Source organism: Chlorocebus sabaeus, chromosome 9, assembly GCF_047675955.1.
Source record: "Chlorocebus sabaeus isolate Y175 chromosome 9, mChlSab1.0.hap1, whole genome shotgun sequence".
Lineage (NCBI taxonomy): Eukaryota > Metazoa > Chordata > Mammalia > Primates > Cercopithecidae > Chlorocebus > Chlorocebus sabaeus.
This window is the reverse complement of record NC_132912.1, coordinates 116264184-116379578: the sequence shown is the minus strand read 5'-3', so window position 1 is coordinate 116379578 and position 115395 is coordinate 116264184. Positions and strand designations below refer to the sequence as shown.

General features: G+C 44.8%; 2 protein-coding genes across 6 annotated transcripts; one reads left to right on the top strand and one right to left on the bottom strand.

Moving 5' to 3' along the window:
• The first annotated feature begins 1673 nt into the window (after positions 1 to 1673).
• On the top strand, positions 1674 to 77700 carry NRAP (nebulin related anchoring protein). 4 transcript variants are annotated; one of them, XM_007964114.3, is made up of 42 exons: positions 1674 to 1904; positions 2268 to 2362; positions 2945 to 3032; positions 8073 to 8177; positions 11522 to 11626; positions 12611 to 12715; positions 13731 to 13835; positions 15105 to 15212; positions 15508 to 15612; positions 19081 to 19185; positions 20185 to 20301; positions 23082 to 23186; positions 24651 to 24758; positions 25853 to 25957; positions 31963 to 32061; positions 32987 to 33091; positions 34439 to 34546; positions 34793 to 34894; positions 36586 to 36783; positions 37362 to 37466; positions 40276 to 40374; positions 41493 to 41597; positions 42783 to 42890; positions 44237 to 44548; positions 45708 to 45812; positions 48884 to 48982; positions 50621 to 50725; positions 51493 to 51600; positions 52136 to 52249; positions 54006 to 54203; positions 55870 to 55974; positions 58125 to 58223; positions 60328 to 60432; positions 60741 to 60848; positions 61691 to 62002; positions 68229 to 68333; positions 69107 to 69205; positions 70892 to 70996; positions 74325 to 74432; positions 75734 to 76045; positions 76811 to 76942; positions 77527 to 77700. In XM_007964114.3, exons 1-42 carry the CDS (start codon positions 1833 to 1835, stop codon positions 77632 to 77634), a joined length of 5196 nt encoding a protein of 1731 aa, XP_007962305.3. In that variant the 5' UTR covers positions 1674 to 1832; the 3' UTR covers positions 77635 to 77700. The 4 variants fall into 4 exon arrangements, with proteins under 4 accessions (XP_007962305.3, XP_037865493.2, XP_037865494.2 ...); XM_038009565.2 differs by having other exon boundaries at positions 1694 to 1904; positions 77533 to 77634; XM_038009566.2 differs by lacking the exon at positions 23082 to 23186 and having other exon boundaries at positions 1694 to 1904; positions 77533 to 77634.
• HABP2 (hyaluronan binding protein 2) lies at positions 77005 to 114078 on the bottom strand. Of its 2 annotated transcripts, XM_007964115.3 has the most exons (13): positions 113902 to 114078; positions 99085 to 99121; positions 92181 to 92297; positions 90592 to 90699; positions 89320 to 89436; positions 88432 to 88551; positions 87770 to 87941; positions 85864 to 85961; positions 84425 to 84680; positions 83205 to 83347; positions 82286 to 82420; positions 80646 to 80791; positions 77005 to 78378 (listed from the first exon to the last, which is right to left on the bottom strand). In XM_007964115.3, exons 1-13 carry the CDS (start codon positions 113968 to 113970, stop codon positions 78214 to 78216), a joined length of 1683 nt encoding a protein of 560 aa, XP_007962306.2. In that variant the 5' UTR covers positions 113971 to 114078; the 3' UTR covers positions 77005 to 78213. The 2 variants fall into 2 exon arrangements, with proteins under 2 accessions (XP_007962306.2, XP_072875481.1); XM_073019380.1 differs by lacking the exons at positions 77005 to 78378; positions 80646 to 80791 and adding an exon at positions 81717 to 81879 and having other exon boundaries at positions 113902 to 114072.
• Between the last annotated feature and the right edge of the window lie 1317 nt (positions 114079 to 115395).

Sequence of the window (115395 nt, the reverse complement as noted above, 5' to 3'; positions counted from 1 at the left end):
CTCAGTGATTATTGGAGCTTCCACCCCACCCCAGAAGCCTGGTGCAGAGCATAACAACCAGGGAACCCTGCAGGTCTTTGTGCTGTGCCCGTTGCTGTTCTCATTTGCTCAGGCTGGTGGCAGCCCTCCTGCCTGATCACGTTTCAGTGTGGGAGTCTTTGCTGAGCCTGCAGTCCCTGCTTTGAGTCCCCTTCCCATGCTGAGAGAGCCTCTAGCCCCATGTGGGAAAACCTGAGACTCGGCCTTCCCCTTATACTCATGTGAACTTGAACCCTACTCTTCTTCATTGGCTTTAGAGTTTCTTCCTACCCCCTGGCTATCTCAACACAACCCAAAATACTACTGATCTCACTCCACCCTACCTGGGGACACCAGCCTAACCTCAGAGCATTTAGGGCCAAGGTCACAAATTGATAACCTGCTGGCCAAATTCTGCCCATGACTCTGTTATATTGTTTTATATACAAAAAGGGAAATTTCATGTGTAAATGCAGACTTCCGATGTGCTCAGAATATTTGGAAAATATTCTGGAAAAATCAGATTATTTGGCAATGTGGGATGTTGATTCTTTCATGATGACAGTTGGCTGGGACTGAGGAGCAGTTGCCTGCTTCAGATGGGATGAGTGCTCATCTGTTTGGAAAAGTTCCTACCATTACCTACGACTTCATACCTGGCCTCTATAGGCATTTTGGTGTGAGTATTAAATTTATTTCATTAATCCAATAAATCCTTATGAAGCACCTTTTATTGCCAGGCCTTGTTCTAGGCATGGGGGATATAGAAGTGGCCAAAAGGACCAAGGATCCTGTTTAGATAGAACTCATATTTTGATGGGAGAGACACGATTTTTAAAAGTAGAAACATTAACATGTAATATGTCCAGTTGTGATACCGACATGAAGACCATCAAGCAGGCTAAGAGTAATAGAAGATAATGAGATAGGAGTGGGGACAGGTGAGATACCATTTTATATCAGGTATTTCTATAAAGTGATAAGGTGACATTTCAGCAGAGACTGAAGGCAATGAGAGGCTTCCCAAAGCCAGGAAGAGAGATTCTGTCTTCATGTTACCCATTTTAAGGCCTGTGAGGCAAGGGACCAAGCACAAAGGCCTTCTTGGAACATTCTAGAATAAAACACAGAGGTCAAAACACCAAGAGTTCTCATTTGTTTTTAGTTTTGCGTTCCAGTAGAAGCTAAACACAAATTGATACCTTATTAAGTGTTTAGTTTCACTGTTGTAAACACTTTGGGTAGGTAAAGTTAAAACTCAAGTGTGATATTTATCCATTTAAAGGAGTGAATCAATCCTATTTTATTTTCTGTATTTTTGGGAGCTGGCCTTTCTGCTTTAGTCATAGGATGCATAGAGCAAGCTTTTCTAATTTGATTGTTGGATGACGGTGTGGCTTCTTCCTTTAGGTTCTTTTCTTGGGTCATGATCACAGCTAGTGCTAAACCACTCCATGCTGCCTGATCATACACCAGGATTTGGTTATCCACATAAACATGATGCTGTTGTGAGTTCATTTTTCTATTTAGAGAAGCATGTCAGCTAGAAATACTTCCACCTTATTTCCCAGACGCATGCGTGCTGAGTGAGTGGCCAAAATAGCCCCTTGAGTAAGTGGCAGCTTTAAAAACCATCCAACTGCTGACTTCAAACTAGAAGGTCAGCAAAGGAAAGTGGAAGTTGGACTCTGAACGGTCGAGGCGCCCACAGGAATTTTAGAGACGTCGGATTTTGAAGGCTTGAACTAGACTGGGGGTTCTCCTTGCGTTTCTTGCCTGTTGCCTATCTTTGTCTTCTCCCTTCCGGCTTCGAGATGAATGTGCAGGCTTGCTCTAGGTGTGGGTATGGGGTTTATCCTGCTGAGAAGATCAGCTGTATAGATCAGGTCAGTAGACGTTTCTTGGCTTTTGTGAATAATAACAAACACAGGAAATTGACCTTCTCACATATGGACATAGGTAAATATGGAAATTTAATTTTCAGTTAAATTTTTTTGAACCACAAGAAAAAGTTGTATTTTCCCACCTTTATTTAGTTCTACCCATTTCTATTTCTTCTATGTTGTCTCGAAAAGAAAAAGTTATCCATTTATTTAACTGTGAGTGTTGTTATAGCTGAGTGTGTGGTTTTTAATTTTTTTAAATCACCATTTTATCCTCGAAGTTCATTTTTGTACCCTAAAATATATAAGATCCTTGAGTCTGGGGGAGAAAAGGTAATTGCTAAATCTTCTCTATGTGATTTCTAGATATGGCATAAAGCCTGTTTTCACTGTGAAGTTTGCAAGATGATGCTGTCTGTTAATAACTTTGTGAGTCACCAGAAAAAGCCGTACTGTCACGCGTAAGTGTTTGATGTCCCCACCACCACCTCTTGAGTTTTGTTTTTCAACAAGGAGCCAACTAAATGTTCAAATCATATACCCCGGGGTTAAATCCAAGAAATATCTTCCCCAAAGTGTTCACTTGTATCCTGTCATTAAAGAGACCTAAGGTGGGATTTTATGCAATGGACACAAAATTTCAAATTTCTTCCAAGTAAAAGATCAAATATATCCACTATAACCTTGTGTCAAATGATTAAATATTGTGCAGAAAAATATAATGGCCATAAATATGCATATAGAGCTTTGAAGTATTTTCTTTTAAATAATTTCAGAATCCTTTTTTACTTTCTTTAGGAAGTTTTCAAGTGATCATTTCCAGTTAAATTTAGGCTTTCAGTTGTATATGTTGATTTTATTTGATTTGCTTTTTTTTTCTGGAAGATGCATTGCCTGGAAAATCATGAACTTAATTTTTAAGTTTTATATTTATTGATTTTTTTAAAAAAAACTATTATTATTTAAAAATAATCTTAAGAATAGTCCCTCAATCATTTGGATAAAGTACATTTCTAATTTTGATTTTTACCTATTTGTTGTAGCCATAACCCTAAGAACAACACTTTCACCAGTGTCTATCACACTCCATTAAATCTAAATGTGAGGACGTTCCCAGAAGCCATCAGTGGGGTAAGTTATTTAATTTTCAGTGGGATGGAGGGTATGGAGAATGGTTGGTTACTGGGTAGAAACATACAATTAGATAGAAGGAATATGTTCTAGCCAGGCACGGTGGCTCACACCTGTAATCCCAAGACTTTGGGAGGCCAAAGCAGGCAAGTGGTTTGAGCTTAGGAGTTAGAGATTGGCCTGGGCAACATAGTGAAACCCTGTCTTTATTTCTTAGAAAATTAAATAAAAGAAGGAATATGTTGTAATGTCCTATAGCAGAGTAGGGTGACCACAATTAACAACAATGTATCATATAATTCAAAATAGCTGGAATAGAAATACTACTTGAGGCGAAACACCCTAAATACCCTGACTTGATCATTATACATTCTAATACGTAACGAAGTATTACATGTACTCCACAAATACATGCAAATATTATATATCCATTAACAATGCTTAGGCACGTGTAAAGTTTTTAAGTGTCTCTGTCTGCATGTGAAGCTGCCTATTTCCTCCACATACACATGTAAAGTGCATTTGAGTAACAAATGTGACTGTTTGTTATCCCACAATATTAGGGGCCAATATACAGGATAATGGAGATAGAATAATTGAGGTCCTTGATTTCAGTATAATCTTTGTGTCTTGACCAGCTCAAGACTGTTTCATAAAATGATGACAGTTTATAGAGTAGGCTCTGCACATACTAGAGGCTTACGACATAAAACAATGCTTACATAGTTGGAACATACTACGAGGATCTTGACTTTGCCCTGTGACATTCTGGTACATAAAATCAAAACCTTTAGTTTCACACTCAAGTCTCTCTGAATTCAGTCATTACTTAGGATTATTGACAGCCTGTTTTCCCCTTGGGGTGGGAATAGGTCAAAGATGTTTTCCTTTGGAAAGGAAGTTTAGTTTAGGAGGTGTGGAGTTGAGATGGGGAGGTAAACATGGAGGCCACACTGCGAAATCCAACCTCTTGAAAATCTAATAGTGGAGTTTTGTCAAATAACCAGCTATCGGCGTAACTCTTGCACCTATTAAAATGATGAATCATTGAGCTTCTATAACCCATGCCCACAAGAAGTTGCTCTGTGGGATGAAGTTTTAGTGGCTTTCTAAAATTAGAAAATTACCCATGAGGTGAAAGGTTCTCTCTAGTAATCCCTCTTTACCCAAGATTCCCTTCCTAATGTTGCTCCACCTCATACTGACTCCCTTCCTTGCCCAACTGTCCTCCTCCCAAGAAACTGTATATGAGATAGAGGTAGTTGTCTTGCTGTGTGGCTCTCTACACATACTGCCAAGATACCTTATTTTCACTAAATGCTTAGAACTAATTGTGAGTTTATTATTTCTTTTATTTAACAAGCTTATATAGCATTTACTGTAGAAGCACTTAATTCATTTAACATACATCGCAACCCAATGAAGTTGATACTACTATCATCCCATTTTACGATGAGGAAATGGAGGCTCAAATTGTTGCTCAGATATCATTGCTTCCTAGGGATTCACAAGTCTTAAGAATTCACAAGCACTCCTAGGTTACTGAGAAGCCTAATTCTTTTAGGACTTTGTTTTCATCTCTTGGTGTCTGAGGGCAGCTCCATGAAATTATAGTAAATATTGAATGTAGCTCTTACTTAAACAGAGTGCTAAACACTCTGATAAGTTATTTATATTATCTCATGTGTTCTTCACAAGAGCCTTCTGTAATATTATCATGTTATAGTTGAGGAAACTGAGGCTCAGAGAGGTTAAATAACCTGCCTAGTTTACCCAGCTGGTTGGGCACAAATCCAGATCTGTTTAACTTTAGAATATTTATTAGTGGCTCACTTTCATATATACCTAGAGGGTGGCAAACTCTCCAGAAGACAAAATGCACTTGTTCATGTTTTCAAATATCCAGATGTTTCTGCAGTTGTGTAGCGAGGATTTGACAGATAAAATATGAGGAGATGTACTTTACATCAGAATACTGTTTGCATTTATTACACTGTCTACAGAAAGATCCATAATGTCTGTATTTTCCCTCTAACTGAGCCACAGCGGGCACGTCTCCACCTTATAATCACACAACAGGTTGCACACTATTTTCCTTTTTTTGAAGTGGGAGTGGACTCACTTTATTTTAACTGTGTATGACAGGCCCGACCTGGAGCAAGGCTAGGATTGTCGCTGGTTTTATTTCCAGCCACAGACAGTGATGTGAGCTTCCCAGGAGGCCTGCGTGTGTATATTTGTTTGTGTCTATGTGACAGTGTATATGTGTGTATATATATGTGTGTGTGCATCTGGGGAGTGTGTATATGTGTGTATGTAGGTGTGAATGTGTGTGCACACACATCTATATGTGTGTATGTGATGCGTGTGCATGTGTATGTATGTGCACGTTCATGTGTATTGTATGCATGTGTTTGGTGTGTATGTATATATGTGTATGTATGTATATGTGTATGCATGTGGGATATGTATATGTGTATGTGGTATGTATATATGTGTATATAGTGAGTGTATATATGTGTGTATGGTGTTTATGTACGTATGTATGTATATATGTGTATATGGTGTGTGTGTGTGTGTGTGTGTGTGTATGTGTGTGTGTTGTCTACTGAGATCGCTTTCTCCTTCTTGCCCACCAGGGACAAAGTAAAATGGACAACCATGTCCCTTACAGGGCCCAGCTCTTACAACTGCCCGAGGGTGTGCTATGAATTACCTTTCACCTCCTTGTGATCTCTGAGAGACTCTGACAATTGAATAAAAAACAAATTCATTGTGCAAGTGCTAAAATCAAAAAAGGAAAGAGAGTTTTCAGTGACAGTGATGAAGGAGAAAAGCAAAGATTTTAAGCTGGCATTCAAAGCCGATTTGCAGTGTTTTGTTCCTAAATGTCACCCTTTGAAAAATAAATAAATATTTGCAAAGATAGAATTTCCTGTTTGGTAGGTGTGAATGGAATTTTTAGAAAAATAAAATATCTAGGCTTTTTTTCTATTCAGAGAATGAAATTTAGCCCTTCATGCTTCCTTACCCCACTGGTAAGATATATGGCATTTTTTCCTCTTTCTATTTCCTCAATGTAATCTGAATCTCAAAAAAGGTCCCTGGAGGAGGCAAACCCTCCCCAGTCGTAGATTTGCACTGGGGAAGGAGGACAGCAAATATAACTTTCTAGAATGGACAGAATATCTATTTTGGCCATTTGTTTCTGATTACTAAAGTACATTGTTCTCAAGGAGGGCAGTTTCCCCCAACCCCTACCTGGGGGACATTTGTTACTGTCTGGGGACATATTGATTGTCGCGACTGGTGTTGGTGGGGTATTATTGCATCTGGTGGGTAGAGACCTAGGATGCTGCTAAACATCTTGCCATGCTTGAGGCAGTCCTCCACAACAAATAATTAACTGGCCCAAAATATTGGTAGTGTTATTTGTAGGTAAACAAACAAACAAACAAACAAAAGAAGCCCACTTTAAGTTTACGTAACGTTCATTTGTTTCTTAAAAATACAAGGAAAAAGCATGTAAAGATCTCTCAATGTATATATTTAAAATATACACATCAAGTAGCATTAAGCAGTAGGAACCATGGAGAGTCAATGTCAGAAGATGCCCTTGATAGGGAACAAGAATTCTTTGGGTTTAAACTTTTATCTGAGCTTGTTTTCTCATTATGTTTAAAATTAAGAATTTAAACTTCAGCTTGTAAAAATTGCAGATTTCTTTCTTTCTTTCTCTTTCTTTCTTTTTTTTTTTTTTCGGGATCTCATTTTTTTGCCCAGGCTGGAGTGTAGTGGCATGATGTCGGCTCACTGCAACCTCCGCCTCCCGGGTTCAAATGATTCTCATATCTCAGCCTCCTGAGTAGTTGGGACTACAGGCGTGCGGCACCATGCTCAGCTAATTTTTTCTATTTTTAGTAGAGACAGGGTTTCACTGTGTTGGCTAAGCAGGTCTCGAACTCCTGGCCTCAAGTGATCTGCCTGCCTCGGCCTCACAAAGTGCTGGGATTACAGGCGTAAGGTACTGCGCCTGGCCAAAATTGCAGATTTCTGGGCCCCCCCTCCTACCTAATAAATTTTGATATCTTAGTTTGGACCTAAGAGCTTCTGATTTTTTTTCTTTTATAGTTAGTTCTTTTTACATTTAAGAAATCTTTGTCTATCTCAAGGTTATGAAGATGTTACTGAGAGGTCAGTTTCCCCCAATTAATCTATACATTCAAGGCAGTCCCTTTTAAAATCCTGGTGTTTTTCTGTGGAAATGGACAGACTAATTCTGAAACGAATATAAAAACACAAAGCTCCAAAAATAGCTAAGAAACCAAAGAACAAAATTGAAGGACTCACCAGATTTCAAGACTTACTCTATAAAAGCAGACTTACTCTATTAACTCAGCATAGAATTGGCACAAGAAGAGAGAAATAGACCAGTGGACTCCAATACAAGGTCCAGAAATAGGGCTGTATGTATATGGTCACTTGAATTACGAGAAAGGCATCACTGCAATTTACCATAACAAGAATGATTTTTCAATAAACAGTACTGTAGTAATTGGGTATTAATATAGAAAAAAAATGAACTTTGACAGTTATCTATACATAAAAATTAACTCAAGGTTTATTAAAAATCAGGGTGTTAAAGATAAAATTGTGAGACACACAAAATTGCGGAGCCAGCATTTTAACAAGCTCCCTGGGTGATGATTACATGACTAAAATTAAGAACCACTACTCTAATGCCCAATGTTTTCTCAGGTTACTCTAATTTGTATTGTGTGGTAGGTTTATACAGACTTTGTCTCGGTCACTTTAATTGCACTGCTCCAAAGAGCTTTGCACACAGCAGGTGTTCTATATGTGCCACCTGGTTGGTGGTGCAGATGAAACCACAGGGAGACTGACAGCGCAGTGTGCCTTGTAGCTTAGTGTTTTGCAGTTGAGACTGAGCAAAATCCCCCAATTTTAGTTAGGAATTGTTTGTCTATTTTTTTTCTCTTTTCTGATGGAAGCATCACTGACGACATCTTCCTTGTGTAGATCCATGACCAAGAAGATGGTGAACAATTTAAATCAGTTTTTCATTGGGACATGAAATCCAAGGATAAGGAAGATGCACCTAACAGGCAGCCACTGGCAAATGAGGTGAGAGAAAAGTGATAAGTGGGTTTGGAAAAAGAAAGAATGACATACTATGTCAATTGAATGTATTATTATTATTACTTCTAGAGAAAATCAAGTAGGTTTCCTTTCATTCAGTTTGTAATTCCAACTGTCTATGGAAGACCTCAATCAGCGTGTCCTAACATCACCTGAACTCTATCTGCCCCAGACCAGGTTCACTGCCTTCCCCTTCCAGCCACTATATTTCTATCACCCAGGTTTGAAACGAAGACTACTCTTTGTTTCTCCAACACTTCACTCAGCTCCACCCCTTTCTCTCCACTCTCCCAGTTCTGATTCTCGTCATTTCCTGCCTGGACCTTTAGGAGGCTTCCCAAGATGGCTGCTTTCCTTCCTCTGGGCTGTCCTCTCTCCACCCTTCCCGGGTATCCCTGACTTACTCTTCCCACCTCCCCTGTCTGTTGACAGACTTATCATTTCAGAATTACTTAGCCGTTTATTTTATTTACACACATAATATATGCATAAGAATTTGCATTATTCTTACTGTAAAAAAAAAAAAATTCCAAACAGTACAAAGGTAACCCTTTATCCACCACCTGCAATTCCAGTTTTCTCTGTAGAAGTACCCGCTTTCATCAGTCTTGTGGGTAGCATCCTTCCAGACTTTTCTCTATTGATTTGCAAATAAAACTATCTATATCTGTCTTTCTAGAGTTTACATTTGGACATGTTTACTACCATTTATTGAAGGATCTTGAATGAGTTATTTAACCGTTCTTTACTTCAACTTTCTCATCTGTAAGGTGAACTTCAAACACTTCCTAACATAATGATATTGTGATGATCAAAAGATCTTAGAACAGTGGTAGGCACAATAAATATCAGCTAGTATTATTTGTTATTGAAAATTATATATATATATATATATATATGTGTGTTATATAAACCAAAAGTATCTGAGACAGGTCTCAATCCATTTAGAAAGTTTATTTTGCCAAGGTTAAGGATACGCCCATGACACAGCCTCAGGAGGTCCTGACAACCTGTGCCAGAGGTGGTCAGAGCACAGCTTGCTTTTATACATTTTAGGGAGACAAGAGACATCAATCAGTACATGTGAGGTGTACATTGGTTCCATCTGGAAAGGCAAGACAACTCGAAGTGGGGGCTTTCAGGTTGTAGGTAGATTTAAAGTTTTCTGATTGGCAGTTGGTTGAAAGAGTTATTAACTAAAGACCTGAAATCAATAGAAAGAAATGTCTGGATTACAATAAGGGATTGTGGAGACCAAAGTTTTATCATGTAGATGAAGCCTCCAAGTAGCAGGTTTCAGAGAGAATAGATTGTAAATATTTCTTATCAGACTTAAAGTCTATGTTGGTGTTAATACTGGTCTGTAGGCTTTTCCTGAATTCCAAAAGGGAGGCGGGTATAATGAGACATGTTCGACCTCCCCTTTCCCATCATGGCCTAAACCAGTTTTGCAGGTTAACTTTGGAATGTCCTTGGCTGAGAGGAGGGGTCTGTTCTGATAGGTAGGGGGCTTAGCATTTTATTTTTCGTTTACAGTATGTTAAATGTATACTTTTTTCATGAAACAATATGCATTGTTGTGAAGTAGTTTTCACTCAACAAATATCTTGGAAATATTTCTATATCAGCATCCTTTTAAGCCATCGTGAATGGGTGAATCATAGGTGCACCATTAAAAATGGATGTACAAGGCCTGGTGCCATGGCTCACGCCTCTAATCCCAGCACTTTGGGAGGCCAAGGTGGGTGGATCACCTGAGGTCAGGAGTTCGAGACCAGCTTGGCCAACATGGCAAAACCTTGTCTCTACTAAAAATACAAAAATTAGCCAGACATGGTGGTATGTGCCTGTAATCCCAGCTACTCAGGAGGCTGAGGCAGGAGAATTGCTTGAACCTGGGAGGCAGAGGTTGCAGTAAGCTGAGATAGTGCCACTACACTCCATCTTGGGTGACAGAGCAAGCCTCTGTCTCAACAAAAAAAAAAAAAAAAAAAAAAAAAAAGAATGGATGTACGATACCATACTATCCTATTGATAGACAGGATTACAGGATTATTCAAAAAATTTTTTTCTATTGCAAAGTTGCAATGAACACTCTTGTTCAAGACCTCTTTTGTACACAAATGAGTTTTTTTCTAGACTAGCTAATGAAAAAACAAAATTGCTAGATCAAAGGGTATGTCCCTTTTAAATTTTAATGGAGGCTCAAATTGCATTCTAAAATAGCTGTACATTTTATATTCCCAAAGGCAGTGTGTGAGAATGCCTGTTTCCTCACATTCTAATCAGCACTTGGTATTGTCAGATAAGTGTTTGGACAATCTGCATCTTGTTTCAATTTAGATGTCCCTGATTGCTAGTCAGGTTGAGTGTAATTTCACATATGAATAATCTGTCTTTCCAGATCTCGAAAGGCTGGCTCTACCCAACCTGTCCAACTTGCCCCCCTCCAGCCCACCTGGCTCCCCATCTCTTTCCCTCAGGTCCAGTCAAACCCAGCTCCTCATGGTCCTAAGTACTGAGCCCATCACTGCCTTCATGCTTTTATTCATGGCAGCCCACATTCCTGGAATTTATTCAACAAATAATTATTGAGTCTATGAGTTGCTGCATACTGTTCCAAGCTTTTGGGATGCATTAGTGAACCAAACACAAAAATCCCTGCCCTCATGGAACTGACCTTCTAGAGTGGATGCCATTTTTTCTCCCTTTGCCTCTGCTAATTGCCCTCAGCCCTGGAGGTACAGCTCAAATTCTGTCTTCCTGCCCCAAATGGGACCCATCTCTTACAGACCGCTTTTTAAAGATTCTTATTGTACTTATCACTCAGACAATGCACTTAAACCATAACTGTTTTCTAATTGCTATTTGTTTCATGTTAGTTTTATCTCCCAAGGTGGTAGGTCATGAGTATCTTAAAAGAGAAACTTTACGTTTCCTTTTTTTTTTTTTTCCTTTGCATTGTCAGTTGTCAAGTAACAGGTAGTAGGTTTTTGACATTTGTCTGAATAATGTTGATTAATCTCAGATTACCTGACCGCAGTGATTTCCCCTCCTCCTCACCCAATCCTGATGCAATGGTGTGCAAGAAAATGCTGTTATATTCCAAATTTTCCTGTGACATAGTGGCTTTCAGAAAGTTCAATTATTTAGAAACTTAGGTCATTTTCTAGCCTGAAATAAATGAACATTTATTTCAGTTAGCTGAGACCTAGGATTTACCAATAGGAGTTTATAATGTTTAAGAATATCTTCTTTTGACAATGTATGTAAGTGTTACTGGGAGTCTGGGGCATGTGTTTGTATCCCTTCGTGTGCTTCCTTTGTAGAGAGCCTATTGGACTGGATATAGGGAAGGGAATGCTTGGTGCCCAGGAGCTCTGCCAGACCCTGAAATTGTAAGGATGGTTGAGGCTCGAAAGTCTCTTGGTGAGGTAAGCACGCTAGAAATTGCTTTAGGAATTGGTTTAGCAATTACGTAGCAATTAGTTTAACTGTTCCTTGGCTTTTACAATTGTGGTAGACAGAATGATGCTATCATCCCCAAAGACACCCATGTCCTAATCCGTGGAACCAGGAGGGTCAGAGTCAGAGGAAAGGTGATGCGGTGACAGAAGCAGAGACCAAAGCCATGTAGGGCAGGAACTAGAAATGTGGGGGCCTCTAGAAGCTGGAAAAGGCAGAGAAACAGATTATCCTCTAGAACCTCCAGAAGGAATCATCCCTGATGGCCCATTTTAAAGTACTGACCTCCAGAATCGTAAGAGACCTTAGCAGGCTTTCACATAGGGAAGACAATTTTAGCCTGAATTGTGGAAATCTTCAACCATTTGCACAGGTTACACTCTAGGTAACTAGATCCCTCCTAGTTACCTCTAGGTACACTTACCCTTTGAAGAATCTACTTTGGAAAACACTGTTAGTCCTCATGACTTTTCCTTTAGAAAATGGAAAGAAAATGCTAGAAACACAAATGCTAAGGTGTTAAGTCTCATTAGGAAAACTAATCATCAGAGATATTCAGAAAGTCAGAAGGAAAGCATAAGAGACATTTTACTTCCAATACTGTAAAATTGGTATTGCTATTGACGAGTTACAGGAAAGTCACCCACATATTGATTAATGGCTGTGTTACCTACAGGCCTTTGAGTCAAAGGGCAGCCCTTGAGTTGTGCTAGGTCCCCATATTTTGATATGAACATTGAAGAGGAGCCCCTTTGACATGGGAAATATGAGTTCTTCAGTGCTGATGGTTTTATTCAAATTGCCAATTATAAACCGTATTTAAATTTATTACGGGTGATTGAAATATTTCCGAAGCACTTTATAAATCTAGTTTCATTGGTTTTATTGCAGTTTTCTTAGTTGTCACTCAATATCATCTCAGTTCTCATGCTGACATTGGTTCTGACCAACAGGAATATACAGAAGACTATGAGCAACCCAGGGGCAAGGGGAGCTTTCCAGCCATGATCACACCTGCTTATCAAAGGGCCAAGAAAGCCAACCAGCTGGCCAGCCAAGTGAGTGTCTGGGTGCTTTTTCACCATAGATTATGCTAATTTTTGTCATTAACGAACCCCCATGATTTAGGGAAAAAACAATAAAAGAGTACTTTGGGGAGGTAGGTACCACAGGTGTCATATTACAGAGAAAACTGTGTTCTTACCTTTTCCCTGTCAAGTATTCTCTGTGCAGTGATTGGACCATATCTATAAAATACAGAGAAGACTGTGTAGTTCATCCAAAGCCTGGACCACATGATTTCTTGAGTTTGCTTTAGCATTGAAGACATTATTTATTTTTATTTTTGTGAGAAGGCGTCTTGCTCTGTCGCCAGCTGGAGTGCAGTGGCGCAATCTCGGCTCACTGCAACCTCCGCCTCCCGGGTTCAAGTGATTCTCCTGCCTCAGCCTCCCGAGTAGCTGGACTACAGGTGCCCGTCACCACACCCAGCTAATTTTTGTATTTTTAGTAGTGATGGGGTTTCACCATGTTGGCCAGGGCAACAATGGTGACCTTGTGATCTACCCGCCTCAGCCTCCCAAAGTGCTGGGATTACAGGCGTGAGCCACCGCACCCAGCCGAAGACATTAATTTTTAACCGGGTGTCAGGTCCACCGGAAGAGTAGCAAAGTTTATTTGTTAAAAGCTCAGATTTTGGAGCCAGAATGCTAAAATTTGAATCCTGGCTCTATCCCTTAGTGCTAAGTGACCATAGACAAATTACTTAATTTCTCTCTTCCTTGGCTTCTCATTTGTAAAGTGAGAAAAACATTGGTCCTGCCAAATGTGATTGTTATGGAGATTAAGCAAGTTAATATTTGTTGGAGTGTGGCAATCCCTGGCACACTCCTGGACTTAACACATTGGCATAGATACTTTTTGAGGAGGAGCCCATGAAACAAGCCACAGAAGACTTGCCACAGGTTTGCGTTGAGTGTAGCCTGATGGTGCAGCTTTAGGAGAGCCACAGGGAGAGGTCATTGCAGAGGCTGTGAGGTGGGTGCACCCTTGACTCTACTGTCTTCTCATCAGGTGGAGTATAAGAGAGGGCATGATGAACGCATCTCCAGGTTCTCCACGGTGGCGGATACTCCTGAGCTGCTACGGAGCAAGGCTGTGGCACAGCTTCAAAGTGATGTAAGAAAGGAGGGACGCCAGTCCATCACTGATGGGCATTTGGGTTGATTCCTCGTCTTTGCTCTTGTGAATAGTGCTGCAGTGAACATACACGTGCATGTATCTTTATAATAGAATGATAAAAAGGAACAAGATCATGTCCTTTGCAAGGACATGGATGGAGCTGGAGGCCATGATCCTCAGCAGACCAATACAAGAACAGAAAACCAAACACCCCATGTTCTCACTTATAAGTGGGAGCTGAGCAATGAGAACACATGGACACAGGGAGGGGAACAACACACACTAGGGCCCATGGTGGGGAGCTGGCGGGAGGGAGAGCATCAGGATAAATAGCTAATGCATGCCGGGCTTAATACCTAGGTGATGAGCTGATAGGTACAGCAAACCACCACGGCACTCATTTACCTATGTAACAAACCTGCACATCCTGCGCATATATTCTGGAACTTAAATTAAATTTAAAAAAGAGAAAGAGAAATGAGGCAGGCCAAGATGCAGTGGTTTGCACGTAAGATCCTTCATTCTTTCCTTGCTTGGAGGTGGAGGGAGGGAGAATGTAGCAGACATTCTAGTCCTGCATGGGTACACAAGAAGAAATTCCTGAGGTCAAGGATGGTTGGGTTTGATAAGTCAGTTAGCAGAGACCTCGCAAAAACACTTCTTTAAAGAGAAAACTTTAGATTGGATTAACACCAAATTGGATGTATCTGAGTAATCTGAGAGAAATCTCTCTTGCCACTACAAATCAGAGAACATAATTTCTAAACAACTTTTACCACTTGCATTTACATAACCCAGATGTTCCATAGCATAATAAAATCAAGAACTTAGTGTTGTTCTGAATGGGATATTGAAGCAGAAATCCAGCTTCTGCTTAATACGTGGTTTCCTCTTGCCTTAGCCTCGATCTGGGGTTGAGAAGACTCCTGTGTCTCCCAAACGTGGCTGACAACTCCTTGAGGGCTGAATAAGTATTCCTTTGCCCAGGCCCAGTGTCTGGCCTGCACCAGGTGCTTAGCAAGCACGTGTTGAATTCCACATTGGGTGTCTCCATGTGCCAGGCACGGTACTGGGTACTGGGAATAAGAAGGTGGATAAGATGCACATGGCCCATTAAATAGTAAGCCAATTATATGCCGTATGAGCTATGACAGGAGATGGGCAGGATGTCATGGAACCCTTAGCAGAGCATCTCACTAAGATCATCTGATAAACAGTGGGATTGGGGCATGTGATTCACATTTTTTTTTTTTTTTTTCATTTCAGGTGAGATACACAGAGGACTATGAAGAACAAAGAGGGAAAGGCAGTTTCCCTGCGATGATCACACCTGCCTATCAGATAGCCAAAAGAGCCAATGAGCTGGCAAGTGATGTAAGTTTCCTTGACAATGTGGTCATGTTAGGAAGAAAAAGGAATGTGAACCTGGGCCTGGGGAGTCCAACTTCCTGTCGACTTTTGCATTTACCCTGAAGCCAGGGAGTAGTTTTCTTTCATAGTTTTAAGTCAATTTTACCATGACAATGACCTGGCACTTTTATGTCTGAGACATACCTACTCCCTAGAACCAAGCAGAAAAAGAATATTCCATTAAGACATTCACTTTTACTCTTTTGGCTCCTGTGTATGGGAGTCAAATTCACCGAGTTTGTCCTTTGCCTTCAAACAGGTGAGGTACCATCAAAAATATCAAAAAGAAATGAGGGGAATGGCTGGTCCAGCCGTTGGAGCTGAGGGCATGTTGACAAGGGAATGTGCAGACCAGTATGGCCAGGTATGTGATAAAATGATCTCCTGCCCTGCCCTTTTCCATGTTTGGTCCCTTCTAGGCTGTGATACAGCTATGACCATTTAATCAGGGGTGGGGCTGTCATTTACCTTTACCTTATTTATGAAAGGTAGATTTTCCAAGGTAGAAAGTAGTGGACAAACAATTGCACAGGGCTCAACTTGACCCACTTAGGAAAACAGATTGAGGCACTTTCTTTTCTTAAATAAATAAATGACTTATACCAATATGGTGGCTTGGCCAAGAAGAAAGCATTCTTATCTGTCCATTGAAGAACAGTCCCAAGGACTAAGATCAGCTAAGCTTAGCTGGTCTCTATCATAAGCAACATAGAGATCAAAATGCATCTTGAAAAATACTGAGCATTTCACTGAATAGTGGGGCTCATTTTCTTAGAAAGTGAATTTGTTATCTAGGCTGGTAGATAAATCAGTATGCCAGAGAATGCAAACCCTTTTTCCAATTTCACTTCTCAGATGAACTATGTCTTGACAGGGGTAAAAAAAAAAAAAAGATTAAGATGACAATCACAAGCTAATTATTCTTTGCACATCCCTCTGTCTTTTCTGGTACTAGCCAGGTGTTGTAGGGTAGAAAGGAAGCATTATTGTGTACAGTTGCAAGTAAAGAACATTGGAAGAACATGAGTGTGTATTGGAAGAATACATTCTATGGGTTCAAGTGATTTTTTTTCATAATTGGACAGTTGTTTGAATTATTTGGCAGTAAGTACACTCTCTACAACATACATGATTTAGAAAACCACATGAATTTGTTTCTGTTCTTTAGAAAAACACATTGCTGTAGTTAGGCATATGCTCATATGAGTCTTAGGATGTGTTTGAAGGTCGGTTGGGACTCCTTTGAAAATGTCAACCAGAGCAGAAATGCTTGGTTTTGAATTTAAAAGGCCATTTAATCAAATTCTCTAAGTTAATTAAGTGGTCTTTTAGTGCTTTAAACCCGTGAAAAATGTTTTTACTCGTTTTGTATTTTAAATATATTGTTTGGAAAGCTCAGGACAACTTTTGAAAATCAGCTTTTAAAAAAAATCTGGCTTCTATGTTTGGCAAAAAATATTTTGTCCTGTATTTGGCCAATCCTATCTACCAGTAGCTATAAGACACACGTGTCATTTCATATGTGTACCTAGACATGACTGGAGGTACCGATGAAATGTAACTTTTTAGTATCATAGCTGGTTCTTGATTAGTAGGACGCTTTGATTGAAGTTTTCAGTCCTGAAAATAACAACTGCAAGAATCAAAATGGGTGTTGTTTGATAGCACTGTCAGCAGCTGTTGAGAGGACTCAGTCTAGTATGGCATTTCACTGTTGTGATTTAGCATGACTCGCCAGGGCATGAGGAGGAGGGAGCAAGAGAGAAGCCAGCAGGCAGATAACTATAAATATCTGTAGTGCCTTAAATGCCAACCAATTCATTCTTCTTTTTAACAAGTAACTAGACTTGTTAAAAGGATTATACCATGTAATCAACAGGATTAGGTGTCTTGAAAAAAGATTAACACTTACAACATACATATATACATACACACACACACACACACACACACACACACACACACACACACACAGAGACAGAGCGAGAAACTGGAGTAAAGTTACAAACACAGAACTATAGAGCAGAATGGGCAAAGCCATAGAGCATATTACCAAAGAATTTGAGAACCTTTTTTAAAAAACGTATTACTTATTATATTTGGCCAGAATATTCTGGCAGCCAGGCAAAAAGGAGAACTCAGGCCAAATGGTTTTCATTGTTGGATAACGGGGAGCCTGGATTTTCTAATCTGACCCAACTATTTTATTTTAGAAAATGTGTGTGCCACAGTCCAAGCCCTGGTGCTGGAGCTGGGCAGGCCCCTGGCTTGGAGGAGGCCACAGAGAGATGGAGTCATGAGCCTAAGGGGGGAACCACATGGGCTGTTCCAGATTTGTGCGAAAAGTACAGTGAAAACACAGAGGACTCTGCCTTGGGCAGGTCTAGGGGTGAGGGAGGACTGAGGGACTTCTACGAGGAGAAGGTTGTCTCTAAGCTGGGTCTTAAAGTACATCTGGCTGCCAGGGAGGGGTTATCCGTCATGTGATGACAGCGTCATGAAAGAGAAAGTTTTCCTTTCTGGGAGTGGATGGTTGGTGTGGGGAAGAAAAAAGAAAGGATTAAGACAAAGATTGTAATCCTTAGTCTGAAATATACAGTTAGTCCCATTTCAGATAATCTTATGGTAATTCGAAGCTTTTCCTCCCAAATTACAAAAATTATATAACACTCCTTTTCTGGTTACATGATACATACTACTGGGGAAGGCAGTACCACTGGAGGAGACAGTACCACCAGGGGAGACAGTACCACTGGGGGAGACAGTACCACCCACTGGGGGAGACAATACCACTGGGGGAGACAGTACCACTGGAGGAGACAGTACTACTGGGGGATACAGTACCACCGGGGGAGACAGTACCACTGGGGGAGACAGTACCACTGGAGGAGACAGTACCACTGGAGGAGACAGTACTACTGGAGGAGACAGTACTACTGGGGGATACAGTACCACCGGGGGAGACAATACCACTGGGGGAGACAGTACCACTGGAGGAGACAGTACTACTGGGGGATACAGTACCACCGGGGGAGACAGTACCACTGGGGGAGACAGTACCACTGGAGGAGACAGTACTACTGGGGGATACAGTACCACCGGGAGAGACAGTACCACTGGGGGAGACAGTACCACTGGAGGAGACAGTACCACTGGGGGATACAGTACCACCGGGGGAGACAGTACCACCAGGGGAGACAGTACCACTGGGGGAGACAGTACCACCCACTGGGGGAGACAATACCACTGGGGGAGACAGTACCACTGGAGGAGACAGTACTACTGGGGGATACAGTACCACTGGGGGAGACAGTAGCACCGGGGGAGACAGTAGCACCAGGGGAGGCAGTACCACTGGGGGAGACAGTACCACCGGGAGAGACAGTACCACTGGGGGAGACAGTACCACCGGGGGAGACAGTACCACCGGGGGAGGTCTCTACATAGATCTGCCACTGGACATGAGTAAGGTAGTGTTTGAGACCTGCTGGAAGACAAAGGACTTCCCTAGTTGTCAGTTAAAAAATGAATATTCCATAACACATAGGCCTGGGAGAGTGGTAGAGCATCTGATTTATCCAGTGGAAATAATGATGATGATCATTATATCAGTTGCCATTATTTAGTGCTGACTATGTGCTGGGTACCAGTAAGTGGGCCTGACTCCAGGGTCTGCCATCTTAAAAGGAATGTTTAAACCACCACATGGACATCACTGGAACCCAAGGTGGATGAACCTCTGTGATAATAGGCTCTGTGAGTGGCCATTGCTGAACCCCGCACATCTGGGGAGGAAAGCATTACTCACTGAAGTTTTTGACCCACCCAGCAGGGTTACCTGGAGGAGTATGAGGAGCACAGGGGAAAGGGCAGCTTCCCGGCTATGATCACTCCAGCATATCAGAACGCCAAGAAAGCCCACGAACTTGCTAGTGACGTGAGTACCATGTAGCTGTGACCGCAGAGCCACAGAGGCAGAGAAGTGAGACTTTGAAGGCTGTGCTTACTGAAACCTACACACAGATACATTTATTACAGCTGAGCCAAAGTAGAATGTTAGCCCTCAACTCCCATCCAAATTTATGAAGACTGCTTTGGCCCCATTTGTCTGCTTCCAGGGAGGTGCACATGGACAACCAGTATAGCTCGCTTGAGACCATCTGAAGCAAGTACAGAGGCTGGCCAGCCAGAGTGGGGTATTAGGAGAGTTTTGCCAAATGGCCCAATTAGAAATCGAGTAATTTAGGGGAAGAACTGATTAAAATAAGTCATATGATTATCAAACTGGGTGTAACCCGGTGATGAAATGATTTTTATTGGCAGAATGTTAGCCTGCTGGCAGTCCTTGAAAGGCAGTCTATAATTAAACTTGGAAAAGTGACATGCTCGCTGCAGATCTTAACATGCCAACTGTAACTTGGTCTCATCAGAACCTAGCATTCATCTGACACCCCTTGCCATTTTCTTTTTCTTTCCTTTTCCTTCACTCTCTTTCCTTTCCTTTCCTTTACCAAAGAACTATTCACCTATTACCCATTGACCCATAACAGCACCATCTTTCCCTGAGGAAGGAAGTTAAAAGACATTACTCTGCCCCTCATTAGCAGGGAAATGATGTTTCAACCAAGGGCAGATTGGGTTTGGACTGACAACTTTTCTTATGATTATTTTAAGACTTTATTTTTTTTTTCCATGCAGAATTAGAGTATAAAGTGTAAAAAGTGTGAAAAGGGCCAGGAAAATTTTAATAACAAAAAAGGACACAGTAGTTTATAGATTTAATGAAGAGAAAAGGCCACGTGAATTTTTTTTTTTTTCCTTCAGAAAATTGTATTAAGTAAATGTTGACATTAAGTCCAGGATAACTTTGGAGTAATTCCTCTCCCGGAGTGTGGAAACATCAACTCCAGCCCCATTTTGTGTGTTTTTATTTCAGATAAAATACAGGCAGGACTTCAATAGGATGAAAGGTGCCGCACATTATCACTCGCTTCCAGCTCAAGACAACTTGGTTCTCAAACGGGCTCAGAGCGTAAACAAACTCGTGAGTGAGGTGAGTGTGGGGGAAGAGCCACACGCATGAGCATCACCTTTTTTATCTCCTATAGTCAGTGAATGAGGTGACCCCATAATAAAAAGCTCTGGCTAAAAGTGTGACACCGGCCAGGTGTGGTGACTAATTCCTGTAATCCCAGCACTTTGGGAGGCGGAGGCAGGCGGATCACCTGAGGTTGGGAGTTCGAGATCAGCCTGACCAACATGGAGAAACCCCGTCTCTACTAAAAATACAAAATTAGCTCAAATTAGCTGGGCGTGGTGGTGCATGACTGTAATCCCAGCTACTAAGGAGGCTGAGGCAGGAGAATTGCTTGAACTTGGGAGGCGGAGGTCGCAGTGAGTCGAGATAGTGCCATTACACTCCAGCCTGGGCAACAAAAGTGAAACTCCATTTCAAAAAAAAATGGTGACACCACCTATTCTGCCCATTGGTTACTGGTTTCCAAGAACAGATATGTGGTAAAATGCAATTTACAAGACAGCCTAGAATCAAACCAATTACATCTTTCTCTGATGGTTCAGAAGTTACTGCCTAGATCCTCGCAGGGCTGTCAGTATTCAAAAGTGCCAGGCAACGGGCTTCTAGTTGCCAGAAAGAATACTGGAGGATCCATCTTTTAAAACAAATCAAACATCTGAAAGAGTGTTTCAAATGTCAAACCCCTCTCATTCTCTTATTGTTGAAGTCTGAGTTCCGAGAAGCTGTGTGTTCCGTGTGAATTTCCCTTACCTTACATGCTACGCTGGCTGCCAGAGGGGTGTGTTTGGTTTGGCTTGCCCACAGTTTAAGACGTTTTTATTGTGAGGACTGTTTGGCAAGGAAATATCCCCTCTAGATCCTCATATCCTTCTCACGCCCTAGTGTGTCCTTCATGGCATTTTCCCTCATTTGCATTTCTTATCTGGACTCTTGAAGGCATTTGACTTGGCAGCCTCTGGCGACGGGAACAATTATGGCGATTCAAAGCACTCACGTAACAAGTTATCTGCAACTCACAAACAGATACGCAAATGTCCAAAAATACTTTCCGTCTCTAACCTCTAAAAGCCAGTCCTTTACCCTAACCTGTTAGCTAACCCATGGTCCTCTAACTTGGGGCTGCTCTGAATCACCAGGGGTGATATTTTCCTAAGCCTCATCAGAAGCCTCAGATACTTTGAAGTGATAGATGGCTGCTGAGGCTTTGGAATCTGCATTTTAAACAAATGTTCCAGATGATTCTCGTGCTCTAGACCAGAGGTCATCACACTACAGCCTCAGTGACAAATCCAGCCCACAGCCTGCTTTTTTAAATAAAGTTTTATCGGAACACAGTCACATGACATTTGTTTCTGATTATCTGTGACTGCTTTGGAGCTACAAGGACAGAGTTGAGTATAACAATTGACAAAGAATATGTGGCCTGCCAAACCTAAAATATTTACTGTCTGGTCATTTATAGAAAAAGTTTGCTGGCCTTTTGCTGTCACTCACAGAACACTAGATCTAGATAGGACCTCTTCCACCATTAGGCTCTCACTTTGTCATACACCTGGAAAAGTAAAGTGTCTAGTTCTGGGTGGTAGAGACTTTTAGGGACAGAACTGGATCCATACCACTGGGAGTGCAGTTCTACCACCCAGGAATAACACCGTTAACATTTTGGCCTTTTTTTTTTTTTTTTTTGAGAGGGAGTTTCACTCTTGTTGCCCAGGCTGGAGTGCAATGGCGCAATCTCGGCTCACAGCAACCTCCGCCTCCCACGTCAAGCGATTCTTCTTCCTCAGTCTCTAGAGTAACTGGAATTACAGGTGCCCACCACCACGCCCAGCTAATTTATTGTATTTTTAGTAGAGACGGGGTTTCACCGTGCTGGCCAGGCTGGTCTTGAACTCCCATTTTGGTATTTTTCTATATGAATATACTGTAATTGAACAGATGAATATAAAAATATATTTATAGTATTAGAATTAGACGTACCCCCACCATATAGTTTTGTAAAATATGATAACAAACTGAGGGGTATTTCCTCTGGTAAAGAAGTTGCAAGGGAACCTTCCATTTCTTTATGTCCTTATGTTTAGTCAGTAAGACAAAGCAGCCATCTGTTGCAGGTAGTTGGCCTTAACTGCCTCATGCTAATTACCTGAGGTGACTTGGAGTCTATTTTATTAACATAGCCTCACATCCTACATCCAGGCACCCAGGAGAGCTCAAATAGCCAACTGATTTTAAATTAGAAGACGCTCTGCATCTGAATGGTCTCATTTATTATACTCCCTGTAAAGTAACTTTCCTGGTTGAATTGCACTGAAGTATACCTATAAAGATGTGCATACATCATAAATGTATAGTGGGAAGGATTTCCTTAAGTGGGACACATCTGTGTGACTAGCAATCAGATCAAGAAACAGAACATGACCAGACATCCTCCTAAGACATTTCCATTATAGGAAATATGATTTATCCCCCTAATTCACTTCCCCTCAAGAGTAACTACCTACCTGAGTTGTAAAACCAGTTTTGCCATTTTCTGAGTTATGAAATCTTATAGTATTTGTTCTTGAAAGGGACTCTATACTTTTAATTTTCTGAATGAAACCAATTATTTACTATTTATTATGATTTGTTTTTATGAAGGACACTGTGTCCTGCTAACTTAGCATATTCTATGCTTGATATGTTAAAATCTTGGGTTGAAAGTTTTCTAAAAATATCCTAGTCAAGTCCCGGGACATTTTCAAGAGTGACATTGGATTTGGTTCTATTGTGTGTCTGGTGTTTTGATTTCCAAGGTGGAGTATAAGAAGGATCTGGAAAGTAGTAGAGGTCACAGTATCAACTACTGTGAAACACCTCAATTCAGGAACGTGAGCAAGATCTCAAAATTTACCAGTGATGTGAGTTGTTAACGCTAAGCTTTTGTTTGGGCACTTTTGGTGAGCTTAGTTTTTAGGTCTCCTAAGAGGGACAGTCTATGGGAATGGATCTATGTGTCTTGGAGAAGCATGGCCTTTTAGGCATAAATGCCTGGGTTTTGGTTACGATTGCCTGCTGGGATTTGTCCTCATAGTGTTCAATTCTGTCACATCCTTGATCTTGACCCTGAGTCTTCTGGGCAGGACCTGTCCTCTCTGTCCCCTTGCTTCCTTGTGTGAAGCACAGTGTCCAGCTCCTTGTGATGAATGCTGGTGAGGGGGCCTGGCTGAGCATGTGACGTCCCCTCTCAGTGTGACTTTGTGCTTCTGAGTTAATATCACCTCATTTCACCCTCAGAGTCACCTGGAGAGCCAGATGTTATTTCCCTGTCTTACAGATGAGCAGATATGTACTAGAGGGGCATTCGCAAATTTGGAGATTCTCAGAGCAGGTCTGAAGATGTGTCCTCATGGACATCAAAGACCTATACTAGATAGTATGTTTTACTTTTGCTTAGTTGCACATAATAGTAGAATTTAAAATTGCAAGGGACTGTGTAAGGTGCAGTGAGGAATTTATTTTGCATAAATATAGTGGTTTAAGAGCTAACATACCTGATTTCACGGTTATTAATAGCAAAGTGGCCAATTCTGGGCAGTTGTTTAAGCTCCCTAAGCCACTCTGCCCAACTCTAAAATGGGGATAATAATAGTTCCTTCCCCCTCATAGAGTACTTGTGAAGATTAACTCAGATAAGTAGAATCGTGTCTGATATATAGTCATAAGTAGTGTTCTGTTTAAATACTCGCAGTACCTAGAAATGCAATGGCCTCCCAGGTTAGGTGATTTTAATACCCCAAATTTCCTATTTATGATCTCTCGTCATCCTGTTTTGGTCTTCTTTTTATTTGATAAGTGGCATTTGGCACATGGCACATAACATTATTATTTCACATGGTCACACTAGTGACCAATTTTTACATCACAGAATTTGGCAAAGCTCAGGTTTTGTCCTTCATATATTTAGAAATGGAGGTAATGGCATGCAGTGATTTGCACCAGCCTCGGCATGGGGCTTTGCATGTGACGCCAGCATAGTCAGCACCTGCCACCGTCTCACAGTAAATTTTCACATTGGAAAAATCTGGTAAATTTAAAACTAAAAATGTAAAAATGAACACAGAAGGTCAAGTCTGTTTTGTGCTGTCTATGCTCATCAGATCCCATGTTTCCTTGTCTTCCTGTCTTACTCCAACTTCTTGTGGATTGAAATTTACATTATTAAAAAAAAGTTTGCCTTATTTTTTGTTCTGTGATACACTGGCTATTTAAATGGCTTATATTTAATCATTTATGCTTTGGATTTAACGCATTAAGATGAGTAGTTTATCTTCAACTACTTGCAAAGGGAATGCTTTAGTTGAAAACTTTGTGTTTCTGTGTAGAATAAATATAAAGAAAACTACCAGAACCACATGAGAGGCCACTATGAAGGAGTTGGTATGGACAGACGCACTCTGCATGCTATGAAAGTCGGCAGCCTGGCAAGCAACGTGAGTCCTTTTATGCAAGGGCCTGTAGGGATGGAGTGGGGCGGGGCATGAAGAATTCAGCCAATTCTTTTAAAACTTCCCTTAAAAAAAAAATCTATCTTCTATTTTAAAGACTGTGTAAAGACTGACCCAAAACAGCTTCTAAATGTTAGCAGATACAGCCAAGGCTAGGTAAAATTCCTGAAAATTTTCAAAAGCTACAAAGTATTTATCTTAGATTTCACTAATTTGAAGAGTACTTCAATCTATTATAATGAATCCAGTGTGGTTAACACTTTCAATTTCTGAGAGAGAAAGAGAAATGAATAATTATGATTCTTATTCCAAATTCCCCAGGGTTCCAAAGCTTTTGTGATTTATTTGGAGTTGGTTGATTGGTAAGCTGGTTTGTTCCTTCATTCATTTTTTTGATCATTGTATTCATTGAAAACCTGCTGTGGCCTGGCACTGGTCAAGGTAGTGGGATAACAGCGTAGATCAGGTCCTTGTTTTCCCCTGTAGTATATAATCTGTTAATCTTTCTTTGGCTTTGTCAATCCAGTTTATAGGTTTACAAATGCTAGGTTGTAAATCTTGGAGGTAAAAGACACTTAAAGGAAACTGATTTCATTATTGAAACATACAAATGTTGGATTTTCTCTGCTTAAGAATGTCAATTTGACATTTAGAAAAAAAAATTAAATACTCTAAAGACTCTTGACCTTTCCATCTATTTTCTCAGGATTAGCCAAGGAGCTCTTCCATTGTCTATCCATGTGCACATGCCTCTTTTCATATAAGTACCATGCGCTAACCGATTGTGCCACTGAAGCACTGCAAATGCTTCTTTTCAACAAAAATGACAAACAGCTTCATAATTAATAAGATATAAAATAAATGTACTACAGATGGAAGTTAACTAATTTTGAATTAATTAAGAGGAGTTTAGATTAATTAAAGACAAAAGTATGAACTAACTTAATTTTCCTTGGAGGTGATGAAACTGAATTCATTTATTTCTGGGTATTTAAAAAATATTTCTTATGGCGTTCAAACAAAGCCAAAAGAAAGTAGAAGCTGATTTCTACATTCTTGTTCTTTTCTTCGTGTTTTAGGTTGCCTATAAAGCTGATTATAAACATGATATTGTCGACTACAACTACCCAGCCACTCTCGCGCCTTCCTATCAAACAACGATGAAACTGGTGCCCTTAAAAGATGTAAGTTCTTTTCCAACAGCTCTTTCTGCTTCGTCACTTGTCACTTCCTTCCCGAGGAGTGATTTATAGGCAGCAAGATGGAAAGAAACATGATACAACAGTTCATAGGAGGGTGAAGGGATTGAAGAAAGGGAAATCCTTTTCCATTTTCCACTAGGAAGTTCATTTATGCATGCGTGCACACTCTTAGATTTTCAGTGTGAACTGGGAACAACTCTAGTTTTGTCTTGAAAATAACCTGAGGTTCAAGTTTTTCCTCTTAGAATTCAGTGAGTTTTGTCTGCTGGGCACATTTCAAATGCTTGTTCCTTAGCAAGGATGACTTTTTTCTTTCTTTGAAAAAAGGTTTGACACGTAGTATGTTAAGGACTGAAGGAAGTAAAATAAAATGTATATATACAAGTTGAGAGGAAGTGGTAATATTGACTCCATTTTTTCTCAGGAGCACATGGGAAAGTATATGTATCCCTTAATTATTACAGCAGTGATTTTATTTATGGTTTGGCTTGTTCCAGGCAAAATGTGTACAATCAATTAAATTTCTTGTTTTCTGATTACAAGAATTTTACTATATGTTTATTATAGAAAATTTAGAAAATACAGAAAAGTACAAAGAAAAAGATAAAGGTCACCTACTAACTTAAAAAGTACTTCAGGGGGCTTATAAGTAAGGTTGTATTGTGGTTGCCAGTGAAGGTTATCTCCAATCAATCAATCAATAATTGAACAAATAATTCAACGTGTATTTATGAATGTCAAGTGCTACTTTCCTTTACTTTCCTTTGGGATCAGTACAAGTTTAGAAGTTGATTGAAGTTTTGCTACTGGTAGATAAGTCTTTGAATCTCTCTCTCTCTTGCTCAGAGTTGGGGCAGTAGGATTCAGTTGGGTATCTCCAGTGTCCAACCCAGTGCCCAGACATCAAAGCACAATCATTGGCAAATTATATTTATTGAATGAAAGGGGCTTTTCTATTGTGTAATAAAACAGGAGGTAGGAAGCAGAGGAATTGATCAGGGACCTAAACTTTGCTTATCTTTTTCTCAGGAAGTTTGGTTGGATTGAATTGACTTGCTCATTTTACAAAGTTAAACTTGACCGCTACCAAAGCTGCATTTATTTATCTATTTATTTATTTTTTGGCTGTATACATTACCTGGGAAACTTGCAGATCAAGGGCACCTTATTAAAATTCAAAGATGTGCTTTTGCAGTAGGATTCCAGATATCATGTCTAATAAGTTAGCACAAAGAATACAAGATGTACTCCCGTTATGACATGACTTGCTACTACATTTATGTAGATAAGACTCAGAGTCAAACCAGGCACCTGGAAGCCCACCCAGGAAAGTTTGATGCAAACTTAAACCAGACTGAATTAGAAATATTAATTGAGTTTAGAGGTGAGTTCTAAACTGGCAGCCCATGAGCCACATTCATGCTACAGAAGTGCTTTGTTTGGCTACACAGTGGGTTTGTTCTTGTTGTTGTTTTAATTGAACCAACATGTGGAATTTCTGAGTTCAGACAAAACTAACGTGCTCACCTTTTCTTGAAAACTCTGAGACATTCTGCCCCAGATCCTGCAAGGCAGCAATTGGCTGGGACTGGGTGGTGGCTGCTCGCTGTTGCTGTACCTCTTTTAGCTTACCTTCCTGGTTCTGATGTGAATTTGAGTGTATCACCCATAATGCAGGGATTTTAGTAATCAGGAAGTTTGGGGAATCTATTTACAAGAACAATTGTGGTCTCTCTGTCTGGTCATCTTAAAGGTGGTAAAATAGCCATGAAATTAAATAAGCAAGCATGGGTTCTTAATTTGAGAGCATTCCCTTTAGATAGATTTTATAAACATTGATAGAATTAAAATGAGACTCTATCTTTAGCAAAGGAAAAAGAAACCCTTCAAAATGTAGATTGAAGCAATGGCCAAGCATTTGTGATGTTGCAAAGATGTGAATAATCATGGAGACTTTTAATTATGTCCCACAGAGTAAAGTAATTGTACTCAGTAACATACTTAAAGCAGAATTAACAGGAAAGAATATGCCATTTAAAAACATAGTTTTTGTGACATTTTATCATGCATAATTCTGAATTCTAATAGACTCTATTATGAGATGATAATTTTGCCTTCTGAATTAATGCATTAGGAAGTCACTGTACTCTAATCTAATTAATAGTTGACATTGAAATGACTTTATATTTCCTAATTTTCTCTACACACCCCATGTCCAAAACTCAACATGCAAAAACTTTTCTCCTTGAATCATTAACTAAAAAGCACAAAATTATTATTATTATTATTATTTTTTGAGATGGAGTTTCACTCTTGTTGCCCAAGCTGGAGTGCAATGGTGCAATCTCAGCTCACAGCAACCTCTGCCTCCCAGGTTCAAACAATTCTCCTGCCTCAGCCTCCTGAATAGCTGGAATTATAGGCATGTGCCACCACGCTCGGTTAATTTTGTATTTTTAGTAGAGACGGGGTTTCTTCATGTTGGTTAGGCTGGTCTCAAACTCCTGACCTCAGGTGATCTGCCCACCTTGGCCTCCCAAAGTGCTGGGATTACAGGTGTGAGTCACCGCACCAAGCCTAGTGATGTTTTTTAATCTTCAAATCCAACAAAACTCTCCATGGCCCATTGTCAGGAGCACTTCGTTATTTCTAGGTCCTGTTCTAGAAGTTCACTTGTAAGTCATTTGTTTGTTTCTGGAATGCATTTCCCTGTCTAAACAATGCTAACTCTGGCTAACGGGAATCCCTTGCCCATCTGTAAAATAAAAGTAATAGCTCTAAGCACACTAGTTTTGGCAAACCAGATTTATAGCGTATAGGTATAGCGCCACCTTGCGACGCAGACTCCTGGGATTTGAATCATAGCTCTGATACTTACTGCCTGGATGACCTGGAGCAAGCCACTTTTGGTCTCTGTGCCTCAGTTTCCACACTGTAGGGTAGGGATAATAATAATGCCTAACCATAGGGTGGTGGGAAGGATTAAATGAGTTAACATGTATGATGTACTTGGAATGATGCTGCGTGCATAGTAAGTATCATGTGTTAGTTATAATTATGATGAGCTGGTTGAAATGAGTACAAGACCCAGGGAAGACACGGAGTATACAAGTTAGTAGCCAGGGGGCCCAAAGTGGCTATTAGACCTATTTCTCTTGGGTCACTGGATTTTTTTTTTTTTTTTTTGAGATGAAGTCTTGCTCTATTGCCCAGGCTACAGTGCAGTGGTGTGATCTCAGCTCACTGCGACCTCTGCCTCCCAGGTTCAAATGATTCTCCTGCCTCAGCCTCCCAAGTAGCTGGGGTTACAGGCACAAGCCACCACGCCCGGCTAATTTTTATATTTTTAGTAGAGACAGGGTTTCACCATGTTGGTGAGGCTGGTCTTGAACTCCCTATCTCATGATCCTCCCGCCTCAGCCTCCCAAAGTGCTGGGATTACAGGCATGAGCCACTGCCCCTGGCCCGGGTCACTGGATTTAAAAAATATTGAACTATTTGTTAGCTTTAAAAAATTGCAAGATTTTGCATCACAATATGGATTTCTGGTTTCTTTGGAATAACTGGAAAATCTAGCTTCTGTGTGCCCTATTGGTTGCATGACGACCATCTCCTAGAGCTGGGCAGCAGCTGCCTCCCTTAGCCATAGTCCTCTCGACTCCTTACTTCCCCAACAGTAAGGTCAAGCACTGGGCTTGTACCCAGCTAGTGGTCTATCTGGCTCCTAGAGACATTTGTGACTTTTGGGCTGCAAAGACTCCCTGAGGTGGGTTGTCATCTCAGGGAAGTGGCCATAGGAGTTAGCAGCAGACAGGAGGAAGACAGAAAAGCGAAGACATCAGCCTGTAGTCTAGACAGACAGGAGATGATAGAACAGTACAAGAGTGGCCAAGGTGTGGGCCCCTGGGGAGGGCAGAGCCAGCTGCCAGAGGAGGCTGGCCAAAGCCATAGGTGAGGTACAGGCAGAGATATCAGTAGATAGTGGTGATGCAGAAAAGGGGTGTTGTTCTCAGGCAAAACCCAGGTCTGAAGAATTTGCCACACTGTGTGGGATTCCGGGAGGGGCCTTTGGCCTTGGGCAAGAAAAGAGAGACATGAAGGCTGCGAATGAGGTGTTCAATGGTGATCCTGTCACTTTGAGCCAAGCCAGGGGAGCTCAGCTGGCAAACAGGCCCAGTCTGGAGCCCTGGAGCCCGTGGGCACAGAGATTCAGATGTCCAGAGGCACTGGGTGAGTTTGTGATCCTGGGAGTGAGGACCCATCTGAGATATCTGTGTGGGCAGGGTATGTCTGAGTTTGCTCACTCTGCAGAGTAGGAACCCCACAACAGTTTGTTGAAAAAGTAAATGGATGGGCAAGTGGATGAATGAAAGGAACCATGTGAGCCTAAGGGAAGGAGAGCAGGGTTAGGGATGAGTTTACTTCTTCCTCTTTTACCTGGATTTCAGATAACCTTGATTAAATTCTAAAAGAAGGCCAGGTGTGGTGGCTTATGCCTATAATCCCAGCACTTTGGGAGGCTGAGGCGGGAGGATCCCTTGAGGCCAAGAGTTCCAGACCAGCCTGGCCAACATGGGGAAACCCTGTCTCTATTAAAAATACAAAAATTAGCCTGGCATAGTAGCGCACACCTGTAGTCCCAGCTACCAGGGAGGCTGAGGCATGAGAATATCCTGAACCCAGGAGGAGGAGGTTACAGTGAGCCGAGATTGTGCCACTGCACTCCCACCTAGGTGACATAGTGGGACTCTGCCTCAAAATAATAAATAAATAAAAATAAATTGTGAAAGAGGTTATCTGCTACCCACAACCTCTCCCTGTTTTCTATATCCTAGCTTTACTTCTACCTGCATAGGTTTCTGGGGCTCTCACTCAGCTCACCTTAGCCCCTCACCCCTTATCACCTACTATCTAGCCTCAAACCTGTTCCTTTACTTCCCTGCCCAAGCTCCCATTCCCACTGCAGGGGATCTTGGTCAGGTGTGTTTGGAGAAAAATAAGATGTTTGGATGCATATATTCTTGTGGGCAAATGGCTAATAATTCTTAATACTTGAAAGGGCAATTTGTATTTTCGAAGGGGAGAATTCACTAGTCCTTGATGTCTTGAGGTGGGAACCAGGCAGTCAATGCATCCAACTGCACTGGGGATTCTGCCTCCTCCTCTTTTGAACCTACATCTTCTATGAAAGTGCTAAGCTCAGGGCAATTTCCTTGGGAACTCTGGCAAGGTGGAGGTGAGGGCCAGGCAGGGGCTGGTGTACAGGATGGGGACATGTTAGGGCCACCTACAAGGAGTCACTGATACTCCATTGCCTCCCACTTAAAGATGCATATATAACTTGGTTGGACTTTTTGTTCCTCTTTCATTTTCCTTTTTTTTTTTCTTTTGACACTTCTTTCTTGGTGAAGTATAAGATGTATACAGAAAAGTATACTATGTGTAGATATATGGCTGGAATTATTTATAAAATGACCTCAGGCATATATTTTCATTGGGAATGAGCCCCAGGCACAGAATTATTGGGACATAGGATATGTGTGTGCCCAAATGCTGTACTGTTTTCCAAAGTGGTTGTACTAATCTGCACTTCTGCTAGCACTGTTGTGAGAGTTTTCATAAGTCCTCATCGTTAGCCAGCACTTTGTATTATCAGCGTTTTAATTTGGCTCTTCAGGTGGTGTGGAGGGGTATCTTGTGGTTTTGGTATGTCTTTCTCTCATTAATAGTGTGGCTGAACATCTTTCTCTATGTTCACCGGCCACTTAGTTCACCTCTTTTATGAGTTGCCTGTTAGGTGTCTCACTCTCCAAGGTACTGTTTTTCTATCTGTGGGCTTGGAGTGTCTGTCAGTATCCAGTTGGAATATCTGACTCTTTTTCTACATAGTCATTTGAGAATTGCACTTTATTGGGCTTGGGAGAGGGAGCTAAGCAAATCTTCGAGAAAAGAGCAAGTGACATCTTTTTGTGCTGGTTTTTACCTAGGCCAATTATAGGCAGAGCATCGACAAGTTGAAGTACAGCTCAGTGACTGACAGTCCACAGATTGTTCAAGCCAAAATCAATGCCCAGCAGCTGAGTCATGTAAGTAACCGTCCCCTGCCCAGCTGGGCGTGGGGGTCTTGGAATTGCTGCTTTGAGGCCTCTGGACATCTGACCTCCAAGGATTTGACTTTCATGAATGGTGACATATGTCTTATTACAGCCAGAAAATGACCCCCACTTCTTTTAAACTTTTTATTATGGAAAATTTTGAATGCATGCCAAAGTAGAGAGCATAGCATAATGAATCCCCATGTACCTGTCACCCATCTTCAACAGCAATCGATTCATGGCCACCCTGCTTCATCTATATACCTGTCCAATTCTCCTCTTCCACATTATTTTGAAGCCAATTTCAAGTATTGTATAATGTAATCTGTAAATATTTCAGTATGAATCTCTAAAAGGTAAAAAAGAAAAAACATATTTATATAATTTTAACATATCACATCAAAAATCTAACAATCATTCTTAGTATCACCAATCATCTAAAGCTTAAGTTTAATTTCTGGCCAAGACTGCTTCTCGGATGATGCCGTGTTCATCCAACAGGAGTCACATGTCTGGTTGGCTCTCTTTTGTGTGTGTGATTTAAGATGGCTTTTTGTCATTGTGGGCAGGCATTTGATAATTACCCGGCATATAACAAGATATTCAGCACTGCAGCAAATGTTTTTTTAAAAAGTTCAATATTCTCAAGTGCGTGTAAGGGGAGTTGGTGAAGCAGTCGTAGGGAACTCTTTTGCAAACTCACAACTTCGAGTGCGTCTTTGAGTTTCTTTACTTTTCATTTGACACCTTCAGTTCATTAATTTAAAACATTCACGAAAAGTACAGGCTGCCTGGCAAAATGGCTTTTCTGGAAACTCCTTCTCAGCTATGGGTCTAAGGGGGAAAGAGCTATGAGTCCCTAAAGTTCTCTTTCTGCCCATATAAAAGCCCTACAGATTTATTTTAAATCCAACAGGTGAATTACCGTGCTGACTATGAGAAAAATAAGTTGAATTACACATTGCCCCAGGATGTTCCTCAGCTGGTGAAGGCCAAAACCAATGCCAAACTCTTCAGTGAGGTAAGACAGCAATGTGGGGAGAAGGTGGAGGGGTTATGGAGCAATGTGAAAAACGAAGATACTGGGATGGTCCAGCAAGTGGGAAGTGTCTATCCCTGAGAAAGGCTCTTCAGAGGCATCCATCAAATTGTAACTTTGAATTTTGCTGTGTCATGGCATGTGGTAGTTTACTAGTGATAAATTGGTCATAGCCATTTAGTCCCATTATATGAGCATGTGTACAATCTATGTGTGAACACACACACACCCCTACATCCTCATCCTCATCACCCTGGTGAATTGGTGATTTGCTGTGTGGAGGAATTTTAAGGTTTTTTTTTTTTTTTTTTGAGACGGAGTCTCGCTCTGTCACCCAGGCTGGAGTACAGTGGCGCGATCTCGGCTCACTGCAAGCTTCACCTCCCAGGTTCACGCCATTCTCTTGCCTCAGCCTCCGAAGTAGCTGGGACTACAGGCACCCACCACCACTCCTGGCTAATTTTTTGTATTTTTAGTAGAGACGGGGTTTCACTGTGTTAGCCAATATGGAATTTTAAGTTTTAAGAAGATCAATCTGCATCATCAGATTCTCCCTGGAGTCACAAGTAGGCTATGATTTGGCTTCTCATTCTAGATGGAATTTTGGGGGCAGGAGAAGAAAGTAAAAGGAACTAACATTGTTTAAATGCCTGTTCTATCCTGGGGCAGGCACTGAATATGTGGAATTATCGTAAGTCCCAGCAGGTATTGTAGGGGCACAGTTAGTGGCATGGGCTTTGGTGTCAGAGAGACCTAGGTTCAGATGTTGGCACTGCCATTTTTTAAATTTATGTAACCATAGGTGAGCTCTTTAATCTCTCTGAGCCTCACAGGCCTAATGTGAAGATTTGCAGTTAATGAGTAAAAATCATTTAGGAAAAGGCCAATAAACAGTAGTTGTTATTGCCAGGGCAGTGTCAACACCCCATATTTATGTTACACTTCACCAGTTTAAGATCTCTTTACGTATACTCTATCCAATTTATTCTCACAGCAATCCTGAGAAAAAGAATGTGATACTCTCTTTGCAAATAGGAGACTGAGGCCCCAAGAGGTCATTGGCCAAGGTCACATGATCAGAAAACAACAGAGCAAGGAGCAATACATGGGTCTTTTCTTTGTCCTGTTCCATTACCACTGGCCTGCACAGCTCTACAACAAAGGAATCAATTAACTGTGTTAATAATTACTGTTATCATTTTGATAACAACAGCCGAGACTCTGGTCTGTAAATAGAGGAAAAAACCAACTTTGCTTTAAAAAAATATCTTTGACGTTTGGCAGGAATATGGGTAGCAACTCCTATTCACTTGTGGTTTTGTTTGTCAGGTTAAGTATAAAGAAGGCTGGGAGAAGACAAAGGGGAAAGGATTTGAGATGAAGCTGGATGCCATGTCTCTGCTGGCCGCCAAAGCCTCTGGGGAACTTGCTAGCAATGTAGGTTTCCTCTCATTAACTCAGGAATGCATAAGAAATGGTTCCAATAAAATGTCAGTGGTCCTGCCGAAAAAAATAATGACTCTTAACTTTGTAAACATTGCAATACTTTAATCTTTTTCTGGATTTGTGAAAGATTGGGAGGTGTTTTTTCAGAATTGTTCCCCTTGCACTTGTTAAAACCAGAGCCCCATAGACGGCAAAGCTTCTCTCTCACTCACAGTAGACCTTCTTCTTTCTCTCAAGATTAAATATAAAGAAGAATATGAAAAGACAAAAGGCAAAGCCGCGGGTACAGCCGACTCTAGGCTTCTGCACTCCCTGCAGATTGCTAAGATGAGCAGTGAGGTAAACTCTTTTTCTAACCCCCAACCCCTCACTTACAGTTGTGTTATTTTAAAAGTTTTTCTTGGGCCTCCTTCACCTGGGACTGTTACCTTTTTATTGACTTCTACCTGCAACTCTTTTCTTTCCTGGCTTGCATAAGAAGTTTGTTTGGTTTATTTATTTTGCCGAAGCATACTATTTTCTTTAAACGGTTGAGGAGTGTGGCCCTAAGGGTGACAGCATCTGCTGATCAAGGTACAAAGGTGTTCAGTTGCATTTATTCATGTTACAAATGTTTGCCAAGTGACTACTATGGGCAAGACACTGTGTGAGACCCTGGGGCTATAAGAATGAACAGCACATAATAAGTTTCTCCCTAATGGAGCAAAGCATCCTGCTTGTTGTGGCACTGTCCTGGTCCTGTGGTTACAACATATATGGTATTCAAATATTTAGTGAGCCAGGGACTCCCAGGCTGCAGCCAATCAGAATGACGATGCTTGTAAACAACTGTAATGGCTGGAAAGGAACCTTGGTAAATGTCACTTACCAAAAGGCTTTGGGGAAGGAGAATTCTGCCAGAAGAGACAGACCCGGTTTCTAATCAAGTCTTCCCTGCTGATGCTGAATAGGGAAAAAGACACAAAAGATTGCCTGCTCCAAGCTGTGAGGCCAACTTACACTGCTGTGATGGTACAGTTGGATGTAATTATCCAATGAGTCATTAAAGAGCCACAGCTTGAATAGAAGAGAGTTGGCATCTGGGTTGCCATTTTGGATGTGTCTACAGAACAAGCCGAATGAAGTGCATAGTCATGAAGCATAAAGAGGCATTGAGAATTTGGCTTCAGGTTAGACAGAATACATTGATGTTTCATATGTGCAGTTGGAGCAACTGGGGTCAAAAAGATTGTGTCTTTCCCAAAGCCATACGATAGTCAGCAGTAGTGGTAGAGGGGTAGCGAATTAGACCCTAGAACTCTTATTACGTGGCACCACACTCCTCCTACTATAGCACACTGTCTTTCCCCATCATCACCACCGTCGTCACCACTATCACCGTCACCTTCACCATCACCATTGTCATCGTCACCATGATCAATCACCATCATTGCTACCATCATCACCATCATCACTACTATCACCACCACCGCTATCACCACCCTCATCGTCACCACCAAACCACCGTTGTTATTGGCATGCTGACATTTATCAAGTGTTTGCTATGTGACAGTCCCTGTACTAAGCATGTTTCAGCTATTATTCATTTACTTATCACAACAGTCTCCCAGAGGGAAACGAGTCCTTAGAGAGGTGACATAACTTTCCCGAGGTCACCTTCTGTTAGGGGGCAGAGCAGGTTTGAACTCAGGCTTGTCTGGCTCTGCAGCCCAAGCTTCTTTATTCTATCTCTTAAAGCATCTATGAGAATTAGGAATAGAGTTTTCTCCTAGAGCAGCCGGGTAAAAAGGTTTAGCATTGGCAAGAGACAGTCCTCCCAAAAACAAAGTAGTGTGGAACCCCAGCTCCCTCATGATGCTGCCTTTCAGAGCCAAGACTTGGGTCACGCCTTTCTGACAGAAGGGTGGCAGTGCCCAGAGTGCCGATTCTCCTGCTCCCAAAAGCCTGGAAATCTTTCCTGCATTTTCATATCACTCCTGCAAAGGGCGAGCTTCAACTAACAAAACAGTCCTTGTTTTGGTACATTCAAGGTTGAGTATAAGAAAGGCTTTGAAGAGAGTAAGACCCGGTTACACCTGCCCATGGATATGGTAAACATCAGACATGCTAAGAAGGCCCAAGCTCTTGCCAGTGACCTGGACTACAGGAAGAAACTGCATGAATACACTGTGCTGCCCGAAGATATGAAGACTCAGTGGGCCAAGAAGGCCTACGGGCTCCAGAGCGAGGTGAGCCTGCACATTGCCAGTTCTCTTCATGCATCTCTTGCAGTTGGACATGCTTTCAGAGTGATTCCAAACCTGTGCATGAGTCTCTTACATAAAACTTGGAAGACTAGGAAGAACTGCAGGAAATGTACTGGGGCCAGAAAGGACAGATGGGGAAGTAGAGATATAGTTGACACAATGGAGACTGGAGGGTGGAGGATCAGGGCTCACAGCTAATTGTTAAGTCAAGATATATTGGTGATGGGGACCAGTCAAGGAGAAAAAAATGTTGAAAATGATAAATAAATCCTGGAAATTTAGCAGGTTGGCAAAGAAAGGCCGTTGGTCAACAAATATGAGAAACACTCTTTTTGCTAAGGTTGCGGTGTCTCAGCACTAAGGTAGAGCATGCTACTCTCGTTACAAAGTGGGCCCAGTGGCTGTATCTCCCAAGTGGAGACCTGCCTGATCATAAAGGAGCAGGGAGCAGTTCTTCCAGGAAGGCAAATGCAGGATCAAGATCTTCCTAACTCTCCCATCAACTCTGTCCTGTTTCTATCCATGTGCCCAATGAGAGCTTTGTGGTTTTTCTCTTGTAGCTGCAGTACAAGGCCGACCTGGCATGGATGAAGGGAGTTGGGTGGCTGACAGAGGGGAGTCTCAACTTGGAACAAGCCAAGAAGGCTGGACAGCTGGTCAGCGAGGTAACCTGCACTTGGGCCTCTGGCCTCCAGTAGTCCTCAGCCCCTAACTCACGCAGGGTGATCTTTGCCTCTAATTCCCTTTCTGTGCCCCCAGATTTATTTTGGGTGTGATTCAAAGTGGGAGTACTTCATTTCACACCTGTAGCGCATTCTCAGCTAACTTTCCACAGCCTTAAACCTCCTGAGATGGTGTCATTAAAGAAGCCTACCTATTTACTTTGAGTAGCAGTTGCATCCAAAGAATAATTTGGTTTAGAAAGGTGTAATATACAGCACCTGGGAAAACAGCATTTCTTAAGTGAGCAGCGTGTGATTCCTTTTGAATCAGAGAGTCCAGTATTTGGAGGATACCATTCTCATTATGCCTGTGCCTTAAATTCACTGCCAATTTCAGGCAAGTCACTTAACCTTCCTGATCCTCTTTCCCTCATATAAAAATGAAGAGGTTGGCCTGTAATCCCAGCAATGTAGGAGGCCGAGGTGGGCAGATCACGAGGTGACGAGATGGAGACCATCCTGGCTAACACAGTGAAACCTCATCTCTACTAAAGACACACACAAAAAATTAGCCAGGTGTGGTGGCATGTGCCTGTAATCCCAGTTACTCAGGAGACTGAGGCAGGAGAATTGCTTGAACCTGGGAGGCAGAGGTTGCAGTGAACCGAGATTGTGCCACTGCACTCCAGCCTGGGTGACAGATTGAGACTCCGTCTCAAAATAAAACAAAACAAAATAAATAAAATAAAATAAAATAAAAATAAATAAAAATGAAGAGGTTGGATCGGATACTCTCCCAGGTCCCTGCAGCTCTAAGCCGTTACCTCTCTTTACGCCATAGAAAGCTGGCTCTGGCACCAGGCAGAGGAGGACTTCTGAAGGACATTTCATTTGGAAGTGTCACTATTTCAGGAACTTTGTTTGGAATCTTCAAAGGGGATTCTTGTTTCAGGGCCAAGAAGGCTGAGTCGGCATATCTCTTGCAAATGATAATAATGGTGATAATAATACCTGCCATTTATGGACTGATAATCATTATTGAATCACCACTTTGGGTATATTATATACATACTGTTAATGTATAGGTCACCACAGTCCTATGTGATTAGATGGTATGATTATCCTATTAATATTCCCATTTTGCAGATGAAGAAAGCGGGATTGAAGTTACACTTTTAGTAAGTGGAAGAGCTGGGATCTGTACCCAGGGTGTTTGATCTGGTGCCCTGGCTCTTGACCATGAGACAGTATTGCATCTCAAAAGCATATCCTGTAATGTACTCTTATATTCCCACTGTAGTCACCCTCCTCGGAGACAGACATATTTAGGGTTAGAATGTAGAATGAGGTAGAGAGAAAAGCATAGCCCTTTAGGGCTTTCATTACCTAGCTTGTTGGAGACCAACTAAAGTTCAGGTGGAGCAACCACAGCCCCATCTATCTTGGACAGGGGTGCAGCAGAGGGGAGAGAATGTAGCCAGTTGGTCCTTGAGATTCAGGAATGTCAGTTTCTATCTCACTGCTTGTATTACCTGCTAATTTTTAAGATCCTCCAAGGCCAAGAGGATATCATCTCCTTCACCCTTTTTATGTTCCTCTGTGCTCTGTACGGAGTAGATTCTTGGCTGCTCAGGAAGTACTTGTGATTTGACCAATGCATAGTCTGGGATGACTAGGAATTTCCAACAATGGCAGGGCAATGTGACTCCCTCCAGTTATGTGGTGAAGGAGTTTTCCCATTCAACACAGTGGAACTAGGGAGGAAAATTAGAAGTCTCTGGAATGTTTTCTCTAGAACTTTTTTCCCCTAAAGGCAGAAAAGTTGGAGTTCCCAGTGTTTCAGTCACTATGTTGGGTTTTGTTGGTTGCCATAACCCTCCTGCTGATGGCATGGGGAATTTTGCCAGAACCAGGCTGTGAGCTCATCTCTGATCTCCCTGCCATGTGAAGCTTTTGCTTCCACACGCTGTCCTCAGCGGCCACCTTTCCCAGCAACTTTGGCAGTTTCAATGGAAAAGCCAGAGGAGCTAATCTTCAGGAAAGACAAGAAGTCCCTGAGGGGGGACAGAATTAGCACATTGAAAATTGACCAATTAATTTGTGGCTGTGAGATGGGGACACTACGAGGACAAGACCTCATGATCTGGAAAATCAGAAACTGTGAAGGCGAATTCCACCTGACCGCAGGCTTCTGTCTGTGGCTCTGTGTCTCCTTCCTTAAAGCTGCTGCTTCCTGGACAATCATGATCACACCATGGCAATGGTTATGTCCTGACACTGTCCCAGGGACCTGACTCACACGTAAAACATGGTGTTGAAGCCTCTGCTCCACACTAGACTGAAGTAGCTTCTACTGTTGTCCTCATTGTACACTCCAGGCAAGGGTGGCTTAGGTTAGATTGAGTGATGTACCGGAGGTGATGAAGCTGGAAGGATGAACAGGCAAGATTTGAACCTCAGTCTTCATCATTGTAAAGTCCAAGTTTCCTCCACCTCACCCTCCTATGTCAGGTCTATATTTATAAAATGTATACCTCCCCGGGGCACACGGTGAAATAGAGGGTTACTGAAGAGGAAAATTACATTTCCCATTCAGTAATAGCAACTAAAACAAGTTCACTGGATCAGGTGATCTCGGGGCTGTGTGGTTCTGTTCAAGCTGCAGGATCAACTAGAACATTCCTCCCAAGGGAATGCTTGGACCACAGAAAGTATGTGTGTGTGTGTGTGTGTGTGCGCGCGCGTGCACATGTGTAGGGCAGTAGGGGCAACCCAATCCTAATGCTGTGGGGTCCCTTTCCTTTGGAAACAGAAAAACTACCGACAGAGGGTCGATGAGCTGAAGTTCACCAGTGTGACCGACAGCTCCCAGATGGAGCACGCCAAGAAGAGCCAGGAGCTACAGAGTGGGGTGAGTCCTGGGCTGCCCTTTCTCCACCAAGCTGCTGTGTCATGGGCCTGGGATCCTCCAGGGACAACACCAGGTGCTGCCCAGGCATGATCCAGAAACCAAAGAGCCTTCCCTTTAAATAGGTTGGACCCAGCTTTCCCCAGGCTTCCAGGCCGTTTCTGGAAGTGGACACTAGGGCCCTTGCTTCATCCACCACCATCTCCCCCGATTTTATAAGGGATAGATGCAGGGCTGACTTTATTCCTTTTCAGCTTCCAGTATTCTCTAGTTCCCTTTTTCTTCTGTCTCCTATCTCTCATCAAAGACTCTCTAATTCTGGAGCCAGGAGAGAATTATCTTGGAGGAGGACAACATTTGTGTTTGGGGTGTGAGCAGGTCACACCCACATAAGCTTATTTATGGGGCCAGAACAAAGAAGCACCACACACATTATTTACAGATTAGCTCTCTACACCAAGCAGGACCATAGTTGCCACAGTCTGTCCGGGACCTTCCTAGCTTTCCTTCCTAAAGGTCCAGGTAAGATATACCTGCCAGAAAGGATACTATCAGCATAACTCAGAGTCAGCAGAAAGTCACTGTTTGGAAACTCAAGTTGGGGGTGGAGGCGAAGCAAGGAGAGAAAAAGAAGAGTGATGAGTTTGCCATGGAGGAGATGTCCATGCATGCTCACTTTCCTGGTGTCAGTACCTGTGAATGGATTAAGGTTGATTATGGAGGGGCAGGAGGCAGAGTATGCTTCTTATTTTTCCCACCTGGGGAGTCTGTACTAATCTGAACCCCTGGTTGGGTATTTTTATGGCCACAGTCAGTGTAAATAGCAACACTTGCGGAGGTTGATTCCATCCCAAAGGAAAGGTGTGAAAAGAGAAACCTTGGAGGAGTTTTCAGGTTGGCTCCCTGCCACATTTTCTCCCAGCTCCTCCCCACTGCTTCTCCTTCTCTCATCATCTCTCCTTGACTGTATTCTGTCACTCAGAGTCTGATCTGGTGGGTTTTGTAATGGACTTTCCGTGCAAGTCAGAGAAGTGCCAACCAGACAGAGACACCATGAGGGATGCCACCCTGCCCACCTTGCCCCTGCCACCTGCTCCTGACTCAGTGCTCTCTCTCAACAGGTGGCCTACAAGGCAGGAAATGAGCAGTCTGTCCATCAGTATACCATCAGCAAAGACGAGCCTCTCTTCCTGCGGGCCCGAGCCAATGCTGCAAATCTCAGCGAGGTACAGAGAGAGGGAGTGGGCAGCATGAACTCTGCTCTCCTTTGTGTATAGCCACCTGGTAAACCAAGCCCACCAGCCATGGCATAGTGTCTGCGTCAACTGAGGTTACATACATCTGGTTGTTGTAAAAACAGCTCACCCAGCAGATCTGGCTCCTGATCAGTGTTTTGGGGGAGAGGAGGACAGCTTTCACAGGAATGAGCTAGTGGAGGACTTGAGCCACTGAATGTATCTTGGGGTTGGATGTAGGGGTTATTCTAGGTGCCAGAGTTGAAACAGCATAATCATGGTAGAGGGGAGTAAGAGCTCAGACATTCGCTCCAAATGGTCTGGGTTTGATCCTTGGTTGTCACTTACTAGGTGTGTGACCTTAGGCAAATTCTTTGTTCTCAGGTGTCCCATTGGTAAAATGATGCCAACATTAGTCCCATCGGGTTGTCATGAGGTTTTAGTGAGTCTCTACACATTAAGCATTCAGAGGCAAGTGCACAGTGGTAGCTGTTAGTCATGAAAGCATCCATAGTTCCAACTTTCCTCCTGTCTGTATCTTCTGGGGAAGGTGTTTTCTTTGCTGTCCCTGCTTAGCTCCCAGGTCTTTGGGTTCCTCATCTGATAAATAGATGGGGAGGAGAATTGGGAGGAGAAGCAGAGGTTAAATTGATTCACATGCAGAAAGGGAAAGGAGCCTTCCAGAAGAAAGATCTTGAAATTTGGAGATAAGAGCAGGAGAGAGAATGGGAGGCGCAAGGAAAAGACCCAGGTGGACTAGAGGCTGGGGGAAGGTGGGAGGAAAGAGAAAGGGGTGCAGCTGGAGCTGCTGCTGGCCGGGTGGGGTGCGTGGACGGAGATGGAGAATAGACTTTTCAGAAACATCACTGTGTTGTGCTATGCTATCCTACCTTTGGCATGTTTTTGAGACTTCCACGAAAACTCCTAGTATTTGTTAAGGCTTCTGGAGTTTAATTTCTGCTTTTTTTTTTTAATTGAAACCCTATGTGTTAAGAGGCCTTAAGGCAGGAAGAAGGCCTGGCTGTATTCAGATGACATGATTTCTGTGACTCTCAGAGAAGAATGTAATAATCAATATTGCTTTCCTAGAATGGTCATTAGAGTCTAGAGAAATGCTCTCACATGAGAACCCTTTCACATGAAAACCCCCTCACCTTCTCTCCTAAATCCCCTTAGAAACTGTACAAGAGCAGCTGGGAAAACCAGAAGGCAAAAGGGTTTGAGCTACGTCTTGACTCCTTGACCTTCCTGGCAGCGAAAGCCAAGAGGGACCTGGCTAGTGAGGTGAGTCTGTCCCCAACTTGTAAAAGAGACTGCAGAATCCTGTGTTTTTATACCTGGGAGATTCTCCTGAGTGTCTGGGCAGGTTCTTAATCTCTCTGAACCTCAGGATTCTTATCTGTAAAATGGAGATAATAGCCATAACCTTGCAATGAGATCATCACATCTGTGCCTGTCTATTTAATAACTGCTTGCCACACATTGATTTTCAGTAAGTGATGACTTACTATTTGTAGTAGTAGCAGGAGTAAGAATCCAGATTTCTCACTTTACAGATAAATTGATGCCCAGAGACATTCCATGACTTTCTAAGGACATTGTGGTCTGTTAATGGTTAATACAGGCTCTGGTGTCAGATAGACCTTGTATAAAATCCCACCTCTGTCATCCATTAGCATTGTTACTTCAGGAAGGTTGTTTAAGCTTTAAAAATCTCAGTTAACTTGCTGGTAAATTGGTAATTGCAAAATAACGACAAGGAAATGGAATGAATTGATGTACATGAAGTATTGTATAGACTAATGCAATCTGTTAGGAGTCGGATATGAGAAAAGGAGCTTGAGCCAGGATTTAAGTCAAACGCTGCTTCCTTCATCGAGAAAGTCTTGCTTCCAAAAAAGATCAGCTAAACCAAAAAAAACTGGCTTGGTGATGTGGTTGGTTTACATTCTGACATAAGCCCTTTATCTTATTCTTAGTTGGTAACATTTTACAAATCAGCACTGGTCTGTGGATGCACTTCAGTTACACAGGCTTGTCCTGTGCTTAGTTATACCATGGGTTCAATAAGTGGTGGCAGATATTGATACTGTTGTTGTTGCCAGAGCTGAGAGTAGAACATGAATCTACCACTGACCGAAGCAACGATAATGTTGAAAATCATGCCCCACACTGGTGCCTTCTGACAGTTTTCACAACTTTTCCATATTTATTCTTGCTTCAGGTCCTTGTTACTTTCGACCTAGTGTTGTTTTTCAAACCATGTGCTCCTTTTTGCCCCTCATACTCCCCCAAATATATATGTACTCCAGTTATCTTTTAATTTGAGCTCCTTTCATAAGCAGCAATTGTAGTTTGGCTATTCTGTATGTTTTTCATTTCATGGCTACTTTTATTTATAACTCTGAGCTTTCTGGCAGCTGAGGTGAAAAGGGAAATAATGGGTAATAATATTTTCTTTCACTGATGAAAGAAAATATATCAGATGTTCAAAAAAGGCAAACTTTCATTTGACTCTAGTTCTAATAGGATTCTGTCCAATGGCCTTGTCTTAGCTCTCATACATGGAGTCTGAAGCCTAACAATTCCTTTAGGAGAGTCTAATGTATCCCTGCTCTGTTCCTATTTAGGTGAAGTACAAGGAGGATTATGAGAGATCCAGAGGGAAGCTCATTGGGGCAAAAGGTGTACAGGGAGATTCGCAAATGAGCCACTCACTGCAAATGTCCAAGCTGCAGAGTGAACTGGAGTACAAGAAGGGCTTCGAGGACACCAAATCCCAATGCCACGTCTCCCTGGACATGGTCCACCTCGTGCATGCCCGCAAAGCTCAGCATTTAGCCACAGACATAGGCTACAAGACGGCGGCACATCACTTCACGGCTTTGCCCACAGACATGAAGGTGGAATGGGCCAAGAAAGCTTATGGCTTACAGAGTGATGTAAGCTCTGTGTGAGTGTGTGCACGTGTGTGTATGTGTGTGTTGTGTGTGTGCTAGTGCAAGTGTTTCCCTAAGCCGTTCAACGCAACTATTTATGCTATGGGACACCTGTTTCTGGATCCCTAAGTGGCAGCACTTTACTTTGTTAGTGGTTTAACTTTTATTCAAACTAGGCTGATTTTAGATTCTGTACTAACAAACAGAAGAAATCATAGAGTTACTTTTTCCTTCTTGGAATTCTGGCCTACATATGTTTTCCAGGTTTCTTTTTATTGCCGGGGGGAAGTATCTTTGTGTCACTCCTAGCAGTGGCCTGCTAGGGGAGAGCGTCGCTGATAACTCACCCCGACTTTGGTAGTTCCCATTTTTGGAATGGGTAGGTCGCTAATCTTCAATAACCCTTTCCCCGTCCTCCTGATCCTCGCCTCCCAGTTCTGCTTTCTGTCTTCAGGTGACTCTTGCACAAGAATGGGGGTGAACTGAGAAGGCAGGTCAGCTGCAGTCAGACTATTACACAGGAAGTGTGTGTGTGTGTGTAGGGGTGTGTGTGTGTGTGTGTAGACACGCCCTTCCTGGTAGAGCTGTTTCATGATAGATGATGATATGCTAGTTTTAGAGAAGTGTCCATTTAAATGACTTTCCATTAAAACTACTCATTCAATGGAAACTAAAGAAATGAGAAGAAATATGCCCTGCCCCCGCACCGAGGTGGCCAGGAAGGAATTGGCACTGTGGGAAGCCTCCGCTGTCTTGTGAAATTCCCTCAAATAGCACCCACCTGGGTTCTGTTGTGAATTCTCATTTTCTTGTCCCCCGTGTGTCATTTTAAACAAGAAAATTGGTAATGCAGACAATGAGGACGTGCTTCTTTCCAAGTAGACTCATCCGTAATGAGGGGCAAGGTTGGTTTGGCCCCCAGTAGTGTTGGGTGGGGCCTAAAGCCACTGTCCCAAGGGATGCCTCCAATTAAAGGGGAAATTAATTGACTTTTGGGAGCCCTACCTGTGACTGTGCAGAAATGCGTTAAGACAAAAGTGGCATCTAATTTGACTCAGCTGGCACCAAGCCTGCGTCGGGAGCCACTAATAGCCCTTTAAATGTCTGTGCACCAACAATGGCCTGCCTTTTTTTTTTTTTTTTTTTCTTTCTCCTTTGTCAGAACCAATACAGGGCAGATGTGAAGTGGATGAAAGGCACAGGCTGGGTCGCCACCGGGTCATTAAATGTGGAGCAGGCGAAGAAGGCAGGAGAACTCATTAGCGAGGTGAGATTTCCTGACAGCCTGTAACAGGCCTGGCTGCATTAGGCGTGTGGCGTCTCTGTATAAAATTAAAATAATTTCCACTCAAAAGGCAAAGAAAAAGGCAAAGCCACATGAAAGACCTCAAAACCCAGACTAGGGCTGGTAATTAGAGGGAAACCACATACGAAACACACACCAGTAGGGGCCCTGGCAAAAACAAAGTGGGTGACAAATGATATTATGAATAATAATGACAATCAAACAGAGCTCAATTGCTACCCACCAACTTACCTTTTTAATGAAGCAACACAGGAGAGATGATGAAAAGATACATTTATTGCACCCAGAAAGCCCTTTGGTGACTTTAGGCACATTTTCTTCCTCTCCCTTTCTGCCACAGAGTCAACAGTTTTTGAATATTCACGTGGTGGTCACCATGTGACATGGTTCTTTCTTGAGGGAGGGTCTCACTTCAGTTTACTCAGTTCTGCCTACTTATAGCCACCTTGACTGGAACCTACAGCATCACTGCTTGCAAAAAGTTGTTTCTTCATATTTCATGATGGTGTCATTGAGCAGCTCTTTCTGAGTTTTTCAACCTTGGCGCTATTGACATTTTGATTTTTCTTTGTTGTGGGGTTATCCTGTGCCCTGCAAGATGTTTAGCAGGACGTCCTACAAGGATGCCAGTAGTGCCCTCTGTGGCAACCAAAAATGGATCAAGATATTGCTGAATGCCCCCCAGGGAGCAGAATTGTCCCTGTTGGAGTGGCACAGGACGAAGCTCCCAGGAGGCTGGACACCATCAAACTATTCACACCCATGCTCTTTATGTTTGCTTGTGGGGAGACTTGATCAGAAGACAAGTGAGCATTTGCCTAGTTGTCTTCAGAGTAACCTGGTCTTTCTAGACTTTTCTGGGAGGAAAGGGGACCATAATGGCCATAGTCCCACAGGATGTTAGCTTTGGCAATGAGCCTCCTGGAATTTTTTTTTTTTTTTTTTTTTTTGAGGAGAAGGCTTTCTTTCTGAACCTATAGTTAAAATAGAAAGACACCCTTGTTGGTTTTTCAAACACACCCGTCCAGCATTAGTATTTTCCCATGGAACGTCATTCTCACTACCTGGCACACTGTAGAGTTGACTTCAAAAAGTGGCCTTATGCTGATTGGCCTGATTTTTAGGGACCTTGGTCAACACTCAAGGCTCAGAAGACCCTGGGAACTCCATGGGAATAGCACTGCTCTAATTTGTTCATTCTAGTTCAGGAGAGGCCCTCTGGGAGGATGAATGTGAAGAACTTGTAGGAATAAACCTTTAGGTTTAAAGATTCATGATCCCAAACTCTCAATATTGGGCTCACTCACAAAAGGAAATGAAGACTAAAGACCATATTTGCATAATTTAGACTTCAAGATGATTTCCTTCATGTGTCCAAATCTGGCAGCCAAGGGATCTTCAGGGGACCATGTATCCCACAGCTGTTAGTTAGTCGCCTCATTGTGCATACTTTCTCAACAAATTTGCTTATCCTCTTTGATGGGCTTGTCGCATGCTAGTCCTCAAACTTTAATAAGTAAAGCAAGATATCTTTCAGCAACTTTCCCCCCCATCTCATGTCAGGCTGTCACATTTACAAGTTGATGTCGAATTGGGCCACCTTCTTCTTCTTCTTCTTCTTTTTTTTTTTTTTTTTGAGATGAATCTTGTTCTGTTAACCAAGCTGGAGTGCAGTGGAGCGATCTTGGCTCACTGCAACCTCTGCCTCCCGGGTTCAAGCAATTCTCCTGCTTCAGCCTCTTGAGTAGCTGAGATTACAGGCGCCCACCACCACACCCAGCTAATTCTTATATTTTTAGTAGAGACGAGGTTTCACCATGTTGCCCAGGCTGGTCTCGAACTCCTGATTTCAAGTGATTCACCCTCCTCAGCCTCCCAAAGTGCTGGGATTACAGGCATAAGCCACTGTGTCCGGCCTGGGCCACCTCCTTAACTTCCAGAGAGAATGCCTGGCACTGTTGAAAGAGCCACAAATTCTCACACACACCTATGCTCCAAAGCAGAGGTCAGAAAGCCTTTTCTGTGAAGGACCAGATAGTAAACAGTTTTGGCTTTGTAGGTCATATGGCCTCTGTCACAACTAGCTGGAAAATGGCCGTAGGCAACATGTAAGTGAATAAGCATGGCCATGTTCCAATAAAACTTTATTTACAGAAACAGGTGGTGAGCTCGATTTAGCTGGCTATTGATCTGTGTCGTCTTAAGACAACCCAATATACAAAAATCCAACCAGATAAAGGAGAGTGGGTTTAAGACGATTATTCTGTTTTGGAAAGCATAAACTCTGTGATCTCATTAAAGTCATAATGGTTTCAGTCTCCTAGAAAAGTACTTTGATTTTTAAAAAAGAAATTAATTTAAACAGATTTTCAGAATACTTCAAAATTGGGTATCTAGGTCTTTGCCAGCATTTTTGTGATTTTGTTTTTGTTTTTTTGCTTCAGTGTCTTTCAAACTACGTGATGACTCCTTTCAATAATGGCATCCTTTTTCTTGTTACTGTAATATTTTGAAGAATTATTTCCTATGTTAACTGAACTAGGCTCTAACGTGACTGGACGGCATACACTCGCAGGCTGCTAAATGTGAGGGTTTTGACTGCGATAATATCTGCCGGTGTTTTTTTGTGGAAGGAAAATAGAAAGCTTAAATGGATAAATGTAGCTCTGAATGCTCTTTCTTGCTTAGAAGACCCAAACTAAGATATGTAAACAACTGCAACAAAGTATTTGAAGCCTATAAAAAGAATCCTTTTCTAAGTGTGTATCCTACAGTCTTTTACTAGTCCAATCTAATTTGGAGATGTTTTCTTTGCACCAGGTAGAAATACTTTAATGTTAATTGACATGAGGTTATTCTTAAATTGAAACAAATATTAACCTGAAGGCACCTAGGATATAAAGATGGAGGAAGCAGAATAATAATTATGTTCACAAATTCACTCTAATCTCAAGCAACCTATGATTTTCTCTTTCAAATGGCATGAAAGAGCAGCACAAAATTCACAGCTTTGATCTTTTTCTGCTCAACAGAAGAAGTACCGTCAGCATCCAGATGCTTTGAAGTTTACCAGTATTAAAGACACTCCGGAGATGGTCCAGGCCAGAATTAGTTATACCCAAGCAGTGGATGTAAGTGATAATGTATATACATTATGACTCTAAGAGTGGGCTCTTCTTTCAACACTGCGATTGAAGCAGAGGGGTTCTTGGGTTTTCTCCTTCTGTTGTCCTAAGGATGAAGGCGCTCCCTGTCCTTTGCAGAGGCTCCCTTAGCGGGGGTGCTTCCTCATTAGGATGCAAATGGGGGTGTTACTGCACTTAGAATGCCAAGTGGGGCTCCACCACCCCACTGCCCCAAGATGCTCGCCCTCCTTCCCATTTGCATGTCTCACCAATTTATTCGTGGTGAGGCCGTTTTCCCTTCTCCTTTGGTCTGAAAGCGTTGTTTTCAGAACTGGGTGAAATTCTTGGTAATTGGAATCCTGACGCTGTGCTTAGAGCTCTTTAGGACCCAAGGCCAGCAATTGTTGCTCTATGAATTTCCCAGAGACTTTGAACATGATTTGGGTCTGATTTATATACATTAGACTAACTTTCAAGCCATTTCCCCGTACTCCTTTAGGATGTGAAACGAAAATTTGACCCTTTTCCCTCTGTGGGAAAGGTTGGCTGGGGTGCAGGGTTGCAGGGTCGGCTGGAGACTAAAGTGAACGATGAGGTCCTGAAAAAAATCACTTTATGGTGTAGATTAACCCTGTTTGGCTGATTCTACTAAGAGAAACCCATGGATCTTTGTGCAGGGCAAATCTGGCTTTTAAATACCTTTAAACCATTCAACTTTCCATGAGGAAAATTTACAAACCTTGAGGGTATAGGTTTCAAAATTCTCTTCCTTGTTTCCCAATTGAGCAAATGATTCTGGCTCCGCTTTATTTGACAGGCATTCTGAAACAGCCTGAGTGCCTGTCAGAATCTGGGATGGGATGATTTACAAGCTTATGGATTTGGGAATTTATAACTTCTTCATAATCAGCCCATCAGAATCAAACTGATTTCTGAGAAACACAGATGGTCAAACAAGAACTTCTGTATGAAGAAAAACAATACCTGTTTCTTCCTTACCTTAGCCAACTCTAGGGGGCACTGCTGTGATACGTAGAAACTTGGATACATCTGATAAGATTTGGGATGGAAAAGCCCTGTTTGGAAACTTTCTCTGGTGGCCGATGCCAACTGTGTGTGTCATTATTAACTACCAAGATATCTGAAGCTTGGGTCAGAGCTCTGGGAGAACGGAGTCCCAGATCCACCCAGGAGTCATGTCTTAGGGGAAGAATATTTGAGTTGGAGGAGCGGAGGAGGATTGAGATAGGGAGGAGAAAACCTCACCTGTACAAGAGCCATCTTCTTTCTCACCTTCTGTATCTTGAGGCCCTCTCATAGCTGATAGTTAATCACCAAATTATTACTAGGTGTTAAGTAAACCTCGTTTTCTCATTTGACACCCATCTTAGCAGTTTACTATGAGTGGGGCATTCACTGAGGGGAATGCTTCAGCTTGTCATGTTCTGAGCTAGGAAGCAGAGCTTGGAAATGACATGCATGCCACCATGCTAACTGTAAAATCTGGGTGGAGGCAGGGTGCCCGAGATCATGTCTTTATGAGGAGGTGGCAGCTACTGCAGCTTGGTCTCTTGGAGCGTCACCTGGCTTGTGGCTGTGTGGAATGGGCTCTAGGTTTCATGCAAAACCTCCCTCCATCCACAGAGATTATACAGGGAACAAGGAGAAAACATAAAGCATCATTACACGCCAACTGCTGACCTCCCTGAAGTCCTGCTGGCCAAGCTGAATGCCATGAATATCAGTGAGGTGAGTCTGAACCAAGAGGCACGCGTTTTAATGACGGGAGAGCAGGGCTAGTCATGGGCAGGCACACAATGCCCTGTGCTCAGAAGCCCCCGAGCTAGTTTCATGTTCTGCCATCACCACCTTGAAATATGTGATATTTTTGAACAAGGGACTCCACATTTTCATCTGCATTGGGCCCTGCACACTACATAGCTGGTCCTGCAGAAGAGTCCCGCTCATTTGAAAGAATGATCTGGGAAAATTCTCTGCCTAGTTCAAAGAGCATTGGTTTGGAGGAGCTGGAAAGTGGGAACATCAGAATATAGCTGAGTATATCCAGTGGCTATACCAAGGGAAGACCTGGGGCTTAACTCCTCCTCTCCAAAATCTGTCAGCTCCCCTGCCCACCGTTTCTGTTCTTTGATAGAGACGTCTGACTTTTCTTTATCTGACATAAAGCGCTATGCATATGCAATCTCGTGCCTCCTTCTTCCAATCAAATTGCTGCTTAGAAAAATCTGTGTCTGTTTGACTCTAAAGCCTTTGCTTCCCCTCCCCTCTATGCCTCAACCTGTCCCCCCTCAACCACGTCCCCTGCCCACCTCCAATGGTGGGCACGAGGCAGGATCCAACTCATGTGGGTTTAGCTAAGCCACCATGATCTCTAATTCCAACTGGCCAGGGAGGGAGGGGACCCACCACCAACCAGATTCCCAGTTTGGTAAGCCAGAGTTCAGGAAACCACCAGGTCGCTTAAAGGTCTTTCCTTGTGCACATCTTCCCGACAGACGCGTTATAAGGAATCCTGGAGCAAACTTCGAGATGGTGGCTATAAACTGAGGTTGGATGCCCTTCCATTCCAAGCAGCAAAGGCTTCTGGTGAAATCATAAGTGATGTAAGCATTCACCCCGTTCCTGTGACAATGTTCAACACTAACCGGTTTTCACTCCTTTTGCCCCTAACCCCTGCCTTCTTTTGCCTGTAGATAATTCCCTGTCCTCCCTGAACTGACTGTGTCAGGGCAATCAGGGAATGACCAATGAGAAAGAACATATCTTGCAACAAAAAATTCCCCAGCCTAGGATACAAAGCCAAATGCTGGACTGTAAACATAGACCCTGGGCAGATGAAATGCACCGTTCACTAAGGTGTTCATAGAGTCCACGTGAAGAGATGGCTAACAATGCACCCACCTTCCTCCAGCGTGGGGCCGCCCACGTGCTAATGCATCCTGCCATTTCACAGCCAGCCCTTTGGTCATTGGGAGTCTTGCATATGAAAGAATAGCCCTTTTGACGACTCCAGCGCATTTTCTTTTAACTCACCCAGTTACTGTCAAAAGAACAAAACATTTCACCCAATGCCCACCTCTTCCATTCTGTGTCCCTTATCCCTGAGCTGTTCCTCTCTCCCGCTCTCTTTCCCTTTAGTACAAATACAAAGAGGCATTTGAGAAAATGAAAGGACAGATGCTTGGTTCCCGGAGCTTGGAAGATGATATCAGCCTTGCACATTCAGTGTATGCGACCTCACTGCAGAGTGATGTAAGTGGGGGGAGAGGCATCAGCGGCTGTGGGCCCCCCACCTGGCAATGCTCACTGCACAGCAACCTAACCTCATTTGTCCTTCTGGATGTGGGTATTGGTTCTGTTACTAACTTGCTATGTGACATTGTTAGATCACTTGTCCCTCCAGGCTACAGCTTCTTCCTCTATAAAAATGAGGTGCTGGACTGGTTGACCCCTTAGTTCCCTTCTGGGCTGGGCATTCTATGATTTTGACCAGTGGTCACTGGCCACTCATCTGGATTTGACCCTGGGCTGGGTTTGGCCTCCAGGGGTGTTTCATTTGGTCTGCAGAGTGGATTAATTGCAAATTTTAAAAAATGGAAAATTTTATATAAAAGTGTTAGGCCTCTGGCCAGAAGCTGGACCTGGATTCCTTAAGGCTACAGTTGGTTGAAGTGGCTTCCTGACCAACAGCTCCATTTAGAAGGGATCTGTGCAGTAGGCCAGGCAGCCACCCTCCTCTTCACTTCCTGCTTTACTCCTTTATGCTACCTGCCTGTCCCCTCTAGGCGTCTGAGTTTGCAATTACCCTGTCGTTGTTGGTTATGACCCTCTGGAGACTGGCAAATGTGTGGTAGGCACTGTCTCCTTGCACATATGTGAGTTGGCTAACATTGGTGATGAAATCTGTATCCAGCATGTTACAGAGGGCTAAGTGCTTTTATATACAGTGTCTCATCAGTTAACTGTCAGACTATCTCTAGGAACTCCATCTTGTTATTCTTCCTTATTTTCTCATAGGGGAGTAGAAACTCTGAGTGATTCAGTCTCTTGTCCAAGGTCAGCTAGATAGGGGCAGAGCCAAGCCGTGGAGCCAGCTCTACTTCTCATGGTCTTTCCACAACTTCACATGTTCTCTGCCATTTTGTATTCTGCCTCAGTTTCCCCATTCATAACTTTGTTTTTCCTTTCCATCCTGAGTTGCTGACCTAAGAATATGAGGTTGGATATGAATTGCCCTTGGCATTATGCTAGGGGTGAGGACAGAATGAATGGAAGTGGGGATAGGAGGTCAGGGAGGGGTGGCCAGTGCAATGAAAGACAATGGAAGGACAAAGGAGGATGAGGAAGAGATGGTGATTCTGCGTCTGATTATTTCCAGAGTGAGTTTCCCAGACCTTTAAACACAGCTCCTCCAAGGACTATAGTGGAACCTATGGTTTGGAATGGGTCTTCCCCTCCCTCTCCCAGAATGTGTGTTGGGTTTTTGGGAATGCCTATCCCTGAGGACTGACTCTCCAAGCATCTCCCCACTGTTCCTGGCTCCCACATTGATGAGGAAAATCACTGAATGCTTTGAAGAAGCTCTTCCTTAGCTAGTGTGAGAGGAGAATCCCTCATGCCTGAACTTGAGTGGATAATGGGAAAAAATATGGTGGACGGGGAGCGATGCATCTTCTTGCCTCTGAAAAATAGAAAGATCTAAAATTTGAGCAAGGGAATCACTGACATTATTTACTGTTACTTGAACTTTTGTATGTTCCCCAAATGAGGGAACCGTGGGCTGTCTTCATCCAGATCAATGACCTCCAGGAGCTGGGGGTAGTAAGTGTCAGGGCCTAGAGACAAGTCCTGCTTATTAGGCCAGTCTCTGCAAGAAAGGAGCACTGCCCCTGCCAAGAGCTTCCCCTGGGCTTACCTCCGGACAATTGCATTGCACTTGCCCTCCCTGTTGGTCCCATTGCAAATAGTGGCTTTGAAATAGCCGCTGTTGCTCTGTCTACCCCTCTAGGTGAATTACAAGAAAGGCTTTGAACACTCAAAGGCGCAGTTCCATCTGCCGTTGGACATGGCTGCCCTGGTGCATGCCAAGAAGGCTCAGACCCTGGCCAGCGACCAGGACTACAAACATCCACTGCCCCAGTACACTTCCTTGGCAGAAGACCTGAGGCTGAGCTGTGCCAAGAAAGCTCACAAATTGCAGAGCGAGGTAAGGAGACCTGGCCTCTTTCTCGGGGGCCCTTCTTCTCTCAGGCCCTCAAGGCAGTGACCTCCAAGCTCCTGTTGGCTCAGTGAAATCTCTAGAAATGAGAAATCCTAAACCCAAGTCTTATTTTGAAACCCAGTCTGAGAGTTCCTGCACGGCCCTTAAGCACAGTTACGCAAATCTAATCATAACCACCATTTATTATTTTTTGCTGCACTCTAAGCATTGTTTTATGGATTATCTCACAGTCAGCCCATATCATTAGTTTATCCTTATTTTACAGAGAAATTACAGTGAAATGCAGAGAAGTTAAATATCTTGCCCAAGATCACACAGCTATAGTGAGAAAGGGAGTGCTGGGATTTGAACTTGAGGTTCGAATGACAAAGATGCCCTCCAGGTTCATGGCTGTGCATGTTTAAGATTTGCCAATGATATTGCCTCTGGCCTCAAGTTGCAGGAAGGATTCCTCTTGGTGCTTCATGCATTCCTGTGCCACCCACCTTCTGAGGAGGGCTAAGATCTGTTGGGAGAGGCTACTCAGAACCTGTCAGGACTGATGCACTTCAGGGAGAGGAGAGGGAAATCAGGGCCCTGGAGACCCTCCCTGGGTTCTTTTGAGGAGTGTTTGTACTCCTCTGACATGCATTTCTCACTCCTGATGCCCAATTTCTGAAGCAGACAGGCCCAGGAGGGTCAGGAGGCACTGGAGACTTCCTCACTCCCAAGGAGAGCCAGAATGTTCTTCCCAACCGGCATCCACATCCTGTTCTCTACTTATTCCCCAGTTTGCTAGGTTTCCATGCTATGAAATTTGCAGGTAAGGAGCCTGCTTAGGAAAGGAAAACTCCGCACAAAATCTCTTTCCTGGTTTGGCAGTGCCTGCGATCTGAGCGGCACTCAGATCTGGGTGTCTGTCGTCTGTTTGGATTTTACGCCTGTGTACAGCATTTACTGAATGACATAAACTGTCAGGAAACTGAGAGCAGCTGTAGGAACGAGGGAGCTGCCACGCTTATCTCGTGGGCCCGTTTGTCACTTGAGCGGAGCCCTGGCTTGCCCAGCCTCTGGTTGTGATAGCGATTGGAAGGCAGCACGCCCAGGGGGCACCTCACTGGCTGAAGGGGAGTGAATTTGGGGACTCTTTAAACTGTCAGCCCAAATCACTCAGGTACACACACTGGCCCCCACCCACAGGAACTCAGGCAGGCCTTTGCCAGATTCTTTTGGATTTATTTATTAGTTCTTTCTTAACCCATGATTAATTAATGCCATCCGCTGCTGCTGGATTTTGTTTTAGAAGACCTGTTAGACTATTTCCACATTTGCCCCAAGACAACTGACTTTCTAACCACAATCCGCTTCAGTGTTTATTTTTTGATAGCCCACATTAAAATAAAAATCTGTCTTGCTTCCCTGGAACGGCTACACTGAGACAAGTGACAGCAGAATTATTTTCTTCTGACCTACATTGCTTCCCCCCTAGTGAGCATTTACCAAGAAGCGTTTGTGTGTTGGCTGAGTTTAATATATCCGGAGGGACGGGTTCAACCTTGAGTTCTAATTATGACGCTGTCAGATGCTGTGTCCTGAGACCTCTGGTTTTGTTTTGCTTCCTTGTTCTGAGAGCTTGGCTTTTCTGATTCTTTGTATTTATTACTCCTTCTAGAATTTGTACCGGTCGGACCTGAACTTTATGCGAGGTGTTGCCTGTGTCATTCCAGGCACGTTAGAGATTGAAGGGAGAAAGAAAGCATCGGAACTCATCAGCGAGGTAACTGTGGATGCTGATGTTGAGTGTCCAGGGCATATTTCCACAGCAGGGGACAATCAGTTAGTTTCTTTCTTTCCTTCCGTTCTTTCCTTCTTCCTTTGTTTCCTTCCTTCCTTCCTTCCTTCCTTCCTTTCTTCCTTCCTTCCTTCCTTCCTTCCTTCCTTCCTTCCTTCCTTCCTCCCTTCCTTCTTCCTTCCTTCCTTCCTTCCTTCCTTCCTTCCTTCCTTCCTTCCTTCCTTCCTTCCTTCCTTCCTTCTCTCTCTCTCTCTCTCTCTCTCTCTCTTTCTTTCTTTGAGATGGAGTCTCGCTCTGTCACCCAGGCTGGAGTACAGTGGCATGATCTCAGCTCACTGCAACCTCCATCTCCTGGGTTCAAGCGATTCTCCTGCCTTAGCCTCCTGGGTAGCTGAGATTACAGGTGAGTGCCACCATGCCTGGCTAATTTTTTTATTTTTAGTAGAGATGGGGTTTCACCATGTTAGCCAGGCTGGTCTCGAACTCCTGACCTCAAGTGATCCGCCCATTGTGGCCTCCCAAAGTTTTGGGATTACAGGCGTAAGCCACTGCGCCCAGCCAATCAGTTTGTTTCTTACCACTAAAGCCAGATGGATGTTAAACTTTTAGCAGCAGTGACTCACTGCCCAACCCCTGGGCTGGCCTTTTTTTTTTTTTTTTTTTCTTACTGGGTTCTCCCTTCAGACCGCATGCCGTTTAAGACAGCTTTGAGGATATGGAGTCGGTTCCTCTATTAACATATAAGGATTATTCACTGGCCCATGAGAGATTCTTTCCCTGTGTCCGTTTGAAGAGTGGCCCTGTGGTACAGTGCAAACAAAGCAGGCTTTGAAGACCAACAGAGAGAGATTGACATTCCAGGCCAGCACTGATTTGCTGTGTGACCTCAAGCCAGTGACCTACCCCTCTCTGAGCCTCCACTTCTTAATTAGTCTAATGGGTATACTCAGACCCCTCTCTTTTAATTTTTGTGAGGATTAGCACTAATCTAAGCACTGTGCTTTTCTGGCAGCTATATATGAAATGGTTACTATAAGCTTGAAATGGTGATAATTTCTTGTTAAAAATACAGAAGTCTTAGAATTCTAAGCTTTCTGATTTCCTGGGGAATCTTGCTCACCCCCGGGAGGGTGACGGGACTTTTATTCATGGTAGATGCAGGGACAAGAGGGGTTTAATGGATGGTACTGGAAGTAAAAGGTGTTCGGCAGTCAGCCTGAGTGCTCAGATAAGTTTATGTTTTGCCTACTAGGGACGTTTAGATTTAACCTCATGCTTTGCTTTTCCAGTGAAATCTCTAAAGCAAGTGGTCTCTGTACCTCATGGTGCATCAGAACCTTAAAAACCTTAAGAAATGTGGAGACCTGGGCCCCACTGACTAATTTACTGAATCCCAGTCTCTCAGGGTGGGGTGTAGGCACACCTATTTTTAAATTGTATTTATTTTTATTTATGTTTTAGTTTGTTTATTTATTTATTTATTTATTTATTTAGAGACAGTCTCACTCTGTCACCCAGGCTGGAGTACAATGGTGCAATCTCAGCCCACCGAAACCTCCGCCTCCCAGGTTCAAGTAATTCTCATGCCTCAGCCTCCCGAGTAACTGGAATTACAGATGTGCACCACCATGCCCAGCTAACTTTTGTATTTTTTAGTAGAGACAGGGTTTCACCATGTTGGCCAGGATGGTCTCGAACTCCTGACCTTAGGGGATCCCACTGCCTTGGCCTCCTAAAGTGCTGGGATTACAGGCATGAGCCACGACACCTGGCATGTCTGTTATTTTTAAGCTGCAGTTTGTGGTATGCCATCAAGGCGGAGGAGCACTGGGTCTCTGTCCAGCAAAGATCTGGAACAAACCACAAATTTAAATAGTCAGGCTCACATTCATGGCAAAGGACTAAATCTCCCTTTCCCATTTAGAAGGGTCTGATTCAGTCCATCCCGTCCTCTCTGCTTCCTCATCCCAGTGAGTTTTGCGGTCACAAAGGCAGGTGACAACCTGGATTCTGGAGTGATAGACTTGCAACCTTTGCAAAATGAGGCTTTATGGCTAATACTTAAAGAACTGGTTCTGCTTCTGGTTTTTATCCCTTACGGAGTCGTCTTCTTCTCCTCTTGTGTGTGAATTCAGAGTAAATATCGGCAGCATCCCCACTCATTCAAGTACACAGCTGTGACAGACACTCCCAACCTCCTTCATGCGAAGTTCAGCAACCAGATAACGAATGAGGTAAAATGTCCCGATGGCTTTGGAATGGTCTTTTAAAAAACTGCTAGATTGTTAAAAACACAGGTGAATGTGTATGGGGTGAGAAAGAGCATGGGTGTTTATGTGGAGGTTTGGAAAGAAAAGAATGTCATTATATGGAGCCTAAACATTTTCCAGAGGAAATGAAAGCCCAGTTGGGAATCTGGGATCGTCTGTAGTCTCGCTTTCCAAGTGCAATCCCAGACCAGCTACGTTAGCATTGCCTGGGAGCATACTGGCAAGGCACAACCTCAGATCTACTGACTCCAAATGGTCATTTGACAGGATCATAAGATGATTCTTTGGCACATGAAGGTCTGAGAAGTACTGGTCTATAATTCATTTGTTCTGTCTAGGCAAATATTGGTTAACCAATTTTACATTGTCAATCCGATGTGGGAGGATTTGTGGTTATCCAAGGACAGTTATATTGTAAGATGTTTGTCAGGCTTCTCAATTCTCTACCTTCTCCTCTTCTCACTCACCATTTACCCAATTTACACTTTCATGTATCCAGCAGAGGGTAGGTGCAAAGGAAGGAATCTCATTCCATAAAATGATCATTCCAGCCTCATTGATTCTACTTATTCATAGTGGCTCTCTTACAGGTTCGAAATAGGTGAGCTTGGCAGAGAATTACATTTTGAACCACCTTTAGGTTTTAGGATTCTCCTTCTGACTGTATCTTTAGTTTTTAAGATTCTCCTTCTGACTCTAACTTCTAGAAGTCAGCTGAGATTTGGTTATTTACACTATTAGTTCCTACTTATTCCAACTGAAAAGTTAGAAATGGCAGCTTGGGATAAGGGATGGAATTCATGATCTTTTAGACTGGTAGTATCACTTTTAAATTCCTTTTTAATCTTTTCTGCCTACTTTATGAGCTTTGTGCTGTGGGATAACAATGCCTTCTCTCCTGGCCTTAGCGAACTCGGCAACCATAGACCGATTTCTTTTTCTCTTTTTCTTTTTCTTTTTTTTTTTTTTTGAGACAGAGTTTCGTTCTTTCACCCAGGATGGAGTACAGTGGCGGTATCTCGGCTTGCTGCAACCTCTGCCTTCCGGGTTCAAGCGATTTTCCTGCCTCAGCCTCCTGAGTAGCTGGGATTACAGGCTCCTGCCACCATGCCTGGCTAATTTTTGTTTGTTTGTTTGTTTGAGACAGAGTCTCGCTCTGTCGCCCAGGTTGGAGTGCAGTGGTGCGATCTCCGCTCACTGCAACCTCTGCCTCTTGGGTTCAAGCAATTCTCCTGCCTCAGACTCCCAAGTAGCTGGGATTACCGATGCCTGCCACCACGCCAGGCTAATTTTGTATTTTAGTACAGATGGAGTTTCTCCATCTTGGTCAGGCTGGTCTCAAACTCCCGAACTCAGGTGATCCATCCACCTCGGCCTCCCAAAGTGCTGGGATTACAGGCGTGAGCCACTGCGCCCGGCCCTAAGTTTTGTATTTTTAGTAGAGACGAGGTTTCACCATGTTGGTCAGGCTGGTCTTGAACTCCTGACTTCGTGATCCACCGGCCTCAGCCACCCAAAGTACTGAGATTATGGGCATCAGACACCATGCCTGGCTCACAGACCCATTTTTAATCACAAGAATGGATGTTTTTGTACAAGATGAGGCCATCCAGGGCAGCATTAGTGTGATTCACCAGTGGAAAGGATCCTGGGGCTTTAGTAAAGGGTACAGGCAAGGGTTTGGAGACATCCCTTCCACCTCCCTTCTCCTAAATTTCCCAGGTCTTTGTATGACCTTTATGTTGTGTCCTCAAGGACAAAGTCTACAATATAAAGAACCTCGGGAGTATTCTTAAATTTATTTTTCTTTCATTGGCCTATTATTCAGCAAAGCACATTGCCATTCCTTACATATTCCTTTTATATCACTCGACTTGACTCATGAAAGATTGTCTTTATTGAAATAAACATCTTCCCCAAGACTGGAGAAGTATCCATGACACAATGAATGTTTTTTTGCTATCGTGTTTCCTCAACTGCCATTGAGGGACTTCTAGCACTGCAGAAATGCACAGCACTTATCTCTTGCATTATTATTAATATTATTATTATTATTATTTTTGCTCAGCGCCTGTATAAAGCAGCTGGAGAGGATGCAAGACACCAGTATACAATGACCCTGGGTCTGCCCGAGTTCATCCGAGCAAAAACGAATGCAGCCAACCTGAGTGACGTAAGCTGTTTTGTTGCTTAAGTTCAAGCATGCTCCAAAACCACATATGACTGCATCTGTAAAGTGACCCAACACTGACCTTTCTGGCCTTCACAGAAGCTTTTTAAAATGTGTGGCTTAGATGCCCATGTTAAATATACCTTCTCACAAATGTGAGTCCGTGAGTGTACCCAGGGTGTGTACTAATGAGATTTGCTGCACAAAACAGAAATAGATTCTGAAACACCGTGCTATAAATGAAAGGGGTGGCCTTTGCTCATTGATTCATGTAATTTTGTAAAAAAGATTTACATGTGTTCCCACTTTAGGCAAAATACAAAGAGTCTTGGCATAATCTTCGTGCTCAAGGCTACAAGCTGACAATAGAAGCGCTCCCCTTCCAGGCTGCCCGGGCCTCTGGAGATATAGCCAGTGATGTGAGTTGAATGATATGACCTTCCATCTTGCCTAATTTCTGTTAACTTCGTGTAAAACAATGTCTATGGCTGATTTTCCTGAATTAAAGCAAATCTATAACCATGCGAGACAGGATGTCACCTGCAGAATATATTAGTTATGAATGAGATTCTTTGACTGAGGGGGAAAAGAAAGGCTCTGTTAATCAGAAACTAAATTCAGGCAAAGGTCTCTAGCAGGAAGGATATGATGATTTCTTTCTAATTGCAACGTCTATGCTACGATCCCCTTGTAATGCATGAACTGCCTGTCTTCTAACTCCACCCAGATTCGGAACGAGAACTCTCGATAGAAATTGCAGTACAGCCGGAACACATTTCCCTCTTGGCTCTCTGTAGTTTCACGCATTGGTGTTAGGATTTGATGGCTGTGTTTCAGCCACTCTGTTGATAACATCCATAGCTTTGGGACATGAAGGTGACTTTCTCTTTCCCACAAACAAATCATAGAAAAATGTGGACTTCAAATAAATGGATCCCGTCTTTTGGGTTTAATGTTTTGCCAAGTGCAAATGGATAAAGCACAAGTTTCTCTTTCACCCTTTTTGATAAATTCCTTTTGGCCATAAGACATGTAAGGGGAGTGAAGCCCTTCCTTTGGTTCTGAGGATCTGATTTTAATTAGATAGGAAGAATGGAGCGATGTTTTAATTGTCCATCCCCCAGGGAGGAAGGCACGCTCTCAGGCCAACCCCACTGTGGTTTTTCTTATAATCATCACCTAGTGTAAGAACAAGTGATTTTTCTAGAGTCTGCAATGAAAATGCACAGATAGAATTTGACCGGCCGGCCCTTTCTTGCAGTTTCTCTACAGACATGACTTTGTGAAGGAGCGAGGGAAACTCATAGGGCCCCAGAGTGTAAGTGACGACCCCCGAATCCAGCACTGCCGGCGCATGGGCCAGCTGCAGAGCGAGCTTCAGTACAGGAGGGGGGCGACCAGCAGCCAAGCCCAGTTCCATCTGCCCATGGACATGGTGCACCTGGTCCACGCCAGGAAGGCCCAGGCTCTGGCCAGCAACCACGACTACAGGACACAGTGTCATGAGTTCACAGCACTGCCTGAGGACCTGAAGATGGCCTGGGCCAAGAAAGCCCATGCCCTGCAGAGTGAGGTAGGAGTGGCCTTGTGAAATGCAAACCAGCCCCCGGCCTTTCTCCTTTCACCAAACCTGTTGTCAATCTCTGCTTCCTCCTTAGTCCTTTGGGCTCTCCTGCCCCTGTCTGCCTTCCCCAAACGACCATTTGCTGGGTCTATGTCATTTAGGTTGGAATCATTTGTTGACTCATTCAACAACTCTTTACTGAGGGCTAGGCACGGTGGCTCATGCCTGTAATCCCAACACTTCGGGAGGCCGAGCCAGGTGGATCATGAGGTCAGGAGTTCGAGACTAGCCTGACCAACATGGTGAAACCCCATCTCTATTAAAAATACAAAAATCAGCCAGGCGTGGTGGCATGAGCCTGTAGTCCCAGCTACTTGCGAGGCTGAGGCAGGAGAATCACTTGAACCCGGGAGGCAGAGGTTGCTGTGAGCCGAGATCGTGCCACTGCACTCCAGCCTGGGTGATAGAGCAAGACTTCATCTCAGGAAAAAAAAAAACCTTTACTGAGCACATTCTGTATACTAGCCACCATTCTAAGCCCTAAGAGTGCAGCAGTTAGCAAAACAGTCAAAAAATTCCTGTGCCCGTGAAACTCCTGTTATGCTAGAGGGAGATAAGCCATGGTAAATGCATGAAATATGTAATATGTCAATGGTTATACATGCTATGGAGACATACAGAGCAGGGAAGTGGGGCAGGAGGCATGAGTGTGTGTGTTTGTGTGTGCACACGCGTATGTGTGTGCCATTTAAAATAGGACATTAGGGTAGCTCTCATTGAAAAGCTGATATTTGAGCAAAAGCCTTAAGGAAAAGATAGAAGGGGATAGGGAACTCCGGGCAAACTGAATAGCAAGTTCAAAGGCCAAGGACTTGAGTAGGAGCAGCCTTGGCCTGTTTGAGGCTGAAGTGAAGGAGCAGCCTTGGCCTGTTTGAAGCCAAGTGAGTGGGGATGGAGTCACAGGGTCTGAGCAGGGCCTGGGCTCTGCGGAGCAAGGATGATATGGTAAGACTGTAACCACTGCCGACTCTCACTGACTGCTCGCCTTTGCTTTTAAACTTGCAAAAGCAGTCTGATGTGGGGACAGCTGTTACTCCTGTTTTAGGGATGAGGTCATGTGGGAAGTGCCGAGGGAGAGTGGGCTCCAGAACCCATTCTTAACCATCGTGCTCTCTTGGAGGGAGCTCAGAGCAGAGAGTCATGTACTCACAGCACGGGCATAGACCCTGAGGCTACCTCAGGGAGGTCCTTCCCTGAGCAGGGGCACCAGGTGGGCTGGTAGAGAGCGCTGGCCCCTCCCACATCATGGTGCAAGATTCTGGAGTCAGACTTCTGAGATTCCAACCATAGCTCCCCCACTACTGGCTGGGTGACCTTGGACAAGTTCATGCCTTCTCCAAGCCGCAGACATGGTAACGATGGCATAGGACATGACAATAATGACAATGGGACTGCGTTGCAGTGTGGCAGGCACTGCGCCTCACATCCTCTCTCTAGGCCCACAGCATCCCTAGGAAGAAGGTGCTCTCATTTTAGAACATAACCAGCCATCTGTGTCGGGGTTTCTCAACGTCTGCACCTTTGACGTTTTTGCAGGTTAACTGTTTGTTTTAGGGGCCTGTCCTGTGCATTTCAGGATATTCAGTAACATCCGTGGTCTTTATCCTCTAGGCACCCATATCACCCCACCCCCCGGTGTGACAACAAATGCCTCTAAATCTTGCCAAACAAATGTCCCCGAGAGAAGTTATCCCCCATTGAGAATCTGGTTCTCAGTGGAGAACTGATCTATATGAAACAGTTAGCATGACACCTGATCCATAGAAGCACTAGAATAAGTATTAGCTGTTTGAATACGTTCCTTACGCTAAGCCCCTCAATTCTGGTTGCCTTCAGGGCAATGACTACTGCTAGATTAATTGTAGATAGTGGGGTATTCTAAACACATAATCAATTATTATTAATTGCAGTAATGATTTCATGAATTTAATTATCATTGCATTATTAATCACAGTTTGCTGGAACTGAACTATCATGTCATTCGCCATCAAGCAGAGTGTAGAGTAGGGTGCATTCATCTGGGTCCCACATGGGGGATTTAGTCACTAAAGTGCCAGCCCAAGTTCCACTTACAAAGTTCTTCCATTTGCTAAGCAATCCTGAGGGCTCCCAAAACAGCTCATAGCATGACTCTCTGGTGCCCAACAAGGGACCCTCTTGTCAATGGCCTATTTCTTGAGAGAACAGAAGCCTTCTGGGACAGAACAGGCCCCCAAGGAAGGTAAGGAGGCCACCTGGGAGAGGTATGAGAGGTGGAGCTGGAAGTCAGAGGATGTGTGTGGGAAGTCCAGCTGTCACTGTGTGTCCATGAGCAGTCACTGCCCTTTCTAGGCCTCCATCTCTCCATCAGAAAAGCAAAGAGGGGCTGGGTGTGGTGGCTCACACTTGTAATTCCAGCACTTTGGGAGGCCAGGGCAAGTGAATTGCTTGAGTTCAGAAGTTCGAGACCAGCCGGGGCAACGTGATGAAACCCTGTCACTACAAAAAATTAGCTGGGTGTGGTGGTGCACACCTGTAGTCCCAGCTACTTGGGAGGCTGAAGTGGGAGGATGACTTGAGCTCAGGAGGCAGAGGTTGCAGTGAGCCATGATCGTGGTACTGCACTTCAGCCTGTGTGACAGAAAACCAGAGACTCTGTCTCAAAAAAATAAAAAGAAAGAACAAAAGAAAGTAAAAGAAAAGCAAAGAGGTTTGATTTGATCCATGATCTTAGACTTTGGGATTCATGGGAAAAGTGGCTTTTAAATGGTGAGATCCACATAATGTCAAATTTTATTTTACTAACTGAGGAAGAAGGAAAAAAAAACAAACGCTACCTTAAGCTACCATTTATATCACTGTTATTTCTGAAAAGAAAGGACATTTTCACACTAAAAAAAGAAAGTAGAGAGAGCATAATCTAAAAAGGAGAATCCCTCCCATGAAATTGTAGTTGACAATCTTATGCTGACATTTTAAAGGCAGGGTATGTATTACATTTTTAAATGCTAAGATGTTACTGCTTAAATTTTAAATGACCGTATTATGCTGTACACATTGTTTTTAAGCTGCAAACTGGTTAATGAGGGAGTCTGGGTTCGAAGAAGCTGTGAACAGGAGTCCCGAAAATGTTCAGCTGGTTCTGAGGCTTCAGCTTGATTGCAGCCATTATCAAAACTCCAGTTTCACGTGGGTCTATTATGCAGAAAAGGGAACAAGTGCTAAATAGGTGTTATCTCAAGGGAGCAGCCCCAGCCTTCAACTGCTTCTCCTGACCTTGCCCTCCCCAGGTCAGAAAGGAAGCTTTGGGTAGGGCCAGACGGGACCCAGAGATGCTGAGCTCCTCATGGCTGTGGTTCATTCCCGTGTCTTGCCCAGTTTGGACCAGCCCAGCCCAGTCTTGCTTGACTCAGAAATTCACCTGAGATGCATGGCTGGTCCAGGCAAGGTGCATCATAGGCAGGTGCTGATTCCATCACCTCTTCCGTGCTTCTCAAGTCTGCTGTTGCCTGCTCCCTTCATGGTCTCAGACCAGGCTGCTGGGAGTCCGGAAAGGCACGTGCATGAAATGTCACGGAGACAGTCCCAACCTCTCTGCTTACAGCTGTGTGACCTAAGGTAGACTCCTTAAGCTCTCGGGACTCAGTTGGTCCCTCAGAAATAACAACAACAGCAATAACTAAAATGTATGGAATGCTTACCCTGGGCTAGACATTGGCATAAGCATTTTGTGTAAACTATCTCATTTAGTATCTAGGTGAGTACCAGTATGATTCCTCTCTTTACACGATGTGGCAATAAGGCACCATTAATCTAAGTAGCTTACCCAAGGCCACAGCTGGTAGGAAAATGACTTCCTCAAGACTGTACAGCTAGGACAAGGCACAGTGAGGCTTCCAGCTCTTGCCTCTTAACTCCTGGTTCAGTCTCTTTGGCTTCCCCAGATGGCTAGATTCTGAACCCAGGTGCTCTGTGTCTGTCCTCTTAACCACTACTGTGTGGCTTACCCACAGTACAGCAGCTGGTGGCTCTGCTGAGAGTCTGAACAATCATTTGACAACCAAAATGTTTCTGTGAATGGAAATAACTGTTCCTTAGGCTGGGCATGGTGGCTCACACCTGTAATCCCACATTTGGGAAGCTGAGACAGGAAGATTGCTTGAGTCCAGGAGTTATAGAGCCGCTTGGGCAACATAAGGAGGCTCCATCTCTACAAAAGTAGAAAATAAAAAAAATTAGCCAGGTGTGGTGGTTTACATCATTCCTTCTGCATTAGAACTCGGGGACTAAAAGCTACAGCTTGAGCATTTGCAACACAGTGCTCCAAAATGGGGGTGCCAGGTAACCCCATGTGTGAATCAGAAGAAGGCTTCTAGACCTTAATATGTAAGAGGGAAAAAAAGTGAGGCTGCCATTCGGGGAAGCCAGATTCAGCTGTGCAGCTTTGAAAGATCACTCATTATCTTATAATCCTTCTTCGAAACCATCTTTGGGTAGCAGATTCTTCTTGACTCCCCTCCCCTTGCCCCCTCTTTTATCATGAAGTCTGGGGCAGGTGTGTTGTTTTTAGGATCTGCGTGAATAGTCAAAGCTGGGCTGGGAGCTGAGATATCAATAGACAATCCATTTATAAGAGAGTTGGAGGCACAGTCAGATCTTTGGGGAACCTGCATCTTGCTTTCTGACTTACCTGGGATCGTACTGTTCAGCTCAACAAAAGGCAAGTTGAAAGAGCGCTCCCCACTTCATCTCGTTTATGAAAGGAGCAAGGCCCGGCTGTGAAGAGGCCCTGTAGGATTATTCTCTCCAACTTAGAAATTTATCCAATTTTCTCTGTTCTTTATCAGAGTGCAAGGCAAAAGCTTTGCCGGTATAGACTGAAAGATCGTGGTATAAAAAGCAATCTTACTGACATGGGGTTTCGAAACCTGCTCCTGAGCCTGAGTGATGTCTCCCTTCACCAGTTGGAAGGCACAGTCGAATTTGCACAGGGGCATTAACCAGCAGACAGTAGATCAGAAACGGACCCTCTTTGAGGCCAGCTGTGAGGAACGCTGTGAATCCTGAAATGAAAGAAAACTAAAAAGGCCGAGAGGCTGATTTCTGGAGTGATATTTTGCGTTACAGCAGAGCTTATGTCTAAATTAGAGAAATGCCATCAACTTCGTTTAGATCCAAATTTTAGATTTTCTTAGAGAGGCTTTTTCCACCTTTAAAAAATGCCTAATTTCCATAAAGAGAAGAGAAGAAGAGAAGCATTCAGGCGACTGTCTCGTTGTAGGCAATGGTGGGCAGATCAAGGAATAGTAATGAGATTCAACATTTGGGAAGGTTACCAATCAGACCCACTGTCTTAAAGCACCATTTATTATTTCCTCCCAGGACCGATGCCGTAGCCTAACCTTCCGAGCTCTTAAAATGAGGAAAGAAAATAAGGCTTAGCCCATTTTTGGACTACAAACAAATCATAATGAGTAACAGTAGGAGGAGGTGGTAAACTGAGGCATGAGGAGGTTAAAATGATTTACTCACTATTAGCTGGTGGCATATAAGTTTGTTTCCTTTTTTAAAGTCCTGCTATAATTTACTTCTTTCCCCCTCTACTACCATTATCACAAGAACAAAAATCTAACTTAAAGAGTGGCTCTTAGCCCTGAGTACTAGCAGGTGTTTTTATGAGAACAGAGGGGTTGTTATGAACTTTTGAGTATCACAGAGAGAAACTGAGTCACATTTTGGTTAAAGTGATTTGCTCCCAGTCATAGGAGGTTGAACCCAGAGTTCAAAGCCTGAACAGTGTGCAGAATGTTTCTATTTAGGCAGGCGGGTAATGGCCTCACTGGCAGAATGAAACAAAGTAATCCCAGCTAGTGCTTAGATATGAGCATATATCTATATATCTCAGCTCTTTCTTTATGCGATCATCCACATAGGTGGTTACTCTCTGCTTTAAATCCTGCCAGTTCACTGGTGGGACCTTCTTGTATCTCGTATGTGATGCATTAATTAATTCCTGGCAGAATGTACAAATTCAAACGGTTTGACTTGATGACATGCAGAATGTACTCCCAGTGAAGATGTTGAAATGTTGTGATGAAGCATTATTACAAACGCTATTACAAATCAAGGATCTTCTTGAAATGCTGTGGTAGTCTTAGGCACTCTCCAAATGAAGCCCACGATTTTCTCCCTGCAGTTGCGCTACAAGTCAGACCTGGTCGGCATGAAGGGCATAGGGTGGCTGGCGCTGAGATCCCCACAGATAGAGAGTGCAAAGAAGGCTGGAGAACTCATCAGCGAGGTACCATCAACCTGTCCCCCCACCACAAGTGACAAGGGCAAGCTAGCATTTCCTTTTGAAGAGGGAATCTGTTCATGGAGTGGAGATCCCAAAGGGCCTCATGGCCACTGGACTCCCAGTATTTTTGGAGGGCCATGTGCAACCAAATCCCAAGACAGAATGAGGTTTCCCACTGCTGAGGAACTGAAGGCATGATGCATTAGAAAGTTCTCAATAAATACATTACGTACAATTGTCATCTAAACTGGCCCATTCTTTGTATTGAGAGGAGGAGGAATTTGCCACCCATCTACTGAGTTGACTCAGTGTTCAGAGGTTTTCTGATTTCTGATAGTGTTAAAATTTGCCCAGGAATAGTTACATTAACTGAACTCCTTACCAGGCTAACAGCCTGGGGATCCCTGCCCTGGAATTCCCTCGAAGGTGACACTGCCTTCTTCAGTTTCTGAATAACAGAATGTATTTGGACAGGGTCCAAGCAGGGCCACATTGATGCTGAATACTGCCCTTTACTGAATTCCTTTATTGTAGGGAGCCACAGTATTTTGTGGCCTCTCTCTTCAAGAGAGTAAATACCTGTAAAATGTTCCTTATCACAGAGGCAGCTGAATCTTTCTATACGCTTGATCGTTAGGTACCTACCAAGAAGAGAGGCTTGTTTTCCAACAATATGATTGGCATGTTAGGTACTGAGAAGGTGGAGTGAAACTGCATCCTGAAAAATGCATGATGTTTGACTGTGTTTCATGAGAATCTTTGTCTTTCTCTTATAGACCAAGTACCGTAAAAAACCAGACAGTATCAAGTTCACCACAGTGGTTGACTCCCCAGACCTGGTTCATGCCAAGAACAGCTATATACACTGCAATGAGGTAGGTCCTTTCTTGCCATTCATCCCGGGCATGCAGTGTAGCACTGCTGCTCAGTGGTCCGGGTCTAAGAACACAGGCTCTGGACAGATGGGGGTGCACACTTCCTTTCTACTACCTGGATGATCTGAACAGATGGGCGTGCAAACCTTTCTATTACCTGGATGTTCTTGGGCCAGTTACTGAATCCCTTCTAACCTTGTTTCCTTCATTTAAAGGAGGTTGGGGTTGTGGGGAGGATAATAATAGCAACCATTTTACAAGATTAAATGAATTAAATGAGGATTAAATAAAGGCATAGAAAGCTTTTAGCAAGTACATGGAACACAGTAAGTTCTCAATAAGTGCTCCTTGTCGTGGTTTGATTTGTAATCACAATGATAATAATGCCAAGTATTAGTGATGATCCCTTGCCAAACACGCGATCAGATACATGTTGCTTGTTGATAGATGGCAGTGGAATTAAAAGATTAATATAACCCAGTTAGGAAAAAAAAAAAAAAAAAAAAAAGGAACAGCTGTATTTAAAGCTTCTTTCTGCTTTTACTCTCTGTGTAATTTAGCCCTATTTCCTCATTCCTGTCTTTATGTCAAGGAATAGGAGGTTAATGTTTTTCCCCTGAAATTGTTAAGGGATTCAGTTCTACATGCAAAGTGACAGAGCTGCTCCATTTCACAGACAGCCCAACTGCTGTAGTGACTGGTTCATATTTGTAAAGCCTGGGTTAAATTTGGGAATTGATCAGAATATTACAGTTTCACCTTTAAAAATACGTAAGACTCAAACACTTCCTGAAATTGTTTGTAATTCTTAAATCACTGCTTTAAAAATAAAAACCAGATAAATCTTGGAGTTTTAAAATTGTGCCTTCCTGTGATCCAGGTGGGCTATGAAAATACTAATTTCTTGAACATATATTAAGATGTTTTATAACAAAGAGAACTTACTAACTATGCATATTATAATTATTACCATTAATGTTAAACAACAAAGGCATTGAGGCTGTATCTTTTTTTTTTTTTTTTTTTGAGACAGAGTCTCGCCCTGTCACCCGGGCTGAGATGCAGTGACACGATTGTGGCTCACTGCAACCTCCACCTCCCGGGTTCAAGCGATTCTTCTGCCTCAGCCTCCCGCATAGCTGGAACCACAGGCACCTACCACCACTCTCGGCTAATTTTTGTAGTTTTCAGTAGAGACGGGGTTTCACCATGTTGGCCATGCTGATCTTGAACTCCTGACCTCATGATCCACCTGCCTCAGCCTCCCAAAGTGCTGGAATTATAGGCGTGAGCCACTGTGCCCGGCTGAGGCTGTATCTTGTTACTAGTAAAAAGCATGTCCAATGCTCAATTGCAAAGATTCTCTGAAATATCTGCATATCTTCTATTGTGTAAAACACCCAGGTATGGCCAACCATGGTGTTGGTTTGTGGCTCATTTGGAGCAGATCTTGATGAATATTTTTAACAGTCTATTTAAAACCAGCTGCCCCATCTGACCCTGGCTGTAAAGGCATCCTCCATCAAATTGTGGGTTCTGGAGGGACACTGTCCACGGGCAGGGCTGGGTTCTGTTCTATGCGGTGGGCACTCAGGTGGAGGGGGCAGGAAAGGGAGTCAGTTGCTTTTCCCCTGTGGTTTCAGCCCACACAGTTCTCCATTTACCATGAGCCCATCTTATCCACAGCGCATGTATAGATCCGGAGATGCAGAATCCCTGCACAGATACACCCTGATCCCCGACCACCCGGATTTCACCCGAGCCCGCCTCAATGCGCTGCATCTGAGTGATGTAAGTGAACTGCTGGTTCATGGAGTGTGTGCCTACTTTTGTAAAATGATCTGTACCCAATGTGGATTTTGTTTTTGTTTTTTATAAAGTTCTAGGAGGGAGGACTTGGAACAGAAAGGACACTGAACTAAGAAACTGTTCTATGACTTTCAGTCACTTTCCTCAGTGGTCTTCATATATATATATTTTTTTATCTGAAAAATGGTAATGGGGCTGAGCTAAACTGAGGTTCTTTCCAGCTCTAAAATTCTGACTTGGGCATGGCTCCAAAGACTGCGGTGATGTGCTGGGTAACCATGAGGGGAGTGGTCCCCTGGTCCTAGCGGGTGTAGACACCTGCTCTTTTTGTTTCCTGGACCCCTCTCTGTAGCCATTCAGAGTAGTGTCACTGGAGATGGAGTGGCTCTGTCTCACTCCACAGTTTGGAAAGATGCTGCAATGGTAGCCCATCCCATCCGAATGCAGCTTGCTCCTTTGTGCATGGGACTGTGGCCTCCAACGCTCTCGTTTCCCTTGGATATGTGCCCTTTGCATGCATAACCAAGCTACTGTTTCCTAAACCCGGGCTTGTTGTTAGCAGGGGTTGGAAGCCCCTGGTTGTAATAGAATAGGCGGCCGCTTGGCCAGCAAAGCTGTGATCCTTGGATAACAGGTAGAGAGACGGCGGAATCAAAAGACACTGTCAGATCAGAATAACACAGGCTGAGTGTGTTGGCCTGGGGCAGCGTGGGGCCTCCCAGAGTCCGGCCATTCTTCCCTCCCTGGCCTGGCCATTGTGTCCTGGGGCTCCGTGCAGATCAACAGCTGCTACTGTTCACCCCAGAGGTGGCTGCCTCGCAGGGGTTGGCGAGAAGCGCCTTCTAGTTAGCGTGTGTATTAGTTTGTTGCGTTTGTAAAGCCCTGTGGGATCCCATGCAGTGAATGCGATGGTGCTTTGTAAATATGAGTTATTATGACCATTTGATGCTTTTGAAGGATGTGCAAGGGATAATTTTAGAACAGCAGCTCTGGTGGGCTGACCTCCATCTGGGGAAGCAGGACCTCCCCCTCAGCAGAGCCTGCACAAAACATCCATCTCATTAATGCTTCAAGGATGGGGGAAGGCAAGGCCTCCATTTGAGGAACTATTGGAGACCCATGGCTGTAGAAAGTGGGATAAAGCTGCCAGTGCATTTGGGGCCCGGCTTCAGGAGGAGAGTCACCCCAGGCTGGTGATAGAAGCATCTTCCCTCTCACAAGGGACGCCTGTCTGCAGCGTCCTGGAGCTGAAATTAACCACCAGGGTATGCGGATATGGATAACTCATGAACCTCTTTTGAAAGAGCACTTCTTCGGGGGCGTGTAGAATACGCACAATTGGATCAAGTGCTCTGTGAGGAAGATGTGGAGGGAAAGTGACCTTCCTGGGCAAAGAAAGCCATTGAGATGTGTAAGGCAGCCGAAATAACTAAAAATCAAATGACTCTAATGTGTGAGGATGAGGACAAAACTGTGCCCACTGTGATAAAGAAGAGGAACGCCCAGGGTTCCAAATCAAAGCGCCTACGGAATCTAAAGACTCCCAGTGGCAAGGCAAAAACCTCAACAGAATAAAAAACTCAGGGAGGAAGTGATCACAACCAAGCAAATAGTACACAGGGAGAAGTCACCCAGAGAAAGGGGGCCCACACACTTGGGAGACCCCCGATCTGGGCCATGCTTTCTAGTTGACCCTGAGTTGCAGAGACTCAGAAGCTGGGGTGCATTGGACACCAAAGTGGGGTGACATTGGAGTTTGATGTTGCATCAAGTTTACTGTCAATAACCAGCCCAGATCTGGTGTGGGAGTTCTTATTAGGAAGGCATGGTGTGCCCCTTGGAGAGAGTGATCGGGGTTTGACTCTATTTGCTACTCTAACCTTTGTGGGGCCACCCAAACAGAAAGCAGAATGCTGCAGAGGATCATCAGTCTGTCATCATCTGAACATTCCTACATGTCTTTCAGTCCTAACTGCTAAACTCAGTGGTGACCCAATAAATCTAATCATTTTGGCTCTGTGATTCCTCAGTTAGGTGATTATCCCGGGAATGAATGGTTCTGCATTTCCAGGGCCTAGAACACAGTAGACATTTGGCTCAGAGTTTACGGCATCGAGTGTGGAAGTCAGAGGCGACGATGGAGGTGAAGGTGGTATGATCTGCAGTACAGAGAAATGATGAGATCCGCCATGCTTGGCCCAAGCACTTTGTGGTCCTCTCTAGTTCCAGGCCCAGTTGTGGGATGGGGTGGGCCACTTTGCTTTTCATCTGCCACTCCTCCTTTGCTTAATCCCCCCAATCTCCCGTAGAACAGAGCACCAGCCTTGACCTCCATTTCCAGGAGACAAAAGGACGGTTCTTAAGGGCCCCCTGACCTGTTGTAGCTCGTGGAACGTGTGAGCAACCGACACGGTCTGGGGCTGTCACTTTGTCATCTGTTGGTGATGCGCCTCTCCTGCTGTCTCCCTTCTCTGTGGCTGAATAAAGAACAGCCCTCCACTGGGATCTCCAGATGCCTCCTTTTATAGAGCCATTCCCTTATCTTGAAAAAAAAAATATTAGCTACATGAAGGCACAGAAGATTTTGATGCCTCTATCGGTGATGTGGGTCTACCTGAGGACTAAGAGGATATGATTACAGACTCCCAGAGGGCATGTGAGAACAACTTGAAAAGGGAAAAAATGAAAGAGGAAGATATGAAACACATGGGTCAGGTGCTCGGTCAGGTTCTTGACAATAAATTTAATTCAGGTGAAGGCTCTTCCCTTCGTGCAGGCACCAGGGGTGTATATGAGATGCAGCATGCCTCATAGTGATGGTGCAGGGCATGGCATCAAAGCCAGGCTGAGGCCCCTCCGGATGTCAGTGGAGCTAATGAACACATGAGTGCCAAGGCCCAAGGAACAGCACTTTCAGCATGTGGGAAGAAACTGGATTCTGGAAGCTTGAATTCAGCTTCCAGAATTCAAGAAGCTGGAAACCTGAAGCACTGAAAGTGAATGCAAAGACCAGAAGGAGTGGGTTGGGGGTTTCTGATACCAAGGGGATGTTGCAAATGAGCCATACTCGAAGATCACAAGCCCCACAAGAGCAGGGCCTAATGGGCGGGTTGGGGGCTTAGAGCTGAAGCCTTTTACAGCCAACCTCACCAATCCCAGCGCTAGGGAGTCCCCAAGGTGGACATGGGCCTATAGGCTCTGCCGTCCTGGGAACCAACAAAGGTTAGGAACCATTCCTGCTGAGTACCAGCAACATGGAAGACAGTGGAGTGACTGCCTGCTTACTCATGCTTTTGTTTTTCCAATCTAGAAAGTCTACAGAAACTCCTGGGAGCAGACCCGGGCTGGCAGTTATGACTTCAGGCTGGATGCCATCCCCTTCCAGACTGCCCGGGCATCCAGGGAGATCGCCAGTGATGTAAGACCCCATGTTCTCTCCCACAGTCACTGATGGGTTTTTCTCTGGTTTTCCCAGTTCTGTTGAAAGGCAAACCACCAGGACCTGTCAAGATTATCTCTCTGCACCAAAACTGAACATGTACTGTATTTTAAATGAAAGAAAAAAAAAATGGGCTTTACTTTCTAGCATCTTAGGCAGAAATTGTGGTCGAGGAGGGCTGTATTCCCATTCTCTCTCTTTTTAGAGAGGCACTCTTAAAAGATGATGGATGAGTACCAAGAGGTCCATGAATATGTGCTTGGTTGTTGATTTGCAATAAAAGGACTTCTTTTAGCTGAAGCTCAGTGGTAGAAGAGAAAGAGATAGGGCTTTTGCCCTAGATGGACAAGTTCAAATCCTGGCTCTGTCACTTAGGAATTGGCTGTTTGTCTTGGGCAAGCTGCTTAAATTCTCTGAACTTAATTTTCTACATCTATGAAATAGGGATCTTGTCTCCTGGATTAATGTAGGAATGAAAACAAAATCATATATGGTGTCAGGAACATAGCAGGTATTCTGAAAGAGAGGGCACCATTGACTAGACAAGTGTCTGCAGTGCTAGACGGAGTCTCACTTGGGAACAGTTTCCTGCTGATCCACAATTTGATAAGTACAGAAATTAAGAGCATGTGATTTTTGAAATTATTTTTAGCAATTAGGACATTGTAGCATCCAAGCGTGTGATCAATGGACTCATCTCACTGAACAGGGTGAAGGCCAGGTTGGGTGTTAACCAAATACAAGTGGTATTAGTACATACTAGCCACATGCAATAGGACCATACATGGGTCTTTAATGCATTGGAAATGTAAAAAGCAAATCAAATTGGGACTGAGCCTTCACTGTAGATGGTTTGAGGAGCACTGGACTAGGTCCCTGAAAGCTGGAAAGAATCAAAGGCAGAGTGGCCTATGTGAGAATGGGCACATGTCTCTTCCTGTTGGAGTATCAGTGATAATAGTAACAATACCAGTAGCCACCACTCAGTGGGCCAGAGCTCATGCCAGACATGAAGCTCAGCCCCTGTCTGATTGAATCCTCTCAGCGTCCTACGGGTTGGAGATCATTCTCCAATTTTATCAGATGGGGAAACTGAGGCTCACAGAGAAACTCAGTAACTGGCCCATGGCCACACAGATAGGTCTACCTGGATCCAAAGCCTGTGCCTTTAACCCACTCTTGAGCCCCCTGCTAAGAATGCCCTGGAATGGCCCCATATGTGAGGCTGGCCCTGGGGGAGGTAGGCGCCCATGACCTGCCTCTGCTCCTCTGACTTGCAGTTCCGGTACAAAGAGGCTTTCCTGCGGGACCGAGGCCTGCAGATCGGGTACCGCAGCGTCGACGATGACCCAAGGATGAAGCATTTCCTCAATGTTGGCAGGCTCCAGAGTGACAATGAGTACAAGAAGGACTTTGCCAAGAGTCGGTCCCAGTTTCACAGCCGCACAGACCAGCCGGGCCTCCTTCAGGCTAAGAGGAGCCAGCAGCTGGCCAGCGACGTGCACTACAGGCAGCCCCTGCCCCAGCCCACCTGCGACCCGGAGCAGCTGGGCCTCAGGCACGCTCAGAAGGCCCACCAGCTGCAGAGTGATGTGAGCCACCTCCACCCACTCCCCTGAGGCCCTTTCTCTGGTGCCTCTTCCTAAGAGATGGCCATAATGCCACGTTCCATGTTAGCTTCCGGGAGAGCTGGGCTGAGAGAGAATCCAAGACACTTAACGCTTTAGTGCCAGAAAGAATAACAACAGTAACTACCACTTCTTGAGTGTCTCCTGTGGGTCAGGCTCTGTGTCAAATGCTCTCCAAGCCTCGTGCCATTGGCACTCATGCCAACCCCAGGACTGCCTCATTTTACAGATGAGGAACCTGAGGCTCAGAGAGGTTCAGTGACTTACTCAAGATCCCATAACAAATAAGTGGCAGACCTGGGATATCAACCGCTTTTTGTGGGCTCTGAGGGCCCAAGCTCTTGATGGCTATGCTGATCTTAGTAGCTGTTAACCCAGCCTTTGCACTTTCCCTGGGAAGAAACTGAAGCCCAGAGAAGGGAAGTGGCCTCCCTAAGGCCACAGAGTATGTGGAGCAGGTGTCACTGCCCCACCCACTCCCAATTGCAACTTTTGTCACTTGAATGGGAAGATGCAAGAGACAGCAACATGCCGGCTGGACTCACAGTGCATTGGGGCCCCTGTGCCAGGGAGATGCTGCTTATGATAAATTTGTTCCGCTTGTTCTGGCTTTACTGATGACAGACAACATAGTCTCATTGTGGCTGCCTTTTTAATCTTCTTTACTTAATGGTCAAACCACTCCAAACCCTGCTGACATATTCCTCTTGCTTCCCTCTTACCCTCAAGGTCAAGTATAAATCAGACTTGAACCTGACCAGAGGTGTTGGCTGGACCCCTCCTGGCTCCTACAAAGTGGAAATGGCTCGGCGGGCCGCGGAACTGGCCAACGCAAGGGGCCTGGGTCTCCAGGGAGCTTACGTGAGTATCAAGCTGCACAGCCACCCTGGCTTGCAAGGCCATGGGGAAAGACACACTCATTGTTTCTTTTCAAAGTTTATTTTTGGCCAAAGGTCAGCTAGCTCTAAAGAAGTGTGAAATGCAGCTCAAACAAGGCGCCTAATTTCATGGGTCTGAGATGACCAGGCAGATGACACGAAGGTTAAACTTCCTGCAGGGCTTTCTCTGAAGTCACAGCCATTAGTTCTGCAGAGGCAAACCTACCGGGGCTACATCAATCCCGGGCCAGGGCAGCCCAGGCTGTGCTGACTGCTTGCTCGTTACATTCGCAGAAAGGGTCAGGGACTCGCTGGATACGACAGTCTGCATTTTGAACCCTACTTTGTTCAGAAGAAAGACACCAGGTCTAAATGAGAGATTGGCTTTGCTTCTTTCTCATTCTTGCCTTGAGGGCCCTTTTTCTCGGGGAGGGTAGAAGAGGGGAAAAGGAAGGGGAGGGTGAGCCTGTTAAATGCTCCTGGGGCTTCTTAGCATGCCCTGTGGGAACCGGGCCGGGGGTGGGGGCGGGGGAGCTTCATTTTAACTTGGGGTATGTTTGATGTCAGCATCAGAGGGCAGAAGCAGCAGAGGCTGGAGATCATCAGAGTGGGGAGGTGAACCCAGATGCCACTGAGATTCTGCACGTCAGAAGGAAGAAGGCCCTGCTTTTGTGAGCTGTGTCCACCCCGATTCTGGAGAAGCGAGAGAGGAAGCTTGCTCACCGGAGACATGCTTCAGATGGCTTCGGTTTCGGCGAGCTGGAAAAATGGCCCATCAGCCCATCCCAGATCTGCCTTTATTAAAATAATAACTCTGAAAGCAAATGGAGAATGTCGTATTTGTGGTCCTCTCTGATACCTAGATGTGGATGGCTGATTCTGTTGAGTACCTCGAGTGTCTGGGCTGAGGAATAAAGATGTGACGTGGTTCCCGTTGATGCTGGACATTCTGGAGTCTGCATTTGCAGATGCCTGTGGTGGAGGCAGTCTCTGTGAGCACTGATTTTCTAGAAGGTACAGTTGGTTGAGGAAAGCAAACATACTATGTTGTGTTGATTCCATCAGAAGCCTGGTGATATTGTGCAAATGTTGGTCTGAGAAGGCCCAGGCTGGGTGGCAGCTGTCTCTGCTTAGAGTAGGGACAGTCCACTGCGTGGTCCCCTGGAGGCTCTGGGGGTGTCCATTGTTGGCCATGAGGCCTCCTGGTGTCAGGGTGCCAGGGAGAGTGGGCTCTGAGGTCCAGAAGACAGTACCTTAGAAGCCACTTTCACTTTTGATGGTGGCTTTGATCCAATTCAGGAATTTGGTAACTTGGGTGTAGACCCCTGGCCTCGTCCCACACTCCAGGCCCCAGCTCACTATCCCATAGACGTAGTAGGTGCCATCCTTCTCACAAGTCAGGGGGCCTCCAGAGTCACCCTAAGGGAAACAGAGGCATAAGCTCATCCTCGTGAACCAGAGACATTTGGAGACGCCCCCACCTTTCTCCAAGGGGTGTCAGGAAGGGATGGGGTGGAGTCCCTTGCCAGCCTCTGTGGGCTTCTCGGGAAAGCGGTGACAAGGCTCTTGCCACATCTCACATGATACAAGACTCTAAGGGAGAGAAGATAACAGTGCCCTCCATCCCTGAGTCCACGCGGGCTTGACAGAGGAGCTGCAGGGCTGCACTTCCCGACTCTTAGTGATGCAGATGTTATAACTGAGTTCTTGGGGGCCCTCAGCACACACAGGGGAGGAGAATGGGGACTCCAAGGCAGCACGGCCTAGGTGCTCAGCACGGTCTATGGGGTTAGATCTCCTGGGTTTCAAGCCAGGCCCTACCACCTGCCAGGCATGTGACCTTGGGCCTCAGTTTCTCACACTGTAAACCATAGATAGCAATAGATCCCCATCCCCCAGGGTTCTTGTGAAGATTAATTATTTGTAAAGTATATAGAACAGTGCCTGGTTCATATTAAACCCTCATGGAAGGTGGCGAGGATGATGATGGTGAGGAGAAGAAGACTTTGAAGATGATAGCTCTCGAAAACAATACTGCTTAGGCACTACAACTGACAGGTTTTTTTAAAAAATGAATTCTCTCTTTTAAACTTAGCCACGACCTTGTGATCTTATGGATAGATTTGTTCCATTTTATAGCTTAGGCATCTGAGATTGAAGAATTGCTTTCATCACTGATAAAAGTCATAAAGTAAGAGACAGAAACAGGTTTAAAATCCACAACTATTTGTTTCCAAAGCCTGTAAGTGAAGTCCTTCAATTAGCTAGGGAATTGAACGAGGGTTTTTTGTTTGTTTTTGTTTTTTTGAGACAGGGTCTCGTTTTGTCGCCCAGGCTGGAGTGCAGTGGCACCCTCTTGACTCACTGCAACCTCCGTTTCCCGGGTCCAAGCGATTCTCCTGTCTCAGCCCCAGTAACTGGGACTACAGGCATGTGCCGCCACATTCACCTAATTTTTGTATTTTCTTTCAGTAGAGATGGGGTTCACCATGTTGGCTGGGCTGATCTTGAACTCCTGACTTCAGGTGATCTGCCTGCCTCAGCCTCCCAAAGTGCTGGGATTACAGGCTTGAGCCACCATGCCCAGCCTGAGTGAGCTCTTTTCTTAACTATCTTCTGGGAAGGAGTTTAGGGCAAATTGCACCCATCTCGCCCTCCTCTGAGTATGTGAACATCCTTGGCTCATTGGAAAGAGACAGAGAGTCACAGGAGAGCCACAAACTCTGGAGAGAGAAACCTAGATGTCCCATCCCAAAGTGAGTTCAAGGCCAGCAAATCATTGTGGGTTCCTTTGTACAGGGAGGCTCCCTCAAGGAGTTGGGATTTGAGTGTTGGCATGCTGTTTTTCAGGACACTTAGAAGGTTTATGGGGACAACAGTCAGAAAATTCTAAATGGAGCTGTTCCTGGGATTCTAGAAAGGACCCTGTGTGATGTGATCCCTAAAGAGAAAGGGACAATCAGGAGTGGGCTTTGACTTGGGGCAGGGCCCAAAGTCACTTTAGCATTGGTTGATGGAGCTACCACCTTCTACCTCTGCAACAGTGTCTTTGAGTCACAAGCCTCAGCAACTTGGGGTTCCAAAAGGCCCTAGGCTACAGATATACTTTGTTTTCTAGGGCTAACACACACACACACACACACACACACACACACACACAGACACACATGAGTCCTCATGATGAGTTAATAGTACTGTAAAATCTCTAGCTTTAGGCCTTCTTCTTTTTCCTTCTAGCCACTGGTCTTCTGGAAAGTTCCCTGTTTACTGGGATTCTCAGAAATGCTGCCCAACACTGAGGCCACAAACCCCTTTGATGTCCTGCGGACTGTATTGTTCAAATCCCAGCCCTGCCACTGGCCACCCAATTGCTATAGGCCAAGATAACTTCTCTAAGCATCTGTAAAACGGTGATCATGATACCACCTTCACCAGTGTGTTGTGAGAGTTAAATTAGACAATGCAGGCAACGTGACCTCTGTGGTCATTATGCTGAGTCATCCTGAGTTGATGTGGATGCGGATGTACCAGGGGACCTGGGGGCAGACACAGCTCACCTGTGTCTTAGCTTTACCACAGGTGGACCTCTGAACCCAGCTCCCAGCCCAGGGCTCTAAGGGGCCTCCGCCCTAGTGAAACACCCTGCCGGTCTCTCCTTCTGCAAGCACCACTTTGGAGTCTCTGACCTGGCAGGTGTCTTGCCCAGGTTTCTGAAGGTTTCCCGCACAGATCATACTGTCATCAATCATGTGATCATAGAGTTGCCGAGAGTTGCACAAAGTGTTGGAGATCAGCTTGACTTTGGCATCCAGGAGCTGGCGGGACCCTTTTCCTGTGGGGAAGGAGCAGAGAAAAGAGTACTACTGTGGGGACCAGGGTGGCACCAACCCCACCAGAAACCAGACTGTCATGGAGAAGCCCACCAACTCTCAGCTCAGAAAGGAAGAATTGTTCCAGGAGATGAGCAGAAAAGCCTCATCTTTAGCCTTCAACATGCCAGTGCAGACCTACAATCCTGTGCTGGTCATGACAGATGGACCAGATAGTATATTCCCTCCTCTCTTTCCCCAACTAGGCCATGAGGTTCAGGAAGAAATAGATGCTGTCCTAACCATTTTAAAATCCCCAAGGCCTAACCAAAGGACTGGCATAGTTCTTAGTGGATGGATGGATGGATGGATGGATGGATGGATGGAGTGCCCTGTGCAGTAGGCTACCTGCTTCCTAGAGCAGGCATTTTCCCCTGTAAAGAAAATGAAATAAATCAAAACATTTCATTGGCTTTGAACATAATGTCTTAGAGGCCTGTTCATGAAAAGCAAAATAATTCTAACCTGAGGCTCCAAAAGATTCTCATCTGAGACATCACCATGCTGACCAGACCATATTGAGCAGAATAGAGGTTAACAAGTGCAGATGGACTACCATGAAAATGGCTGTAAAATGAGTTTACTGGCTGACCCTAAATCCAATTAGCCAGACATCTTTCTCAAAAGACTCAAAGTTGTATATTACATTTCACTTTGCTCAGATGTGTGGAATTTCTGCAGACTTATTTAAAGTAATTCTCGCTATTCATTATTAAGGACAAGATGTGGGAAGGAAGAGTAATATATTTTGAGTATTCGGGAAAGACATGAAATACTCTTCTGATTTTTTTTTTTTTAGTAGAGGGTATAATCTTGCCAGTACTATGAGGAAAGTAATCCGTGGTTACTTTTTAAAATGAGACCAGATCCTAAAGACAAATCAACAGCTGGATTTAACACAATTTTATAGAATGTCTACTGTGTGGAGAACCCCAACCAAAGTACTGTGAGACAGACAGAGATGAATGGGGCCTGACCCGCATCTTCCAGGGGCTGACTTAATGAATGTCTCTTTAGAATTCTGTCATCCGCTGTGGTCATGCTTGCAAACCTAGGATGTAAGTATGATTATTAAGAAACTAAAACTCAGTTGTTCAAATGACAAAGTCAAGAACTGAATACTAGTCTGTCTGACTCAAAAGTCCATGATCTTTCCTCTTTCCAATCTACCTAGGGAGGGAGAAAGGTCTCCATAGATGCAGGGTCAATGCTTGGTAAAATCCAAGTATTTAGGGGTAGGGGCCAGGGACAGATACAGAGATCAAAGAAAATCAGGGAAGGCTCCCTGCAGGTGGAGAAATTTAACCAGATCTTGATCAATGAGGCAGATGCTTTCTTTGGTTGATGCATCTTGAATATGACACTCATTTCGACTTCAAAAGGGCAGTTGAGTTGGGCCTTTCTTCTCCGGTTGATGTAGTTCACCTAAGTCATGGGAGAGTGCATGGCCAACTCACCTGTTTCTGTAACACCCCAGCCAGAGATGTGGCACTCACTCCCAGAGGGAAAGGACCCATCAGGCAAGCACACGGTCTTCACATATTTGGATTCCAGAGCACAGTGACCAGCCACCGGCTTTAACTTGAGCAATGCTAGGTGGAGAGAGAGGTAGAAAATGGGTGTGATGTCACCTCTTTGTCAAAGAAGCACCAGCTTCAAGGTGGCCACAGCAAAGCCCCACCCGCCCCTGCCATGCCTGAAAAGCTTCTTCCATGGTCATTTCATATTTTGAACTTCCACCTGGGAAGGAGTAGCACTTCAGGGCGAGAGTCATGTCAAGAAATAATAATTGACCTTGAAATCACGTTTAATCCATTTTTTAAGAAATAGGCCATTAGAGGGACAAAAAGGCTACTGAGGAAGGAGAGAGAGGTGGGTGGGGGGGAATCCTCACGATAAGGGAAATGTGGTACAGCACTGAGCAGCCAGTAGCTAGGAATGTCATTGCATTTGCACTGGAGCACCCGCCAGGCGCTAGGGACCAGGCATGCCTGCATGCACATTGTGTCACCTGACACATAAGAAGCTAAGAGTTGTACATCAGTGTTTCCATTTCATAGAAGAGAAAAGAGGGCTCAGGGAGGTGAGCTGGCTCCTGGTGAGAAAGTTGGGAAGCCGGGATTCCAGGCCAAGCCCATTCCATAGCACAATGTTCCTAGCATAGCTTGCCCTCGGTTTAAGAGCATATGCCCATTTATCCACAGTTACACATACTCTCAAAAACTAAAAAGCTCTGGAACACATTCCCGACCTCACAGGGCCCACAGGGACCAAAAACAATCCAGAGCACCTTCTAGAACCAAACTTCAGCTTTCCGTTCATAGAGAAATCCACCCAGGACAAGACCCTCAGGAGAGCCATGAAAGAGGAACTTGCCAATATCATTGTGGGGAATCTCGTCTCTTTCATTGTAGTGGGTGTACTTGAATATCTTCTCCACCCTAAAGCTCTGCTCGTGAAATTCTTCTTTCTTCAGATCCTGGTCCCCTAGCACTACCTTTAGATGTCTGGTTTTTATGCTGCAAGGGAAAATGAGATGGTCAGGAAGGCTCTGCTTCTGCTCAGCTGTGTGGCCTTTGGCAAATCTGACCTTCTGCAGACTCAGCCTCCTCATCTGTAACCCTTGTCTCACTCACAAGACCCTGCTGTGGTGGGGTACAAATAAGATTATGTAAGGGAAGTGCTTTATTAACAGAAGCAAGCTCCAAATGTAAGCTATAACTTTTACTCATTTCTCATAGGAGACCTCCCATTGTCCCTAGGCCTTCCAAAGAAACAGCCATTGCCATCTTGAACCAGTCTTCTAAAATCCACTGGCAGGTACTAATGTTTGCCTGCTTGACTTCTCTTGAAGAGCACCTCCTAGAATCTCAGAGAAATCATTTACTACAAGGTGAACTGGAAGACCTTCGTGACCACCTCCAAAACCCAGGCTTTGTTGGACCAGCCTTGACCACGAGCATAGGGAGCTCAGAAGGGGGTGACTCTTCAGCTCCCCAGAAGTTACTTGCTTCTCTAAGGCACACAAGAGGCAGGGATGAAGACACCCGACTCAGAAGGGTCATTGGTGATAGCATCAGACACAGGAGCATGCTTTACTCTGTTCAGGGCAGGACAAAAGAAGTCAAAGAAGCAGATAGAATGGGGTTTCCATCTTACTTGTCCACTTAACTTTCCATACGACTTTAGGCAAGGTAAAGGCAGAATCCCAAGGTTCAAGATCCTCACTTACAAAAAGGGAATAACAATCTTTTCCTCCACAAATATTTCCTCAGCACTTGCTATGTACGAAGGCACGCTCAAGACACTGGAGATCCCACAATTAATAAAACAGATAAAAATCCCTGACCTTCCTCAGCTTGTCCTCCAGCAGACAGCTTTGAGGATTAAATGTCATTTGATAAATGCTGTGCCCACGGTAAACATTCCAGACATGGTAGCTATTTTCCCTCTGGCTTTCAGGAGCAATTCTTTTGCCCTTGAACAGATCAGAACCCCTAATCCTGCCAGAGCTACCAAGACGCTGCTCAGAGGGGAAGGGAAGAGCATCCCCAGGCACTCAAGCCACCCTGGTCCCTGTCCCAGCCAGCACCTACTCGGTGCAGTGGGCAGCAGTGAGCACCCAGCAGGGGTGGATCAGCGCCCCTCCACAGAAGTGGCCCTCGGGCATGGACACGGTCAGAGGCAGCGAGGACTGGAGGGACGCCTGCCACGGGTGCTTGCCCGCCGTGCTCTTAAAGCCTCCATAGATTCTCTTGATCTTCCGCTCTGCTATCTCAGTCTTTCCGCAGGAGTCAAACCCCAGAAGCTGGGTTGATGGCTCAGTGGGGATTTCCTTCGGGTAGGCAATGTCTGTGGGACACAAGAAAGACAAATTGTGCCATTCAGCCTCCCTCCAGTTCCTCAGCAGGGCTCAGGCAGAGGTATGACTCTGAGCCCAGTAGCTGAGCAGGGGTCCAGAGCTGAGAGACTGCACCGGTGCACACAGGGTGGGCATACAGTAGGTGCACAGTTGATATTTGTAGAATACATTGCGTAACATAGAGCAAGTCTGTAGAATTAACAATGCAGATTTTTTTCTTCCGTTTCAAAGTATGTGACTCCTAAGATTGACATGTATGCACATACATTATGTTTATGTAAATATACAAATCCATCACTGGGTATTTACTCTACATTGACAAAGGCCCCACAATTGTAAGTGTGCATGATCACTGTGCCTTTCATTATTAGTGCACAATTACAATTGTGGAGGCTTTTTCAGGGTAGAGGGGAGGGTATTCAGATGAACTAGAATAGGTGAGATAAAACATTTGCACAGATGACTGTGATACAAAAGGAGAGAGCAGTAAATGTTGTATAGGTGGTGACTCGTTTGGTTCCTTGGGATTTGTAAGGAGGCAGAGATAACATTTTACTTGAGAAATCAAGGAGGACTTCCTGGAGGAGGGGGATATTTGAGTTGGTTCTCAAAGAATAGTTGTATATGCACAAGAACAGATATGGGATGGAGCGTTATAGACAGAAGCGACCATAAGATCAAAGGCGCATATGTGAAACTGCTCAGGGAGGGAATCCCACTGGTCAGGGTGAAAGGGCACATTGTTCCAGATGTGGGCACAGACCGGGGCCAGGGCAGATGGCCAGGAAGACTGTGAGGCTGGAATTTGGATGCTTTGTGTCCTGAGAGTCTATGGGGGCCCAGCCAGTTTGATCATCATTGTACACCCAGGGCCCAGCATAGTGGCTGGCAAACAGCAAGAGATGGGTAAATATCTGTTGAGGGCACTGATTTGGAGTCAGAAACCATGAGTTTAGAGTTGGACTACCTGACCTGAACCCACAAAGGTATCCAGACCTGCTTGGCATCCTGGTGGGTGCAGACGGTTGGGCAGTTGGGCTGGCAGTGGGCTGTGAATTGGTAAAGTAAGTGTGGAGGAAGAATGGGGTGAGGGAGGGACCAGGTGCCAGGGACATCTCCCTACAAATCTCCATCCCCCCACCGCCTGGGCGTCTGAACAGCCATGACCTTTACCTTGGGCTGTGCAGGCTGAGACATCACAGTATTCCCATTTCACCTTGTCATTGCTAACTTTAATAAAGCACCAGGGCTTTTCGTCCGCGTCTGGGTTTCTAAAATACAAAACAAAACAACTCAGAGTCAAGGCTTGGTGAACCCACTGGATCTTATTGAAGAACCTTTGCATAAGAAGGTGCCAGGCTTTTGTGCTCCCCCGGGACCACATTTCTTTGAATCCTCCAACAGCTTATAAAACCTTAGCACAGAAGGGTGTTTATAGCTTTTTGGCAACACCTTGACTTCCAGAGGAAAATCTCAAGGACGAGGAAGCAGTCCCAAGTCTCATGCCAGATCCACAGGACGTATCTAATTATTCGTAGGAAAAGAAATGAGATCCCTGTTGAAGACCTTTCCACGTCAGGAGAGTAAAATCATCACATAAACATGGTGAGAGTTGGGTTCCTCTGCCTGAGCCTTTGAATTCTATGGATGGGAATCCTCTGAGAAAGGCTGCCAAGAGGTTCCCCTCCCCGCCACCCCCGAAGACAACTACACAAAGGGAACAGCTCAAGGTGAGAGAAAGTGGAAGGTACTAGTGTTTTGTGGAAAAAAAAAAAAATCTTCATGGCCAAGTGCGGTGGCTCATGCTTGTAATCCTAGCACTTTGGGAGTCCAAGGCAGGTGGATCATAAGGTCAGGAGTTCAAGACCAGGCTGGCCAAGATGGTGAAACCCATCTCTACTAAAAATACAAAAATTAGCCAGGTCTGGTGGTGTGTGCCTGTAATCCCAGCTGCTTGGGAGGCTGAGGCTGGAGAATCGCTTGAACCTGGGAGGCAGAGGTTGCAGTGAGCTGAGATGGTGCCACTGCACTCTAGCCTGGGTGACAGAGTGAGACTCCGTCTCAAAAAAAAAAAAAAAAAGTAAAGAAAAGAGAAAAAAAATCCTTATTTATGAAGCCAGTTCAAAACCACACAAAGACTTCCTCCCCTCAATCTGTAACTCATCTGACTCATTGGCCTTGGCTAGACAAAGGGTACTGGCAGGAAGGCAATGGAGTGGCCTGGAGGCAGCAGAAAAGGAAGAAGGAAACTAGATCACCACCAGGGGGAGTGGTGGCATTACCCTCACATGGGAAAGCCTGAACATCTTTGGGTTAGAGACCATCACCTTCGACAGACATTCCACTTGCTCTTCTCTCTCTCTGCCTGGAACTTATATGGGCTCGTGTGATTATTTCTGACCAGCAAAGTATGTGTGGGAAGAGGATGTGTCCCTTCTAGGCTGAAGTAGTGAAAAACTCATGCTTCATTTCCCAGTCCCTTCTTGCCAATCCAGAGTATTTGAGTAACTCTGTGGAGCTGAATCCCCTACCATCACCACCACCAACCCACATGATACTTGGAACATTAGTAAGAAATAGACTTTTTTTCTTTTCTTTTCTTTTTTTTTTCTTTTTGGAGACAGGGTCTCACTTTGTCACCCAGGCTGGAGTGCTGTGGTTCACTGCAGCCTCGACCTCCTGGGTTCAGATGATCCTCCCATGTCAGCCTCCTGATTAGCTGGGGCTGCAGGTGCTGACCACTACATTCAGCTATTTTTTTTTTTTTTTTTTTGGTAGAGACGGGGCTTTGCCATTTTGTCCAGGCTGGTCTCAAACTCTTGGGCTCAAGCAATCTGCCTGCCTCAGCCTCCAAATCATATGCCTGTGCTATGATTACAGGCATGAACCACAGTGACCGACCTGGAAATAGACTTTGATGTATTTGAGCCACGGAGATTTGGCAGTTGTTTACTATGGCAGCATAGCATCGTCTATCCTGAGTAAGAAAATCTTCCTAGAAAGGAGGCTGATGAGTTTCAATGATCTGTTTTAAAATAAGTGACCAAAATCAACTGAGCATGAATAAGGTAACTGTTACCTGCAGAAATTATGCTCCCCAATCCCATGGGTTTCAGCATCCTCCATAAACATGTTGTAATTCTCCTGCAAGAGGAGGTGGGAGTTCCAGTAAAGGCATGCATGCTGGTTGACTGTCCTATTCATTTTCCCTCGGTAAGAGTAGCCATCGCCAACATAGCAGTCATCAGGACCTCCGAGAGAGCAGGTAGCAATGTGAGAACCAACAGCCGCTGGCGTGCTGCTCCCAAAAAGGGCTTGGTGGGTATGTCAAGTGGTGAGAGAACTAGACCTGCCCATTTATCGCCTTGGGATTTCACCACAAATTTCAGAAAAAAAAAAAAGTGTTGAATGTCCCACATTTAATCCTGCTTAAAATATGAAATATAGTGGTTGTAGGGTGTGGGAGCTTAGTTCTTTAATTCTGGCTCACACAAGAACTGATAGAAGGTGGGCTAAGGCCTAGGGATGCCCAGGTGGTTTGACTTGCCTGCACTACGCCCCAGTTTATTAGTTTCTTTACACGAAGCCAGATACACCCTATCCCCTTAGGCGAGAAGGCTGAGGCAATAGTAGAGTTTGGGAAACTTGATTTGAACCACATTCTGGCAACAAAACCCAGAGAGAAAAGGGTTCCAGAGGCCTCACTTGTGGCCCTGATGAGGTGGTGGCAGAGACCCATACCTATTTCACAGAATTTCCCCTTGAACTGGTCAGGACAGGCACAGGTGAACTTGGATCTCTGCTTGTGCCGGGAGCAGGTACCACTATTCTGGCAGGGGTTTGGCCTGCACACAGGAACCACTGTGAACAAAGGAAAGGGGCCAGGAAGGCTCTTCAGAAGGAGTTGCAGCCCACGTCTGAGATGACAAGGAGACATTGGTGGCATTCTACTGGTGTCCATCCTTTCACGAAAGGTGGGTCACCAGAGGGGAAAGACAGATCCACTGATACTCTAGTAAGTGTACACAGAAGCCTTAAGAACATGAGCTAACGTGGATGAAGCAATGTGGCTGGAGGCCAAGACTAAGTGCACTTAAGTAGATGGGTTACTCAGTAAGAAAATGAAGAAGCATGGTTGAAGCAGTGCTGGGCCCCATCTGAGCTAGGTAGAGCTAGGTAGATCTCTGCCTGCTGATACCCATGTGGCCATGAGCAAATGAGTTCACCTGTCTACATTTCAGGCTCTTCATCTGTAAAACTCTTCCTTGAGGTGTTTTTGGAGAATGCAAAAGAGAGCGTATGTTTCCTGAGACAATGCCTGCCTCATAGCAGGGATTCGATATGTATTCATTCCCCTACTTGGTCCCCCTCAGGAATAGATCAGGGTCTACTTCCTGGAAGAAGTGAGTTTCAAGATGATTCTTTTTGGATGGGAAGGGACACAGAGCAGTCAACTCCCACTGAATTGAGTCAATCCAGGGATAATTAATCTTTAGAAATCCTAGGGAAAAGGACCATCTCGGATGCCTGCCACAAAAACATCAGGTGCATCTGGCCTTCCATGCAGAAGGGTGCAGGTAAAAAATAGGGCACAGAGAGCCTAGCTTCGAAGGGGACTCCACCACTTACCTTGGGAGCAGCTGGGGCCTGTGTAAGGGTGTTTGCAGACACAGCGGTAGTAGGGAGGACTCTGGGTAATGAGACATTGGCCCCGGCCACATGGGTTGTCCTTGCACGTGTTTTGCACTGTAGGAGATCCATAGAGAAGTGGGGGCAAAACATAAGACACTCTTTGGGGCACATTTTCCTTAGAGGGATACATGTACAATACAATGTTTGGGGATGACTGACAGGGTTTGTAGCCTTGTCCGTGGTCCTGAAACACTAGGGTACGCCAGGACAAGGCTTCTGTCTAATTTTGGGGTCATGGCGGATTGTCTCCCACGTTGTTTCCCGTGCCCATAGTCTTAATTTTTCTATCTTAATAAAAACGTTGATAATTGTTACACCTTCAACAAACAGAGCTGCAATTTTAGTCTCTCCATTTTCTAGCTAACTTCAGAGTCCTTTTACAGTTTTGTTACTTTTCTGAGAAGTTGAGTAAGCCCAGACACTGTGTTTATACTCAGTATTCTCAACCATCCTGAAAAATGTATTGAGGAAATTGCAGGATTGAAAATGAAAGGAATAAGTGAAGAGGGCACCAACGGAAGAAGTCAACCACAAAGCCATACGTACACCTAAGACCCCCTTTGCCTTCCACCAAGTAAGATGGTTGCTAGAGCAGCCGGAATCCAGATTTTCTCTAGGGGTACAATTAGCCCCTAGGAGTCCTATTCTTGAAGCTTTATTCCATGGCCTCATGTTATGCCCACAAGAGTTCACTAACAGCAGACACAGTGAGGATGGCAGAATGAAAGAGCATGGTCCAGAAGTCAGGCACGAGGGCTCTAATTTCTGCTCTACACTTAGCTAGCTGTGTGACCTTCATCAAATGCCCTCACTCTCTGGGTTCCCTTTCTCTGACTGGGTTGGGTCTCATGCACCCTGAGATCCTCCCTGCTCTCCCATTTGAGGACAACAGTGCTCTGTTGCAGTTAGACAAAACGCTCTAAGCACAAAGTCCTGAGTTTGGAATACATCTTGGTTAGAGTCCAGCTCTTATCCCCTCTCACCCTCAATCTTCCCATCTGGAGAATGGATGTACTAGTTCCATCTCACAGTGCAGGAGTGAGGATCCAGTGAGAGGCTGCCTGGGACCCTGCAGAGGAATCCACTATGCATGATACAGTATTTGCAGTTATAACCTTTCCATGGCATCACACAGTGCTTTCTCACACAGAAAGGACCACTTCTTGTTTAACTCAGAGGAAAGAGTGGATCTAGTGATGATGCACCCACCTTTCTGACACTTATTCCCAGAGAAAGGGGCCAGGCAGCTGCACGTGAAGGTCCTCCCGTGAACGAGGCAGTCCCCACCGTGTTCACAGGGGTTGGGCTGGCACGGATCTAAGACACATGACAAGAAGGCAATGTAGGTAAGGAATGGCAGGTGAGAAGCCCCCCACTTTTTCATCTAATTTCAGTCTCCTGCCCCAAATGAGAGAGTAACTACCAAACCAGAAACTGGGGAAAGCAGGAAAACATACATTGTCCTTAAACATCAAGGAAAATTGCAGTCACCTGACCAGAGAAAGGGATTCAGGTTAGTGAGAAGAGAGGCGAGAAGGAACCACGACTGTCTCCCCTCGGCCTGGCTTTGGACGGGGCCTTTCTCATTGAGAAACTCCCCTTTTCCCTCATCAGTGTTTTTCTCCTCCCAGTCTTGCTGGGAGTGCCACAGGGTCTGTCTCTGATGCTGAAGGTATTTCACAAGCCTGAAGACCTCCCCTACTTCCAGTGCCCAGGGGTGGAGGTCAGGAGTGGGGAAAGAAAACCCACCCCTAATGAAACGCAAGCTTTCTGAACATCAGGAGAGAAGACCAAAGGCAAGAGGGTGACAGAAGAATTGGCGGCGAGGAGGAAATGACCCAGTGGCCTTCATCTTTCTTCAACTACTTGTTCAGTTAGATTTTGTCATATTTCATCTGTGCCTGTGGCTTTCATGGTTGTCTGAATGGATCTTCCCTTGGGGAATTCTTTATCCTTCTGTTCACACACATTGTTCTTTGGTTCAGGAACTAGGATCCCTGGGCCCTGCTCTTGTTTTGATGGTCCCTTCTGATGTTCCCCCATGCCCTGTATCTTGGCCCTGCCTTCCAGGCCACTTTGCACAGTTACACAGCTTTTATTCCAGCTGCTAAGTGCTTTCCATTCCTTCTCCTCATTTAGTCACATGGCATTACTTGGACCCAGCTTCTTATTTTCTTTTCTGTCCCATTGCTGGGGTTAAGAAGCCACGAAAATAAAAACAAGTGTGGTAGGAGCACGTGTGTGTGAATACACACACACACATGCACACACACACAATCTAACAACTGTGGAAAGCTTCTAAAGAGTGAAGGGAGAAAGAAAAAGTTGAAGGGGAAGGAAAAGTCCTGGCAACGGCAGGAGGGAAGGAAAGTCCCAAAGCTGAATGTGTACATGCTACAGTCTGGTGCTCACGGTTGACATGGACTTCCTGCATCCTTAGGGTCTGACCTGTAATCTAAGCTATGGGAATGATTTTGAACACAGCTGCTATTCACAGCATCAGGAAACCCAGACAATGCTGCATTAACTTGCTGCATGACCTTGGCCAAGTCAGCTCCTCTCTTAGCCTCACTTACCTCATCTGCCATTTGAGGGTAGGGGAGATGGTCTCTAAGAACCTCCCCAGTCCTCACAGCATGTGAATCTAACAGAAAAAAAGCCAGTCCACATAATTTCTTCCATAGCTATTTTACAATGCTGGTCAGAGAGGAGGAGAGAGAGGCCCTTGCATGTGGTCCCATGTACACTCCCCTCTGTCCTTCTCCCAGGGGAGTCCCTGGAAGAGATTTGGTACCTACCGGCTTGGTCGTCGGTGTAGTACCAGTCAGGATTCTCAGGGTGGGTGAGTGTGCTACTGGTATTCTCTTCCGGATTATAATCCTCGTAGCTGTAGTCATACTGGTCAGGGGTCCAGTCTGCACGGTGGTAACAGGACAGAAGAAATCCTAATCATTCTACTTAAATAGGTCAGCATTTTATTTAGTTGGACACCTTTTCCCCAAAGAATTCAAAGTCCTGCAGGAGGAATCATGTGTCTCTCCAGTTCTGCACAGTGAGGGGAGGGGAAAGGAGGGCTCAGGCTTTGCATCTTTTTACTTGGGGGATGTTATGACCAGGCAAGGTGGTGTTGACATTTAGCAGGGTCATGAGCACCTGATTGGAAGTGAAGAGAAGAAGCCAAGTCCCAGCTTTCTACTCCCTTGACCTTGGGTAAGCCAACTATATTATCGAGTCTTGGTTTTCTCATCTTTGAAGAGCAGGAAGAGGACTGGGACCTAGCACATCTACAGGGTCTTACATGGGGTCTCCCCGGGGTCAGATTACACTATACTTGAGTGCCTGGTTGGCTTATCCTGTGAATAATATTTCTTGATGGGACTTCATTTGTCACCAAGTTGAATGAAATCAAAGAAAACTCATCATTTTCCTTTTGATCATGGCATCAAACTACTCCCAAGCAGTATCTACAGAGTCATTTTAACAGATAACATTTATTGAGCCTTTACTATGTACCATGCCCTGTGCTAAGCACTTCACATGCACCGTCTAACTTCATTTTCATAAAAATCTAGGAGGTGTATTGTTCACTCTGAATTGAGAAACCTGAGGCTGACAGAGATCGAGTAACTCGGCCAAGGTCACATAGCTACTAAAGGGCAGGATATGAACTATGGCAGTTTGTCTCCAATAACCCCTAAATCTCACTAGTTCAACTGTAGCACTCAACTGTTTCAACTGGTGCCTTACATTGCCTTGGATACTCCCACACTTACCCTTGGGAAAATGTGTCTCACCATCCCCATTGAGTATCCAGCCTGCCCATTAGGAATTTCCCAAGGATAGCCTTGTAAAAGTTTATGGATCTTGCCTATGGTTGCAAACCTTACACTAGACTGGTCATCGGGGAAAAAACAGGTATGTGTAAGGTTAGCTGGACTCAAGCTCTTTGCTCTCTGGGGCCTTGTGGGGAGATCCTGGTAGCTCTGTGGCTGGTAGGTCTGTGGAAGTTTGAGATATGAAGAAAGTCAGGTTGACTTTGCTCTCTCCAGCCGGCGGGAGTATGGCAAGTCGGCAAGTTGAAGCTGCAAGGAAGCTGTCCAGAGATGCATATGATAATGAGGCGGGAGCAAATGCAGATAGCTGACTTGAAAAGGCACTCCTACGGAGCCAGCTGATGGCTTGGAGGATGGCACTTTACCTAAGCCTGATTATCAACCACATTATCTTACTCGTCTCTCAGTCATTCTGTTAGAGTCTTTATCTCTCTGGCTTTTGAAAAATCGACTTTTGCACAATGGCTGTTTTATATTTCCCATTAAAATAGAACTAGCTTTTTATTTCTTTTTTGAATACGCCAACACTGGTTTCTTGCCAAAGTTTCACCTCATTTATCACAGTGTCAAGTCAAGACTCCCTTGGCTTGCTCATTATTTCTCCCGAACTGCTTTTCCCCACTATGAAATGCTCCCGGGGGAGGCCACCTTTTTAGGGCTGAGGATCCAGGTTGAAGATAAGGCCATTGTCTTCCTGGAGCAAATAAAGTTTTCCTCCATCTAGCGTGATAAAGCAGAGAAAGAGAGGGAGAAAGTGAGAAAAAAAATGTTTTTCTGAGTTTGACATGGAAGATTTCAAACTGACATTTAGGAGAGACAATGGGGTTTGGTAATGAGATGATTGCATTGCTTAGTTATTTCTTTTTCTTTGGAGAGTTTATTTTTGTTTTTCCAACAGGCGTTTATAGATAAGTGCCCTTTAGGTTGCTTCTGTAATTTCTCCCATCTCTCCCACAGGTTGGCAGTCAGATCGGCTAATCTTGGCGAGGCCATTAAGAATTACTTATTTTGCAGATATTTAGAAATGGGGAAGATTCTAATGTAGATGGTATGGTGTGACTTTTCCAGGTGACGAGGGATGAATGAAATGTCTGTTAGAGGATTTTGACTTGAATCCAGACCTATTAACAAGGTCTGCTCACCTCTCAGTGAAGCCAAAGAAGAAATAAAATACATAGGCTTTGAATCATATTCCTGCTAAGAAAGGCTTCCTATTCTCTAGTGGGCCTCAGTGGAGATGGATAGAGCCAGCAGAGCTCAGTGGCTCCAGATAGCCAGGGTGGAAGAAGCCAACTAGCCGGTGGATATGCAAGGAAAGTCACCAAGATCCTTTCCATTTGGGATGGGCTGCCATGTGATTTGAAGGTGCTTTATCGGAGCATCATCTGGGAGGGTTTCTCCACTTCCAGGCTTAAACCTTATTTTGTCTTTCCCGTTATGTTGGCACTTAATCCTATTGTCTGCGTAAGTAACTTGTCTTGTGAACCTACAATGGACCAAGCGTTATGCCAGGTGCAGGATGGCATTGGGAATGGTGGAAAGTTATACAAATAAGAGTAGGATGTGGCCTTGCCCTCAAGGAAGCCTCCAGTCAAGGTTGGGTAGGGGATGAAAGCCAGCTAAGGAAGGAGATTAAAGAGCAGTGAAGAGGTGAGGGAGCTAGAAGTGACCAAGTCTAGGCCTGGTGCCCTCAAGTTTCACAGTGAAACTCTGCCTTGGTATGAGCCAATCTGATGACAAAAATAGCCCTTGATTCTCCACCCCTCCCTGTACCTATACCCTTTGCAATGTGACTTTTCAGCTTCTCCCACCAAGAGATTGAGTCAGTTTCCCTGCCCTTGGTTCTGGGTTGGCCTTAGGACATGCTTTGGCCAATAGCATGTGTGATGGAAGGATGGTGTGCCAGCTCAGAGCCTGGGCTCCAAGAAGTCTTGCGCTCTCTTGACTCACTCTCTCTGGATCCTGGACCCATGTGACTGCCATGTGAACAGTTTGGCCTATTCTGCAAGAGCGTATGAGAACACATGGACAACAGCTGGTCTAGTGGTCCTAGCTGAGGCCTCAGACACATAAGAAAGCCCAGTCAATACTCAGCAAGATAAGATGCCAGTCAATCTGCCAGCTTCTGCAGACACATGAGGAAGCCCAGTCAGGATCAACTGAGCCTGACGCAGCCCAGAAGAACTGCCCAGCTGAACCCAGCCAAGATTGTCAACACAAAGAATTGTGACCTAAATACATGGTCAGTGGTTTAAGCTACTAAGTTTGGGGTAGTGTATTATGCAATAATAACAAACTGATACACAGGACTTGATTGATATTAGATTGTTAATGGGCTAAGAATTTTAGATACAAGAGCAGTCCTCTGTGGCCCAGTTGGCTGGAGAGTTTTAAGTGTCATAGCTGGATCTCAGATGGCACCTCTATCTTGGGTATTTGGTCTCGAACTAGATAGTTTCTTAAGAGGAAGGGCCATTTCCATTCCTCTTTTAATCCCAGAGTGCCCAGCACAAAGCTCTACCTGTAGTTAATGTATGTGATTGACAGATTTATTTTTCCCTTAGTGGTCAAGCCTTTCTGCCTTCTGATTGGCCTGCATGCAGCTTTGCTGGCCAAAAAGATGGTGCCTGCTTAAAGCAGAGGAAATAGGGAATTTCAGTAAGAAACTGTGTGAGAAATGGGTCAAATGTACTTGGCAAAGAAAATACCTGATGAACTCTGTAGAAATCTAGAAACTCATCCACATATTTTCCTGGGGAGAGAGGCACAGCAGCCTGACATACATTTTGGTGCCACTGGTAGATTGTAGAAAAACAGTTTAGGTTTAAACATAGATTATTTGTAAGTTTCTCTAGGCTATAGAAAAGGGAAGAGCTTTGGGAAAGAAAGGGGCAGGTGTTCGAGCATTTTCTATCAGGAATAAAAAGAAATTCTTGTGGGTTTGTCTAGTTTTCAGAGTCTGTTTCTAGAAGAAATTATCAGGAAAGATCATGAGAGTATCCTGAGTTAAGCCAAATTATCCTAATAATAGGTTATAATTTACTGAGTATTTTCTAAGTATCAGACACTAAACTAAATAAATGTGGTTGCCCACAATCTTACTTCACCCTAAAGCAACCCTGTGGCATAGGTCCTATTTTGCAGATAAGGAAAAATGAAGGCCAAAGGAGATGACATAATAACCCAGGTCTACCTAACTCCAAGTCTTATTTGCCTTTTTACGATCCTGGAACCTCTTATAGGTTTGGGTTTCATGAACTCCATGGGTTTTAGCTTTCAGGAAGTAATATGCATTGGGAAACCTTCTTAAGCTCATGTTCTGGGTCCCTTGACCAGGATTAACTCGGCCCATGTTCGGGGTCTCTCAGAAAATGCTCAGAGTTCCTGCGATGGGGGCTTTGCAGCTGCTCTGGTTAAGGAGCTTGCCAGATGTGTGGAACGGAATCAAACTCCCCGGAATGTCGTCCCTGTTGGCGTCATCCATCACTGTGGCACAGACGGCTCCTCTGAGGGCCTCCTCCAAACCCCAGCCCTGTCGGCCTGCATTTGACGCTTCCAATCTGGCTGGCGGGGCAAGCCCAGCAGAGACTCTCGCTGGCAGGCAGTAGGACAGCTGATGGATGGGCTCAGCCTGCATTGCTGGGCAGAGCCAAGCCAGCTTTGAAGAGGCATTTCCACAGGCCTGCTGGCTGTCGTGGCACCTGCTTTGGGGAGATGGGCAGTTGTGCTGTTTGCTGGCTACCTCCTCCACCACCCATTGGGGACTGTGGACTGGGCACCTTCTGCTCCAGCAAGGCCCTCACCGTGTGCTGTCTCCAGCGAGACCAACCAAAGAAACAGCTTGTCTGTGGGCACGAGCATGGGGTCTCCTTCGCCACACTGTTGTCTAGAGCCAGCAGGGAGTTGCCAAATACCATCAAAGCACAACCCCTTTGAAAGGTTAAGTCAGATACTGAACAGGGATGTTTTTAAACTGAATCTCCTCTTTGCAAAAAGGCCCAACCTCTACATCTCAGCCCATTCCCCGGAGGCTATGACACCTCGAGATGGACTCTGGATCCCAGGAGCAGTCGGCTTTGGGGTCCATTCATTCATACACCAAACTGCCTGAAGCTGTTGGCAGAGTTCTTGTAGGGCCCAGTTTCTTGAGAGTTAAATTCAATACTCTTCACTCCCTGTAAGTGGTGTTTCAGCCTGTGCTTTAAAAGTCTCCAGTGATGGGAAACTCATTACCTCCTGAGAAACCAATGGCCCATTCAGATTTCTGGACAACTCTGATGGTGAGAAAGTTCTTCCTGTTGGCAGATCAAATCTGACCCTGTAGCTCCCAGTCTGTTTGATTAAAGCTATAAATCTATGGGCACATAGGCTAACTCTACTCCCTTTCCGTGATCTCTGTTCAGTAGGGCCACTGCTTACAGTTGTTCGAGTTGTTCACTGCACAATTCCAGGGTGTCATGAACTCACTGAAGATGTCTCTTACAACTTTCTGGCAGCTGGCCGTGAAGTCAAGGGCCTTTGAGTCTTCTGCACTTCTTTTTCTTCCACTGTGTCACCCCATAGCTTCTACAGCCCAGTATCCCTGAAAATCAGACCCAAGGATCCCCTTCAGTGGTGCCTGGGCAGTTTGTGCTCAAGGCTGGGGAAGAGGCCACCCTTCCAGCCCCTTGGTCTCAGCTCCTCCCTGGACTCCTTGTGTGGGTGGTGGTGTGGCCGTCAGCTAGGGGATAACTCTCTGAAATACGTGCCTTCGGAGGAACTGAACTATGTGTCATTGAATAGCCTTCGTGTTGGGGAAAGACACAGATTTTCTCAAAACCCCACACGCCATGCCCATATACATTTCTCCTCAACTCCACAAACATCCGCTGAGCACCTGGGACAGAATGAAGACCTGGCCTTACCTTTCTGCCCATCCAGGGGTTTGCTGGTGGAGAATATTGACTGTCAAACTGAATTTGGCCCAGGGACTGCTATCTTTGTGCCAAATAAATCCTTGATTCAAGGTTCAGATGTGGCCACAGTCTCTGTGTGTTGTCTGCCTGGCTACGGCGCTCCATGGGTGACCAGCCTGTATCTCTACCAGTGGGGATGTTGGCCTCTGGCCAGATAGAGTGGTGAGCAGAATTTTCTCCCCCAGGGCTCAGGGCTGCAAAGGGAGACTCGAACCCAGAGCCAAAGGACCAGGAGTGGATGATGTGGAAGGGGTGGCCCTGCCTAGCCTGTGCACACTGTGGGCACAAGGCTGAGGACACAGGAAAGGGAGACGATAAGAGAGCGAGTCTGTGAGACAGAGAGCCTGTGTGAAGATACAGGACCCGCCGGGGGGTAGACGCGCTCAGCCTGAGGAAGCAAACCATTTGGGCAGAGGGGACAATGGCAGAGGTGCTGGTGAGAGGGTATCACCAGGCCAGGTCAGCCTGGAGGCTGCCCTTCCACAGAAAGAGGTGGAGCGGATGGGTGTGGCACAGGGCTGGCCTGCCTGGAGCCAGGCATTGTTCCATCTCACCCTTGCTTTGCCTTGGCCTTTCACCTCATTTTAGCCTCCAATTCGCTGTGTGGCCAGGAGTAAGTTGCGTCCCCTCTCTGGGCCTCAGTTCCTTTATAAAATCAAGGGTTTTAACTACATAGGCAGTATTTCCCTTGGGACCCTGAGCCGGGGCTCAGTGGTGTCCACAGGAAACTCAAAATTGTGTGAAGCATTATGGGTGCACACATTTTGAGGGCAAGTTCTCAAAGGTGCCTGTGACACCCTGGAAATAGTTGAACCCTGGGGTCCCTCCAACACTTCCATACTTAGGCCTCCTTTTCTCCAGCCCACAACCAGCCTGGGATTGGTGGGAAGCCCCCAGGAGATCAGCGCACTCACCTGGGTCCAGGCTTTCCAATAAAGACATCAGGGAGAACTGAAAAACAAAACAACACAGCAGATCAGCGTTGAGACGGGGCTCGGCCGGGCATGATCCTCAGGTGTCAGCCAGGGGAGACCGTACGGGGTGCAGGTGCACTGTGTGCTTTCTTATGGTTGTGGCCGTGATGGAGGTTGAAGGGAGGGGGATGGGGTCTGTTTGAAGATACACGCTCCCCCCCACCACCACCTATGCACGCTGAGCACTGAAGCATTGTCCTTCTCCACAGCAGGGGGTCGTGTCGCTTGTCTGCCCCTGTCCTTGCTTTGGAACACGGCTGCCCAGGTACTGGCGTGCTCGTCAGTTGCAGTGAGTTTCATCTACTCCCTGCCTGATACGCATTGCTGCATTTCATCATTATAACAGTGCTATGAAGAGGCTTGCACCAGCCTTGTTTACAGATGAGAAACTTTGGACTTGGAGGTCACGTAGCTGTGGTAGGATTTGGAATTCGTGCTGAAATCTAGGTGATTTCTTCAGGTGACAGTTCCTGGGGATTTGGGGATGAACAGATGCTTAAAACTCTCCAGTGGCTTACCATTGTTCTTAGAATAGAATGCAAACACCTGCCATGATCTACAAACCTCCTCCCATACTCCTCCCTTGCATTGCCCCTTACTAAGCTTCAACCACATCTGGCTTCAGAATGGCACAAGCTAAATTCCTCCTACCTCAGGGCCTTGGCAATTGTTGCTGCCTGGAAGCCCTTCTCCATGACCTTGGCTAGGTCTCAGTTTAAACGTCATCTTGCCTGAAATATCCCATCAATATGACATTTCCCTGTCCCCATTGTTTTTGTCACTGCACTTGTTCATTCCCTCCATGATCCTTACTGCAGTGCATAGCTTTACATTTATTTATTTTCATGTCACCTGTCTCTCACATCAGACTCTGTCCTCCAGAAAGGCAGGGATTTTATCTGTTTTGTCATTGATGTATTACCCCATACCTAGCATAGAGCTTGGCACATGGCATTCCTCAAAAAGATTTGCTGAATAAATAAATAATGATATAAAGAGTTCCTTTAATATGCAGTACTCAACCCAAAAAAGAAAGTTTTACTCATTTAATACCTGGAGTATGCTCTTCCACTTTAATCAGGGGTCAGCAAAAAAGGGCCCTTGGGCCAAGTCTAGCAGTTGTGTTTTTGTAAATAAAGGTTTACTGGAAAACAACCATGCCTGTTTGTTTATGGCTGCTTTTGTAGAGAGAAAGTATGACACCAAATATTTATTATCTGACACTTCACAAACAAAGTTTGCTGAACCCTGATTTAAAGAAATAAGAGTTCTACCACCAGACAGCTTTCCCTTTGGGTCGTGGCTGCCAGAAAGCTGAGATCAATGAGATACATCAAGCTAGGCAGTTTGGTATATTCGCTGCTTCTACCCTCTGCAGAATTTCTAATTTTCTGTTTTACTGTAGTCTTCGTTACATGATTTTGGGAAGTAGGTAGATGATAAATTAAGAAAGAAAAATAAAAAGAATAATGCATCCGAATACGATGTACTGAGGATGTACAATATCAACAGATAGTATTCTTGGCAAAAATGCTTACCCTGAATTTATTCATGAGGAACATGACAGATCCAAATTGTGAGGTTCAAATTGCAGGACATTCTACAAAACACCTAGCCTAGCCTCCAGCAAAATGCCAACACCATAAAAGACAAAAAAAGACGGGAAGACTGTATTTTTAGTAAAGGACATGGCAACGAAATGCAGTGTGTGACTCTTAATTGGATCCCGAATTTAAAAACAATGGCAAAAAGGACATTGAGTGCTGTGGTTTGTGCTGACTTGGATATTTGTCCTCTCCAAACCTCAAGCTGAAATTTGATCCCCAGTGTTGGAGGTGGGGCCTCAATGTTGGGTCATAGGGGTGGGTCCATTACGAATAGATTAGTGTTCTCCCTCAGGGTAAGCAAGATTTCACTCTATTAGTTCCTAGGCGAGCTGGTTGTTAAAAAGAGCCTGGCACCTCCACCTCTCCCTCTTGCTTCCCCTCTTGCCATGTGATCTCTGCACACTGGCTCCCCTTTCCCTTCTGCCATGAGTGGAAGCAGCTTGAGGCCCTTTCCAAAAGCAGCTGCCCAATCCTGGACTTTCCAGCCCTCAGAAATCCAAGCCAAATAAACCTCTTTTTTAAAAAAATATGTCACCCAGCCTCAGGTATTCCATCGTAGCAACACAAAATGGACTAAGACACTGAAACAAATGGGAAATTTTAATATAGACATATTAGACAATATTATTGTGTCAATGTTGACTTTCTTGAGAGTAAACAATGGCATTGCAGTTCTGTAGGAAAATGTACTTATTCTTAAGAGACGGTGGCCAGGTGCGGTGGCTCACGCCTGTAATCCCAGCACATTGGGAGGCTGAGGTGGGCAGATCACGAGGTCAGGAGATCAAGACCATCCTGGCTAACAGTGAAACCCCGTCTCCACTAAAAATACAAAAAATTAGCCAGGCATGGTGGTGGGTGCCTGTAGTCCCAGCTACTTGGGAGGCTGAGGCAGGAGAATGGCGTGAACGTGGGAGGCGGAGCTTGCAGTGAGCTGAGATTGTGCCACTGCACTCCAGCCTGGGTGACAGAGAGAGACTCTGTCTGGAAAAAAAAAAAAAAAAAAAAAAAGAGGCGCTTGGTGAAGTATTTAGAGTGATGTCTGCAATTTGCTTGCAAATGATTCAGCAAACAAACAGACAAAGAAAACAACTATACACACACACAGGAGAATGAGAGACACAGCAACTATAATGACATTTTAACAATTGTAGCATCTATCTGGATGAAGAATATTCATTGCATTATTCTTCCCACTTTTCTGTAGGTTTGAAAAATTACAAAATAACATGTTGGTGAGGGGAAAGGAATGCAAAAAAAGGAAGAGAGGCCATTTGTTATCTGGGACTGTGCCTCTGTCTAATGACTTCCTGGCTAACCACCTCCCCCACACCCTGTTTCTGCAGGCAGTGAGATGGGACAGGTGTTCTGTTTTGGGGCTGAGGGTGGGGGTTGGTACTGGGGAGGCCTGGCAGAGGAAGGGCAGCTCAGGCCTTAGGGGTGCTCCTGGGCCTAGGATGCTTGAACAAGGATTGGCAGAAATGGGTGCCTCTGGGGGGTGAGTGCCAGAGAGGTGCCATGAGGGGACCCTAATATGGTTTGGCTGTGTTTCCACCCAAATCTTATCTTGAACTGTAGCTCCCATAATCCCCATGTGTCATGGGAAGGACCATGTGGGAGGTAACTGAATCATGGGGGCATGTTTTTCCCGTGCTGCTCTCATGATAGTAATTAAGTCTTATGAGATCTGATGGTTTTATAAAGGGCAGTTCCCCTGCACACACTGTCTTGCCTGCCACCACGTAAGACGTGTCTTTTACCTTCTGCCATGATTGTGAGGCCTCCCCAGCCATGTGGAACTGTGAGTCTATTAAACCTCTTTTTCTTTATAAATTACCCAGTCTCGGGTATGTTTTTATTAGCAGCATGAGAATGGACTAATACACTAAGACCTCAAGGACAAAGGTTACCCCTCCTTCAATCTCACCCTCATCACCTCCAGTCATCTGGGCCTTAGTCCTGGTCCTTGCTCCCTGCCATGCCTTTCTCAGGGCAGGGCCCATCTGTCTAGACCTGTCTCCACCCAGTCCTGAGGAGATTCCCTACAAATTCTTCTCTTTGAACTGCACAGGGTGGGCCATGCCCTAAGAAGTGGGCAGAAGACTTTGAGGGACATCCTTCCTCAGGGTCCAGCATGGAAGGGCCCTCCAGGACCTGCACCTGGGCCGGCGTTGCACATCCTGGCTCCAGCTGGAGCCTGAGGGACAGCCGGGTGCCATGCTGCCTACAGCCAGCAGGTGGCAGACGTGTCCTTCCTAGGAGCTGGCGCTGGTAGGGAAACCAAACAAAAAGAAAGCCGAGACTTCCTGGGCTGGGCTTTGAGGGAGCCTGAAGCTAATGTGGGGCTTGGGCTGCCTGTGAGGGGGTCGCCAGAATCTGAAGCAAGTCACTCATTTTGTGACCCACAGTGTCCACCCACAGAGAGGGGCCGTGGTGCAATGTGGAAACTGGTAGCCCCAGCACCGGACTGGATATTTAGGGACCATATGGGAAAGTCCCGGCTGATAGTGGATTACTTATGCCTGTATCCGGATCCCTGAAACTAACCTGGATGATGGCAGGTGGGAAGGGTGGACACCGTATTTGCCTCCTTTCATTCCATCATTCCCTTAACTCTTACCCCAGAGACAAGGAAAGAAGAACCCTTACTCCTGGGACTTGCACATCCAAAGAGAAAGATCGATGCAAGAGTAGGAGGAAGAGATAACTAAGAAGCAGAAAACTGTGATGTCAGTTCATATTCCTTTAGAGCTGACAATGTGCCATCAGCTGTGCTAAATATTTTGCGTGCATTTTGTCTTGTTTGTTGCACACAATACTTCATAATTTAGGTGTTATGATTAGGTCCATTTTAGAGGTGAGAAAACTGATGTTTTCAGATATTAAGTTGTCTACAATAACTTAACTAGAAAATGCTGGAGCCAGGACAGGAGAGCATCGGTCTCACATCAGAGTCCTTGCTCTTAGTCACTATTGCCATGAGGAACCAGGAAGCTGCCACGTGTACACAGTAATAAAGCGAGGATGGAGGAGAAAGAAACAGAAAAGCTTGTTAACCTTAAGAGAGGCAGGTGTTGAGCTAGGTTCAAAATCAGGGGCACTGTTCTTGGAACACTTTATAAAAAGACCTATCTGTGGGCTGGGCGCGGTGGCTCACGCCTGTAATCCCAACATTTTGGGAGGCCGAGGTGGGCAGATCACTTGAGGCCAGGAGTTGGAGACCAGCTTGGCCAACATGGCAAAACCCTATCTCTACTAAAAATACGAAAATTAGCCAGGCACGGTGGCAGGCGCCTGTCATCCCAGCTACTCGTGTGGCTAAGGCACAAGAATCACTTAAACCTGGGAAGTGGAGGTTGTAGTGAGCTGAGATTGTGCCACTGCACTTCAGCCTGGGTGACAGAGTGAGACTGTCTTTAAAAAAAAAAAAAAAAAAAAAAAGCTTGTCTAATCTGGCCTAGGCCTGGCAGGCCACAGAGAGGGCCTACTTAGCCCGAGTGACAGCTGGAGAAAGTACAAAAGTCAGATTGAGCCTCAACCAGCCTCCTACTGCAGTAAATACATCTTAACAAACATCTCCACCCAGATCAAAAGGCATGTAAGACACTGCTCACTTCTCCCACCACATCCATTTCTAGTTTCAACAGGGCCAAAATAGCACATGGTCCCAGCTGAGCCATCTTCTCTTACAGGGTGGACGCTGCTGCTTCTGCACATGGTAAAGTAGCTGCTTTGTAGTATATTTAGAAAGACCATTCTAGATCCAACTACCGTTTCTTCTACTCCACACTTGGGATTTCTCAATGGATCCCTGGCTTAGGACACTGACCTCAAGGTTAAGAGCAGGCCCTTAGCAATGTTAAAATGCCTAAACCACCAGAGTCTCAAAGTCTGGTGTCCACCCAGGTTAAGGCTGGTTAGTGAGGAAGGCAGGGAGAGAAGGATCCCGTGTCTCTGAGTCTTACTGATTTACAGTGTAATCTCCTTGGTTGTGGGGTGCGCATACATATAATCTATTTTGTCCCATCTTTAATCCAGTGATTATTTCAACTAAGATTCTTCCTCTGCCTTCCAGAATTCCAAAACTTCTGGAAGGCAAAACAGAAAGCCTAAAAGTCTAAGTTGATGTGTTCCAGGAATTCACTGGTAGAAAATGTTCTCAGAGGGATTAGGAGGCAGTGACGGGGGAGATGGGGCCAGAATTGTCTTTCGGGGAAAGAGGCTCAGCTCAGAATGAACTAAGAGCAGAGAAATCTTCTGCTTGCTGGGTAAAAGGCTGGGACTCTAATCACACCATCCCTTCCTCCTTGCATGTTCTACCCTATGCCTGGTGGTACTCCACATGTTGCCAACCACCAGGGAGGGGCTGCATTACTCCCAAGGGCAGCTGGGGAGGAGAGACCTCTACATTATGGCCATGGTTAAGGCTTGCAACCATTGGACTGGAAGGTGGACAGGGACAAGTGTGCACAGTTCAGCAGGGCCAGTCCCCGGCTCCTACTACAAAGATAAGCAACATCATTTCAGCCTGAGTTGAAATCATCACTGGATTAAAGATAGGACAAAATAGACTAGATGTATACACTCCCCACCTCCAAGAAGATTACACTATAAATCAGTAGGATTCAGAGACACGGGCCCCTTCTCTCTCTGCCCCTCCCTGACTTTCTGTCTAACCAACTTTATCCTAGAAGACACCAAGATGAGCAGTTGTGCCAAGCCACTCAGTCCTTTTATTTGAAAATTGCGGTAACATATACAGAACATCCCGTTTATCGTTTTGACCATTTGTAAGTGTACCATTCAGTGATACTAATTACATTCACAATGCTGTGTACCCATCACCACGCTCTAATCCCCAAACTTTTTCATCATCCCCAACATAGACTGCACTCATTGAACAGAAATGCCTCCTTCTTCTCCCTCGGCCCTGCTAATCTCTAGCCTATTTTCTGTCTCTGCACATTTGGCAATTCTAAGTATCTCATGGAAGCGGGATCCTACAATATTTGTCCTTCTGGGACTGCCTTTATTTCACTGTGCGTCATGTTTCCAAGGTCTTCTAGGTAGCATGTATCAAACTTTCCTTCCTTTTTACAGCTAAATAGTATTCCATTGTCTCCATCTATCTAAACACATGTTGTTTATGCATTCATCTCTTGATGGACATGGGTCATTTACACCTTTTGGCTATTGTGAATAATGCTGCTATGAACATTGGTGTACAGCTTTCTGTTCGTCTCTGCTTTCGGTTCTTTTAGATATGTGTTTAGGTGTGGAATTGCTGGGTCCTAGAGTAGTTCTATGTTTAACTTTGTCAGGGACCGCCATACTGTTTTCCACAGTGGCCACACCATTTTACATACCTACCAGTGACAGTTCCAATTTTTCCACATTCTCACCCATACTTGTTATTCCCCATTCTTGAAAATGATAGCCATCCTAACAGGTATGAAGTGAGCCATCCTAATAGGTGTGAAGTGGTGCCACTCCGTCCCTTTGCAGGCACAGGAATCTTGCCCTTCTTGCTTTTGCACACGTTGTTCAATGCCGTCTCAAGACTGGCAGGTTCACGGCAGCTTTGCTTTCACCTGAAGCTCAGAGCAAGGGGGCAAAGACTCTCATGGGGAAATGTGGAAGCCGAAGGAGAAGGTGCTGGCCAGCAGTGCCTGTGGATGGTTTCCTTCCTGGATACCTGGGTGAAGCTGTTCACCAGACCACAGTGATGAGCCAGAAGCCACTGTAGAGAGGAACTAGCTTAGACCCTTCATCTGCAGAGGAGGAAGCTGAGGCCCAGCATGGTGAAGTGGCTTCACCATGGACAAGGACAAGGATGCATTGGGGCAGCGGAGGGACTCAAGCTCGGGTCTCCTGGCTCTGACACCGGTCACCTGTGCCTGGCTCAGAGGTACTCTGTGCAGCTTCCCTGCTCTAAAACCCAGAGCTGGCCAGTCAGACCCTGCCCAGCTAAGGGCTGAGCCGCAGCTTCCTGTGACAGTGGCAGGCAGAGATGGGACAGGGGTAAGGGGCAGAAAGAGAAGAGACCCATTTGTACATCCGGGGAATTTCCATTTTAAAGACATTGGTTCTTAAACCTCAATGTGCGTAAGAATTGTCTGGGCAGCTTGATAAAAATACAGATCCCTGGGGCCCATCTGCAGAGGTTGTGTATCCATGGGTCTGAGGTAGGCCGGGAACACAACACCCATGTTCCACCAGTGCCCAGGCGACTCTGCCCTTGGCCACATTTTGGTTATACCAACCTCTCTTGGATGTGAAGCTTCTGTCTGAGGGGACTCAGGGCCTATCTCTGCTCCTGTGCAAGTTGTTGAGTTTCTCTGTGCCTCAGTTTCCCCAATTATAAAAGTAAGACTTCCCTCTCCCAATTCCAGTGTTTTATTCAAGGAGCTTTGGCTGCTCAGGAGGAGAATGGCATTTGCAATGATTACTCTGCAGGTGAGACTTGGTGAGAAATACCTGTACAAATGGCTCATCCCAGGGACTTGGGGCAAACAGATGGTGGTGGAGGGGAGCTTTCAAGGTTAGGGAGTGAGGCCATCCAAGACAAGGAGTCTGGGTAAAAATTCTGCATCTGATAATGCTCTTGGAAGACTTTTTAAAAGGCAAGCAAAGGCCGGGCGCGGTGGCTCACGCCTGTAATTCCAGCACTTTGGGAGGCCAGAGCAGGTGGATCACTTGAGGTCAGGAGTTTGAGACCAGCCTGGCCAGGATGGTGAAACCCTGTGTCTACCAAGAATACAAAAATTAGCTGGGCGTAGTGGAGGATGCCTGTAATCCCAGCTACTTGGGAGGCTGAGTCAGGAGAATCGCTTTAACCTGGGAGGCAGAGGTTGCATTGAGCCAAGATCGCACCATTGCACTCCAGCCTGAGCAACAGAGACTTTATCTTAAAAAAAATAAATAAATAAGACAAGCAAGTGGACAAAATGAAAGCGCAGGAGTGGGGCCTGCCTTATATAAGCACAAGCCCCCACATTGCCCTTTTTGGTCAATCAGCCCCGGCAAATAGCCCAGGGCTTCAGGAAGGTAACTCCCCCACTGGGCATCAGCACCACCTCTGCTGAAGCTGTGCTCACTCCTGCACTTTCCAAGGCATCAGATGTGAGCCACTGGGGGAACCTGAGTTGATTGAGGTGGTGCCTAGCCAGGACGTGAAATAACAGCATTAGAATAAAACAGAAACAGTGTGAGAAAGTCTTTCTTTTCTCAGGTTGACTGTCCTTCCAATCCCACCAGGGGGAAGGACTGGGGGGTGCTGGTGTCTCTATCCTCTGCCTCCTGCTGATTTTTCCTCTAAGGAGGAGAAAGCTGCTTCAGGCTCAGAGCTTTAGCATGTCACCAGCAGCCAGCTAGAATTCAATGACATCACTTCGCTTTTTTTGTAGTAATGACAATTTCCTTTAGAACGAAATCAATTTAGAGAAAAGGTGAGTCTTTAACAAAAGTATTAAGAAACTAATTTGGGCGTTGGCAGAATTTCTGAAGATGGCTTCATTCATGACTGAAGTTTTGAAAACACTGAATGAACTGGTTTGCTAGCTGGCAAGACTCGATCCTTGTGATGTTGGAAAGCAAAGCTTCGGGGCTACTGAGGGACCGTCTAGGTGAGAGTGACTTTGTCTCCTGATGGAAGCTGGAGTCTCAGGCTGCTGCCCATTTTGACACCTTTGATACCACACGGAACGGTCTTGTTTGTCTTTGGGTGGTGCCAGGCATGATGATCTCAACCACAGTGCTTATGAACAAAGAACTTAGCGTTGGATAGACCTTGAATCCCAGAACTGTAACCTCCCAGAGGTGCCATCTTGGGTAGACGATTTAACTGCTCTATGCTTAGTTTCTTGTCTATGAAGTGAGAATGACATTGGTCCCTGCCTCATAGGGTTTGGGGGAAGCTTAAATGAGATAATAAACATAAAGCATGCCTCATCTGGTACAGGTAAAGACTTCATAAATGGTTGCTGCTACTATTAATTATTACGATTACTCTTACTGCAATTATTTTTTTTATTTTTTATTTTTTTTTTGAGACGGAGTCTCGCTCTGTCGCCCAGGCTGGAGTGCAGTGGCCGGATCTCAGCTCACTGCAAGCTCCGCCTCCCGGGTTTACGCCATTCTCCTGCCTCAGCCTCCCGAGTAGCTGGGACTACAGGCGCCCGCCACCTCGCCCGGCTAGTTTTTTGTATTTTTTAGTAGAGACGGGGTTTCACCGGGTTAGCCAGGATGGTCTCGATCTCCTGACCTCGTGATCCACCCGTCTCGGCCTCCCAAAGTGCTGGGATTACAGGCTTGAGCCACCGCGCCCGGCCTTACTGCGATTATTATTAGCCACTGTTGTCAGTGAGTTCGTTTTGTTTCCTCAGAGTGCACCCCTGCAGGAAGGGCCGACTGAGGAGAACTTACTCAGCATCAACTTTTCCTGGAACTTGTTTGCGGGTCACAGGCATGGCGCACCAACCCCCTCCCCCCATCATTTTTCCTGGGATCGTTGCCAAGTCTTAAGCCAGGAAACCTTGTTATATTAATTATGAAGAAAAAGCATGTTTTATTTAAAATCCCGGCTGCCGAATATTCTGCCATGCTGTTTCTCTGTGACAGCAGAATTGCTCTTGCATTTAGGAAACTCTAATGAATTTAAAGTGTAAATATACCTGTGCCTATATATGCGTGTGATTTCCCGCGACCTGATTTCCCTAAATACCAGTGTACACCACTAAAGGTAATGAGTTGGACTTGTGCTTCGGATCAGTTAAAAAATCTATGAGAATTTGCAGTGAAATTCAGTTCCTCCCCTTTCTCTAAGACTGTGTAGATGGCAGTAAGAGGGAGGAATGCCTCTTCAGTCTCTCCTAAGCCCGAAAGAGACCGGCATTCTGGAGGCTTTGAAAAGAGTGGCTCCCATCTTCCTATCCAAGGCCTTGTTTGGTCCTGGAGCCCATGCAGGTGTGGATGCTTAAATTAATCGGATGCTGAGCCTGGTCACTTGCCCATCTCACACTGGCTCCGATAAGTCAATATCCACAGCATTTCTGAGCAATAGCCAGAGAAGTGCACTAAGGCAGAACCAGGCAAACAATGCACACTGGTCAAGAGGAAGGCTTCTAGATAATATAGGGGCCAGGCATGATGTCTCACACCTGTCATCTCAGCACTTTGAGAGGCCAAGGCAAGAGGATCATTTAAGGTCAGGAGTTCGATACCAGCCTGGAACATAGCAAAAACCAGTCTCTGGGAAACTCAGCTTTCTTTCTCTTTCTTTCTTTCTTTCTCTCTCTCTCTCTCTCTTTCTTTCTTTCTTTCTTTCTTTCTTTCTTTCTTTCTTTCTTTCTTTCTTTCTTTCCTTCCTTCCTTCCTTCTTTCTTTTTTTCCTTCTTTCTTTCTTTCTTTGTTTCTTTCTTTTTCTTTCTTTCTTTCTCTCTTTGTTTCTCTCTCTTTCTTTCTTTCTTTCTTTTTCTTTCTTTCTCTCTCTGTCTCTCTCCTTTTCTTTCTTTCTTTCTCCCTTTCTTTCTCCCTTCCTTCCTTCCTTCCTTCCTTCCTTCCTTCCTTCCTTCCTTCCTTCTTTCTTTCTTTCTTTCTTTCTTTCTTTCTTTCTTTCTTTCTTTCTTTCTTTCTTTCTTTCTTTCTTTCTTTCTTTCAGAGGATGCAATGGCACCTTCACTCCTCATTGCAGTCTCCACCTCCCGGGCTCAAGTGATGCTTCTGCCTCAGCCTCCCAAGTAGCTGAGACTACAGACATGTACCACCACACCTGCTTAATTAAATTTTTTGTTGTTGTTGTTAGAGACGGGGTCTTGCTATGTTGCTAGTCTCAAACTCCTGGCCTCAAGCAATCCTCCCACCTTGGCCTCCCAAAGTGCTGGGATTCAGGCATGAACTAGCACGCCTGGCCTCAAACTTCTAATAACAGCGGCAGTGGCTGGCCCTCTCCATGGTGCCAGCCAAGAATGGGAACCCAGTGCTACTCAGATGTCTGATTTTCAAGAAAAGCTGGGAATCTGTGTCTTTATGGGAAATGTTCTGTGTTCCAATTTTCAAATGTGGCCAAGCAATGAAAATAAAACTAAAATTCTCTTTGAGCCAATCTTCTACCCACCAAATTAAACTTGAGCTGTGAGCAAAGTGTATTGCAAGCTGCCACTTTGCAACTTCTGACCTAGGCAAACTTTTCTGTGGCTCTATACCTGGGAAGATTCTAGAGTTCTAGGGTTTCAAAAGCCCAGAAATGTAAACATTGTTTTAATTGAAAGCACCTCCTTTGCAGGGGAGAGAAGGCTTTGTCTTTCCTCCTTTCTGGGGATGGGCTGAGTAAGCAGGCAAGCTTGACAAGCATTGTCCTCTGGTTTCTGGGCTTGGAGAGGTCAAATTCCATTATGGCTGAGCCCAGCTGGGCCCCAAATCACTCGAAGAATCCTAGCAAGAAGAGATTTCTAAGACAGTCCGTGCCTTATTTACAGTTTAGCAGGCCTCCTGTGATGAACGTGGAGTCAGACAGTTCTGGCCCCAATCCTGGCCGGAAAGTTAGTTTAACATCTCTGGGTTTGTATCTTATCCATAAAACAGGGATAATGATATGAGGCTGTGCTGGACAGGTGCTCAAAAATCATAGGTTAGAAAAACCAAATCTCGACTAGAACAGGAAGGCACAATGAATCATGCCCTGGAGTTCACAGCAATGATTTTTGACCCGTATCTCTTGGGCTAGTGGATATCAGAATAAAAATCTCCATGAGAGATGATTCCAAAGAACAGTTCTCATTTGCTACATGATCTGAATTCACAGGAGAGTACCTGGGCATCTTTCCAATGAATAGTGACCACAGATCTTGCAGCTGCTTTTCTTTGGAGTTTCAGAGATATGTGGAGTCCATTGCGCTTCACCCAGCAAACATGTGCCTGGTCTAAGAGCCTCCTTTCCCTACAGGAAAAGCCATGCCCCTGAAGCTGTACGAGCCAAAGAAATCTCATCCTCACCCAGGGCCCCAGACAGGAGACTGGGTACACAGAAACCAGTCTGTAGTCTAGAGCTCAGCTCTGCCACTCATCAGCTATACGACTTGGGACTGGCCCAGTTTTCCAGCTTTGTTTCTGTAAAATGGGAGCATAGTAGGAATTACTTCTTGGGGTCCTTCCAGAGATGAACTAATTCATGGAAAGTTCAGGGCTAGTACTCAGGACTCCTCATTAAATGGTAGCAGTTAGTTATGACTTTTAGCTGTGTGGGGCTGGAGAGACCACCCAGCCCAGCTGGCTATGTGGCTTCTTTACCCCTCGTGATGCCCCAAACTCTCCAAAGCATCTGAACGACTTGGCCACTTTCCCCTGATGTCTGTGTGCCGGCCTGTGGAACACAAACCGCCTTCCCGACCACCTGTCTGGCACACATCTGGGGGAAGAAAGCATTCCAAAGCCCCGAATCCTCTCTTTGGAATTGACTAAGCTCATTGCCTGAAGGCTAACTCTCATATTTTCTCTTTTATCCATTATTGACTTATAATTTCATCGTTAACCCTAAAAATTCACTAGGGTTTGCAAAAAAGGGATTTTTCGGGACCATTATCCTTTTGTGAACTTCAAACAGACTGTGTCAACGTTTCTCCTTGCCTGCAAAGTTTAGGATCTAATTCTTTCCGACTGGTATGTTCTCTGGGCCCCGTGTGGGCCTCAGATGATTTCTCCTGCCTTTCTCTAGACCTGTGGTATTTCTGCTGTGTCTTGGCCTCAGACACCCAACAAGCCATCAAATGATGTAGGGGCTTGACAACAATTTGTAATTGCAGCCACCACACACACACAAGTCATGATTTGAAAAGAAAACCCTTTCAGAAGTGAGTCACTTGGCAACTTAATACAGAGCTAAGATAGGTGTCTGAGCACAGTTGACGGAAAAGAAAGGAGAAGCTATTGTTTTAAAAACATGCTAATCAGAAAACCTGTAACTTAATCTGCTTCCTTCAGGAAATGCTCTGTGGAGTGAAATGGGGAACAAAATGCAAAGGTACTTAATAAGACAGAGAGGTTATGACTGTTATTTCAGTTCTCATCCTCTGCCCGCTTTCTAGCACCCCTCCCCAACAAGGCGGAGCACTCCCTGATTTTTATAGAGAAGTTGTGTTCATTCTTGACATTTTAAGGGAGTAGAGCTCACATTTATTTGCAAGCCACATACATGACCTCGTTTAATTGCAGCCCTCCCCAAATCTATGAGAGGTTAGCACTTGATCTGCAGAAGACAACACTGAGGCTCAGACAGATTATGTTCCTTGCCCAACATTCCACAGCTAGAATGTGGCAAAGCTGAGATTCAAACCCTGCCTCCAAAGCCCACATTCATGCCTCAGACTCCAACCAGCACGGAACTCCCAGGAGACTCTATCTCTGTGCAAGACCCTCTTTCACATGCCCACAGAGATCCATCGGACACTCTTAGACCACGGCACGCAGAAGGAACTAACGTCTTGACAAGTCATCTGCTCCCTTAGGTCCTGAGTCCTCCATTCAAGACTCTCTGACGGGACTTCCCTTCCCTGTTCACTGCAACCTCCCTTGGGCCCCTGCTCACCCTCTCTGCCTCATCCGCTGCTGTCATGGGAAAAAGGAGACAAAGTACTAAACACAAAGCTTCTGCCCAAATCCAAACGATTTATGCAGACCCATTTCCAGGATCGTTTGCAGTCAGCAGGCGTCCCCTCTAAGGCCATAGTGCATTGGTTCTTACCCTAGTGTCAGCCCCAAATGGCTGGAAAGCTGTGTGTGTCAACACCAATAGATAGGTATATTTTCCTGGGGAGAGAGTTTATAGCTTTCCATGGCTTCTCAAAGGGGTCTATGAGATCCACGACAGGTTACAGCACATGCCCTGGGGCACATTTTCTTGCCCCAGTCTCCTTTGCTGGAATGCATTCATCGAGCCTCCGCTCCAAGGTGGCTCAAGTCAGACACATGTTCCCATGGGAGTGGCTGTTCAAAAGAAACCAAGCCACAGACCTGCACTGATTCTTGTAGTTAGAACATCTCCAACTTGGCAACTCCAGCCTTTCACTCTGAAGTTTCTCATCACTCCCAGCCTAGCTTGGTCCTCCTAGTAAACTTCAGAGTCTCTCAACTACAGTTATTAGAAAAGAACACTTACCCCACAGGCTGTCTTTCCCACCAGAGCCATTAACAGCAGAACATGGAGATCAGACGTCCTGGCAAACATCTTTGTAGTTTAAGGACTTGTGTTTTGCTCTCAATAAAATTTCTTTTGTTGTCTATGCCTTTAGGGGGGAAAAATGTCAGTCTCCAAGGATTCAGGAACAAATGAAGAGGATGCAAATTATTAACTAGGCTTCAAATACTGTTTAATGTTTAATGTTTTGCAAACCAACTATCTTGATTAAACAAATGGCAACTTTGGGGCTGGGCTGAGTCATGAGGTGGTTTCTCTTCTGGGGAGAAACTCTCCAAAGAAAGTAGCTGACATAAAGAGCCCCCGGCTCCACGGTGCACATGGCAGCTGCTGGGTGTTCTGTGCAGAAAGCCTGACAGTGTAACTAGCATCCCAGCCTCAGGATAAAAGATCAGGTGAAGCCTGTGCCACAGGCCTCTGCCAGTGCCGATTTGTACAGAATGTTAATAGACTTCTGGTTCATCAAATCGCAAACAGAATTAAGGCATGGATGGGTTCCTAATAACATCACACTTTATATTCGTGAGAGATAAATTAAAGGATGCAAAACTGCTATTGACAAACATTGATTCTGGGCCCTTTGAAGTGTTGCCCACAGTTGCTTGTTGCCTTCAAAAGTTTTCTTTTAAACCTCATTACATAAGGCTTTTACTTTTTAATTATTTTTCCCCTTCCATTGGAGTCTTTCTTTGATCAAGGGGAGGAAAAAACATCATAGTGTTCATATTTCGGGACAATTGTTTCCTATGTTCCTTATTTAGTTACGCTGGTTGCAGGTAGAGTTCTATTAAGCAGCAATTACCTATTAAGTGTGGGTTCTTGTGGACACAATTGATCTCCTTAATAGGCATGATCTTGATCTCCTGTAAACAACTGACTGCCCACAGTAATCTATGCCTGGGTTCCAGGAATCCTCCGGACCTGAGTCATAAATCCAGATTTTGAAATGCCGCTGCCAGCGGAGGTACGTGCTCACCCATGCCCCCTGCCCAGCCCTTCCCCCATTTGCTATCCCTGTTTGGCACGTAGACTGCGTCAGTGGTTGCATCTACTTCTGAACGCCAAGTTGCCAGCCTGGGAGGGCCTCACAGGTCCAAGCCCGGAAGAATGCCCCAGTCACCAGACGAGCCTTGAAGGACTGGCCAAGTCCTGGTCCTGCCACTTTACCTCCTAAATAACTTATTTTCTTTTATCCATTCTATTTTAGGCAGCCATCAACTCCACCCACCCCATCTCCTGCACCATCCACATCCACCTGATCACCATAATACATGCCCATGTTAGTAGTCCCTTTTTCTTTCTTCTTCTTCTTCTTCTTCTTCTTCTTCTTCTTCTTCTTCTTCTTCTTCTTCTTCTTCTTCTTCTTCTTCTTCTTCTTCTTCTTCCTCTTCTTCTTCTTCTCATTATTATTTTGAGACAGAGTCTCATTCTGTCATCCAGGCTGGAGTGCAGTGG

Coding starts and splice junctions, on each gene's coding strand:
- NRAP (XM_007964114.3), top strand. CDS start 1,833: ATGAATGTGCAGGCTTGCTCTAGGTGTGGGTATGGGGTTTATCCTGCT. Junction 11,627..12,610: donor CTCGAAAGTCTCTTGGTGAG/GTAAGCACGCTA, acceptor TCTGACCAACAG/GAATATACAGAAGACTATGA. Junction 13,836..15,104: donor TGGCACAGCTTCAAAGTGAT/GTAAGAAAGGAG, acceptor TTTTCATTTCAG/GTGAGATACACAGAGGACTA.
- HABP2 (XM_007964115.3), bottom strand. CDS start 113,970: ATGTTTGCCAGGACGTCTGATCTCCATGTTCTGCTGTTAATGGCTCTG. Junction 99,122..113,901: donor TGGGAAAGACAGCCTGTGGG/GTAAGTGTTCTT, acceptor TTTGTTTTTCAG/TTCTCCCTGATGTCTTTATT. Junction 87,942..88,431: donor GGGGAAATTCTGTGAAATAG/GTATGGGTCTCT, acceptor GCTCTCTCGGAG/GTCCTGATGACTGCTATGTT.